Here is a 112,921-nt window from a genome sequence, read left to right on the forward strand (position 1 = left end):
GTGTATACATGTCAATCCCAATCGCCCAATTCAGCACACCACCATCCCCACCCCACCTCCGCGGCTTTCCCCCCTTGGTGTCCATACGTTTGTTCTCTACATCTGTGTCTCAACTTCTGCCCTGCAAACCGGTTCATCTGTACCATTTTTCTAGGTTCCACATACATGCGTTAATATACGATATTTGTTTTTCTCTTTCTGACTTACTTCACTCTGTAGGACAGTCTCTAGATCCATCCACGTCTCAACAAATGACTCAATTTCGTTCCTTTCTATGGCTGAGTAATATTCCATTGTATATATGTACCACATCTTTATCCACTCGTCTGTCGATGGGCATTTAGGTTGCGTCCATGACCTGGCTATTGTAAATAGTGCTGCAATGAACATTGGGGTGCATGTGTCTTTTTGAATTATGGTTTTCTCTGGTTATATGCCCAGTAGTGGGATTGCTGGATCATATGGTAATTCTATTTTTAGTTTTTTAAGGAACCTCCGTACTGTTCTCCATAGTGGCTGTATCAATTTACATTCCCACCAACAGTGCAAGAGGGTTCCCTCTTCTCCACACCCTCTCCAGCATTTGTTGTTTGTAGATTTTCTGATGATGCCCATTCTAACTGGTGTGAGGTGATACCTCATTGTAGTTTTGATTTGCATTTCTCTAATAATTAGTGATGTTGAGCAGCTTTTCATGTGCTTCTTGGCCATCTGTATGTCTTCTTTGGAGAAATGTCTATTTAGGTCTTCTGCCCATTTTTGGATTGGGTTGTTTGTTTCTTTAATATTGAGCTGAATGAGCTGTTTATATATTTTGGAGATTAATCCTTTGTCCGTTGATTTGTTTGCAAATATTTTCTCCCATTCTGAGGGTTGTCTTTTCATCTTGTTTATGGTTTCCTTTGCTGTGCAAAAGCTTTTAAGTTTCATTAGGTCCCATTTGTTTATTTTTGTTTTTATTTCTATTACTCTAGGAGGTGGATCAAAAAAGATCTTGCTGCGATTTATGTCAAAGAGTGTTCTTCCTATGTTTTCCTCTTAGAGTTTTATAGTGTCCGGTCTTACATTTAGGTCTCGAATCCATTTTGAGTTTATTTTTGTGTATGGTGTTAGGGAGTGTTCTAATTTCATTCTTTTACATGTAGCTGTCCAGTTTTCCCAGCACCACTTATTGAAGAGGCTGTCTTTTCTCCATTGTATATCCTTGCCTCCTTTGTCATAGATTAGTTGACCATAGGTGCGTGGGTTTATCTCTGGGCTTTCTATCTTGTTCCATTGATCTATGTTTCTGTTTTTGTGCCAGTACCGTATTGTCTTGATGACTGTAGCTTTGTAGTATAGTCTGAAGTCAGGGAGTCTGATTCCTCCAGCTCCGTTTTTTTCCCTCAAGACTGCTTTGGCTATTTGGGGTCTTTTGTGTCTCCATACAAATTTTAAGATTTTTTTTGTTCTAGTTCTGTAAAAAATGCCATTGGTAATTTGATAGGGATTGCATTGAATCTGTAGATTGCTTTGGGTAGTATAGTCATTTTCACAATATTAATTCTTCCAATCCACGAACATGGTGTATCTCTCCATCTGTTGGTATCATCTTTAATTTCTTTCATCAGTGTCTTGTAGTTTTCTGCATACAGTTCTTTTGTCTCCCTAGGTAGGTTTATTCCTAGGTATTTTATTCTTTTTTGTTGCAATGGTAAATGGGAGTGTTTCCTTTATTTCTCTTTCCGATCTTTTGTTGTTAGTGTATAGGAATGCAAGAGATTTCTGTGCATTAATTTTGTATCCTGCAACTTTACCAAATTCATTGATTAGCTCTAGTAGTTTTCTGGTGGCATTTTTAGGATTCTCTATGTATAGTATCATGTCATCTGCAAACAGTGACAGTTTTACTTCTTCTTTTCCAATTTGTATTCCTTTTATTTCTTTTTCTTCTCTGATTGCCGTGGCTAGGACTTCCAAAACTATGTTGAATAATAGTGGTGAGAGTGGACATCCTTGTCTTTTTCCTGATCTTAGAGGAAATGCTTTCAGTTTTTCACCATTGAGAATGATGTTTGCTGTGGGTTTGTCGTATATGGCCTTTATTATGTTGAGGTAGGTTCCCTCTATGCCCACTTTCTGGAGAGTTTTTATCATAAATGGGTGTTGAATTTTGTCAAAAGCTTTTTCTGCATCTATTGAAATGATCATATGTTTTTATTCTTCAATTTGTTAATATGGTGTATTACATTGATTGATTTGCGTATATTGAAGAATCCTTGCATCCCTGGGATAAATCCCACTTGATCATGGTATTACATTGATTGATTTGCGTATATTGAAGAATCCTTGCATCCCTGGGATAAATCCCACTTGATCATGGTGTATGATCCTTTTAATGTATTGTTGGATTCTGTTTGCTAGTATTTTGTTGAGGACTTTTGCATCTATATTCATCAGTGATATTGGTCTGTAATTTTCTTTTTTTGTAGTATCTTTGTCTGGTTTTGGTATCAGGGTGATGGTGGCCTCATAGAATGAGTTTGGGAGTGTTCCTTCCTCTGCAGTTTTTTGGAAGAGTTTGAGAAGGATGGGCAGGCAGATTCTTAACTACTGTGCCACCAGGGAAGCCCAGATCTCGTGCCCTTTCAATTTTTCACCCCCCGCAAAGGGCTCCCCACTGACTCCAGGATAAAGCCCAAATGCTTTAGTTGACTGTCCACACCATCCACCCTGGGCCTATCTTCGGTTTATTCATTCACAATGTATCCCACAGCGTGTCAAGCACTGCTCTAGGCTCTGGGACTCTAGCAGAGACTAAGGCAGACAAATTTCCTGCCCTCGTGTTGCTTATATTCCACGGGGGGAAGAGGATCAGATAATATGTAAACAGATAAGATCGTTTTGTGCCCCATCAGCTCATTCAAGTTTCCACCGTAGGATCTGTTCAAGGTTCCTGAACCAGTGCATAGGGTTTCACAGCTGCTGTTCCCTCTGCGTAGAACACCCTTCCCCTATCTCTCCCCACTGCCTCCACCCCAACTAACACCTTCCTCATCCTTTGAGCCACTGCTCAGTTTTGCCTCAGGGTGGTATTCCTGCCGGCCTTAGGCAGAGGTGACTGCTTTGGGCACCATATACATACATACATTCTAGCACTTCTCACAAGGTAGTTAAATTCTCCATTTCACTGCCTGGCTCCCCAATTAGACCACAAGTGCCTGGGTCTAAATCGTCTCCATATCCCAAGCCCTAGCAGTTAGCCTGGCCTTGAGGGGGCCTCCACTGAGTACTTACTGATTCTATGAATGAATAGAATCCAACCAATGAAGTAATGTTATCCTGATGCCCTGGTTCCCTTGTCTCTTAAGGCACTCCGACCTCCCACTTTCATTCCTGACCTGTTTGGTTCTCCACACCCATGCTTGTACACACGATTGTGCACACGCGCGCACACACACGCACACTCAAGTAAGCACACCTCCCCCACAGAGGCCTCAGACTTCATCCATGACTTCTGCATTCTGGCATGTTCCCCTGAAAGCAACACTGTACACCTGCTTCTGTCCACATTCTCCACCCTGATGTACCTCGCCACAGCTGCTGCCCCAGGGATTTTCTGCACCATGAGGCAGCCACAGAAATTGCCAAGGTCTGTGTCCCTGGTTCCCAAATCTCTCCTCTCCCCTTCAGCCACACTGAGAGGGTCCCAGCCACATTCTCTGCCACCCCAGCCCTCTCAGAGGGGGCTTCAAGCCCAGAAAACAGGAGTCTAGCTGTCCCCAGTGACACCTCTGTTGAGTCTAAGTCTGGGTCAGACTGCCTGCTTAGGGCTGTCCTGTCGTCTGCCCTTATCTTCGCAGAATCCTGAGACCCAAGATGACACCAGTTCCCACCTCAGCCCCAGGAAAGGCTTCAAGTGACACACGGCCCCTCCCTCTCTTCAGCTCCTGCCAACGGAGAGACATCAGCCTTGGCAAGACCTCTGGACACGTCCAGGGCCTGCAGTGGCCAGACTCACCACGGGTGGTATTCTGTTCCTGCCACGGGTGCCTACATTATGCAGGAGGGTGGACAGGGCACCAGGTCTGCTCACTGCAAGGCGAGCCAGTAGGAGGGGTGATGTATGCGCCTCACTTTGCCAGGGCCCCACTTCTACCCACATCACACCATTTTTTGGAGACAGGGAGAAACTGACTTCACAATAGCTGAATAGCCATAAGATCTCCCTTTTTCTAAAGTTCAAAGCCGGCAATGTCAGATATTCTCACCTGTAGTTTTACACTGCCCCTGGGAAAGAGAGTAAAAGATGATGTCCTAATCGTCATGGGGTGGGTGGGAGGCCTGAGACGCAGAGAAGACCAAGAAGATGAAAGACACCTCTGCAGACCTGGGCTTGGATGTGGGAAGGCAACCTGGCAGTTCTGATTTTGATCTGATACTTTCAACCCCCTCCCATGGACATCAGATAATATTGCCTCCCAGAGACAATGAGAGGTTCACCAGCCTCCTTATTATGAAAATGAAAGGCCTAGGCTTAGATAATTACTTCTTATCCGCGGGGGAATAAGAAGCTGAGCTGAGTTAGCATCGGTAGAAGCCTCTTCACAGACTTTATCTTTTTTTTTTTTAACATCTTTATTGGAGTATAATTGCTTTACAATGGTGTGTTAGTTTCTGCTGTATAACAAAGTGAATCAGCTATACATATACATATATCCCCATATCTCCTCCCTCTTCCCACCCTCCCTATCCCACCCCTCTAGATGGTCACAAAGCACTGAGCTGATCTCCCTGTCCCATGCAGCTGCTTCCCACTAGCTATCTATTTTACATTTGGTAGTGTATATATGTCCATGCCACTCTCTCACTTCGTCCCAGCCTCCCCTTCCTCCTCCCTGTGTCCTCAAGTCCATTCTCTACATCTGCGTCTTTATTCCTGTCCTGCCCCTAGGTTCTTCAGAACCTTTTTTTTTTTTTTTTTTTGGATTCCATATATATGTGTTAGCATACGGTATTTGTTTTTCTCTTTCTGACTTACTTCACTCTGTATGACAGACTCTAGGTCCATCCACCTCACTACAAATAACTCAATTTTGTTTCTTTTTATGGCTGAGTAATATTCCGTTGTATATATGTGCCACATCTTCTTTATCCATTCATCTGTCGATGGACACTTAGGTTGCTTCCTTGTCCTGGCTATTGTAAATAGTGCTGCAATGAGCATTGTGGTACATGACTCTTTTTGAATTATGGTTTTCTCAGGGTACATGCCCAGTAGTGGGATTGCTGGGTCGTATGGTAGTTCTATTTTTAGTTTTTTAAGGAACCTCCATACTGTTCTCCATAGTGGCTGTATCAATTTACATTCCCATCAACAGTGCAAGAGGGTTCCCTTTTCTCCACACCCTCTCCAGCATTTATTGTTTGTAGATTTTTTGATGATGGCCATTATGACCAGTGTGAGGTGATACCTCATTGTAGTTTTGATTTGCATTTCTCTAATGATTAGTGATGTTGAGCATCCTTTCATGTGTTTGTTGGCAATCTGTATATCTTCTTTGGAGAAATGTCTATTTAGGTCTTCTGCCCATTTTTGGATTGGGTTGTTTGTTTTTTTGATATTGAGCTGCATGAACTGCTTGTATATTTTGGAGATTAATCCTTTGTCAGTTGCTTCATTTGCAAATATTTTCTCCCATTCTGAGGGTTGTCTTTTCGTCTTATGGTTTCTTTTGCTGTGCAAAAGCTTTTAAGTTTCATTAGGTCCCATTTGTTTATTTTTGCTTTTATTTCCATTTCTCTAGGAGGTGGGTCAAAAAGGATCTTGCTGTGATTTATGTCATAGAGTGTTCTGCCTATGTTTTCCTCTAAGAGTTTTATAGTGTCCGGTCTTACATTTAGGTCTCGAATCCATTTTGAGTTTATTTTTGTGTATGGTGTTAGGGAATGTTCTAATTTCATTCTTTTACATGTAGCTGTCCAGTTTTCCCAGCACCACTTATTGAAGAGGCTGTCTTTTCTCCACTGTATATTCTTGCCTCCTTTATCAAAGATAAGGTGACCATGTGTGCATGGGTTTATCTCTGGGCTTTCTATCCTGTTCCATTGATCTATATTTCTGCTTTTGTGCCAGTACCATACTGTATTGATTACTGTAGCTTTGTAGTATAGTCTGAAGTCAGGGAGCCTGATTCCTCCAGCTCCGTTTTTCTTTCTCAAGATTGCTTTAGCTATTAGGGGTCTTTTGTGTTTCCATACAAATTGTGAAATTTTTTGTTCTAGTTCTGTGAAAAATGCCATTGGTAGTTTGATAAGGATTGCATTGAATCTGTAGATTGCTTTGGGTAGTATAGTCATTTTCACAATGTTGATTCTTCCAATCCAAGAACATGGTATATCTCTCCATCTGTTTGTATCATCTTTAATTTCTTTCATCAGTGCACAGACTTTATCTTATTTCATCCTAACAGTAGACCTCAGTGGCAGAAACCATCGTTTTCACTTTACAGATAGAAATGAATTAGGACCTCATTGAAAAGGAATTTTAGAACCAGGCAAGATCTAGGTTTGAATTCTAGTTCTGCCACCATGTGTCTGTGTGACCTTGGGCAAGTTGGCTGACCTCCCTGAACCTAAGTCTTCACCTGGAAAGTAGGGATTACATAAGAGACTGGCAGGGCTCATTGTGATGATTAGAGGAAATGTATGTAGAGCAGTTGGCACAGAACAGGGGTCATTAAAAAATAGAACAACATGGGACGTCCCTGGTGGTCCAGTGGCTGACTCCACACTCCCAATGCAGGGGGTCCGGGTTTGATCCCTGGTCAGGGAACTAGATTCCATATGCCACAACTAAGAGTTCGCATGCCACAACTAAAGATCCTGCATGCTGCAGCTAAAGAGACCACATGCCACAATGAAGATCCCACGAGCTGCAACTAAGACCCAGTGCAGACAAATAAATAAATAAATATTTTTAAAAAATAAAATATAGAACAACAAGAACTATTAATGACTGTCACAATGAATATTTACAATGTGCCACATAGGAACTGTGTTCACATACATCTCATTCAGTCATCCCACAGTCCTATGTAGAGGTACTGCTTTTGTCCCTGTTTTATAGATAAGAAGCCTGAGGCTCAGAGGAGTTAAATTACTCGCACAAATTCTTCTGGCTAATGAGTAACGGAACTAAGATTTAAGTCCAGGCAATGGAACTTCGTGTGTATTCAGCTGAAGCTCAGAGAGGTTCTGACACTTGATCAAGGTCACACAGACAACGTATGGGAGAAAAAGAGTCTGGACGCTTAGTTTTCTCACTCCAACTCACCTGTTGTGCCCCCTCGGCCTTTTCTATTGTAGAGATGAAGGGTGCGACTGAACTTGCCTGGAACCTAACACTAAATAATAAATGATCTGGCGCACTGTCCAGGACACACCCCAGAGCACGGGGAGGGGGAATTGGACCCTTCCCTGGGTATCATGTGGGAAACAGGCCACTTCTGGCTGTTTATCGTTTACTTATTCACAGGCTTCGATGATATCACACCTGCACACCTCCGCAGGGCCGCGGCGGCACGGCACACAGGTAAAGAGGATGCGCAAGATAGCATTTGGACCTAACGGAGGCTGAAGGAGCCGGAAAGGTAAACTCCAGGCCCGGGGTGAATTGTGTGACAGGTCTGTGAGGTCCACTTGGGGGTGAGAGACCCACCTGGGAAGCCAGGCTGGAGCGGGAAAGCGGCGGCCGAAGTCGTGGGAGCTTGGACGGGCACTGGGGCAGCGCCACCCCACGCTGCCCGTCTCCACGCGGGCGCTGCCGGCTGCCTTCCAGAGGCGCGTGTAGCCAGGGGCTGCACCCACACGCCAGAACTGGCTGGCATCTCCCTTCCTCCGCGGGATGTTCAGACACTCCTAGAACGCCCAGACAAGGGACCACGGTGTGTGGAATGCATCCCATCTTGGGTTTATTTTAGGTGGTACAGCCATTAGCAAGAAAGCGCTGCGCGCGCACGCGCACGGACACACACACACACACACACACACACACACACACACCCCTGAAAGCCATTCTCTTTCCAATTCCCTTTCAACGCTTCTGATTATTCCAGGACAAAGTCTCATTGCGCTGACAGAAGCCCCCTTTGACACCTCTCTATCCATGCTTCTCCTGTCTTGTCTTTAACAAAGAGATAGAGGGCGGCCTCCAGCTCAGAATTCCGAGCACATGCTAATATCTAGTGAGAATGTAAGAACAAGTTTTTTTCATTTTATTTTTTGTTACCTTCTATTTACAACAAATGATACTGGTTTTCTATTTTCCGTACTTATAAAAAGTTTCTTTTTAACGTACATGGTTAAAAGCACGTACTCTGGAACTCATACTATTAGATTCAAATCCCAGCTCTGCCACTTACTACCCGTATGACCTTGGGCAAGTCACACAACCTCTCTGTGCCTCGATTCCCTCAACCGGAAAGAGAAAGTAATAATAGCATCTCCCTCTTGGGTTATTGTGAGGATTACATTAATTAATGTATGTGCAAAGGGTAGATTGGTGCCTGACACCTAGTATATGCTGTAAAAATGTCTCCTATTATTAGCTCAAATAGGGGGGAAAAAAACCCTGAGGTTTAGAGAACACTTCTTTGGACCAATTCCGCCATTTTCCATGTGAGGGAACGAAACTTTGGAGAAGATAATTAAGCAGCTGAGCTAGGATCTGGTAGGTCTCTGGATTCCCAATCCATTTACCAGCCATTTCAATCTTCAGTAATTAATATAACCTCTCAGCCTCAGCTTATTCATTGCAGAATGGGACTAATACTATTTCATTGGATGTTGGGATGCTGTGTGTAAAGGTGGCTCAGAAAATGAGTTGGTATGATGTCTCCCGTGCATTCTCAACAGGGGTAATAGCACCCCCCAAGAGGGCAGAAATTGGTTCTTGGCGTGTGAAAAATATCTTTTAGACATACAAAGCACAGACATATAGTATATAAGTTCATGAGAAATGGTGATTAGGAAACAAAATGTCTAAAAAAGGCTTGGGGAGCAATAGTTAAAAACAAGTTGAGGGACTTCCCTGGTGGCGTAGTGGTTAAGAATCCGCACTGCCAATGCAGGGGACACGGGTTCGAGCCCTGGTCCGGGAAGATCCCACATGCCGCGGAGCAACTAAGCCTGTGCGCCACAACTACTGAGCCTGCGCTCTAAAGCCCACGTGCCACAACTACTGAAGCCCGCCTGCCTAGAGCCCGTGCTCCGCAACAAGAGAAGCCACCGCAATGAGAAGCCCGTGCACCGCAAAGGAGAGTAGCCCCCGCTCGCCGCAACTAGAGAAAGCCCGCGCGCAGCAACGAAGACCCAACGCAGCCAAATACAAATAAATAAAATAAATTTATTTAAAAAATAAAAAATAAAGAAGTTGAGAAATACTGCTCTTAACCAAGATTTTTCCAACTTGGGTTGATACGCATAAGTGGATTATGAAATCGGCTTAATGGGTCATGATAAGCATTTGGGGAGGAAAAATGATAAAGGGGAACAACGATATAGTACGGTGTGCACTGCACATAATCAGGATCAGAAAGTATTGTGAGAAAGTTTCAGTTCAGTTTGGCATGTGCATGCCTGTGCTGAGTCATGAAATAAAAGTCTCTCTTGAGGCTCACTGTAAAAAAATGGTGCAAGCCATTTCTCTAAACCACAATTTTCTTTTTCTCCCCTCATTATTTATCTCTCAGACAAGCCCATGGAGCCTCAAACTATTTTACTCTGAACAGGAAGAACCTGATAAGGAAAGAAAGAAATGTAGAAGAGAGTGTCCAGATTCCAGTAAAACTAGGGCCTGACCTTTACCAGCTCATGGCCAAGGACTCTTCCCTTCCTCATTCTCTGTTCCAGGGTAAGCCACAGCTACAGAGGAAAATGACTGGCCCTCAGCACCAGAGGAACCTCCCCTCTTATTCCTCCCCTTTCCTCCCCTCCTCTCTGCTCCCAACGTGAAAGGCAGCAGTCATGTTGACCGGAGTCTGAGTCCTAGCTCTGCCATTTACTCTGCAATCCCAGGACAAGTCATTTAATTTCTCTGATCCTCAGTCTTCTCAGCTATAAAATGAGGAACTTATTCGTAAGATTGTAGTGGTGCTTAAATGAGAGAAGGTAGAGAAAGTATATTAGTATTTTAGTGCCTTGTATACTGCAGGTGCTCATGATAATAGCAGCTAACAGGCCCTGAACACTGTGTGAAGAAGTTTATCCATGTTATCTCTATTTCATCCTCTAAATGAGCTTACACAGGAGTAGGGAAGGTAACAGGGCAGACTCCAGTCAGGCTGCCTAGTTTCAAACCTCAGTTCAGTATCTTTTCACATGTTTAAGGGCTGTCTATAGTTCTTTCTTTCTGACTGCATTGTCTGCGTTTTAAAAAGGTGCTTTCCTCATAACCCCACATAATGACTTTGGCTTACGTCATATTGGCCAGACCTCTAACTACCAGGGAGGCTGGGAAATATAGTTTTTTAAGTAGGCACATTTCAGCCTCCAACAAAATAAAGAAGGTGATAAGGATGATACTGGTTAGGCAACCAGAGTCCTCATCTTCAACAGTCTTATCTCGCTCTTGATTTAACCTTGAATTTAATTTTCAAAGGCCTATCCAGAGGGGGGAAAATGGAGGAAACAAGTAAGAACAGTTAACAGAGATAAGCTCTGAAAATGTGGCTGACATGTCTAAATTGTAGTCAATAATGTTTTGTTTCTTTTTTTTTCTGAACCATTCAGTTTCTTTAGGAAATGAGTTTACGAGTTTTCTATATCTGTTTAATATTAGAGAGACCAATACAGTCAGAAAATAGGGTTGAAAAAAATCCCACCTCATTAACTCCCTGACTGTGTAACCTTGGACAAGGTACCAAACGTCTCCGTGCCTCTGTTTTCTCATCTGTAAAATGGGTACAATAATAATCCCCATTAACAAAGTTGTTTTGAGGAAATGACTTGATATTTTCGAGCCCTCGTATCAGTGTTTGGCCCATAGTAAATGCTATATAGTTAGCATTTAATGAGCTGGCATTATTATTATCCCAACTTCACAGATGAAAGAATTGAGGCCCACAGAGACTGGCCAACCATCGCTCAGGGAATGGAAGAGCCTAAGATGGTTTAGCATTTTAAAAATTCCAGGGCAGGGGCTTCCCTGGTGGCGCAGTGGTTGAGAATCTGCCTGCTAATGCAGGGGACACGGGTTCGAGCCCTGGTCTGGGAGGATCCCACATGCCGCGGAGTAACTGGGCCCGCACAACTACTAAGCCTGCGCGTCTGGAGCCTGTGCTCCGCAACGAGAGGCCGCGATAGTGAGAGGCCCGCGCACCGCGATGAAGAGTGGCCCCCGCTTGCCACAACTAGAGAAAGCCCTCGCACAGAAACGAAGACCCAACACAGCCAAAAATAAATAAATTAATTTAAAAAAAAAATTCCAGGGCATCCCCTAGCGGTCCAGTGGTTAAGACGCCGCACTTCCACACATTAGAAGAGTATGCCTTGAGGACTCGTACCTGTGTAAATGCCCATGATCCATATAAGGGCATTCCCAACCCCTCAGAAGGCTCCCTGGGGTCTCCTCTCCGTCAATACCTCCCCCAAGTTAAATGCTGTTCTGATTTTTCACAGAAGATATTTTGCCTGTTTTGAACGTCGTCCAAATGGAGCCATACAGTATGTTTCTTTTATTATCCGTGGAGTTTGAATTTGAAGTCCAGATGGTCTCAACCTAGGAACTGCCATCTTAACTATTATACTGTACTGCCTTTTAAAGCAATGACTGCTTAGGCTGCTCTCATTTTCCCCACCTCCTCATCTGGTCCCCTCTTTCAGCTCCACCCCTGAATCCTAGCTGTGCTTCAAGCCATCAACGAACGCTAATTAGTCAATTGTGTTAGAAGGTACCCCTCCCCCCTGCCCCGCCCCCCCGCCCCCCCCGCCCCCCCCCAAGCAGGCCCCTCTGCCAGGAAGCATATGATAGGGCACATGTTGTCAAGAAGTGGGCCAATGGGAAGATGGCATATTCCAAACCGTCCACCATTCCACCAATAGGAAGGTGATGTTCCCGCCCCCTCCAACTGCCTCTGTAGAGCTGCCTCCGCCTCGTGCCCTTGCAGTTTGATGCCTTCCTTGTATCCTGAGAAGGTCCCCTCAAAGCTGCTTAAGGGGTGCAGGATGGCAGGCCCTGACTCCCTACATCTCTCCTGGGCCTTCCCAACACCTCCCCTCCCTGGAGTGGATGGGAGGGGAGGCTTTTCCAGACAAAAATAACATATATGTAAATATATATGTTTTCAGAAGTTTTCCCATGTTTTGTTTGTTTCTTTAATGGGATAATGCTTTGAGTTTTCTTTTTCTTTTTAAAGAAATATTATTTTAAAAATTTCAGTTATCTTTACAATTTGAACACCCCTCCTTCCTTTTTTTCTGAGTTCTGGGCGCTGATGAGAGCCACCAGCCTCCGTCTCTAGCCTCCACCTTGCCCCTCCGAGGTGAGGACCTAGGAGAGGGGAGAGGTGACACAAAGAGCTTGGGGTGGGGGGACAGAGGATGGGATGGGGTGAGTTAAGAAAGAGCAGCACATACTTAAGAGTTGAAAGAGAAAGAAGGAATTTTAAGGTGTGAGATGGACTGGGAGGTGTAGACCAGCTTCAGGAATTACAGGGAAAATGAATAAAAGTGTAGGAAATGGATTGATAACCAAAAATTAGGATGTCCAATTGCTCTGGATGAGGCATATTTAAAGTGCATTAAGGATCTCAAAGAGATTGGGGAAGAGCTACGCCTGATGGCTTTTGATGGTTATGAAAGATGGATCCCATAGGCCTTGAGTTTTTGGGGTGAAGGGAGGGTCTGAGGGACACTGTGTTGAGGTGTTCTCACAGTCATCTTTTCTCACCTTCTCTACCCCAGACAGGCATGACCCTGCTCTTTGTACTGGGCTGCATCTTCTTCCCGCTGAGCTTTGCTCTCCTCTGCTGGGGTCTGCAGAACCACTCCAACCTGCAAATGGAGAGACCAGAGGCCATTCTGGTGGCATCCAAGTAAGAGGACAGGGTGAGGGCATCCTTCCTGGGGCCAGGGCTGGTGGAGCTGATCTCCTACTTTCAGGAAGAGTTAGTGATAAGAGCAGAAGCAAACTATGTGTGTATGTGAGCGTGGGTGGGTGGGAGATATAGAATCAAAAGACACTGGCTATGGGATCTCTTGCAAGTCATTTAACCTCTCTGAACTTCAGAGCCCCCATTTGTAAATGGGTTTAATAAGAATACTCACCTTCCATTCTTCGTGGAGATGTTGTGTGAGGGTCAGGTGAATTCACGTCTGTAGAATAGGGGTAGGGAATTCCCTGGCAGTCCGGTGGTTAGGACTCAGTGCTCTCACTGCCAGGGGCCCAGGTTCTATCCCTGGTCGGAGAACTAAGATCCCACAAGCCGTGTGGCCAAAATAAAATAGGAGTTGCAAACTCCCGCAAGTGACACGAGAGATGTAAGCTCTGTGGGGACTGTGTGAGCTGGAAGACTACTTTCATCCCATCCAGTGGGGGCAGCAGCTGCTCGGCTCCAGCCAGACATCATGGAGTTAAGAGTGTGGGCCCAATGTTGTCTGACCTTCTGATTTTTTTCTTAAAAGAAGTTGAGCTTTTATGTGAAATCTAATTTTTAAACACTGACAAATAACTTAGAATTTAAGAAAATACTATACTGGCAACACCATACTGGCCAAACGAAACATGTTTATGGGCTGGCCTGGGCCCTTGTGCTTCAAATCTATGGCCTATTTGACAACGATTAGTAATATACCTGTGAGTTATCACCAAACCTTAGGGAGGAGAGGGAGCCAGCAGAAGGCAGAACTTACTTGGGTGTCTGGAAGACAAAAAACCCATCTCTATCTGCTTTAATGCCCACTTGAAGCCACAGCTCCTTCACCAGGTCTGTGGCCCTCCCCACAACTCAGCACCACCCTGTGGCCTTGCTCATCTTTGGCTCTGGAGCTATGCAAACATGGGTTTGAAAGCCAGCTTTGCCAATTCTCATAGCTAGGTTATCTTGGGCAAGTTTTTGTCTTTTTTTTTTTTTTAATCTCTAAGCCTTAGGTTCCTGTCTATAAAACAAAGATACTACCATCTGGGAAGATTAAATAAACCACCTCACCCCGTCCCCAGCACATAGTAAACACTCAGGAAGTTGGGTCCCTTTTCCCCTTAAGTGAAGCGCTGAGGTCAGGAAGCTAGGTCCACTATTGTCTCTAAAATTGTCCCCCACTCTTGCTGCCTAAGGCCAGAGACCTCTCAGGGTCTGTTCCTGCAGTACGCCACTAGAGGGCAGCACAAAACTGCAAATCCCAGTCCTTTGGGGAGGTGATGGCATGGGCTTTGGACAGGCAAAGGCAAATCGTAGGGTTACTATTGAGGCATGTCTTAGGACAGGCTTGGAAACCAAAGTATGGTTTGGGTAGCAGGGCCCCACGTCATGCAGAAGTCTACAGGGCAGTTGGTTTCAGGACGAGAAGGCCAAATTCCAGGGAGGCAGCATGAAAGGGTGAGAAGCAGCTCAGAGGCCAGCGTGGTTCTGGCGGGGCCTCTGACCTGCAGCGGGACTCTGGTCAAGTCACTGGGCCTTGGTTTCCTTGCAGTGGAATGAGGGGCTAGAATCAGCCAATCCCCAGGGTCCTTTCCCACATGGAAACTGGGCTGTGAAGTTGCAGAGGAAGGGGAGCCAGGAGCATAATAAACCTGAAGAAAAAGAGAGTGACCAGGGCTCAGGGGAGGCCAGGCAGCCTGAAGGACACGGGCAGGGGCATCATCGGGCTTGAAGTGGGTTTTCAGAGAGGCAGCACTTCCCCACCCTCTTCAAACCCTGCTGCCTAGTATGAGTGGTCTCTTGCGTTTTCTGAATTATGTGACCTTGGGGAGGGTCACTGAAGGCCTCAGGACCATTTCTTGACCTGTAAAAAGGGGACACATGTCGTTACCTCAGTGCTGTTACAATAGTTAGAGGAGATCATAGGACAGTCTTGCAGCGGAGTTGGGACCAGAGGCACCTCATGTATATATACCTCAGAGTTTCCCTCCCTCCCATTAGGGTGAAGGACGTGGGGGTCTCTGAGCCCAAAGGATACTGTGTTGAGGTGTTTTTATTCCCATCTGTTCCTTAAACTCATCCTTCAGAGACAGCAAGATGCACCAACTTCTCCCGCTCCCCCCTCCAGGGAATCCTCTTTCTCTCTGCCGGAGTGGGTGCCCCTAAGCTGGGACCCCAAGGCCGCTGAGGGACACGTGTTGAGAGGCCTTGGCAGAGGAGGAAATGGCAGGCATTTGCAAAGTACTGGTGGGAAATGGGGTCAGGCCCATCTGGAGGCCCAGGGCCTCCTCCCAGCTGGCCAAGGAGCCCCAGGCCACCTCCCTCCCCAAGAGGAGAGCCGACCCTCCCCTGGCCCTCCCAGGCTGACCCTCCCAGGCAGCCCCCTGTGCCTGCCGCAGCGGCTGTCTCTTTAAGGGCCTCCCCCTCCCTCTTTCTCTGCTCCCCCCACCTCTGTCGCAGCCGCTGCTGTGGTTCAGAGCTGCATGGGGAGATGCTGCTGCAGGTCCGGTTTCTTGGTGTCTGGTCGGTGCCATCATTTCCTTCCCCCTCCCCCGCCCTCCCCAAGCTGGTGACTTCCCGTCCCCCTCCCCCTCCCCACCGAGGGGGCAGGGGGCTGGGCATGAACTCTCCATAATGCCCCGTACAGCCTCCGGGCCGGGCCTCAGGGACTGTGGCGGCAGCGAGAGGCGGGAGAGCCGTGCTGACTGCTGACCACTTGCCCGGCTGCTCCTCTGTCTCCCCTCCCTCGTGCCCTCCCTCCCTCCCTTTCAGAGCTGGCACCACAGGCCCACCCCCCACCTCCCACCCCGCCTCCTCGGGCCCTCCCAGCCTCTCCACGTAAGCCCCCCCCAACCTGCCTCTGTCCCTCCCCTCCCCCATCCGCATCCTCCTCGTCCTGTACCCCCTCCCTCTGTCCTCTCACCCGGTCCTCCCCTCCCCGGCTCTCTCCCAGCCCTCTGGCTGGCTTTCTCCTGCTCCCTTTCTCGGATCCTCCCTGTCCCCGGTCTCTCCCCATTTCCCCAGTCTCATCTAACTCCCTTTCTCGGGTCCTCTGGTCTGACTCTCCAGCCCCATCCCGTCCCTGCCCTGTCCCCTTTGTGCCCCTTTCTCTTTCTCTCTCTCCTTCCCCGGCTTGGCATCCCTTCTCCACCTCTAACTCCCTTCAGCTCGGCCTCCCTGTCCCTTCCCGGCCACTCGCTCGGCTCCCTGCCCGAGGCCTGAGCACCATGCTGACCCCAATGGTGGCTGGAGGGGTGGTGTTCCCCGGACTCTTCCTGCTCTCCAAGAACACGCTCCAGCGGCTGCCCCAGCTGCGCTGGGGGGAGGCCGACGCGGTCATTGTCTCAGCCAGGTAAACTGCATCCCTTCCCCGCCGCCCCAGGCTCTATGGGGATGGAAGGGACCCTTGGCCCTTGGCCCGGTGGGGACCGGGGGCTCCTGAAGTGGTCGGTGGGCTCTACCTCCAAGCTTCCCTCTCTCCTCACTGCCTTACTCGCTGTCCCAGGAGACCTCATCCAAACCCAGCCATCTGGTCTACTAGTATTCAGACTGCTCTTCTTCCCTTTCCCATTCACCCTCCCACCCTCCAAAACAGGTCCGGCCTGTGACTAAAACATCCCTATAGGGTATTAGAGGACAAGGCAAGGGGCACAGAGCTGTGTATTATTCGGGGCATGTGTTTGGGGGAATGAGGGACAGAGGAGTGAACAGTGGAACTCTGCACGACCCTGGAATCCGGGCCAGAGTTGGGGAGGGGAGCGTGATGGCAGGCAAGGAGAGAGCGGGAAAGTGACCAGGGGGAATCAGGGGCAACCGAGGGGCCATGGGATAACCGGCACGATGACTGGGCAGCTGAGTGGTGCCAGAACAGGCCCGGGGGCTTCCCCCTGCCATCCTGTGCTGTGTCCCCCCCTTCCCTGGAAGGGACACCTTGTCATCAGCCACTCGTGCTCAGCAGCATCTCACCTCACGATGACCTCCCTGGTGTCCTCCTGAGAGGAAGGCGACTCAGTGTCCAGTGAGGAACGGGTGAACCGAGGAGTAGCAGCCGGGCCAGTCCAGGAGCCTGAGGTGGTGTGGCTGAGTCCCGGGCAAGGCAGCCTTGGGGAAAGATGGGCAGGGAGCACCCAAGAAGTGCAGAAACTGGTCGGTAAGGAGGAGAAACCAAGCGGCGCGTCTCCTCCCTCTACAGCTGCTCCCTCTTCCTCCCTAGGCTAGTGTCCTCTGTCCAAGCCGTCATGGCCTCCACAGCTGGCTACATCGTCTCCACCTCCTGCAAGCACATCATAGATGACCAGTAAGTGCCATGAGACCGCCTTAGCCCCCGTTCCAGCAGCCTGTGTGTATGTGTGACCCCTGAGTACCCCAGATCGTCTAGGGGACTCCTTCAGTGGTCCCCAAGCCCTTAACTTGAGCTTGAGCAAGTCAACTGCAGTAGCTGCAACTCAACACCCAGGGATAAATTTATCCACATCCTGTCCTTAAAGGTCAGAACCAGGAGGAGAAGGAGTGGGGAGCAAAAAGGATTCTCAAAGCAGGTCCTAGGTTTCCCGGCCTCTCGGATCATAGTAGGTTCTGAATGTTGTTTCCTCCCGTACCCCCTCCCACCCTTTCACCCCTCGGACCCCATTTCCAACCAGCACCCAACTGGGGTGCTTCTCTACTCATGCCGGGCTCACCCCTCCCCTCCTCCCAGAATCCAGGTGTCCAGCCCCAGCTCTATGCATGAGAGGGACAGATGACACAAACAAGACCACCAATGGTTAGGCGGTGGGGTGGAGAGTGGAGGGTGAAGAGGCCAAAATTTGGCACTGGGAGCTGCTGCAGTGCCTGGTACTTGCCAAAAAAACCCCAGGCCTGAGAGGTGGAGCAGGAGGAGGCAGGAGAGGGGCCCTGTCCGTGGTGCTGACGGGCCAGCTCTAGGTTGACCCACGGGCCGCCACTGCAGAGTTGACGGTGAGGGTGCTGATGACACCCCACGCTTAACTTCTGGTCCTGTTCCCCTCCTCTGGTGGCTGCTGAGCCCCAGGGACATTGTCTGGATGCCCCAACCTAGAGACATTCCCTCTTTCCCTCGAGTTCCTTCATCTGTGGAGCGAGGTCCATCCCTACCTGGAAGGGCTGCTGCGAGGAGGAATTGGCTTGTGTGTGTCTAATGCCTAGAGCAGTTCTGGCCACACAGAGTGGATGCTAAACTCTTTCTTCAGACCCCCACCCCGGGGACTTGGCTTCCTCTTGTCCTCTCCCCCCATTCCCACCCCTGGGTCCAAGGTGAGCCTGGATCCCCACACATTCCCTTCTCTCCCCTTCTTACAGAGGTCACTTTTCAGTTCTTACATTTTCTCCCCCGCCCCACCCAGTCTGTTCTTGTCCCTCCCTGCTTAATCCTCAGGTGGGTGGGAAGGATCAGGGTTAATCCAGGGGCGACAGCTGTTCCTACCTCTGAGCACCTAATTGCTGAAGAGGGTGGGAATGGGTTTAACCCTGCACACTGAAGCCCAGGGCCTGGAGGTCCTGGAGCCCCACAAGCTAGTGGTGTCACCGTGTCTGCTGTGGCTGACTCTCCAGGCCACTCTCTGCTCTAACTTCTCTTGGGCCAGTTGGACCCCTTTCCGCCTTCCTGCCCTTCGTCTCTAACCTGGGCCACTGCTTCCTCTCCTCTCTCTCTCCCTCCTGGTCACACACTCCAGCATGGGTCTCTGCTTCTCTTTTCCTGAAATCATCCCTGCTAGAGTGGGCTGCCTGTCCCCTTCCAGGCCAGCCTTCCCCAGGGTTCACCTTCTGTTTCCATCTCACCCCTGGTCCTCAGCTGGCCTGACCTCAGGTCTCACTCCACTTCTCCCTTCAGCAGCTGCTCTTATTTTGTCCTCATATTTGCGTCCCTTCTGGCTGACTTTGCTTTCATCCCTCCACCGAGCTGGGCGAGTTCCCCTGGGCCTGCCTCTTCGACCTCCCACCCCACCTCGGACCTGTCACAGGACTACAAATTTAAGAGAAGGTGCTTCATGTGCTGACTCGAGAAGAAAAATGCAATGTTGCATATTCATGCACTTTTCATTTTTGTTTACTCTCTAAGTGCATGGAACTTTCTCTGCTCTTGACTCCTTTTGCTCAGCGTTTTCTCCTTAATGCTTGGCTGTGCCTGAAAAAACAAGAGATGGGGCCACATTCAAGCAGAGCAAGCACTGCTGACAGCACCACCAATTCCCCAATGGGGCCTGTCTGTGACCCCTGTCTCGAATCTTCTAGGGGACAACAGGGCTGAGAGGGAGGGCTATGGAGCCAGACTTCTCACGTTTATTCCTTGGTCAGGTTACCTAGCCTCTCTCACCTGTAAAATGGGGTGACAACCATACCTACTTTTTATAGGCTTTCTTTTTTTTTTTTTTTTTTAATTTTTATTTATTTATTTATTTATTTATTTTTGGCTGTGTTGGGTCTTCGTTTCTGTGCGAGGGCTTTCTCTAGTTGCGGCGAGCGGGGGCCACCCTTAATCGCGGTGCGCGGGCCTCTCACTATCGCGGCCTCTCTTGTTGCGGAGCACAGGCTCCAGACGCGCAGGCTCAGTAGTTGTGGCTCACGGGCCCAGTTGCTCCGCAGCATGTGGGATCTTCCCAGACCAGGGCTCGAACCCGTGTCCCCTGCATTAGCAGGGAGATTCTCAACCACTGCGCCACCAGGGAAGCCCTTATAGGCTTTCTGTGGGGAGTAAATAAGTTTGTGCATGTAAAAGATTTAGAATATTAGAATAGTGCCCGCATGTAATAAGCAGTCAATTAATGTCAGCCAATATGCTCTCTCCCCACCACTCCCAGAATTACTCTTCTGCTGTAATTCGTCCTGATCTCGGCTGTTTCTCAGATCTGGTCTGGCTTGTTTTCTCACTCTATCTCGGCCCTCAGGTCTGTGGCTGTCTTCTGGTCTCTCTTCCTTTTTCTCCCACCATATTGCAGAGAGAGAGGGAGAGAGAGGGAGAATATGAATGAATGAATATGAAGAATGGGTGGGTCCTGAGGTTAGTCGGTGTTTGAATCCCAGCCCTACTACTTACCAGCTGTGTGATAGTGTGACCTTGGGCAAGTTTTTCACCCTCTACCCTTGTAACTTGAGAGTCCACTTCCGTCTCAGGGTTGTTACGCATATCACCTGAGATCTGACTCCCGTGATGCATCCAGCATGGACCCCGGCACCTGGCAGCTGCCCTGTCCATCCCCTTTCCTCCTTGACCCACCTTTCTCTCTGCCCGACAGACACTGGCTTTCCTCTGCCTACACGCAATTTGCAGTGCCCTACTTCATCTATGACATCTACGCCATGTTCCTCTGTCACTGGCACAAGCACCAGGTCAAGGGGCACGGAGGGGACGAAGGGGGGACCAGAGCCCCGGGCAGCACCTGGGCCGTGGCACGCGGCTACCTGCACAAGGAGTTCCTCATGGTGCTCCACCATGCCGTCATGGTGCTCGTGTGCTTCCCACTGTCGGTGGTGAGTGGGGCTGCTGAGAGCCAGGGCCCTGTGTCCTGCTCATGCCAGCACTGCAGGAGCCTAGGAAGCCCTGGGTCCAGGTCCCAGCAGCAGGGCAGGCCCAGGATGGAGGGCCCCATGGAGGGTTTAATGAGCTCCAGCCCAGCCCCAAACAGCAAGAGGGTGGATCGCACCCAGGTGTGGTGCTTTGGAGCTGCGGTTACACGCCACTGCCTCTGAGACTCAGTTTCCTCATCTGTAGTATCAGGGATACCATCTCACCTGCAGGATGGTTGGAGGGATACGGTGAGTTAGTGCTCCCAGCTTAGCTACTGTTCACCTGTGCTCAGACTTTCAGAGTGAAGCATCCCCAAAAGTGACGGGGGGTGGGGTGGGGGGCGGGGCAGGTGCTGCCCAGGAATCCAGGCTCAGGCCAGGCTGTTTCCTTCCTCTCTTCTCAGGTGTGGCGTCAAGGCAAGGGAGATTTCTTTCTAGGCTGCTTGCTGATGGCAGAGGTCAGCACCCCCTTCGTCTGCCTTGGCAAGATCCTCATCCAGGTGAGAGGGGCAATGAGGGTTTTGAGCGTGACAGGAGGACCGGGGAAGGGCGGGCACTTTTAGGGACCGATTGGAGATGCTTTAAAGGACAGGTGAAGAGTCGGGGCTATAAGGCGGGGTATAGGGGAGGTGTCATGGCGGAGGGGGGCGGGTGGAGGGGAGCGGGGCCTGGGGCCCCTAACCTGGCCCCTGTCCGAGGGAGGCAAGGCAGGGAGGCGGGCCGAGGGGGAGGTGGCCCGGGGGCTGAGCCGGGGGCGTGGCCGGAGGCGCCCCGCCCCTCACCCCGCCCCTGTCTGCCCGCCCCGCCCGCAGTACAAGCGGCAGCACACGCTGCTGCACAAGGTGAACGGGGCCTTGATGCTGCTCAGCTTCCTCTGCTGCCGGGTGCTGCTCTTCCCCTACCTGTACTGGGCCTACGGGCGGCACGCGGGCCTGCCCCTGCTCGCAGTGCCGCTCGCCATCCCGGCCCACGTCAACCTGGGCGCCGCGCTGCTCCTAGCCCCGCAGCTCTACTGGTTCTTCCTCATCTGCCGCGGGGCCTGCCGCCTCTTCCGGCCCCGGGGCTCCCGGCCGCCCTCCCCCTGTCAGACCCAGGACTGAGGGTGGGGCTGGGGGCCCTCTGGGGGCCCTCCCCACCCCGCCCCTGCGCCGTGGGGACAGGGCTCTGGAGCTGCTGGGTGGGGGGCGGAGCCAGGGGCCTCTTGCCCTGACAGCCCCCGGGAACTGACAGATGGACTCCGAAGGGGTGGGGACACGTCCCCTCAGGGGCTGAGGGCTGGGACCAGGTGAGTTGGAAGGCAGGGAGAGGGGACCTCTCCCTCCTGCCTAGCCCCTGTCTCCATCACCTCGCCTGGGCCCTGGAGAAGCGAAGGAAGAGGAAGAAGGCGCACCCCTTCCCAACCGCTTAGGGCTCGAGGCTGTGGGGAGTCTGAGGGGACCAGGACTCACAGAATTGTCGGGGAGGCCCTGCTGCCAAGGCCATGCCAGCCCCCCTGCTGCAAACTCCTCTCAGCTCCCTGTCACCTGGGAGGGAGGGGACACCCTATCTAACGCCCGTGGGCTCACTCAGGGCTGGCCGTCCCCACTGCTCCTCTCCAGGGGAGGCAGGCCTGAGGAATCTTATTTATTTTATTAATTCGTCCGAATGCAAACTCGTTTGTGGGTGTTGGGGGAGGGAGGCGGTGGCTGCCCCCCAGCCTTCCCAGTGCTGAGCGACCCCGGGGCAGGTGGGGGGCCCCCGGTCCCTTCCCCCTTAGGCTGCACATCTTGCCCTCGGGCCCTGGCATGTCCCTGGTGCTACAGACCTCTCAAGGCTTCCTCCAGTCTGGGGTCGGGGGACCCTGGGAGGTGCTTTACAGACCGCTAATAAAGACGATCTGCGTGAACGCCACCAAGGCCCTCGTCACCCAGTTCTTTGGGGCTGGGAAGGGAGCAGGTGCCTGGGGAGAGAAAGCACGATGACTGGTTGACCACAGGACAGGGCAGGACCCCCGGGCTGGTCGCTGAGCAGTCAGGGAGAAAGAAGCGAGGACTTTTATTCATCAGCAGGAGAGGAGGGCGGGTATGGGCACTCAGGGCAGAGTCCAGGGCACTCGTCGTCCGGCTTTTTAGGCCCCTTTCTCACAGCTCCTATGGGGTGTGGAGATCAGAGGTGGGAGGTCGTGCCGCCGCCTCCCTGGGCTTTGGGTCCTTCAGCCTCTCCCAAGGAAGGTTGAGGTGGGCGGGGCTTGGGGAGGGGGACAGGCCTTACATGTGTGTGCAGAACTGGAAAAGCAGGAAGAAGAAGGCCACCACCAGAGCGCCCACCAGGATGTGATGGAAGAGCCTGGAGTTGGAACCTGCTAGACAGTGAGGTTGAGACAGGGGCCCTGGACTCATCTCCAACCGAAGGGCCAAGGGCAGCTGTCCTCCAGGCCCCGGCAAGGAGGGCAGCCCCTTCTCAAGCTGGGTCATACCTGAGTTAACAAAGATGACAGGTCTCTCTCCAATGAACTGGGCCAGGGCCAGGAGCCTGGCTTGGTCCGAGTCTGGGTAATCAAAGAAGTCAGGTCTGTCTAGGAAGAGTGGAGACTCTGCTCCCCGGGCCAAGGCCTTGGCACTCTCCAGGCTGGGTGCTGGGGACCCAGAGCAAAGTCTGTGAAAGAGCCAAACAGACCCGTGCCCCCCACCCAAGAGGCTGAGGCAGACCCAGGGCCTGGCCAGGCCACAGAGCCCTAGTGCAGCTGTGGAGGGCCTTGATTTTGTTCCAGGAACTTCTTGAGGGTCAGCTGAGCTCTCCATGAGAGAACCCACGCCAGGCAGGGAGGATGGCAGAGAAGCATGGAGAGCAAAGAGAAAAGCCCAGGCTTGGCCTCCCAGCCTCTCAGGGGCAGGCACCCCACACCCCAGCCTTCCTCCTTCCCACTGTTCCCAGGACAGCTTCCCACCTGATTCTACGGCCCCCAGCCCAGCCAGCCACATCCACACCTGCGCCCACTGCCACGGCCTCATCGCCCTTCCACTCCGGTGATGGGATGAGGGCTCTGTGATGTCACCGCCCAGAGCCATTCTGATCACACCCTCTAGGATGAGGGGAGAGAGAAAGTGCTAGGATCTGGAATCCTTCCCCCCAAGCCTCCGAATCCAAAGGGAAGGGATTGGGACTCACAGAGCCTTTGGGTTGATGCTGATGATAGAACAATAACAGTGGAAGCCCCAGGATTTACAGATAGGGGGACTTGGTTGGGCAATCTTGCTGAAAGCCGGGACTAAGGAAATCTGCATTCGTATAGCAGGCATAGTGGATTTGCGGGGGGAGGGGGGACAGGGCTAAACATCTCCACTTACCCCTTGGATTGACCACAGATAGCATTTATTGAGCACTTGCTACTATGCCAAGTACTTTAAATGGACTGACTCATTTAACCATCATAAAATCCTATGAGGTAGGTACTGCTGCCCTTATCTTATAGAAGAGGGAGACAAGGCATAGATGGGCAAAGTGATGTGGGCAACATACACTTCCCAATGGCATGTATTTTCCTCCCTGAGCCTACCCCCTGCCTCGTGTCCTCAAATGCAAGGGCACAGGGGTCTCCCCCACGCCCAAACTCTGTCTCTTAGTGCTCAGCTGAGGACAACCCTAGGGTTAGCAACCTAGACAAATAACAGGCATTTCCACTAGGTGGCAGCAGTGTCCATGCCTGCCTGATTGTTTCCCTGTTCATTGCCCAAGAAAGGCACAGCTCCCAGGCTCCAGGCCCTCCCACCTCATCCCATCAGGTTGCATCAGGTGCTGCAGGGAAAGGTATTGCAGGCATGGGGGTTGTCAGAGGAAGTCCCCCGGCCCATCTCGGGGCAGGTCTCTTGGTCATGCACAGAGCCTTCACAGGCTCGCCCTCTCTGGGTGGGCTCCCCCAAGGGCCATCCCATTTCCTCTTTCTAGTTTCTGCTTTTCCCTTATTTGTCACTTCCCAACAGCCACTTTCACTCCTCTTGCCCCCCCCCAACCCAGTGGCTAAGAATTAGCTCCCTTCTGATTGGCAGGTGGACCTGTCTGTCACACATGTGTCCCACCCCACACAAGCCCAAGGACACTTCAGGGTCTCCTTGGTTTTATTACACAGTTGCCTGTTCAGCAGCCTCTGACAGTCCCAGTTCCATGATATGCCCCACGCCAGGCCTGTGTCTGTGGCGTGTATGAGGTCCTCTGTCCTATGGAAGGAGGCTCCTTCCTCCACTGGATTCGTACCCCTCATCTTTCCAATCCTCAGGGACTACCCAATCATTCTCCTCACAACAACCCTGGGAGGTACTTGTCAGGGTCAGCTTCTACTTCCTAAACAAGGAAAAGGCGCAGAGAGAAAAAAAGGGGGGGAAAGAGGAGACAGACTAACATCTATGGGGCCTCCTGCAGGACTGGCTCTTGTGGGCCTCTTTTCCCTACACTTATCTCTTCTAAGAAAGAGGAAGTGATTTACCCAATGACACAGGCATGTGAGGGGCAGCAGGGACTCAACCTGGTTCCTGGCTCTGGCCCAAGGCTCCCTCCCCAAGTCTGCATGCAGCTGCCCTTGGGGGCTTAGCTGGGAGATGGGGTCCTGAGAGAAGGGGTCCAGAGCCCTTAGCCTTTGGAATGGATTTGGCAGTTTCCTCCATTGCCTCAAAAGAACACTGCTGTCCTCTCTACCAGAAAAGGCCCTTTGGACACAAGCAGTGAATTATCCATTCATTTATTCATCCAACCATTAAATAAATGTATTGAGCTCCTGTTATGTGCTGGGCTCCATTTATGGCTTAGATAGAAATCACCAGGGCATGGTCTCTGCCCGCGGGGACCACAGGGGAGAGAACTCAGGGATGCACATTGTTAAGAGTATAGACAGACAATCCCTAAGGGGCTGTCTACACTTGCTGTCATCGCTCCCTCACCTTTAGTGTATTCTTCAAACCCTTCAGACCTGGCTTTGTCCCTCCCACTCCACTGAAGCCACTTTGGCCAGGTCTGCCAATGACCCCATAACTTGCCACATCTAACGATTACTTCTGTCTTTTTACTTCTGTCATCTAATGGTTGGTTCTGTCTCTCAGCATCCCTGCCTCCAGGCATGGGGGCCACACTCACCAGTTTTCTCGACTCCTCCTCCTCTGAGCTGCTCAGGCTTGGACCTTCTCTTTTCTATCTATACCCTCTCTCCCTAGGTGATCTCATCCAGTCTCATGGCTTTAAATACCATCTATATGCTGGTGACTCACAAATGTATATTTCCAGCCCAGCCCTCTCCTCTCCTCCAGACTCCCCTACCCAGCTTCCTGCTTCATGGCTCTGTATGTCCAAAAACATCTCAGACTCAATAGATCCCAAATGGAGCTCTTGATTCTCCTATCTCAAACCTGCGCCTTCTTTCCATTGCAGCAAATGGGCTCACTATTCCTCTAGATGCTCTGCTCAACACAAAAACCTAGGAATCGTCTCAAACCCCTCCCTATTTCTCTCCTGACAAACCCATAATCAAGACTTGTTGGCTGCGACTTCCCTGGAGGTCCAGTGGTTAACACTCCATGCCTCCACTGCAGGGGGCGCGGGTTCGATCCCTGGTCAGGGAACTAAGATCCCACATGCCACGTGCGGTCAAAAAAAAAAAAAAAAAAAAGACCTGTTGGCTCATCTCCAACCTAAATCTCAAATCCATCCACTTCCCTTTCCCTCCAGCGCCGCCTTGCCCCCCCTCATTCAAGCCAACCCTATGTCTCATCTGGCTTATTGCAACGGCCTATGCACTGCTTGATCTCTATTCCCTCTTCCCCCCAGCGAGAACAAACCAGAACACGTGGCTCCACTACTTAAAACCCTCCAGTGGCTTCCCTTGGCTCCTGTGTTATTTTGAACTTCTTACCCTGATCTGTGAGACTCTTGTCTACCTACTCACCTCGGGTTTTCCCGAGCTTCCCTTCCTCAGCACACCCCAGCCTTTGCATACACCTCTGCCTAGGACACTCTTGCCCCCAACTTGACCTAGTAATTCCTCCTCATCTTCCAGGTCTCAGCTGAGACGACACTTCCCCTGGGAAGTGAACCTGAGTTTTCGGACCATCCCCTGTCACCGCATCAGTCTGACTGCACTGGAGTTGTCTGTGTATTTGTCTGTCTCCCCTACAAGCCTGTGAAGCCAGAGATCATTGACCTTGGTCATAGCCGTAGCACCACAGTATAGAATAAGTATTCAATAAATATTTATTGGCTTAATGGATGGATGAAAAGCCTTTCCACCTCTGGACAAACCAGGGCTCAGAACTGTCTGTATTTTCCCCTGCGACTGGCTGGAACTCCAGCCTCATCCTTGCCTTCCTGCAACAAGGGTTTCTGGAGGTGAGCTGCTGGGCCTGAGCTAAACCCCAGGAAAAGAAAGCAGTGCAGGAAGCAGGGCTGGGCTTCTTGCCCAGCTCACCCCTCCTTTTACTGCAGGCCCAGGTCTGCCTCTCCCCAAACCCACCCGCCCCTGGACGGTGTCTCCCTTAGTCCTGCCTCCTCCTTTCTTATCCTGGAGAACCTCAGAGGAAATCTAATGGTTGCCTTTATCTAAAAAAAGATATTATTTTAGTGTATTCTTTTGAGTAGGTAACATATGCACATGGTACAAAATAAATCCTCTTCCTGCCCTCCCCTGCCTCACAGCAGCCTCCTCAGAGGTCACCATAGTTACCACTTTCTTGTGCAGCCTTCCAGGAATAATTTATGCACAAATAAACAAACATATATAAGCGCTCTTTTTTTTTTTTTTTTTTTTTACTCAAATGGCAGCATTCCATTCATGCTCCTCCTTACCTTAGTTTTTTCAGTTACCATGAGATTGTGAAGATGATTCTGTACAAGTACATAAAGGGCCTCTTTCTTCGTCATGGCTGCATGTTATTTCACTGTGTGAAATTCTCATAACTGATTGAACCAGTCGTGGACATTTAGGTTGTTTCCAGTCTTTTGCCATTGCAGATATGCTGCAGTTAATAGCCTTGAACTTCTATTATTTTGCTCATGGGCCAAATCCTAGAAGTGGATTTTTTGGATCAAAGAGTCTGACAGCGGCTATGTAACTGAAAGTGGGGTCCGGCTGCTTGCTGCGCAAAAGCCAATAAAGGGGCAAGGTTGGTGCAAAGCAAAGTTTGCTTTATTTTGGATGCTGGCAACCAGTGGGGAGGGTGGACTCCTGTCCAAAGGGCGACTCCCCCCCACTGACAATCAGTGGGCAAGAGCTTTTATAGATGGAGGGAGGGGGCTACATGCAGAAACAGCACAGTCAGCTCTGACAGTCATGTTGAAATTGGTCCTGCGGTGGTCTGATCAGCGTCATCTTGATTGTTTTAAGTACAGTTAGTCTTTAGTTCCAGGGTTGATTTGTTCCCATTTCTTGGAGGCCAGTTCTTGTTTGCCAGATTGTGGGAGCTTATGTCATGGCTACAGTCCGGTCATCATGTAGTTAACTTCTTCCACCTGGTGGGGGTTTCAGTTATCTACAAGACAGCTCACGGGAGATGGCTCAGAATATTATCTATAGCCCTTGAGAAGGAACTAAGGGTCCTTAACCATGCTTAATGACTAAACTATTATTATTTAGTCTTGCTGGACTGTTTTCCTTTGTTTCTGCATTTTCTCACTTCTCTGATTAAACGCATTCTTTTTTAAAAATTTATTTATTTATTTAATTTTTTATTTATTTTTGGCTGTGTTGGGTCTTTGTTGCTGTGCCGCGGGCTTTTCTCTAGTTGTGGCGAGCGGGGGCTACTCTTCGTTGCGGAGCACGGGCTTCTCATTGCGGTGGCTTCTCATTGAGGAGCACGGGCTCTAGGTGCGCAGGCTTCAGTAGCTGCGGCATGCGGGCTCAGTAGTTGTGGCGCACAGGCTTAGTTGCTCTGCGGCACGTGGGATCTTCCTGGACCAGGGCTCGAACCCGTGTCCCCTGCATTGGCAGGCGGATTCTTAACCACTGCGCCACCAGGGAAGCCCTAAACTTATTGTTTGGCTAAAGTTTTCCCACAGACAAAAGGCAGGCTGAGGACACGGAGGGGCAAAGACCATAGGGTCCTGCTCCATTTCAGCTATAGAGGTGGTGCCCATTTACCCACAGCCTCACCAACACTGTGTGTTAACATTTGCTTTGAATTTCACCATTTGATGGGTGACAAGTGGTATCTCAGTATAGTTTGGTTTTACATTTCTCTTACTTTAAAAAAATTGGGATAAAAATCCACATATGAATGAATAGTTATATCTTAGCCGTTTTCAGTCACAAAGTTCAGCAATGTTAAGTATATTCACATTGCTATGCAACCTAAAATCACAATATCTAGTGATGCCAAACTAGTGCCAGGCCTAGCATGCGGCAGCCTTTGCTCCCCAGTAGTGGGGGAGACAGAAATGGAAACAGACATGACAAACCAGCGTTACCAGAGCTGAGGCTGAGACAGAACTGGAAGCTGGGGGCTGGGCTGGGGGTGGGGAGATATTCCAGTAAGTCTCTTAGGAAGAGGGGGTCCAGGATGACCCCTGAAGAAAGGGAAGATCTTCCAGGCTGAGGAACTTGTATGAGCAAAGGTCCACAGGTCTGAGAGATCCAGGTGTGTTCTGGGAACCGCAAGTAATGTTCCTGAGAGCCAGCAAGATGAGCTCGGGGGATGAGATTAGAGGAGTCAGGGTCTTGGGCTGAAGGGCCTTGAAGGTCACTGTGAGGACTTTGTCATTGGGGGCTGGCAAGTTTTGGACAAAGGAGAGCCAAGATCAAAGGCTGGAGTTAGACTGACAGGCAGGTGGCAGGGCTCAGGTGAGAGACAGCAGAGAGGGGAGGAAGGCCTGCAGGGCTCTGAGGCATTCAGAGCGAAACCCCACGCTCCACTCCACCTGAGGGACAGCTGGAGATGGGAGGGTGAGGGAAGGCGGATTCCCAAAGGAGATGCCATCCCTGAGAAGGGGACTTGGACCCGCGGGGGCTGGGTTGGGTCACAGGAGAGAAGCCTGAACAGTTAAAGGAAGGAGGCGTGGGGGGAAGCCACAGCCTCAGACCTCAGACTGTCAGGTTTCCCAGCCAGGGTCCGAGACCCCGAGATTTCAAACCAGGGACCGCAGGCGGATCAGACCCCCTTCCCCAGCCCGTTCCTGGGTCACTGCGGATCTCTAAGCCCCGCCCCCACAGGCCCCGCCCCTACGGAAATTTGGTAGGGGAGGGCCAGACACCCTCCCCCCTCCTCCAAGCGCTCTCTGCGGGGGAGGGGCATAAGGACGCGCGAGGTGGGGGGCGGGGGGGAGGAGGAGCCGGCGTCGCCATGGCAACTAGGCCGGTGGTCTGCCCTGGAGACCCGGGAGGGAAGCTAGGAGAGAGGGGCGGAGGGAGGCTCCGCCGGCTTGGCGCGGGGGCGGCGCGGGGGCCCGGGTCTCCGGGGAGGAGTTGGGGAACACCGGGCAGTTCTCACTGTGGGTTCCTGGCGGCGCAGGGAGCCCGTGTGTTTGCGAGCGTGTGTATGCGAAGTTCTCCGGGGTGAGTGTGCCAGCGCGTGTCTGGGTTTGTGCATGACTGTGGTGTGCGCACGTGGGCGCAGGCGTGTGCGCGGGAGTGCCCGTGCAAGATGCGTGTGCCAGCCTGCCCGTGAATGTGTGTGCACCCGTGTGCGCTCCTAAGTGTGCCCGGGCGGGCGCCGGCGGGAGAGTCCCGCCCCCTCCCCAGCCTCCGTCCGCCCCTCCCCGCCCCGCGCCGCCTGCGCCGGCTGCATCCTCGCCTCCACCTCGCTCACCCGCCTCCTCCCCGCACTTTCTCCTGCTCTCCCTCCCTCTCGGCTCAGACTGCCGGACTCAGCGCTCTTCTCGCCGGCCGCCCTGGGAATCGCCGGCTGCCACCGCCCAGCTCGCACCCGCTGGCCCCCCCAGTGCTTGGGCACCTGTTGGAGGCGCAGAGACAGGTGCAGGGGGCTGGGCTACCGGGGGCGAGAGGGTGAGGGTGAGTGTGTGTTAGCCTGTGTGTGCCCCTGGGGGTGTTTAGCTCTCCGGAGGCTGTAATTTCTGGCTCCTCTGGAGAGCCAATTTCAGGAGGAGGCATCTGAGGCAGGGGTCCTCACCTTGGGTGGCAGTGGATGGGGGCCCAGGCAGGCGGGCAGATCCTGGGGCTGAACGAAGGGACAGTGGGAAGTGAAAACCTAAGAGGTGGGTGACCCCCAGACCAGACAAGCGCCTGGTGCAGAAGGATAGTCAGAGCCTCAGAGAGACAGAGGAGGGGGCCTATGGGGCAGCTTCAGGGGTAGGCACGGCCCAGGGCAGACAGAAGCCCGGAATGAGGGGCTGGAGCTGGGAAGAGGACAGAGGGACAATCTAGAGGAAAGTGGGCAAGGCTGAGGTGGAGCCAGGACCTATCTGGGGGGAGTGGGCTGGCAGCCCAGCCCCGTGGAGCACAGCTTGGGGTCTGGAGGGCCCAGGCCTTCTGTCTGCCCATCAGCGGGCACAGGCTGCCCTCTCCCTCAGCACCTAGGAAGGGAGGCCAGTGAGGGCCCACAGACCCCGGCGGGTGCCGCCTGGCCCTCAGCCAGCAGACGGGTAGGTTTGAGAAGTCAGCCCTGGGCTCAAGCTCTCTCGAACCTCCCTCCCCCAGCCAGGGGTGCTGCATGAGGGGCCGCAGGGGCGATCGCATGACCATCAACATTCAGGAGCACATGGCCATCAACGTGTGCCCGGGGCCCATCCGGCCCATCCGCCAGATCTCTGACTACTTCCCCCGCCGGGGACCAGGACCTGAAGGGGGTGGCGGGGGCTTCGGAGAGGCCCCTGCTCATCTGGGCCCCCTGGCCCTGGCACCCCCTGCAGCCCTCCTTGGGGCCACCACACCCGAGGATGGAGCTGAGGTGGACAGCTATGACTCGGATGATACCAGTGAGTCTGCGGGCTTGAAGGGCCCAGGGTGCTAATGGGGGCCTCCAGGCTTGTGGGAAGGGGATGGGGCCCTGCTGGGGGTGGGGAGGTGGTGGGCACCACCACCACAGCTGCAGTCAGAGTGGAGATTACAGCTTCAGCTAGGCTCAATATTCAATATTTCTGCTGAGACACTCAACCACCCACAGAGCACCAGTTGCAGCCCAGCCAGGGACCCAGACATGCACACACTTGCAGGCTGACAGGCACAGACACGTACAAACCTTCACAGCTGGCACACGTAGCAGGCCTGCCCACCCGTCTCTCACCTGTCTTTACTCACGGACTCAGGTTACCTCTTCCCTCTTCTCCAGCCGCCCTGGGCACGCTGGAGTTTGACCTTCTCTACGACCAGGCTTCCTGCACTCTGCACTGTAGTATCCTCAGGGCCAAGGTGGGTACTCCCTGCCTCCCGAGAGCCCTGGCCCTGTTTGCCTCCTACCCTGAGAGGGGTGTGTTTCCATCCTCCCTTCCCTTCCCCAGGCCTGACTCCTGCTCCTCTCCCAGCACCCATCTTGGCTCTCCAGCCCCCAAGGGTCCACACTGCAGAGAGAGGGAGGGAGGGTGGGCAGGCTGGGAGCTCACAGCCCTCTTCCCTCCCCTCCTCCCCAGGGCCTCAAGCCCATGGATTTCAATGGCCTGGCCGACCCCTACGTCAAGCTGCACCTGCTGCCTGGAGCCTGCAAGGTAACGGCCTCCCCCTCCCCTTGCCCCCCAGCCTGACCCAGCTTGTGGGTCTGCCCCCAACCTTCGTCTGCCTCCAGCCTCTGTGGGTCTGGGGGACATGTACTGTGAACCCTTCGTCCCCACACCTAAGGCCAATAAGCTAAAAACTAAGACTCAGAGGAACACGCTGAATCCCGTGTGGAATGAGGACCTGACGTACAGCGGAATCACAGATGATGACATCACCCACAAGGTGCTCAGGTGAGGGGTCCGTCCTCCCGGTTACCAACGAGTCCAGCTCAGCACCTCCTTGGGGACAGCTGCCATTGGAACCTTCTTTGGTTGGTCGACCCACCTCCCATTAAGCCCTCAGATGCTCTAGAACCATCAGTGGCTCCCTATCCCCGTCGGGATTCCCGTGCCTGGATTCCTGCCCTCCAAATAGCTCCTACTGCTCCTCCAACAGAGGACCGCCCTCTTGCGACTGGTCGGGTTCCTATCTCCTGACCTTTGCCTGTCGTGTCTCTTCCTGCTTCCTCTCTCTGCCGGCCTAAATCCCACTCATCATTTGAGGCTCTGCCTCCTCCTGCAATCTTTCCCTGGTCACTGAGACCCCTTCTCAGAGCCCCTGACTTAAGTCAGACCTATGCAGCAGAGGTCTGCCCATTCTGCTGCCCGTGTCTCCCTAACATCTCTAAGGAGTGAAGTCTCAAACGACAGAAATGGGAATGAGGCTTAGGGAGGTTAAGTGACTTGCTCAAGGTCATGCGGTTGCTAGGTGGCGGAGCTGGGAATTGAACACCTCTACATGACACAGCTGCTTGAGAGTGTCACAGCAGAAGGCAGGGAAAGGGGCTGCAGACCGAGATGGATGGAAGTAAAAGCAATAATCTCTTAATTGCTGGGCTCATGAGTCTCTCCCAGGCTGGGCCCCTGCTGCACACAGGAAAGGACAGGGGCTCTAGGGGGAGGTATGCGCTCCTGGTCCAACTGCTCAAGGCTCCTTCAGGCCCTTCTAGCTCTTACATCCTGGACCCGTGACCCACATCCACCAGTGCACACCCTGTGCATGTTCAGTTGGATCCTGTCCCCAGGCCCCCCTGAATGGAGGCAGTGTGTGTGTGTGTGGGGGGGGTAGCGTTCCCAAGATTTGTGAGGGCTTCCTCAAGGAGCTGAGCAGGTCCTGATGGGCCAGGGACAGCCTGGGCAGCTGGAAAGGGAGGGGCAGAGGAACAGGGCAAATCAAAGCATCCTCCCCCAGCTCCAGGCCTGGTGCTCCCCACACAGCCCTGAGACAGCCCATTTTACAAGTGAGGTGTAGAGTATTTAGGGCAGAGCTGGGACCAGCCTCGAGTGTTCGGAGTTCAGCCGGAGGACCTTTCTCCCACACTGGAGTGGGGCTCAGGGACCCCAGGGGACCTTGACCCTGCAGTTCCCCACCAGGATCTCCGTCTGTGACGAAGACAAGCTGAGCCACAACGAGTTCATCGGGGAGATCCGTGTACCCCTCCGCCGCCTCAAGCCTTCACAGAAGAAGCATTTTAACATCTGCCTTGAGCGCCAGGTCCCGGTCTGTGCCGGGCTGCGGGGTACCACGGGAAGGGGGCCCTGGGGAGATCAGGTTTCCAGAACTTTCTCTTTGCCCCCTCAGCTGGCTTCACCCTCTTCCATGTCTGTGGCGCTGAGGGGCATCTCCTGTTACCTGAAGGAGGTGAGCCACCCACAGGGACCGCATCTGGGCGGGAGGTGGTGAGGGTGGCGGCTGACGCCCGTGTCTGCCGGCAGCTGGAGCAGGCGGAGCAGGGGCCTGGGCTGCTGGAAGAGCGCGGGCGCATCCTGCTGAGCCTCAGCTATAGTTCTCGGCGCCGCGGGCTGCTGGTGGGCATCGTGCGCTGCGCCCACCTGGCTGCCATGGACGTCAACGGCTACTCCGACCCCTACGTCAAGACGTGAGCCCTCGCCCTGCCCCGAGGCCCACCCTCCCCTCCCCAGGGACTTGCCACCAGCCCCATCCTCTTCTGGGCCTGGCCTGTCCCTGACTGACCTGCTCTCCCACCCCGTCCCTCCTCCCCCTCGGCAGGTACCTGAGGCCGGACGTGGATAAGAAATCCAAGCACAAAACATGTGTGAAGAAGAAGACTCTAAACCCGGAATTTAATGAGGTAAATGGGGCAGAGGCCAGAAATCGAGCTGGGCTGGGGCTGGGAGTGGGGGCAGCGCCTCATGGAAGGTGTGGCTTGCCCTGTCCCAGGAGTTCTTCTACGAGATGGAGCTCTCCACTCTGGCCAGCAAGACTCTGGAAGTCACAGTCTGGGACTATGACATTGGCAAATCCAACGACTTCATCGGTGAGGGAGGAGCCCGCTGGGTGGTGCTGATGGAGGGCAGCCCGGCAGTGAGCCCGGCCCTGACCTTGCCTGCCTCTACTGCTCCCAGGTGGCGTGGCCCTGGGGCCGGGCGCCCGGAGAGAGGCCCGGAAGCACTGGAGCGACTGCCTGCAGCAGCCGGACGCAGCCCTGGAGCGCTGGCACACCTTGACCAGCCAGTTGCCCCCGGCAGCCGGAGCCCTGCCCTCAGCCTGAGCAGGACAGCGGCCGCCCAGCACAGGGCCCTCAGGGCCGGGCCCAGTTGGCAGCCTTCGCACGAGTGTGTTGCACGTTTACACGGGGTGGAGGCCCCACCCCGCACTACTTGTCTTGTTTCGTGAGAGTCTCCGTGGGTCTGTCTTCTTGTGAGGGACTCTGGAGATCTATATTCACATATGCAAACTTCCTCCTGCCTGACTCGCTACAACAGACAAATATGCAAACCACCCATCCAGAGCACACCTGCAGGGGGGATCCCGGATCCGCAGTGCCCCTGCCCCCAGGCCCTGGCTGCTGCTCCTCTCTCCTGCCTCTCCAGGCTGCCCGTCCCCCTCCCCTCCAGGAAGGAGGTCGGATTAGGGGGGGTTTGGAGGAGGAGGTTTCCAAAAAAGAAAATAACACACAAAAAAAGAGCCACTCCTTTAATACAGAATCTTCATTAAAAAAACACCACCACCGAGCCCTGTAGAGCTGCCCTTTTAAGCGGGGGGCCACCGCAGGGTCTCTGCCTCTCTGAGAAGTGGCAGATGCTCCCGGCCACTCATTTAAATAACTGTCCCCTGGATTGGGCTGGGATGTGAAGGCAGGGCCCCTGCCCTCCCTGGAGAGGGCCCACCTTCCGGGGGACATTCATGCATGTTTACACCTTTTCTGATTGTGTCAGTGGCCACAGCATGGCAACCGGGCGTCAATAAACATCTCTGCGGAAGCTGGGGGCTCATGTGTGCTGACACAGAGGGCGCTGGGTAGGGGGTCGGGCAGGGGGGTTCACTCCGGGATGTCGATCACCAGGTCATCATCCCCGTCCAGGGCGTCGTCCCCGCTGCCCGCGTCGCTGAACATCTGCCGAGGGACAGCGCTCAGGATCGTAGGGGGAGGCATCTTGGGCGGGGGCAGTGGGGCCAGGGCTGCCCCCACACCGGCCCCAGAACCCCGGCCTGGGAAGGTCAGCGGCCCTCCCACGGGGCAGTCAGGGGGTCCTACCGCCATCTGCAGCAGGGGGGAGAAACACAAGGAGGGCCTATCAGGGAGGCACTGGGACCTCCAGGAGGCTGGCACTGTCCCTTAAGACAGTTCCAGAGGATGGGGAAGGGGGCAAAGGCTCATTCAAGGGGTAGTGGACACAGCCAGGCCAGCCACGGCTGGAATCAGGGAGCCTGCCCCACATCAGCCCTGCAGAGTCTCACACCAGCAAGTGCATGGGGGTGAGGGGTGGTGATGGAAGTGCTGATGAGGGTGGCGGTGGAGGGAGTCCCACGGGAAACCAGGAGGGAAAGACCGGGCCCTGCCCTTGCCAGTAAGGCACTGTGGCTGCCCCTGGGATAGCAGCCAGAGCCAGAGCCAGAGCCAGCCTGGAGTGCCTGCCTGCCCGCCTCTGGGCACCTCCAATACCACCTGCCACCACTGGCCTCCTCTCCCTCCTCCTCCTGAGGGGCTCACTGGTTCGGTGGAGGGTGTCAAAGGTCTTCACCCCCTGCCGTGTGAGGCTTCTGCCTCTTGTATCTGGGAGGGGCCCCTCTTTGGGATCCCCACAGCCACTGGCCTAGGCCAGGCCCTCCTCTCAGCTCACCTGGGCTACGGGACCAGCCTCCTAACTGGACTCCCTGCCTTCAGCCTCTCCCAGATCCAGCTCCTCCTCCGCACTGCAGCCAGAGTAAGCTCTCTAAAACACAAACCTGAGCGTGTCACTCCTCTACTCGAGGGCCTCCGGCTCCTCGTTGCCCTCAGGACAGGCAGTGCCTGAGAACAGGCCAGTCCTTCCAACTGGACTGTCCTTTTCTATTTGTCAAAGGTCCTGCTTTGTGCTCTGAGGCTGGGAAGTGGCCTCTGTCCTGCCCAACCCTCCAGCCCCACCCCTGCCAGGTCCTTCTGAATCCTTCCCAGAGCTCTGTGGGCCTCCTGCTTTGCCTGTGGGCACAAACTGAGCACCTACTATGTGCCAGGTGACTTCCATTAATGATCTCTCACCACTCCGACCACCCTGGAAGGGAGGAGAGGTCATCAGCCAGAGGAGGAAATGGAGGCTTGGAAACGGAGGTTTGAAGGCACAGGCCTGCCAGGTCCCCACCAGGCAGTGTCCAGTCTGGCCCCGGGGTAGGGGGATGGCAGTGGTCTTCACAGTGGCCCTTCTGATTGCCTTAACACATTCGGGCCCCTGTGGCCTACTCTCTGCTTCTCAAGGCGGCCACCTCACCGCCGCTGTTCCTAGGGTGGCATGGAGGGCCAGAGTGGGTTTGTACCTCAGGGGACCGGGGTCTGCCCGGACGGATGACAGACAGGAGGCCCAGCTCTGAACAGCGCCCTTGCACCCAGTACCAGGCACTCATGTGCACACACGGGAGCAGATGTGCACGCACGACTGAAAAGGCCGGCGGCATGACTGTCCCCCTCCTCTGGCCACCACCTCTTGATTACCTACCCGAGGCCCCATGTCCTAGCCCTGCTTGGACTGACTTCATGGCCTCCTCAGCGGGACCCACAGCAGCGAATGCTTATCTGTGGCTTACTAGGGACAAGGCACTGGGCTAAGTGTTTTCTCTCTCTTAACTCATTTTATCCTCACAACGACCCCACCGAACAGAGGAGCAAGCGGAGGCTCCGAGAGTTAAATGACGCGCAAGTCGCACAGCGAGTGCGTGGAGGAAACCCAGCTAAAACGGGCGAGGCCCAGGCTCCTGACTGACCTGCTTCAGTCTTCACAGAGTCCCCTCCCCTCTCCTCACACCACCACACCCAGAAACTTCAGGGACCCCCACTCTCCTCACGGGACACCCAGCCTTCTATGACCTGACCCACCCTATCTTTCTTTCCTACGCTGTTTGCTCTCACCCCTCCGGCTCCAGCCCAAACACCACTTCTGCCGCGTCCCCGCCTTCCTTCCACAACTGCCTCAGCCTGAATATCCAAATCTCACCCTGGGATCAAATGTCACCTGTTCTTTGAGGCCGTCCCTGATTTATCCCCTCCCCCATGCACCGCCACTGGTTTGGGCCCTTTTCCCCTGCCTGCCCCGAACGTAGCTCCCTGACACGCCTCTGCGCCAGGAGCCAGCACTTCAGAGCCCTGAACTGCCAAGCGCACACCACGCCACGCCTCCACCCGCTGCTCCAGGTTTCTCTGGCCCGTGCCTTCTCCACCAGTCCGCCCGGCCCAGGAAGCAAAACCCCTGCCAAGTAGCGTGAAGCAGGAGCTGAGCAGCATCGTCACCCATTATCTACTCATTTTCCAGGCTCAAGGACCAAGGTCACGTGGGAGGAAGTGGCAGAGCTGGGGTTCGAACTCCAGAACCCACACTCCTAACCACCACAAGCAGGGCTCCCGTTTCACTTCTGGCTCCAGAGTCTCGAGTCTACAGTTCACCCAACTTGAGAGCTGCCAGCCTGGCCCCTATTTCACTTTGACTCAGAGCTGGAAGGGCACTGTGCCTTCCGTGTCCTCATCTCTCCCGGGGCTCAGGGTGCAGAGACCTCTTCTCCTCGCCATCCATCTCCCTGCCCGTGACGTCCAAATACGCCCCCCGTGAGGCCCAGGCTCACGTTACCCAGTTGTCTCGTTGACACTTCCAGACAGCATCTCAAGACAGCAAAGCCAAACTCACCTTCCTTCCCAAACCTGCTCCTCCCACAGTCCTCCCCGACTCAGAAAAGGGCCACTTCTTTGGCTGCTCAGGCCAAAACCCCTGGAGTCACCCTCAACGCCCCTCTCTCTCACAGCCCACACGGCTCTTCCTGGGGCTCATTCTTTGAAAGAGACCCATCATCCACTTTTCACCCTTCCCCCCGCTGCCTGGTTGACTGCAGGAGCCTCCTCACTGGTCTCCCCACTTCCATCCTGACCCCCCACCCACCAGCCTATTCACTGCAGTGTCAAGCAATTTTCTTAACATGTCAATCAGATCAGACGCCCCTCTGCCCCACCTTCTCCAGTGGCTCCCGTTTCACTCACAGTACCAGCCAAACTCTTCCCAACACCTCCGAGGCCCTCCACAGCCTTGCCCCTCAGGTGCTGTTCTGACTTGCTCTCTGGTCACTCTCCCTCTCACTCTCCTCCGACCACACTGGCCTCCTTCCTGGTCCTTGAAGAAGCCGAACACGTACCCACCCCCAGGGCCCCTGCGCTGGTTCCTCCTGAATGAAACACTTTGCAGAGAGCCAGAGGGCTTTGCTCATTTCCTTTAAGTCTCTGACCACCCCACTGTAAATATCAGCCCCATGTACTCTGGTGTTTCCCACGCTCTTTACTTGAATCCATTTTTCTACACTGTTACCTATTTATCTTGCTTGTTTCCTGCCTACCCTTCAAGAACGCGGGCTCCATGAAAGCAGGGATTTCTGTTTTGTTCGCTATTGTATCTGCAGCACCTAGAACGGTGCCTGGTACATAGTAGGTGCTCCACAACACTTGCTGATTACTCGTGGTTTGATCACTCACTTTACAGACACACAATCTGAGACTTAGAGGGTCACGGTCACATGGTTTTTAAGTGGTGCAACCTTGACTTGATTCTAGATCCCACAACTCTGCCCCTCCTTGGGGGCTGCCTGGCAATACAGAACACCTGTGAAAATGAGCCTGGCCCCCAGCCATCTTCACTCGGAGCTCCCCCAGGCTGGGCCTGCCCTGACTGGTCTCACAGGGGCCTGTGAGCCAGGACTTCTGGGACCCGCCCCTCAGCGCCTAACCCTGGGCTGGGTCCCCAGCAGCAGCCCCAAATCGGCCCTTCAAAGTTCTCGGACAGGCCCCCAGCCGTCCTGAGCCTCCCTCAGATGGCTGTCCTGCCGTTCTGGCCCCTCCCTAACGTCCCCCAAACAGGGTACCTTGAGTTTCCGGGGCAGGCGGGGCCGTTTCTCCCGCTTGGGCCTCAGGGGGCTGGGCTCGGGCAGCTGCAGGGCCAGGTAGTCAGAAGGGAATGGGGGGTAGGTGGGGGAAGCCAGCTGCAGGCGGGAGTGAGGGGATGGAGATGGGAAATGGAGTGGATGGGGTGGGGGTAGAAGGAAGAAATGCAAACAGGAGGAAGAATGGAAAAACAAGAGATGGTGATGAGTGTGGCTCCTGAGAACAGACGGGAGGGGACAGCAGCAGGACTGTGTCCTGGGGTCTCCTCTCCTCAGTCACGTCTGTCCCCCATTCCTACACCAGAGAGAAGTAGGCAGCCCCGACTCACACCCCTCCGAGGGACGCTTGCTGGCCACACCCAGACAGATGTTCTTGGTGCTGGGCTGGCTTCACCCTGAGGCCTGGACCCTCTGCCCAAATGATGCCCACCTTATTCCCAGGCATTTGACCATTTCCCACCCATGACCCCAACTCACCGAGCTCAGGTATGGGGAGGGGGCCCCAGAGGCCTGAAGGGGAAACCCTGTTGAAGGAGGCAGGGAGAGGCTGGTGGGGGAGGGGGCACCCCCCAGCGGAGGGCTTCTCTTCCTGGAGAAAGGACAGGGGAGGGGGTCAGAGGCAAGAGGCAGCCCAGGTACCCTCGCCAACCACCCCCACCCTCCAGGGAAGAATGATGGCTTCTTCTCACCTCTTAGGGGCTGGCGTGTCCGACAACTTGGGTGTCCCCTCTGTCTCGCTGTTATCTGAAGATGCAGTGGCATCTGAGTCTGTGAGGGGGAGGGCTGGTAAGTAGTGGGTGGGAGTCCCCGTCTACCCCAGAGGGGCGTAATCTCAACTCTACGGAAGGGTTCTGGGGAATCTGAAGGGCACACAGGTGCTATTCTGGGGAGGCCCACAGCTTCCCCAGCTGCTTAAAATGTCCTTTACGACCTAATTCCTGCCTGGATTCCTCCACTGTAACATATTGTCAAGCATTTTCTACGTGCCAGGCTCTGAACAGGTGTTTGACATTCACTGCCTCTCCTTGTCTTCAGAACTATCCAAGGAGGAAAGGGAAGATGTCACCTCCGCTTTTCAGATGCAGTCACAGAGGCTCAGAAAGGAAGGTGTGGGACTGGGACTTGAGCCCAGGCCTCCACCTCCTGACCATTTTATGCTATTCTCTCCTTATTCGCCTCTAAGCTGTCCAGCGCTTACCTCTGCCTCACTCCCCATATGCAGGGTCCTGGTAATTTGCCCCTCAAATCTCTCCTACCTTCACCCACTGCTCCCCATTCCAACTGTCACGAGGTCAGGTCACCACCATGTCAAAATCGCCTGCTAAGCAATCTCACCTCACCTGCCAACCACTGTCCTCCCCAACCGCAGAACAACCTAAAACGCAAAACTGATCACATCCTTCCCAATGCCTGGAAGCATTTTAAGTGCTTCTTAATATAGCCCCAACCCACCTTTCTGGTCTCCCAACCAAACTGTATTCTTCACATCACACCAACCTATTTTCTCAAAACCAAAATTCATTCCCCAGATGTGTCTCTATCTAGAAGGCCCATCATTCACTTAACAGATAACCATTTACACGTAAAATACGCTATTCCCGATTTCTCTGCTCAGATAGATCCTTTAAGAAGCAGATTAAATGCCACCTCTCTGAGAAGTCTCTCAGAATCCCTCAGGCCCAGTTGATGGCTGACTCTTCCAGAACTCTCTACTCTCACTGGTCACGGCTCTCCTCACTCTGCTAGGACGTATCATATGTGGGTGTCTCCCTGACCACACTGTGGCCTTCTCCAGGAGATAAGTGGTGGCTTATGTCTCTGGCTCTTGTTTCTCAACTATATCCCACTCTGATCATAAACAAGGTGGGTTCCCTCACGCCTCCTATCCTGAAGTCCCCCTCCAAAAGGAAGTTAACTGAAAGACCTCCAGGAAGGAACACGAAGGCAATGAGAAGCTAGAATGAAAGCCAAATGTTTTGCCATGACCTACATGAGTTGGCTCCTACCTACTTCTTTGACCGCATCTATTGTCTTCCTATAACATGTAAATGAGTAAGTGTTGCATGTTCTAATAAGACATTATTTACAAAAACAAGCAATCTGGGGACTTCCCTGGTGGGGCAGTGGTTAAGAATCCGCTGGCCAATGCAGGGGGCATGGGTTCGATCCCTGGCCCGGGAAGATCCCACATGCCACGGAGCATCTAAGCCCGTGTGCCACAACTACTGAGCCCGCGCTCTAGAGCCCGTGAGCCGCAACTACTGAGCCCACGAGCCGCAACTACTGAAGCCCACGCGCCTAGAGGCCGTACTCCGCAACAAGAGAAGCCACTGCAATGAGAAGCCTGCGCACCGCAACGAAGAGTAACCCCCGCTCGCCGCAACTAGAGAAAGCCCGCGCACGGCAAAGAAGACCCAACGCAGCCAAAAATAAATAAATAAATAAATTAAAAAACCAAGAACAAGCAATCTGGCTGGCTGTTTGCTGACCCTTGCTCTAGACACCATGGAGAGAGGTGATTGCATGTGACATGGCTTATGAGAAAAACTGGGCCACAAAGGCCCACCTTAGGACTTTTTCAAATTGTGGGTATCAACCCAATAGTGGGTCACAAATTCAACTTATTGGTTTACAACCAGCATTAAATGGAAAAAAAAAAAAAAGCAGTCTAAAAAGTATCAGAACAAACTGCACATAGGGATCTTAACATTATTTCACTAAATTTTGTTTTATAAGCAAGTAAGTACGTGGGGGTTGGTTACGATGTAAAATATATTATTGGTTGTAAACAGTGCTCAAAAAAAGTTTGAGAACAGCGCTTTATGTGTTTTAGCCCTTCTCCTCAAAAAACCTGGTACGTTTTTACCTCAGGGAATCTGCATCTGTGACTCCCTCTGTGGGAAATCTCTCACTCATCTTCACATCTTCTTCTTATCTAGGTCCCAGCTCCAACATTACTTCCTGAAAAAAGCCTTTCTTGAATTTTTTATTAAGATGTTGCCTGCCATCTGCTTTTGTATGGTCTGCAAACTAAGAACGGCTTTTACATTTTTAAATGGTTGGGGGAAAAGAAACTCCAAAGAAAAATATTTCATGATGTGAAAGTTTTATAAAATTCAAATTTCAGTGTTCATAAACAAAGTTTTATTGAAACACAGCCATGCTCACTTATTTACACCTCACCTATTGCTGTTTCTGCACTACAAAGGCAGAGCTGTATAGGGGCAACAAAAATTGTATGTTCTGCAAAGCTTAAAATACTTATTACTTGGCCCTTTAGAGAGAAAGTTCATCAACCCCCGTTCTACTCCAATCACTACCACGTAACCCTGATTTTCTTCCTCAAATCTAAAATTCTAGTTTATTTCTTTGCTTACTTACTACCCCCAACGAGAATACAAATTCCAAGAGGCTTTATCCATCTTGGTTACCACTGTATCCCCTGTGCAAAGCTCACTGCCTGAAATACAGGAGACACTCAGTCATACGGGAGTGAAAGAATAGTGAGGAGGAGGACAAGCGACTAGGCTTAAGAACCACTGGAGGCTGTACTGGCCTCTGCGGCCTAAAGGGAGGGCCCAGGAAGCCTGCTGGAGTGCCAGGAGCATGTCCTCCACCAATTTTTCATGACCTTGCTCACCAGAAGAGTCTTCATCCACGTTCTCGTACTGCAGAAGTCGGTCTAGGAGGAAACTGAGGGAAGGAGCGGGGAGAACAAGAGTGTTTATTCCCATCTCTGCAATGTTCTCCTGGGCCCTCGTCCCTTCTAGCTGGCCTGTTGGAGCCTCCCAACAGCCCCGAGGCAGGCATCATGCATTTGTGGCCCATTCCAGGATGGGGTCCGAAAGCAGATCCACAGAAGCCACATCACCCGCTGGCCTCTCTCCTCCCCTCAACGTGTCTCACCTCTTGTCCCGGGACACCTTCAGCAATTTCCTCTGCGCCTTCCTCAGTTCCTCCTGGAAGCACTCGTGTTCCTGTATTACGGGCAAGGTGGGAGCTGAGCCAACGGCCGTCCGTAAATGGGGCCCGGACGCCGGCCACAGCTCACCCTACTCCCTTTACACACAGGTAAACTGAAGTCCTACGAGCACCAGGCCTCACCCCCCACCGCCTCACCACCCCGGCACTCACGTAGATGAGGAATTTGAGCTTCCGCTTCAGGTTCCGGTATTTCTTCTTGTAGTCCACTTCGCCGTCCGCCGGCCCGTTCATGACCCGCCCCGGGAGAAGCGCCCCAGCACTGGCCGGGAGCCGGGCTACCCCGAGCCGGCTCAGCCCGGCCTCTCCCACCTCCACTTCCGGAGAGTCGGCAGGGCTGTGTCCGCTGGGACTACAACTCCCGGCGTGCCCCGCGCCCAGGGGTCGTAACCACACCGGCTGCCCTCCTGGGGAATACCGGGAAAGGAACTTTGCTTCCAGGGGATACGCTAAAAATGGCGCCGCGGCGACGCGATGATGTCACAAAGATGGCGGACGCTGGAGGGCACCCTTACTGATTCGAAATGTGCTTAGCGATTTGAAGCCACGAGAAGACATTCCTCCTGGGATTCCTAGTCTCCTGGCGAGGACGCCCTTTTCCTTCTGTCTTTCAAAATCACAGATGCCTAGTTGCTGCCCGTGACCACGAACGGAGGCCTCGTCGCGGGTTGATTGTTACATCCAAAGGTGTAGCCGGCTCCCAATCGGTTTCTAACGAGAATTCTCCTTCAAAAGAGATTCGTTCTAAGAAAAGGAAGGAACCGCGAGACTCTCCAACTGCCCGGGGAAGGCAAGTTTTGTCTGGCAAAGTTCTGGGTCCAAGCGGCCCGTAACGGACACTCAACGGTCCTCCACCTCACGGCGCCACGATACTGCGCGTGCGCAAGCTCCTGTCAAACGCGTGGACGGAGGCCGAGAAGAAAAAAGGCGGGAGCCGCCGATATCAGGTGGAGCAAAATGGCTCGGGAGAATGAGATGCAGGAGTTCACCCGTAGCTTCTTCCAAGGCCGCCCGGACCTCAGGTGCACCGGAGGTTGGAGGCGGGGTTGTAAAGGGCAGGGGCGGGACGGGGACTCCGTCGTGACACGTGTTTCCGCAGCACGCTTACGCACTCCATCGTGCGGCGGAGGTTCTTGGCTCACGCTGGCCGCGACCACCTGGAACCCGAGGAGAAGCAGGCGCTGAAGCGGCTAGTGGAGGAGGAGCTGCTGAAGATGCAGGTGTGGGCCCGAGCCTGGGCCACCGCAGGCGGGGGTTGTGGCCGTGGAGGAGGGGCCTGAGAGGGGTGGGGCAGAACACAACCTTGGTACACGTGATGCTCTCTTGATGCACACACAGGTGGATGAAGCGGGTGGCAGGGAAAAGAGGCTCGACGTTGCCAAGAAGGCCAAGAGGTCTCCCATCCCCTGCCGTGACCCAGCGAGAAAAAGGTTCCGTTTCAATTCGGAGTCAGGTTAGTGCCTTCTGCATAGTTGGTTCATGCTAAAGGTATTTATTGTGCGTGTGTTATGTTCCGAGGCCTTAGGTGAGGGCGCGTGGCCCGTGAGTCAGGGGCCAGGAACAGGGTGGACTGAGAGCTGTTTCCTACTGCCCTTCCCTCCATCAGAGCAGGATTCGAGGCAACCAATCCCAAGTGGAGGGAGAAGGGACATGAGGAACCTGTCCCAACCTTCTCTTCTCTCCACATTCCAGAGCCCAGCTCTGCAGCCTCCAGTCCAGACTGCTTCGGCCTCCCAGCAAAGAATGGGATGGCAGCAGAAGTCAGTCCAGCTGAGGATGAGAATCCAAAGCGAGCCTCAAAGAAAGCAATTGAGGAGAGCAGTGATGAGGAAGAACAGCAGAGAGACCTGACTGCAAAGATGGGATTAGAGAAGGAGGAGGTGAAGGGGAGCAGTGAGGAGGAGGAAGAGGGCTCTGCCAGAAAGAGTAAGGTCTGGAAAGAAGAAAGCAGTGAGGAAGAGGAAGATGAGGAAAAGGAAGAGAAGGAGGAGGAGGAAAAGGAGTCCAAGGGCAGGATTAGGAAGAAGCCTGGGACAAAGAACAGGCAGGCACCAGGCAAGGCCTCAGCCAGTAGGAAACAGGTCAGGGAGGAGAGTGAAGACAGTGAGGAACGTGCCCAGGGGCCAGGAAAGAAGGCAGAGGGAAAGAAAGGAGCTAAAAGCCACCAGGAAAGTGAAAAGGAGAGTGAGGAGGAGACCCTAGCCAAGAAGAAAGAGAACAGAGAGGAAGAAGAGGAGTGGAAACTCACAGCCCAGAGCAGTGGAGGTCAAAGGTCCTCCTCTCGGGAGGAGAGGAGCTGTAAGCAGAAAAGCAGGGCAGCAAGACTGCTGGGATACCCGGGGGACAGAGAGGAACAGAAGGAAAGATCAGCAGCAGGCAGTGGGGATAGCAGTGGGGAAGATGAAGAGCCCCTAGTGCAGAGGAAGAGCAAAGACAGCACCCAGTGGAAGGGTGGGAAAAGGCAGAGTGAAAGCAGTGAGGAGGATGGGGAAAACAGCTGGAGAAAGATGACACCAACTACTGGAAAGACAGCCAACGTGGGCACTATCAATGGTGAAGCAAGTGACTCGGAGAAGGAGGTGAGTGACAGCGAGGCAGAGGGGACCCCCAAGAAGGAGAGAAAGAACCGCTCTTCCAAGAAGAGCTCCAAGAAAGGCAGGACACGAAGCTCCTCCTCCTCTTCCACAGATGGCAGTCCAGAACATAAAGGCAGGAAGGTGAGGGTTGAAGATGGGGTGGGAGGCTACCATCAAGGAAGAGGGAGACCCTGACTCAAGCCCAAAAGGCTTGGCCTTCAGCTGCTATCTTCCCTTGCCAGGCTGGCTCTGGTCGCCCTGGTGAGGACCACCCGTCTGTGATGAGGCTAAAGCGCTACATTCGGGCCTGTGGGGCTCATCGAAACTACAAGAAGCTGCTGGGCTCCTGCCGTTCACACAAGGAACGCCTGAGTGTTCTCCGGGCAGAGCTGGAAGCCCTGGGCATGAAGGGTGAGGCTGGGCGTGCCCTGGGGGCTGCAGGAGAAGGCCTTGGCTGCTGGGGAGGAGAGGATCACGAGCTTCTTCTGCCCCAGGTAACCCTTCCTTAGAGAAGTGTCGGGTCCTGAAGGAGCAGCGGGAAGAGGCAGCTGAGGTAGCCTCCTTGGACATTACCAACATCATCAGTGGTTCAGGTGAGGGGCTTCCTTCCACTCTCCAGGAGCAGATGGGGCATGGACTTTCTCAGACAACTCATCTCCTGCTTTCTCCTCCCCTCTAGGCCGGCCACGCAGACGCACAGCCTGGAACCCTGCAGGAGAAGCAGCCCCACCGGGGGAGCTATACCACAGGACCCTGGACTCAGAGGAAGAGCGGCCCCGCCCCCCACCCCCAGACTGGTCACATATGCGTGGCATCATCAGCAGTGATGGCGAGAGCAACTGAGCTCCCCCTGTCCCCAGGAGGGACTTCCCACTTGTAGAAAGCATATATAGCATACCCACCCCCAACTCTGCCAGCAGAGCAGAAGCAGCTTTCTTCGGAGAAGACTCGCAGCTCCCAGGGACACAAGTTATTGGGATTCTGCTTCTCAGCTTCACATTCCCAGTTTAAAGTGTTTACAGGGATTTATTTTTAAAGACTCAATAAAGGAGTGTTTGAATCACCTCATCAAAACTGGTCCCCCACTCTCACCCCCTGTACTTTGGTCCAGGAAGCTGAGGAGTAGGCACTGTCCCCCTCATCTGGTTCCCTTATTTTTTTTTTTTTTTTGGTTCCCTTTAATTTCCCCCAGATTCTCCAAAGAAAGTCCCAGCCTCCTGACCCTGCCATCCAGTCTGCCACCAGGCTTGATTCAAAAAGAGTGTGGCTCCTTTCTCCAGCCTGACCAGTGGACCCCTATGACCACCCTGCTTTTATTTATTTACTTAGGCCACGCTGTGTGGCATGTGGGATCTTAGTTCCCCAACCAGGGATCAAACCCATGCCCCCTGCAGTGGAAGCAGGGAGTCTTGATCACAGGACCGCCAGGCAAGTCCCTGACCACCCTGCTTTTAGTTGTCTGATAACCTAAAGCTTAGTTAGGAGGAAGATCTGAATAACTGGCCTTAAGAATGTGAAGCACAAAATGAAAAGTCTTGGGAACAGCTGTTGTTTATGTCTTTCTTCCCCTTTCTGGAAACAGCCACTTAGTCCCCGGGCCGACTCTTTCAGCCTTAAAGCGGTGGGTACAGGGTCTAAACCTGACCAATCAGAGCACCCCAGGCCTCTAGCTACAGATCAAACCAATGAAGTCACTTCAAGACTGCTGGAATTCTTGCTGTTGAGGTTGTTGGTAGGTTGTAAGATTGGAGCTGCCAGGGGCCTGTGGGTAAGGTGAACCTTCTGAAAATCTGAAGCCAAAGCAAAGGGAAGCAGAGCTCCAGAGACTGATGACTTCCTTTGAAGCTCTGGATTCAGTCATGTCCAAAGTCAGTAAAGTCACTGAAATTTTTAGTTAGCCCAGTGAGTTCTCTTTTTAAATACAAGTAACACTATCACTGCCACTGAACATTCCTTAATATACACCTTAGACAGAAAAGGTGAGTCCTGGGATCTGTTAGAATAACCAACAGTTTATTAAAAGCTTGCCATGGGGCTCTGTGCCAGCCCCGTAGCTGGGAGGGTCTCTCATGACTGCCCCCAGGCCTGGGAGCAGCCCCTTCTAAGGTTCTTATTTTGTTCCCCTGCCCCAGCTCAAATCTCAATTAAAAAAAAAAAAAAGGATAAAGGACAAGACGGCACAGGACGTCAGACAGCAACAGGGGAATGGAGAGACCCAGGCATCCTGACCCCAAGACCCCATCCTGATCTTTCTTTTAGGAAGAACTTTTCCTCCCGTTCTCCCCACCCCAGGCCCCAGACCTGCTCTGTCACATCCCAGGTCTGGGGGGCCGGGCATCCCCAAGTCCATGGCCCCATTCCAGGGGGTAGTATAGTTCTCTTTATATAATATATCTAGACCCACCCTTCCCCTCCCCCAGGGGACTAGATGAATATTTGACACGCATATCTCCCTCCTTTCCCGAGGCTGTGATGGAGAGAAACCCTGGCACCATGGTGGGGAGGCAGGGGCTCCTGGTCAGCCTTGAGGCACCTATGCCCAAGCTGGCCTTGGGCCACTGGCCAGCCCAAGAAGCTCATGAGATGAGGTCTGAGGGGAGCTGGAGCCAACTTCCTGTCCCCCACCCTTGGGTGGACCTCAGGCTTACAGCCCTCCAGGATCAGGCTCCACCCACCCCTGCCTCATTCATCGGCTTATCCACCTTGTACTTCAGGAATAGAAGTGGGAGGAACCATTGAGGATGTGGGAAGCGACACTGGTGCTGCGGCTCAGAGGCCCAGGCACTGCAGCAGCAGGTGGGCCCACACTGTCACTGCCACTGCCCCCCGAGGCTGCTCGTCGCAGGGGCTGGGGGCTGTTTCTTAGCAGCAGCAGGGCTCCACCACGGGGTGTCCCACTCTGTGCTGGGGGCCCCAGCCAGCTTGGGGGACCCGGGGGAGCCAGGAGAGAGGGCTGACGCCAGGCTGGGGGGGGCATGCCTGGTGGAGGAGGGCCATGGCTCCAGTGCGCCCCTGAACGGGGAACAGGACGGGAGGGCCAGGCGGGGGCAGGGGGTGGAGCAGGATAGCCCTGGGCAGCAGCCTCAGCTGGGATGCCCCCCAGAGCCATACTGGAGAAGCCCAGCCTCATGCTCTCAGCATCGAAAGCCTCGATCTCACGGGCCTGCCGCTCGAGCAAACTCCGGATTCGCTCAGAGCGCCCCGTCTGCAGGGCCAGCAGCTCCTCTTCCACCTGAGGTACCCAGAATAGAGGTCAGAGGGTCCGGGGGTGGGGGCTGCCCTCCCCACCCCACCCTGGAAGCCCAGCCCTCTTACCCGCTGCTCCAGCAGTGCCCGCCTCAGAGCTACTCTCTGCTCCAGCTCCCGTAGCTCCCTCTCGTGTTGACTCTCCGTGCGGATCTTGATCTTGCTCTGGTAAGCATTGAGCAGCTCCAGCTCCTGTTGAAGCTGCTGCCGAAGGGCCTGGAACTCTGCCTCCTGGGTCTCATCAAGCCGCAGCTAGAGATTAGGTAGAGCAAGTTTTAGGGGCCTCCTCCCCTACCCCCACAATCCTCCCCTGCCCCAGTAGGCCTGGGCCCTCAGGTTTCAAGAAGCAGCCAGTCTCAACATCTATCAAAATGAAAGGTCGTCATACCCTGTGACACAGCAATTACACTTCCAGGAATTTATCCCCCAGGTATACTTGCACATGTGCTCGAAGGTGTTCACTGAAGCGTTGTAATAGCAAAATACTGGAAACAACCTAAACGTCCACCAATAAGGGATGGGTTAAATAAATTATGGTACATCCATACCATGGAAAACTCTATGCTCTTAAAAAATGAGATATGTGTACTGACATGGAAAGATGTCCAAGAAATACAAGGTGGAAAAAGAAGTTAGAGACCAGTATATAAAGTATGATTCCACTTTTGTTTAAAATTTTTATATAATTTTCTAAATATGCATAGGAAAAAATCTAAAATACAATTAATTGTTAACAACAGTTACCTCTGAGAGGTGGGTTAGGTGAGGGAATGGCAATGAATAAGGACACTTTTACTTTTTACAGTGTTATTTTAAGTGGCCTATTCCAGTGTGATGTGTGATCACTTTTAGAACAGCAACCTTCAAAATCCTCCAGAAGTCTGAGCAAATTGGCCTGAGGGCCACAATCATTTTGATTTGTTCCCTGTTCACAGATTAAACTAACTCAGGCCCAGGAAAAAATTACAGCCACTCTTTCCTTGGTGGTTCTTGGTGGAGTAGGCAGTCTGGCTTTGTCAAGACCTTAAGAAAATACTTAAGAGAAATAATAAAACCATTGCAGAGAATACCAACAGTGGAAGAATATCTGAGTTTCCCAAGAACAAAATGCCCTATCTCTGTCTACACCCCCCACCTGCAGTGCCCACAGCTAAGCTGGAAATACAAAGGCCAACCTCCACCATGCTCCCTCCCTGGACCCCAGGCCTCACCGCCTGTGAGCTGAGCATCTCTGAGATGGACTGGTCGTACTGCTCAGCTAGGATTGCCAGCTTGCGGGTCTGTTCTTCCTTGAGCCGCTTAAGGAGGCTCTTGTGCTGAGCTTTGGGCGTGGTCTCCAGCAAGTGTGCCCGCAGAGCCTTGTACTGCCGAGTCTGGATCTTACACGTCTCCTGGAACTGCTTCTTGATCTGCAGCTCCTTAGACTATGCAGTGGACGGACCAAGGGGAGATGGGGGCAGGGGGGAGGAGGAGGAGGAACAACCAGGGGAAAGGGAGAAGAAAGAGAGGAGGAGAGGAGACAGAAGCAGAGACAAGAAGAGGGAGAGAAACAGAAAACATGTTAGACAGAGGGGGCGGGGGGAGCTGTATACAGACAGACATGGAGAGATGGGATTGTGTTGAGAGAGATCAGGAAGATTCTCAATGGGCAAGAGATGCAAAGAAAACAAGACAGCTTCCAAGAGCACGTTCACAGAGTTGGGTGGAAAACTCACAAGAAACAGCAGGAGAGTTCATGGACAGGGAACTGAGAATCTTTAGAGTACTGAGTGCACACAAGAAGCTTTGACCATGCAAAGAGGGAGAAAATATAACCTAGAGATAGACGCCTGTGAGCAGATACAGAATATGCACAAGTGAGAAAACCAAGTCTCTCAACACACACATGGAAGACAGCAACACAGCTGAGGAAAGACAGAGGAAGTCCCAGGTTCAACACCTCAGGGTGGGAGGGAGGGAAGGATAAGCACCAAGCTAAGAAATGGATAAGTTGGGTGGCCCCATCTCGGGCCACATAAGGGAAAGGGGCAAAGGAGGTGGCCAGAAAGGGCCTGACAAGTTCAACAGGCCAGCAGCTGCCACCCTGACCAGATTTCCACATTCCAGCCCGGCCCCTTGTGTACTCAGCTCCCACTCCAAGCCCACAACCAACCCCATTTCCGCGGCCCCCACACTCTGTCTGGGCCCCCAAGCTCACCACCCCCTACTGTGGACGGTTCGCAGTCCCATCCCCCCAGCCCTCTAGGGTAATGCCTGACGCCAGGAGAGAAACTCAGCTCCCAGACAGAAGGGAACCACGTAGGGAGTGGGTTGGGAGGAAAGGCAGTGAATGAGGACAAAAGGACCCAGAACCTGAGGACTCTCGGGGAGGAATCCACAAACAGGGGAACTGTGGGACCAAGAAGTTCTGGGGAAGCTCAACAGGGGCCCAGACCCCTGAACTGGTGGTGGTCATGGTGCAACGAAGCTATGAAGGTAGAGAGGATGAGGCTGAGGAGTGAAAGGGGTTGAGATAACGTAGATGGGGTGAAGAGGTCATGGAACTGGGGGCCAAGGGTCCAGATTGGGGGCATACCGGGGAGGCTAGGCGGCAGGACAAAGCAGACAGAGGCAGCCTGGGCCAAAGGTACAGTTCCGCTCAGATATTTTATTTGTGTTTGTCTTTTTCTTTTTTTGGTGGGGGAAAGGGGACAGGTTGGAAGGGAGACAGAAAAACAAAATCAAAGAGAGAAAAAAAAAACATGACTCTTCCCACCCACTGCCACCCCTGGCCCCAGGCCTGAGTCGATGAGGGTGAGGATGAGCACACACAGCGGGAGAACAGCAATAACTTAGGGTGGGGGGGAGCATTAGGAGAACACAAAATATAATCTCCGGACTCCACGGTGGAGGAGGCTGCCTGTCTAGAGGCCCAAAGGGCTAGGGGTGAGGTGGGGAAGCATACCGAGGAAGGAGTGGTGAAAGGGAGGAGAGGACTGGGACTGGAGAAACTTCACTGAGTAGTGGGAGATAAAGTGCTCAATGCTCTAGATTTGGGCTGGGGAGGAGCTACAGTTGGTTACCTCCAGGGAGGCAGGGCCCGGGACTGGCGGGTTCGGGATCTCCGCCCAGCTAGAGTCTCTGGTGGTGGTTGGTGGGAGGCAGGGGGGCCTAGCCGGCGCTGGCTGCGTGGTAGCAGCCGGGGGATACGGCTGGGCCGCTCACCCCGAAGCAGGCCCCAACTGGCCAGTGTGTGGATGGCCCAGGGGGGCAAGCGGGTGGCTAAACCTTGGCTGGCCCGTGCCAGGCGCCAGTTCCAGCCCTTGCACAGGGCCCAAAACCTTGCCAACAGGGCTAGTGGGTGTCGGGCAGTGCGAGGATTACCCCGCCGGGGCCCAGGGACAGGCAGACGGCTGCGGAAGCCATCCTTGTTGGTCTTGGGGTAGAGTGCAAATAGGCCCCGATCCCCCACGGCCCCACAGCCCTGTAGGGCCCTGAAGGCCATGGGCGACAGACGCAGCAGAGCGCGCAACCAGAGTCGAGAGATGCCCCGGCGCATCCGAGGGCCCTGCTGCCGCACCCATTTGCCCCCAGCTGCCACAGCTGCCAGAGGTAGAGCCAAGCCTGGCCAGGCTAGGAGCCAGGCAGCCCCAAGGCCCAGAGGGACACCCATAAGACCTCGGCGCCAGCTCAGACTGAGGACGGCCCCCAGTGCGGTGCCCTGAGCCAGGAGTAGGAATAGACTGGGGGGCAGGTGCAGAGCTGTACAAAGCAGTAGGTAGGAGGCCCCCAGGCCCACCAGCCCCACCTCAAGGGCCAGCAGGGCTGCCTGCAGGCCACCCCCACCCTGGGCCGCCAGCAGTGGGAGCAGCAGCAGAAGTAGTAGGGGCAAGAGGCCAGAGGAGGACCCCACTGCAAAGGAGAGTCCAGCCAAGAGGCCATGGGACAGGAGTCCAGGGAGCTGGCTAGTAGGGCTGGGCCTCAGATGTGTTGGAGGGGGTTCAGGGGGGATGTCTGGTGAGGGACAGCCATCTCCAGGATCCCTCGGGGTCCTAAATGGAGCCCCCTCCTCCTCTTCCTCCTCCTCCTCAGGGACTGGGGTCAGTGTTGGACCCTGGACCCAGCCAAGCTCAAACTCCTCATCCAAGAGGCTACCATCCTCCTTCCCCCACAACCTCCATTCCCCGGATGCCTCCTGGCCCACAATGCTCCTCTCCTGGGGTGCCGGGGATGGAACTCTAAGCTCCTCTATCTCCTGCTCAGGTAGCCCCCAAACTTCCTCATCAACCAAACTCCTACGTTTCTGTGGACTGGGACTAGGGGCTCCTGACTCTTCTCCCAGCATCCTCTGCTCCTCTGGCTCCAAGGCAGCCCCTTCCTTCCCCAGAATCCTTCTCTCTGGAACTGCTTCCTCCTCCTCTCCCAGAATTCTTTGGTCTGCCTCCTGGCCAGATGAGCAGGACTGCTCTTCTCTAGGGGTGCCTGTGTTAGGTGGTCCCAGAGCCCCAGGAATGGGGAGCGGGAGGCCCAGGGGACGCTGGCCTGCACGTACTTTGAGGCTCTTGGGCTGCTGGCGAACCTGGGCCGCATGCTTCTGCCGCAACTCTTGCTCACGCCGCTTATTGTACTCCAGCTGGTTGCCCAGCTCCGTCTGGTGCTGCAGGCGGGTGAGCTCAGCCCGTGTGCGCTGTACGGCCTGGAGCTGCCGTAGCTCCAGCTCCCGTGTGGCCTCATGCTGCCGTAGCAGCAGCGCACACTCCAAGTCCTTCTGTGTCTGTTTCTTGTTCAAGTCCTGAGGCAAAAGGGAGGCAGGGCCCAGAAACTGGTCAGAAAGCCTTGTTGGTGTCAAGGAAGTGAGAGCCCCAGGACTCCTTCGCAGAGGGAGCCGAGGGTGGGGAGATGAGGGGTGTAGATGAGAGGTGTAAGGGAACCAAGCTCCTAGCTGGCCTGGGAACTCTAGCAGGGTCTAGTGGGCACGAGAAGCGAAAGAGGTGTTGAAGAGAAGCCGAGCTGTGACACGAATGAGGGCAGAGGGGAAAGACAACCACAAGTGCGGCAAATGGAAAAGGGTAGGTGCCTGGGATCTGGGAGGGGAACAGGGAGGGGGTGGCCTACCTCTCGAAGCAGGTCCTGGTCCAGGCTGTGACGAGCCAGCAGCATCTTGCGCTTGTACTGGCGACACTGCAGCTCAAAGTACTGGCGCTGCCGCCGCAGCAGCCCAGCCTCCTCCTCCGCCTGGCACTGCTGTAGCTGCTCCTTCTGCCGCAAAAGCCACTCCGCCTTCTCCCGCTTGGGTGTGCTGGGGTTCTCCTGGAGCTCCTAGGAAAGGGCAGCAGGAGAGCAAGGAGGTCAGGGTCCGCCTCACCCTCCATCAACCCCACCCACTGCTGCAGCCCTATCCCACCTCCTTCAGCTGCTCCTTCCGAAGTTTGTAGGTTCGCTTCTGCGCCTCCAGCAGGGCGGCCAGCTCCTTCTTCTGCTGCCCGAGGATGTGCTGCTGGAACTTACGCTCCTCAGCCTGGGCAGCTCGCGCCTCCTTCTCACCGATAGCCTGGTGCCGCCTTGACAGCTTTTCGGCCTCAGCCCCAAAGCCAGCCCGCTGTGCCTCGAGCTCCCGCTGCAGCCGTGCACTGTGCTCCTCACGCTCACCCCTCAACCTCGACTCCAACGCCAGCAGCTGTTTCTGGTGCTGTCGTCGCATCCGCTTATAGCCACTCAGCTGCTCCCGCAGGGCTGAGTCCTGCTCATGCTCCTGGATCTGACGGCTGACCTGGGGGCGGGAGAAAGGATGAGAAGTGGGGCGCAGCCCTGGCCCCCATTTTATTAACACAGTCTTCGTGCTCTAGGGGGGAAGAACGTGAGTTTTAGCCTCATGGGTTTAATTCTCATTTGATATCTTCCTCACACTTAACCTCTCTGAGCCTGCCACCTCAACGGGATCATGGAGATGTCTCCTTCAGAGGTTGGTGAGACTGAATGAGACAAGAAAAGGTGCTGAGCACAGGGTCTTGCATAAAAGTAGGAACAATTCAGATTTATTCAAAACAGTAAAAGAATCAGACAGACCTGGGACCAGATCCCAGCTCTGCCACTGACTAACCCTGTGACCTCAAGCAAGTTAATGCTGCTAAGCCTTAGCTCTATTAAATGGGACAATACCACCTCCTCACAGCAGGCTGGGAAGATTAACTTTGCTACCTATGTAATAGTGTCTAGAACACTCTGAACCAGTAAGTGATGGTTCCTTTCCCTTCAGCAAACACTGAAGACTCTTTACAGCTCAGATACGGAGCCAGAATATGGACCATGGGACACTGGAATAACAAGAACACTGGGCCTGGATGTCCTCATCTGAAGTTTGAGCTCATATCTCACTGTCAAGGGGCTATGTCAATGTACCCCAAACTAGTCCAGGTGGCCAAACCCCTGGAAATCACAGACCTCTCTGCACAGTACCACAAAGCACCAAGCACCACAGGGTCTGAAGAGTTGTCCTAAAAGAACAACCAGCCACAAGCAGAGGCTACAAGAACATACTAGACCAACCAGTGGCCTCCAAGGGGACCATCGAAGCTTACAGCTAAACAGGAATGTAATCTAAAAGTTTATTAAAAGTATGGACGAAAAACTGTGTTTTAGGAAAAGTATACCCCCTTTCCTATGAACTGAGAAAAACATCGCTGTGACTTTAAGAGAGGACCAAGGTCCTGGGTAACAGAATTTGGGAACCACCAAAGGTAGCCCCTCTGAGTCACAGCTGTTTCATCTCACAAATGGGATCATACCCTCACCCTCCCAGAAGAGCTGGAAGAATTAAATACAGGGATGTGTGTGGGCCTGAAAGCCAATTACTGGCACAGGCAGATACCTGTACACCATCTCTGCCCTCTAGGGGCACAGAATCCAGCAAACCTGTCATCATGCTGTTCAGGAGTACCACAGCACAGGATATGAAGCACCTGGCTGGCCAGGAGCCTGGGAAGGCATGCCAGGAGATGCTATTTAAGTCCAGCCACAAAAATGGAGTACGAGCTGGGCAATGTGACCAAAATAGTCTATTGGGAGAAGGGAGGGGAGAGGGGAGGGTTTAGGTGAGACGGTCGAGGTGAGAAGGCAAGAGACAGCAACACAAAGTGAGGGTGGAGTCTGGACTTAATCATATGCCACAGGGGGAAAGTCATTTCTGGACTTAGATGGTCTGGGGCATCCAGGATGGCTGCACTTACCAGGGAGGCAGTACGGATGGTGGCAAAATGGTCCCGGTTGCGGCAGTAGGCCCGTCGGCGGGCAGAAGAGGTGGTGGATGTGGGAGCCGGGGCTGCAGGTGGCTGGAGAGGGCCTGGGGTCATCTCTGGCTGGTAGGGGTCATCATAGAGGTTGTCAGAGCCCTAGAGGAAGGGAAGGTGGAAGGAATGCCCAAGGCTCAGAGGTCAATGAGCCCACAGGGAGTTCCCTGGAGACCCAGTCAGACTTAGAGAAGGAGCAGTCACACATGGGAGGGACAGCAGGGAACCAAGGTGATTCCTGAGAAGGAGAGCTGGGGCTCAGCCCTGCCGCTGTCAGGCCTACTCAGGGTGAGCTGCATACCGGCAGCCGGTGGATGATGGAGCTGTGGGAGGTGACTGTGTGCTCGCCCTCCTGCATCATGGCCATCTCCCGGGCTTCAGGGCCTTCTTCCTCCTCCTCCTCCTCCTCCTCCTCCTCCTCCTCCTCCTCATTGTCAGAGGCATCTGCTAGGCTGTTGACTGAGCTGCTCTGGCTGGAGGCGCTGATGGACATGCTGGGCACTGAATGGCTACTCTCTAGACTGGTCAGCGTCCCGGCCCGGTGCATGTAGGGCTCTGCCTCCTGTAGACAGGACACAGGCTGTTGGGCAGGGAAGGGGAAGGACAAGGGATGTGCATACGGAGGTAGCACAAAGAGACAGGGGGTATGGAGAAGGGTGGGGAGGGGCGCCAAGCAACTGCTAGGAGGCAAGCACAACATGGTGGTGAAGAAGGGTGGCAGGACAAGCTGGGTCACCTCCTCCTCCTCTGGGGCCTCAGCGCCAGGGCCATTGGGCGCCTCTTGGAACAGTATCTTCTTCATTTTGCGGTACTGCAGGTTGTCCAGCTCCCGAACAGCATCCTTGGTCCTCTGGATTAAGTCCATGATGACTGTGGGTGGCCGCTCCCGGAGCACAAAGCGGTGCTGGGGGAAGAGAACACTGAGGCCTGCCGCCAAGCACCTCCCGCATCCCAATATCCCGTGGATCTTGGCATTCCCTCTGGCCTGAGGCACTCCCCTGGGGCCCATGCCCACCACAGGTTGATGCTGGCCTTGTCCCAACCCCTCCTCCCACATTAATTTTTACCACCCCGTCTCTACTCCCCAGACAGTCTCTTGTTCCTCCAGGCATGGCTGACAGGCAAGAACAGCCAGGAGATCTGGATTCTAGTCCAGGTCTTCTATCAAAGTGCTTGGTGCCCCTGGACACGTCATGAGGCCTCTCTGGGCCTCATAAAGCATCCCATAATTATAAAACAAGTAGGTCAGGGTAGACAATCTAAGTTAGTTCCCAACTAGGGGTCCTTAGGCCCCTATGGATCTCTGAAGGGAATGGGGGCCCCTCTACTTTTGATAACTCTAAAAACGCCTAAGGGAAATCATACATTTACCCACGACAAGGCTACACAGGCTTTTGGCTTGAATTACATCAGAGCAGTGTGGTAACCCTGGTTATTGCACACTGACCAGAAATTCTGGCTGGCAATTATATATATCTTTGATTAATAAAAGACGGGAAAACAAATGATTACTTAATAAAGGTAATCTGGTAGACAAAATCTTGCAAAACACAGAGTCCACTGGGCACTGGGGATGGGGGTAGGAGTTTATTAATGAAGTTCTCAGTGGAGGAAGAATCCGGAATCACTAATTTCACTGAGGGGTTTCTGTGGCTCCAACAAGCCACAGTTCTAGGAGAATGCTAGGCCAGTAAGCCCTCACCTTCAGAAGAACCTCTGAGGTTGGTCTGTCTTGAGGGATTTTCTGAAGGCAGGAGTCGACAAAATTCCGGAAGTACTCAGACCTAGAAGTGACAGCAGGGTAAGGGTGGGGAGGGCTTGAGTCAGGCAGCCTTACCCCTATGGCCTAACCCCTGGGCCCAGGAATCCCAGTCCTCACCAGTGTCCTGACTGGAGCACGGGGGACTCGTTCTGTGCAATGTGGTATAAGGCACTCATCGCATTCATGTTAAACAGCGGTGGTTTCCGTTCCGCTACAGAGAAAGGTCAAGGGGGAGAAGGTGAGAGGTGGCAGGTGGGCAGAGGAGACTGGAATGGAAATCAGAAGACTTGGGTTCACACCCCAGCTCCCTGACTTCCTCACTCCATGACCCTGAGCAATTCCCATAATCTCAATTAATTCCTTCCGCTGTAAGACGCAGCACCCATCCTCTCCACTGCACATGGGTGAAATAGGTATCAAAGAAAATAACACGTGCAAAAGCACGAATGAAGGCAGAAGGAAGCACATTCAGTTGCCGACCCAACTAATATTTATTAGGTGCCAAATCAGAGCAAAAAACTCACTTAAGTATTACGGGAAAGATGAAAAACAATAGACAGGCCCTGTCCTCAAGGAACTTCCAGTCTAATAGGGAAGATTAAATGGGATTGAACAAATAGCATCAAGTTCAAAGTGCTAATTGGCACAAGAGGAAAACAGGTAAATGGCTGGGAAGCTGGGCGTGTGATGGGACTTCAAGCTGGTACATTCGCAGGGGATTCAGGGAAGCTATTTTGGAAAAAGGGATATTGGAGGCAGGCCTCAGATCAGAAGTCACAAGCTAGAAGCCCCTTGTGGCCCAGACAAATGCTTTGTGTTGTTTTTGGTTTTCGCCTAAACAGTGATTTTTAAATTCTGATAATAATAATGAAATAATAACCTAAATTTCCAGTTTCTGTTAAAAAATTAGATCTGGTGAAATGGAGCCTACATTCCTGCATAACAATGGGCTGGAGCTAAGCAACAGCTGCCCTCTTCAGGTGGGAACAGCAACCTCCGGTTTGCTGTAGTCTCCTCCATATTGCTTCCCTGATACTGACTATCAGTTGCCATTTATAATAAAGATTGATGGGTTTTTTCAATAGCAGAGAAACAGTTCCCTGTACCCATGTCTCTACCAAAAACTAGGAATAAAATGGACAGCTCTAGATTTTTCTTATACCTGGCCTGCTTCACATATTTCCATCGCCTATCTGGTCATGGCCTTAAATGGTAAATGTAGACATATGTAGATGGAGGAAAAGGCAAGTCCAAATCTCCAACCTTGGGCACAGGAAACAATACAAACAAAGGTAATTAAGAGGAAAAATTCAGAACTTGTTAAGAGGAAAGCCAGCCTTTAGGAAGCAGAGCCTTTAGCTTGGTGTAAGCAAGGATGGGGATGGCTTCAGTCTTGAAGGCAACGGGGAGCCACTGACGGCTCTGAGGAGAAGAGAAAACAACAGCACATCTCTCTGACGTAAAAGAGACTGGAAGGAAGAAGAGACTGGCAGTGGGAGAGATCACTGCAGGAAGTTGTTGGTAAGAGTAACTAATAACATCTCTTTCTTGGGCAACTATTTTGTGCCTGGCACCGTGTCGAGGGCTTTACAAACACTGTCTCACTAAAACAGTTGTTTCAATAGCATTGGCTGGCAGAGATGAGAACCTCAACATGGCTTCAAGACCTCGTGAACTCACTGAGCCTAACTCTCTGGCCTTATCACTCACTGTTCTTTGTTAACACATGCAATATTCCAAACAACTGAAGCTAGTCTTAGCTCCCCAGGCATGCTCCTCTCTCTGTCTGGAATACTTTTCCCTACAGTCTTTCAACAGCTACCTATTATTTGTCTTGTGGTTGTTTAGAAATCTCTGCTACAAGGAGATCTTCCTCAGCCCTTAACTAGGTCAAGTCCCTTGTTTTTTGGTTGTACTGCTCCCGTATCTTCTCCATTCAGCTTTTCTTACATTGAAAGAAAACATGCCTATTTCCTCAACTTGAATGTAAGCTCCAAGAGGGCAAGAACCTCATTCACTGCTCTACCCGCAGAACCTACTAGCACAGTGCATGGCACACAGTGGGCACTCAAAAAAGATTTAGAACTAGAGTAGTGGACAGGAAGAGATGAATGCTATGAAATCTTTAGGTCTAAGAAATGGCAGGATTTGACAGCTGCCTGTACTGGGGATCAAGGGTAGACTCAAAATGGACAGATGCTTGGAGGCCTCAGAGGATGGGATGGTGTGGAGATAGTAAGAAAAAGAGAAAGGAGTGGAGAGAAAAGAGCATAAGGAGCCAAGAGGAGAATGTCCTTACCCAGCTCGATGCAGGTTATGCCCAAGGACCAGACATCCACCTTGCCATCATACTGCCCCTCATCCATTGCCAGGATCACTTCTGGAGCCATCCTGGGAGAATGGTCAGGAGAGAGAGGCTAATCACCCGCCCACACCCTGCCAACTCTTGCTCCCAACATCCCGGGAGCTCTCTCCATTCACCACCACACCCACTCACCAGTACGGGGTGCCCACGAAGGAGTTGGCAGGTGCCATGATGGATGCAGAACCGAAGTCCCCCAGTTTCACCAAGCCTGGCTCTGACAGCAGGATGTTTCCAGCCTTCACATCCCTGCCAGAGGCAAAGCACAAGGATAAGACATGTATCTCAGAAAGGCTGGGCAGGGGCTTTTGCACCAAGTTTCCAAGAAGACTGGAGCCCAGCAGAATGAAGAGTGGTGTAAAGAGCACCACCCCCCACCCCTGCCAGCCATCGTCAGTGCTGCCTGTACCTATGGATCATGTTGTGGGAGTGCAGATAAGCCAGGCCCTGAAGGGCCCCGTGGGTCACAGCTGCAATCTCCACCTCCTGAAGGGGCTTCTTGTGCACTGGGGAGTAAGGGAAAAACATCAAACTGAGGGAGCCCAAGGGTGGGACTGGAACTATCTTCCCTTAACCCTTCCCCTACGGCTTCTCTGCTCTTCTCCCTTCTCCCACTTGTTGGCCGAAGAATCACTTACCTTCTAGAAGGTCAGAAGCTGAGCCCAGGCAATACTCCATCACCAGCTATGGAAGGGTCAAGGGTCAGAGATCAGCAGATCTGGCCACCCCTGGCCTATCTCCCTTGGAGAGAGATCCGAAACAGTGGGCCTCCTTGCCTAGCCTCTACTCAAGCAATGGTCCCGGGGTAATAACAGGGAGAAACGACAACTGAGGAAACGAGAGGGTGGGGGGAAGTCCCTGGAGTCAGGGTCTCCCTTAGAAAGAGCCCAAGACATCACTACCACCTCCATCTGAATCCCATCGTTCAATCTCCAGCTCTCCCAGTCCATGTGCCCCCTTTCAACTGCTAACAGTCTATGTCACTCTTCAGCCTCTCCCTCTGGACGCACAGTGCTGTTTATGAGTTTGTCTGAGGACTGCAGAGGTTGGGAAAGATTTCCTCCTTCCCAAGATCTGCTCAACAACACCCTGAACAGGGCCCACCTAAGAGACTAGACCAGGACAAGGATGGGCCTGAGTACTGAGTACAAAGATCAGGGCAGAGTCGGGGGGCCAGCTCACCCAAGCCGTGTGCTCCCTCAGGTAACAGCCCCGGTACTGAATGGTATTGGGATGCCGGAGCTTCTGTAGGAACCGCACCTCCTTGATGATGTCCTGCCATTTCTGAGAAGGTCAGGGGAGGAGAGGCTTACTTAGCCTGCATCTTGAGCCTGGGGTCCCCTGCCTCCTACCAGTCTTTCAAGCCTGACCTACCTCATTTGACTGCTTCCCACTGTAGGACATCTTCTTGATGGCCACCACCTCACTATTCCGGACATCCCGGGCCTAGAGGACCAGACCAGAAGGTAGTGAAGGCCCCCAGTGAGCACTGGGTAGCAGGAAGACTTGCTGGCCCAGCAGGAGAGGGCAGGAAAGCCTGGTGTGGTGGAATAGTGTACAGGGCTGTTTGGAGGTCCACAGCGGGAAGACAGTCCCTGCCCCACCCTCCCAAGCCTCAACTCACGAAGTACACAGCTCCAAAGCTGCCATGGCCAATTTCCCGGAGGTCAGAGAAGAGCTTTTCCGGGTCATCCTTGAAGAAGAGCTCAGCCACATCAGGGTCCTTCAGGCTCCCGGCCCGGCCCCCAGCTGGCATGGTGGCCCCTGGGGGCCCTGAGAGTGGGGCTTGACCTGGTGAAAAGATGGGACTCTTAGAACAAAGATGGGGCCCTCAGAGAGAGAAAGGGCCCTTCCTCCCCTAGTTCCGATAAGGGGGAGGCACTACCAAGGAAGGGCAGGGGGAGATTAGGAACAATATCAAAGCTCAAAAAAAAAGAAAAATGAAGTTGCCCTGGCAACGACTGCACTAGGGCCGGGTCCCTGGAGTCTCTAAAACTAAAGGAAGACTGGGAGCTCAGCATCCTCACCAACCCCTCAGCCCTCAACAAGTTCCATTTCCCAACCCCTAAATCTCCCCTCAAGAATAAAAGATTCTGCCTCCCAGCCAGAACCCCAGATCCCCAAGTGTCCTGTCCCACAAGTCCCACGCCCCAAATATTTCCAGGTACCTTCCTGTTCCCCTTGGCGTTGAGGCCCCCTCCTCCCTCAACCTCTCACACTCTGGAAGAGAGCAGGAAACAGCCAAGGCCGGAGGCAGTGGAAATCCGGCCATTGTTACAAGTGGGTACTGGCCCACAGGGGCCAGGAGACTCGCTCTCAAAAAGGGCTAGGGACACTGTGGCAAGCGGGAGATCTAGAATGGGAAGGACAGGGATAGAAATGGTGTCTGGCTCTGGGGGCCTGCGATCTGGGCTGCCTTACTTGTCCAGTCCAATGGCACACGCCACACACACAGATACAGGACATTTGCAGTACAAAGAACATTTATTAAGCATATATAGTAAGCACCTTACATGCATTATCTCTCATTCAATCCTCACCACAACCTTATGAGGTGTTACTATTACCCCTATTTTACAGATGAGGAAAGGCACTCAGAGGGGTTAAGTGACTTGCCCAAAGCTGGTCCTCTACCACTATGCTTTCAAAATAGCCCTATGAAACAAGCAGGGCAGGATCATGATCACCATTTCACGGATGAGATCGCTGAGGCATAGAAAGGAAGGACTTCTCCAAGGTCAGAGAACAGGATCTTCTCCTCTCCAGTCAGGCCTGTGTACTCATTACTCTCTCAACAACTCACCCCAAGCTCAGCCCCCTCCTCTAGGAAGCCTCCCCTGACTACCCCAAGCCCTTGGGGAGAAGAACTCCTAGAGCCCCCAGCCAGAAATGTACTGAAAACTCCAGCAGTACATCAGAGCCAAGACCTCCTGAAGGGATTCCAGGCCAAGCTCCTGGATAAGCACTTGTTGGAATTTAGGCACAAAGGAGTTTTTCAGCAGAGCTCAACTCCCAGGGCAGAGTTCTAGCTCCTTAAAAGCACCTAACAATTTAGCATGTAATTATATTCTGTCACACATTGTTTCCTGTTGTGTTGTTAATTTTGTCTCCTCAGCCCCACTGGAAGCTGGAGGGCAAGGAGTAGGCCTGACTCTCTGGTGGGCCCCCAGGGTGCAGAGGGCTCAGAATAGCCTGGGAGATTGATTGATTGCCCTCAGCCCAGCCCCAAGCAGCTCCCAGGCTGCTCAAAGCAGGCCCCTTTCTCCATTCTTCTGCCAGCAACCCTGCCAAGCACTCCTCACCCCCACCACACACCCACACACAAAGGCAGGTGCTCACAACTTGCCAAAGGAATCTTCTTGACCTCTTCACCAGCACCCAACCAAGAATGCCAACTGAGGACCCCAGGTCACATATAAGAGATGCCAGCAAAACATCACAAGGGGCCTCTTCCTCAAATACCAAACATTTGAGTGATTACCAAGGTCTGTGCTAAATCATAACCACCTTCTAAAATGGACAATGTTACCTCCATTCTACAGACGAGGAAACCCAAGCCTGTCCGCCCTAAGCTTCACTACCAGTGCATTTCATCTGCAATGTACAGCAACAAGGCTTTGAGTAAGTTCCTTACACTTGGTCTTCTCTTCAGTAAAACGGATTACAGTGTGGAGCTGTTGTGAAATTTTTAATGAGATCTCGTACTTAGGAACACTATGCAGACACTCAGCATATGGATTTTTCCTTCCCTGCCTCCAGAGTCGCCACGACAAGGCTTTAATACTTTGGGGATCATCCTACCCCCCGGCAGCTTGGCTTTAACTGCTAAGAGACACCCCTATCATTTGTCAGAAGAGATGGCCCTCTCAGGAACCCAGGCCAAAGACTGGGATCAGGGTAAAGATGAAGGTCACAGTAGAGAGAAAAATCCATAAGGCAGAAGGCAGGGGCCAGAGCCTCCCATCAGGAAAAGCTTCTGAGTATAGGCCTCCTAAAAAGGAAGCTCTTCTCTCTCCCATTCTTAAATCTCACCCCAATCCATTCTCTTCTGGACCCACGGCTAAACCTAGGCACAGAAGAAAAGAGATGACAAGAGATAGGTATGGAGCACAGGCAAGACTTGTTCAAGGACCTGGGTTCCAATCCTATTCTGCCGCTGTGTGACCTTGGGCAACTTCTCTGGGCCTCAATAGCCTCAACTGTAAAATGGGAAGAAGGCAATAAAAGAGCCCCCTCACCAGATGAATGAGAGGGGAAGAGGTCACATGAGAGAACGGATGTAGAGCACTTTGTAAATGATAAATCGCTTGACAAATTAGATTACTTATACCATCACAGCAAGAGGCTGGAAGGTAACAATAGTTGGGGGAAATACTGCCAAGCACCCCTAAACACAAATGCACATATACACTTCCTTGAAAGGACAAGAAACCCAACCAGACCATGCCTAAAAAACAGATAAGCAGACCCACCATGGGGACCAGAGGCATGGGAATTAACATCCCAGAGGAAAGAGTTACAATCATGAAGAGATAGCTGTGAGGGGCAAAGTGAACAGGGAGAAAACCAGAAGGGTGCAAATCCATCTGATTAGCTCAAGCACCTTAGGGTGTGACCCCCGTGACATCAGAGACCCTGTCACCTGAGGCCCCCCATCAACCAGACATAATGAAGGGAAGAGGAAGGGGAAGAGGGTGGCAGCAGAAGGCAAGGCTAGCCAGAGGCTGACCACTGGCCCAGCTGGGCTTCCCCATCCTGAGGAGAGAGCCTACCCAGGCCCAGCTTCTCAGAAAGCAGCACCCTTTCTTCTCAAGCTAGACACAGGGACCCGCGCCCCTGCACCCCGTGTCTCACCTGGTAGGGGTCACTATGGTGCCCCAGCGCCTCCGCCTCCTCCTGGGGTCCTCCAGCGGCTCTGCCAAGCAGGGAGAGGGGCAAGGAGACCTTTCCCCTTGCCACCTCTTCCTCGGCTTTCGCCCTTCCTGAGGGGCGGGCCCGGGAAGCCTCCCCTGGAGGGGAGGGGGTGACAACCTGATCTGACCTCGCGGTCCAGTCCTCCTCCTCCTCGAGGGCGACAGTTGCTGAATCCCGGATTTCTGATTGTGGGGTCTGAACTCCAGGTATTTGAACAGGGGGAGGCCGAATCTGATATTTGAACTCGTGGGGAATGAACCCCGGATACTGGTGCACGCAGGGTCCTGAACCCCAGATATTTGAAATCCTGTGAAACAGAGCCCCAGGTTTAGAGAGGTTGGGACCCGAGTCCCGGATATCTGGAATCTCAGGGGCTGAGACCCGGATATTTGAGAAGCGTGGGGTCAGGCCCGGAAATTCGGGACCGAGGGGACTGAGCCCCAGGTCTTCGGCCACCGACAGGGGGCCTACCCCGAGGACGTCCGACCGCACGGCCCCTCTCACGCCGGGGTCCGAGGGTGACAGCCCCCACTCCCGCCCCGGTCCCCTCCCTTTCCCCTTCTCTTTCCCGAGAACAGCTGAAAGATTGTAGCTAAGGGCGGTCCCCGTGCCCTCTCCCCCTCTCCTCTTCTCAGTCTCAGCCTCTCCGCACCACAGCCCCGGTCTCGTCCCAGTCTCCCTCTCCCTCTTCCTCCCAATTCCAAGATGGAGACCGGGCGGGAGCGCGCAGGCGCGGTATGGACACCGGGCCAAGGGGGCGGGGCCCCAAAGGAAACAGCCCCGCCCCTCTCTCCTTAAGGATGCGGCCAGAGAGCTGGGCAGAAACCCAGCCAGAGTGCGCGCGCGCCCCGCCACGCGGACCCTGGGTGGGAGGAGGTGGGGAGCAGGGCTAGTCTTGGAGGAGGAGCCCAGCGCGCTGTCCGACAACTGGCGGTGGAAAGGGCTGCAGCGCATGCGCTCGCCCCGCCTTAGCGCGGAGCCCGAGCTTGTTGCTAGGGGAAGCTTTGAGGGGGCGCGGGTGGAAGGAAATAAGAAGCCGTGATCTGCGCCTGCGTGCAGGGTAGAGGTTGGGAGGGGTAAGGGAAGACTGCTGCTGGGCGCAGAAAAGGCGGGAAAACGGACTGTCCTGGTTAGTAACTATCCAGCCTGGTCGTGGGCTCCCAAGTTCGAGGAATCTTTGCTGAGAAAACTCGATCTGTCATATCCCTTCAGGAGACTGAGGCCCTTCACAGCAGCATGACCTGCACAAGGTCACAATGCATTTATGTCAAAGCATTTCCATGACCGTACCCAAGAGCTGCAGTAACCTTATGCCCTATACCAACCCAAACTAAAGAGTCAACAAGGAAAAATCCCCTAAACCTCCCGAGCCTCTCTACCTTAAAATTCCCACCTCAATCCAATCCCCAATAAACACCCTGGGAAACACTGGGCAAAAAAACCTTTTATTTCCCCCACATTCCAGCTCTCCACTTTTGTAATATCTCTTCCAACTCAGAATCAAGGCCCAAGAAGTTGATTCACACCTGGAGAGAAACAAAATAAAAAAACAGGGCAGGTCAGAGGACCTTTGGAGGAAGCTCTGGTATGGCTGCAGAAATTGGGGAAGGAGCAGAGGAAGTGACAACTAGAGATAGGTACAGGCACTTATTCCAACTGAGATGGCCTCAGGATCCCAGGATCTGCCAGGAGCCAGAAAGCCTTCCTTTCCCAGTCTGCTCAGATCTAAGAAAGGCTGAGAGGGTTCCACCTTTTCCCATCCCAAGTAGGTGGCTGGAGCAGTCAGGCCTAGCCCTAAGCAATATAAGCAAAGTTGATCTTGAGGGTCCAGCTCCTCTGGTCAGCACCTTCCCTGGGTCTGAGCTGTTTCCTCCTCTCCCACAGTTATTTCCTAGGGCACGGCAGCCAGCTGAAGCTGAGAACAGTTTAAGAGCTGGGTGCACAATATATGACTCTCAAATTATATGAGACTCACCTGAAAGGGTGAGGTTTTTTTATAGAACTTTTTTTTTTTTAACCTTAATGAGCTGATGGACTAACTAGTTAGCCAGTATGTCCTACCCCCACTTTGGAGGCTTTGTCCCTGCAAAGATCCTGCTAGCAGAATCAACTTTTTCTAATGCAATGATGGCTAATGTAAAAGATCAGGTGCATGTGAAGTGCTTGGGCACATAGTATGTGTCCAGTAAAAGGGCATCATCAATCCTTTTGAGCAGTTCAAGATGAATTTTACAAAATTTGCATCATAAAACTGGGTATCAGAATTTCAGGACAAAAGCAAGACAAACATGATTCATATCCAGGACACAAAATCAAATTTGAACCCCCTTAATTCACCGTTGTTGCCAAAAAGCTTGGATGTGAACTACAGCTATGGATGAATCTTAAAATCAGAATGTTAACCGAAAGAAGTCAGTCGCAAAAGAATATGTATGATTCCACATATATAAAGTACAAAAATAAGTAAAACCAAACCATATTGTTTAGGAAAAGCTGTCTCAGTTACAACTGCCATGCACACCCCATCCCCTATTCCCACAGGACTGAGTCAGAGAACCTTACCTGAGAACGAGACGGGAACTAGGCCAGTGCCCTCAGAACCGGGTTCTAGACCAGTGGGACTCCCGGCGTGGGTGGAAGCACACAGCAGTGAGACAGCAGAGAAGGCCACAGAAGAGAAGCAGGAAGGAGCCCAAAACCAGCAGCCTAGAGCCACACAGAGCCAGCTCCTCCTAGGGGTGGGGACAGGAAGGGGAGGAGGAATGATGGAGAGAGAAGGGACTGTGGAGAATCTTCCCTTGGGAAGATATCTTAGATACCCCCAGCCCAAGGGCTATAGAGAGAAGCCTCCATGGGGGAGAGGGCTCTCCACATCCAGGGAGCAACTAAAGGGAAAATTCTATTCTTATTTTCATGCAAGCTAACATTTGTCTCAATGGTCTACAAACCACTTTCTTGCCCAAACATTTAAACTGAACCCCTGTAATGACTCCAGGAGATAGGAAAGTTCACTATTGTCTACATTTTGAAATGTGCAAGCAGGGCCAGGTCTAGAAACCAAGGTCTCTGATTCCAAGCTCCCAGGTCAGGCTCCTCACCAGGGTCTTTGCAAATGTGAGGGAACAGTATGAAGCAGCCTCCTAACTGGTCTCTCTCCTCCACTTAGCCAGTCTTGTCCACCCAGCACCAGTGACTCCCATGGCCTGCAGTATCAAGTCACAGCATCTTAGCCAGGCCTCACGGTGCCTCATGACCTGGCCCCTGCATCTCTTTTGTCTCTTCCCCTATGTCATTCCTAAGCCCTCGTCGTGGAGTGCTCCTGAAGCCTGAACACTTTTCAGTCCCTAGGCCTGTGCTCATGCTGGTCCCTTTGCCTGGAATGTATCTCCCCCCTCCTGAACCGCCTCTACTGCGTTCCTGCCCATGTCTTCCTCATTCTTCAAGGATCATCCTGACAGAGCAGAATGAGCCTGGGACTTGGAAGTCAGAAGGCTGTAAGTTGCAATCCTGGCTCTGCCACTTAACCAGTTGTGTGGCCTGGGGCAATTCACTCCCTCTAAGTCTGTTTCCTCATCTGTAAAATGAGATAATAACAGCTACCTCGTAACAGCCTTAAAAAGGCTATTTTAAGATCAAATGAGATAATGAAACTAAAAGCACTTAGTAAGGTATAAACTACTGTAAACAATTCCCTTTCTTAAATGCCACCTTCTTGGTGAAGCACTCTCCATAAACGTTCAAGTCAGAATTAATTGGTCCTTACTCTGTTTGAATAACACTTTGCCTATGATAGCAATTAGCCCATTCTGCCTCTTATTACAGCTTCTGAATTCCTTTGAGGTGAAGATCATGTTTTATTGTATCTATAGACAATTGTTAATAGTAATAGCTGTCATTTATCCAATCTCTATTATGTACCAGGCATTGTACTAGGCGCTTTACATTCATTCTCATTTATCCTTATTTGTTGGTACTAGGAGAGAGTATCATGTTTTCTATTTTACAGCTGAGGAAGCTGAGGTTCAGAGAGGCCCACATGCTTGCTCAAGGTCACACAACCTCTGAGGCAGGATTATAAAGCCTGTGCTTTTCTACTAGGTAAAATTGCCTGCAGAAGCCATCAAGACACAGCATTCAGCATGGCAGTTTATGAAACCCCAACAATCTGAGGCTCTTACGGAGGTGAGCAACTTGGTGAGCACAAGACCTTCGTGGCTCCAGACACTGACACACTCCTCAGCCATCCTAGGGTTCAGGGTGGCGTTTCCTGCTCCCTCTTCCGAGCAGGACATGGGTGGCTGGCTGGAGGGCAGGATTCCTGGAGCAGCACTAAAATACAGGCAGGTTCCTGGGGTCCTTTCCATGGTCACCCTGGCTGTAATGAGGACCAGCTCTCCTGCAGAAGATCCTATGAGAGGCACAGGGGAGGAGATGGAAGAAAATGCAGGGTGGGATGGGAGTCATCAATCTTTAGACAGCTATTCATTTATGTAGGCTTCCTACTGTACCAGGTATTTTGGCATTGATTCTATTCAGTAAAGTCCTCTAATACCATCATTTGCATCACTGAGAAATGAAAATAGCTGTGTACCGATATAAATAAAAATTAATTTAAATTAGCTCACAATCAATAAAACAATCATACCAATACTCGGAAAGCTGCAGCAAAACTGGGGTAAATACACATTGCTGATGTCAATTTGTATAAACTAGTTCGTTCTTTTTAAGAAAGCAGTTTTCCACTACTACCCAAATCCATTAAAAGGTTCACATCCCATTTCAAATTAGTGGGAAAAGGATGGCCTACTCAATCAATGGCCTTGGGACAATTTCCATCTGGGAAAAAAAAGTCAGACTCTTACCTCACACTATAAAGTCCAGATGTATTAAAGACCTATGCAAATAAACTAAAACAAAACAAAACAAAAACCTAAGCAAGTATTAAAAGAAAATACAGAATATTTTCTAATTTTAAAGTGGGAAAGAAAGGTCTTCCAAAAAAAGACACAAAACCTAAAAGACCGAGTAGAGGACAAGAGCAATACATTTCATAAAAACTAAGAACAATGAAAGATAAGTTCTATCTTACCTTAAACTATACAATGAAAGATAAGTTAAAAAAAAAAAAAGTCACAGAATGGTTGAAAATACCTATAACATATTTAATTGGCAAAAGGGTTTACTATCCAGAATGCATAAAGATCCTCTAAAAAAATTCAGAAGATAAAGACAAATAACTTAAAAGAAAAATAAGTAAAAGATATGAATAGAATATTCAGAGAAGACATGAAAATGGCCAATAAACCTATAAGAAGATGCTCAACCTCACTAGCAATCAGGAGAAAGTAAATTAAAACAATCAGGTAATTCCTTAGACCATTAAATTGGTAAAAATTAAAAAGACTGACAATAACAAGAGTTGTTGAAATGTGGAGAAATGGGCGCTCTCCACTGGTGACACTTTTAGAAGACAATTTGGCTGTTTCTGTTGCAATTTTAAATGAAGACAGAGAAGGACTGAGAGGATGCCCACCAAACTGTGGACTCTGCAGAGAAGGTAAGGAGGACTTTTACATTTGCTTTGTACACTTCTGTGTAGTCTGAATCCACAATAAAATGAATTTGTGTATTAAAAAAAAAGGTCCATACTCTTTGACTCAGTAATACCATGTGCAGAAAATAATCCTAAGAAAAAGATTCAAAAGAAAAGTGCAAAGTATACCAAATGTTTATTGTGTTTTCATAAAAAATACCAAAAAATAGAAAATAATAAAAATGTTTATCAATAAAGAAAGCATTAACAAATGATGGCCTAACCAATTAACAGATCAATTTACATCCGTTAAAATAATAATGTTCTGGCCATTCAGTAATACAAAAAACATGATGTCATAAAGTGAAAAAAGAAATACAAACCAGTATATACATCATAATTGCAACTGAGAAACATATATGTAAAATTCTGTAAGAGAATTCCCCTTTCTTCTATGTTCCCCTGATCGAATCTGTCACCAAATCCTGTCCATCCCACACTTCTATCGACTCTCTCAAATCAGTCCCCTTCTTTCACACCACTGTCTTGGCTCAGATAAGTCACCTTTTTATCGCAACCACCTCCTAACCGGTCTTTGTACATCTGGACACATTCCTTCCAGGCAGTCAGCCAACAGAGTATGATCTTTTAAAAAGAATAATAACAAAATTCTATTTTCCTGATCAAACTCTTTGAGTTAGCCAAATGTCCTGGATAAAGTCCAATTACCTTGGCTTGGCACAAGGGACTCTCCATGGGATTCTGCCTGCTTCTTCAGACCCATCTCCTGCCACTCATTCAACACTCCTTCCCCTGCACCAGTCAAACTGAACCCCTGGAAGTTCCTAAATGTGCCATCATAATCCCATATGCATGCCTTTGCATATGCTCTTCCCTCTGGCTGGAAGGGCACATTCCTAAGCCTCCCTCAAGCCTCAGCTCAAGCCCCATATCCTTGGAAAAGCCTGTCTTCACCATCCCTGCTTGATGGACTTATGAGTACTCTCACTGTACCTTGTGTTCTACTGCACACACTGAAAGGTATTTACTTCTGTTCACATCTGTATCCTTGCTAGATTGTGAGTGACTTGTGGTGAGGATCCACATCTTACAGATCTCTGTATTCCCCATGCTTGGTACATAGTAGGTGCTCAACAATTACTCATTAGATTATATAATCATATGTGATTACTTTTTACTTGGTCCAAAAATCTTTGATGTTATAACTTTGTTTCTAACCATGAAGAAGCAGAAACTGACAAGCTGATCCTAAAATTAATATAGAAGTTCAAGGGATCTGGAATAACCAAAACAATCTTAAAAAAAAAAAAAAAAAAAAGAACAAAGCTGGAGAATTCATATTTTCTGATTTCAAAACTTACTACAAAGCTACAGTGATCAAAACAGTGTGGTACTAGCATAAGCACAGACATGGATCAGTGGAATAGAACTGAGAGTCCAGAAATAAACCCATATGTCTACGGTAGATTGCTTTTCAGTAAGAGTGCAAAGGCTATTCAATGAGGAAAGAATAGTCTTCTCAACAAAACGTGCTGGGACAAATGAATAGTACCTGCAAATGAATAAAGTTGGACTCCATCCTCACACCATACACAAAAAAATTAACTCAAAATGGATCACAGACCTAAATGTAAGAGCTAAAACTATAAAATCCTTAGAAGAAAATATAGGAAAACCTATATTTAGTGACTTTGGGTTAGGCAAAGTCTTCTTAGATATAATACTAAAATCACAAGCAACGACAACAAAAAAATAGATAAACTGGACTTCATCTAAATTAAAAACTTTTGTGCTTCAAAGCACACCATCAACAAAGTGAAAAGACAACCCAGAGAATGGGAGAGAAAATCTGCAAATCATACATCATATAAGAGGCCTGGATCTAGAAAGCATAAAAAAAACTCCTACAACTCAATAATTAAAAGAAAAATTATTCGATTTTTAAAATGGGCAAAGACTCTGAATATACATTTCTCTGAAGAAGATATACAAATGGCCAATAAGCACATGAAAAAATGTTCAATATCATTAGTCATCAAGAAAATGCAAATCAAATGATGCAACCGATAAGGGCTTAATTTCCAAAATATACAAACAGCTCATACAACTCAAACCAAAAAACAAACAACACAATCGAAAAACGGGCAGAAGATCTAAATAGACATTTCTCCAAAGAAGACATAAAGATGGCCAATATGCACATCAAAAGATGCTTATCATCGCTAATTATTAGAGAAATGCAAATCAAAACTACAATGTGGTACCACCTCACACCGGTCAGAGTGGCCATGATTAAAAAGTCTACAAATAACAAATGCTGGAGGAGGTGTGGAGAAAAGGGAACACTCCTACACTGTTGGTGGGAATGTAAATTGTTGCAGCTACTATGGAGAACAGTATGGAGGGTCCTTAAAAAACTAAAAATAGAGTTGCCATATGACCCAGCAATCCCACTTCTGGGCAGCATATATCCAGCCAAACTATAATTCAAAAAGATACATGCACCCCTATGTTCATAGCAGCACTATTCACAATAGCCAAGACATGGAAACAAACTAAATACTACTCACCATAAAAAAGAATGAAATAATGCCATTTTTCAGCAACATGGATGGACCTAGAGATTATCACACCAAGTGAAGTAAGTCAGAAAGAGAAAGACAAATACCATATGATATCACTTATATGTGGAATCTAAAATACGACACAAATGAACATATCTACGAAACAGAAACAGACTCACAGATATAAAGCACAGACTTGTGGTTTCCAAGGGGAAGTGGGGGTTGGGGAGGGAAGGATTGGGAGTTTGGGATTAGCAGATGCAAACTACAATATTATATATAGGATGGATAAACAAGGTCCTACTGTATAGCACAGGGCACTATATTCAATATTCTGTGATAAAGCATAATGGAAAAGAACATGAAAAAGAATATATATATGTATAACTGAATCACTTTGCTGTACAGCAGAAATTAACACAACATTGTAAATCAACTATATTTCAATAAAATTTAAAAAAAAGAAAATGCAAATTAGAACCTTAGTTAGGTATCACTTCACACTGACTAGGACAGCTGTAGTCAAGAAAACAGGAAATAACCAGTGTTGGTGAGGATGTGAAGAAATTAGAACTCTCATACACTGCTGGTAGGAATATAAAACGATACAGCCACTTTGAAAAACAGTCTGGCAGTTCCTCAAAAGATTAAACATAGGGACTTCCCTGGTGGCGCAGTGGTTAAGAATCTGCCTGCCAATGCAACACAGGTTCGATCCCTGGTCCGGGAAGATCCCACATGCCGCAGAGTAACTAAGCCCATGCGCCACAACTACTGAGCCGCGCTGTAGAGCCCGTGAGCCACAACTACTAAGCCTGTGTGCCTAGAGCCCGTGCTCCTCAACAAGAGAAGCCACCGCAATGAGAAGCCCACGCACCACAATGAAGAGTAGCCCCTGCTCACTGCAACTAGAGAAAGCCCACGTGCAGCAACGAAGACCCAATGCAGCCAAAAATAAATAAATAAATAAATAAATTTATTAAAAAAAAAAAAAAAAGATTAAACACAGAGTTACCATATGACCCAGAAATTCCACTCCTAGGTACATACCCAAAAGAAATGAAAACATATGATAATGCAATAACTTGTACATGAGTGTTCAGAGCAGCATCATTCATACTAGACAAGAAGTGGAAACAATCCAAATGTCAATCAACTGATGAACGGATACATAAAATGTGGAATACGTTTATAGTGAATGCTCTTCAGCAATAAAAAGAAATGAAGTACTAACATATGATACAACATGGATGAACCTTGAAAACATTATGCTAAGTGAAAGAAGCCGGTCACAAAAGACCACATATTATATGAAATGTCTGGAATAGGCAAATCTGCAGGACAGAAAGTAGTTACTCGTTGCCTGGGGCTGGAAGGTTAGGAGAAAAAGGGAAGTGCATGCTAATGGGAACAGGATTTCTTTGTCAGGTAATGAAAATGGTCTAGAATTGACAGTGGTGCCGGTTGCACACTTTTGTGAATATAAAAAAGCCATTCACTTGTACATTTTAAACAGGTGTACTTCATCGTATGTGAGTCTTACCTCAATAAAGCTATTATGTTTTTTACATAAAAAGAACAGGAGAAATTGTCCTGAGTCTATATAATCAGACACATTCCTTTTCTCTTGCTCTCTAATCACACACATGTACACTTGGCAATACAGAGACCTACTCTCACCTGGCAATATGCGTATGTGTGCCTCCACACACATACACCTATTGACTCATAGGACGTTAGAACGATAGTGTTGGAAAGGACCTCAGAAGTCTAAGAATTCCACCTTTCTCTCCTCCTTCTTCATCTCTACATTTTTTAGATAAGGAACTTGAGGCCAAATCTCACACAGGAATTAATGGCACCCTCTGACTCACTCTCACTCATCATCTTCCCAGAAGACTCTAAGCAATTTGGGAATGGAGGATGTCTGATTTTTCTGTATCCTTCATAGCACACAGAGCTGTGCTAAGCACATAACAGGCACTAAAGACACTAGTTTAAATAAATAGAACATGTTTCTCTGATATCCCTGAGGAAAAAGAAGGTGCCTCTAACAGAAGCCCCAAGGGATGAAGAGGGTTGAGAAAGAACTTTAGGTCAAATCTTGCCCATCTCATCACACCTCCAAGGATAGAATCAAAGAACCTCAAAGTTGGAAGGGGAGAGAGAAAACATTTATAGAGAACCTACACAGTGGGCATTGTGTTCACTGAAAGTATCTAGTCCTATTACAGCAGAAGTGACTAACGCCCAAAGATGTGCCCAAGGTCACCAGGATGGTGAGGTCAGGGGCAGGGCCCACCTGTGAATGTTCTGATATCCAACCCCACAGTCCTCCTTGGTCTCACCTTTCAATCCCATACGACTACCCTGGACCTGGGTTTGGAATGTCTGGGTCTTGTTCCTGTCTCGATCATCTCCGAAGTTCAAGGTGGTCAGTAAGCCCACGACGTGAGACCCACGCCACTTCCCTTTGACTGTCCCATTCACGGGGCACAGGGTCAGCTGGCCAAAAGATCTCAAGAAGGAGACCCAGTCCTGTGTGCAAAAGGAAGGTGGGGAGAGGTGAGAGGAGATCAGCAGCAAGAGCTGGCCTGCAGGGGAAGGATGAGCAGGAGGGTGAGTACTCACCTGAGGGATGTCAGGGCTGCGCAGGCCAGTCTTGTGGGTGAGGAGGAAGCCACCAAGGCCCAGGCCAGAAAGGCCAAGAAGCAGCAAGATCAAAGTGGCACAGACCAGAGGTGGGTGGTGGGCCAGGCAGAGATGCAGGTTGTGCCCTGCCTGGCAGCTGCCCATGGGGAGCAGAGGGGTCTGGGCCTCCAGGGAGAGCCTGCTGGAGGACAGGAAGGGAGACCTGGACAAGAGCCTGCCAGTAAGAAGGCACTTACCCATTTTATTCAAAGGAAGTGAAAGCACCGAAGACAAGGGACTTGGCCAAGGCCACACAGCCAGTTAGTGGCAGAGCCAGGACAAGAACCCAAGGCTCTTGACTCCAAGTGTTCATCTCCATGCACCACTCAAAAAATGTTTGCTGCATTTCATTTCTGAAGTAATCAAGGTGGAAGCAGAGCAGAGCACGCTGTACTGGAAAAAGGAACTCGAAAAGGAGAATTCTCAACGGGAGAAATTCAGGAAGCAGCTGTTCTGGGGCTAGGGTTTGGCTGAAGAACAGTTCCAGCTGATAGCCCAGACAAGGGAAGCGTCTGATGAAAAAGAACTCCACTTTGGAGCTAAACTCAATTTGAGTCCTCCTCTGCCACTCACTGGCTATGTGAGAAAAATCAGCGAACCTCTGCGAGCTTAAGAATCTGTGAAATGGGAGTTCTAAGAACATCAAGTAGTGAGGACTAAATGGAGCAGATAAAACAGTTTGCATAGTACTTGGCCTTGCAGGAACTGAACAAATGTCCATTTCCTTTCTATTCCTCTGGGTCATATTGATCTTCAAAACCAGATGAAGCAAGGCAAAAAGACTGTGGGGAAAACTGAGGCTCGGGCACTTTAACAAAGGAGTGGTAGGGCCAAGGGCTGAAACCCGTCTCCTGCTTCCAAGTGGAGTGCGCTCTCCCTGGCGAGAAGCAAGAGCCTGATGAAAAGGAACATCTGGAAGGCAAGATAAACATATGGGATGGGGGAGAAGGAGGGCTCCAGGGAAATGCAGGTGTCACAAACGCACAGCCCTGGCCCTGCCTCCCGTCCCGGAACATCTGTAAAGGGGGAAAAGGCAGGAAGTAGGAGGGTAGAGCCTGAAGGTCGGAGGCTGTTGGTGCACCTAGGCCTCCCCTCCCCCGCAAAGCCCCTCCAGCAGAAACCCAACACCCACATCCCTTCCCGCTGTAGCAGCGTCGAGTGCGCCCGCCGCTCGCTCTCACCGCTCGCAGCCGGGCGGAGGCCGGCGCCCCCCGCGACGTCACGCGAGGAGTCGCGAAGGGGCGGGGTCCGTGCTCCCACCCACCCCACCCCCAGTCTGCGGGATTCGCATGCGCAGTGCCCACGCGGGCAGCCGCCTCGCCCCTCCTGGTCAGGGTGGGGGCGTACCAAGAGGACATCCAATGCAGGGGCAAAGGGGAAAAATAACACCGCGGGAGGTGAGTAAAAGGGAGAGAGGCAAGGGAGCTAACCCTAGAGACGTTGTGAAACTGTCAGCTCTCCATCCGGAGAGACCATGGGGGCATTTCAACGAGACTCTCGTCGCAGGCAATTTTCTTTTGCTCGTCTCCCACCCGCACCAATAGCACAGCCCAGCCGCGCCCTGGTTCCGGGTAAGGACTTGGGGTCCGCCCGGGGGCGGGGCTTCGGTCCTAGGACTCTGGCCTTCCGGGTTGGCCTTGGGGTTTGGGTTCCGTTGTTCTCTGCAGTCTAATAGTGTTTAACGTGTACGCCTCACGCTTGGTCCCTGGCTTTTGGCAACTCCTTAATGCATAGCTGCCAGGATCCTACATAGATCTGCATAGATCTTACAGCTGCAAGGCTGCTCAATAGAGACCTCTCATTTCACTTCTGCCCGCATTTTAGAGATGAGAACACGAGGTCCATCTTAACCTGAAATAGCAGGACACGTGGAGCCAAGAACTTTGGGTTCAAATCCTGACTGTGTCCCTGCCCCTACATAAGACATAACCGTGCTCTTCTGGGGACTGAGTTTACTCCTCTGTTAAAGGGGATCATCTTATCTATCTCACTTGTTGGATAGGAAGATTAAGAGGTAAAGTGTGGGAAAACATGAACCCACTGAGCACACAACCAGCACTGGACAAATACTGTTGAAACATAATCTGACTATTCAATTCTACTGAGGCTTTCTTAAAGCAGAGACCATGTCCTTCTGTACGACCACCCAAAATCCTCTCATATATCGTCAAATGATATTCAACAAGGGTGCCAAGACCATTCAGTGGAGAAAAGCTTGTCTTTGCAACAAATGGTGTTAAGAAAACTGGATATCCACGTGCAAAAGAATGAAGTTATTAAACTCTTACTTTACACCCTATGCAAAAGTTAATTCAAAATGCATGGAAGGGGACTTCCCTGGCGGTCCAGTGGGTAAGATTCCTGGCTTCCACTGCTGGGGGCACCAGTTCCATCCCTGGTCGGGGAACTAAGATCCTGCATGCCGCATGGCCAAAAAAACAACCAAACAAAAAAACCCCCAAATTCATGGAAGAACTAAATGTAAGAGCTGAAACTATACAACTGTTAGAAAGAAACATAGGGGGAAAGCTTCATGATGTCGGATTCGGCAATGATTTCTCGAATATGACACCAAAAGCACAGACAGCAAAAGAAAAAAATAGATAAATTGGACTACATCAAAGTTTAAAACTTCTGTGCATCAAAAGACAACAGAGTGAAAAGGCAATCCATGGAATGGGAGGAAATATTTGCAAATTGTGAATCTGCTAAGGAGTTAATATCTAGAATATATAAAGAACTCCTACAACTCAACAACAACAGCAAAACCAACCTGATTAAAAAACGGGCAAAGGGGCTTCTTGGTGGTGCAGCTGTTAAGAATCCTCCTGCCAATGCAGGGGACACGGGTTTGAGCCCTGGTCGGGGAAGATCCCACATGCCGCGGAGCAACTAAGCCTGTGCACCACAATAGTTGAGCCTGCGCTCTAGAGCCTGTGAGCCTCAACTACTGAAGCCCGCATGCCTAGAGCCCATGCTCTGCAACAAGAGAAGCCACCACAATGAGAAGCCCGCGCAGCACAACGAAGAGTAGCCCCCGCTCGCCGCAACTAGAGAAAGCCCGTGCGCAGCAACAAAGACCCAACTCAGCCAAAAATTAATTAATTAATTAATTAATTTAAAAAAAAAAAAAAAACGGGCAAGGGACTTGAACAGACATCTCTCCAAAGAAGATATACAAATGGCAACACATAAGAAGATTCCCAACATTACTAATCATTAGGGAAATGCAAATCAAAACCACAATTAGATACCACTTCATAGCTATTAGGATGGCTACTATCAAAAAAAAAAAAAAAGGAAAATAACAAATGTTGACAAGGGTGTGGAGAAAGTGGAACCCTTGTGCTTTGTGGGTGGGAATGCAAAATGGTACACCTACTATGGAAAACAGACCAGTGTATCTTTGAAAATTTTTAAATAGAATTACCATATTATCAAGCAATTCCACTTTGGGGCATATACCCCCCAAAATTGAAAGTAAGGTCTCCAAGAGATATTTCTATACCATGTTCATAGCAGCATTATTCAAAAGACATAAAAGGTGGAAGCAACCCACGTGTCCATCGACAGATGAATGGATAAAAATATATGATATATACATACAATGGAATATTATTCAGCCTTAAAAAAGGAAGGGCATTCTGACACATGCTACAACATGGATGAATCTTGAGGACATTATGCTAAGTGAAATAAGCCACTCACAAAAAGACAAATATTGCATGATTCCACTTATATGAGGTACAAAAAGTAGTCAGAGTCATAGAGACAGAAAATAGAGTGGTGGGGGGAGAGGGGAATAGGGAGTTATTGTTTGATGGGTCCAGAGTTTGAGTTTTGCAAGATGAAAAGCATTCTGGAGATGGATGGTGGGGACCACTGCACAACAAGGTGAAAGTACTTAACACTACTGAACTATGCACTTAAAAATGATTAAGACGGTAAACTTTATGTGTATTTTGCCACAATTAAAAATAATGATTAAAAAACCTTGGACAGGGGGACTTCCCTGGTGGCGCAGTGGTTAAGAATCCGCCTGCGAATGCAGGGGACACAGGTTCGATCCCTGGTCTGGGAAGATCCCACATGCTGTGGAGCAACTAAGCCTGCGAGCCACAACTACTGAGCCCACGTGCTGCAACTACTGAAGCCCACACGCCTAGAGCCCGTGCTCCACAATGAGAGAAGCCACTGCAATGAGAAGCCCGCGCACTGCAACGAAGAGTGGCCCCCGCTCGCTGCAACCAGAGAGGGCCCGCGCGCAGCAACAAAGACACAACACAGCCAAAAATAAATAAATTAATTAAAAAAAAAAAAACAACCTGGGGGGGATTTATGGCACAGTCTCCTAGGGTATAGTGGGTGTTTTATAAATGCCATTGATTGTTGCAATTCCAAGTGTAGGAAGTATTTTCTTCTCAAAGGAAAAATAAGTGTAGCTGTCAGAATTTTAGAATCTAGGAATTGGAAGGCACTTAATAACTGAACAAGTTCAACAATACCACCACCCTCCTTTATTTTCCAGATGCTAAACTGATGTCTGGAGAAGTTAAGGGACTTGCCCCAAGTCACCCAGCCAGTTAAGCCTCAGCCAGAACTAGAGCCCAAGTGTCCCAACACTGAATCCAGTCCTTTCCCACTAAATCCTCCTTCGTCAGCTCTGCCAAGAGATCTCTCCTAAAAACCTACAAAAGTCTCTGCCCATTCACTCTCAGTCATGTCCAGCCCAGTCTGGGCCAACTAGGTAAACTTCCCCAGTCCTGATCTAGTCTCCCCACCTGCACCTCAGCTCCTGGAGTACTATGTTCTCACAAGCCCCAGGTTTTTTCATAGTTTGAGCACATAGTATTCACTCAGTAAATATTTGTTGATTAATTTACTAAAAACAGCTTCATACAAGCCAGTTTCCCTGAGAACTCACCCATTTTCAGTCTCATTTTATGGTTGGGAGCATGTCTGCCCATGCTTGAATGTTTGTGAAGTTTAGGTTAAAATGTAAAAGAAAGTTTATTTGGTCAACAGTTATTTTTTTAGTGCCTTCTATGGTCCAGGTACAAAATTAATATACAAATAGCAAATATTTTGTTAATGCTTCTACTTAATGACAAGTCTAATTTGTAGGGTAAGATAAGACATGAAAGTGCCCAGTAGTGCTGGTATACAATAGGAAGTCAAGAAATGATTTCCCCCCATTATTCTTGTGCTACAATTAGGCGTATTTGGACAGCAGTTTCTATAAATGACAATAATTGATATTTACTTGCCAAACCAAACAAATCCTATGGACCAGTAGAGGCAGACCGGTTAGAGCAAGAAACTGCCTCGAGGTCTGAGAATCAGGGTAAATGGATGTGAACAAATGTCTTATATATTTAAAAAAAAAAAAAGTTGGAGGAGAGCCGGTGAAGACACAAAAATTGGTTGTGCACTATAATGCTCCAGCATTACACCAACATTCTGAGTTAATCCACTCAGCAGGCCCTCAAAGGATGTTATTGTGGAAACCTGGTCCTAGACATGTTTAATTTAACCAAGGTCACACAGATAGTAGGTGGCAGAAGTTGGCTTATGATTCAAGCTTGACTACAGCCTATCATGTGAGAATCAGAAAGCTGATGGATAAGGGAATCAACCAGTTCCTTGAAAGGAATCTCAGGAGGGATTCCTCAATCACTCCACAGTGATAAATTCCTCTCAGAGCTCTGGCCCAGATAAAGCTTCTCTCAGAGATCTGTTTGATTTTTTTCCTTCCAAATTATTGTCTTAAAATTTGGGGGAACTAAAGACCCTTTTGAGAATCCAATGAAAGCTTTTCATTTAGTCAGCCAGATATTCATTCAGTAAACATCTGTGAGCTGCCAGGCTCTATTCTGTGAGCTAGGAATACAATGGTGAACAAAGTATTCAGGATCCCTGGCCTCCTGAAACTATAATCTGCTTCTGGACCCTCTCCCTGGAAAAATGCACTTTCATCTAAACATTTGCATGCAGTTTAAATCAGTGGAACCTCAGTCCTCCTGGAGCTCATCCTTGGACAAGAGCCCCTAGATACTTAATAACGTTCCTTCTACCCTAGTTAAACCTCAGTTTTGTGTTTAGTTTCATATCAGAACTGCTTGATAACATTACTGCTTTCTCCCTTTATGACTTGGTTTCATTCAACCAATTCATTCATTCAATAAATATCTGAACACTTGCTAACTGCCAGGCACTTGGTTAGGTACTAAGGGAAGCCATATTTCCTACCAATGAAATGCCTTAGTGAAAGAGGCAGACACACAAAAAAATTATGATAAAATGTCTAATACCGTAATAGATATATAATCACATAACATATAATAACAATAGCTACCCACTACTGAATAACTTCTAAATGGGTCAAGCATTTAATGGCCTTTAAATGTTACCTTGTTCAACCATGCCAATAACAAAATATTATCCCTACTTTACAGATGAAAAAACCAAGGCTTAGCAATGTTAGGAAACTTGCCAATGGTCTCCAGCTAGTCAATAGCTACATGTAATACACACACACACACACACACACACACACACACACATAATAAAAATATTGGGGAAAAAAGGAAAACATGTCTATAAGCCTGGGATAAGAGATACTTTCTCAAGCAGGACACATATATACAGAAACCATACATGAAAAAATTGATAAACTTAACTGTTTAAAATTTAAAACTTCTATATGATAAAAAAAAACATGTAACTGAGAAGTGGGAGAAAATAACTGCAATATATATTAATAGTCAAGAGATTAGTAGTAACTGATATGTTGTCCCCCTGAGGTAAAATTTATATAGTGTGAAATGCACAGATCTTAAGTGTAAAATTTCATAAATTTTAACAAATGTAATGCCTATGAAAACACCTCAATCAAGATATAAAACACTTGCATCACTCCCAGAACTTCCCTCATTCCCCTTCACTCTCTACCTTCTCTGTCCAAAGGCCATCACTATTCTGATTCTATCACCAAATCTTTAATTTTTTTCCTTAAAATGTCCAAATTCTCTTACTAGGTTGTAAGTTTCCTTAAAGGAGGACCTGTTTCTTTTTCTCCTTTAGGTTGTGTGTGTGTGTGTTAAAATATATATAACATAAAATTTGCCATTTTAACCATTTTAAAGTGTACAATTCAGTGGAATCAGTTACACTCACAATGTTGTGCAACCATCACTACAATTTATTTCCAAAACTTTTTTATCACCCCAAACAGAAATTAGGTAACCATTAAGCAATAATATCCCCCCTGACCCAGACCCTAATAACCTCTTATTTAGTTTCTATCTTTATGAATTGCCTATTCTAAGATATTTCATATAAGTGGAATCATAATATTTGTCTTTTTGTGTCTGGCTTATTTCACTTAGCATCATGTCTTCAAGGTTCATCCATTTATAGCATGTGTAAGAATTTCTTTCCTTTTTAAGGCTGAATAATATTCCATTGCAGATACATACTACATTTTCTTTATTCATTCATGTGTTGGTGGACACTTAGATTTTTTCCACATTTTGGCTATTGTGAATAATTCTGTTATGAACACTGGTGTACAAGTGTCTGTTTGAGCCCTTGTTTTCAAATCTTTATATAACTAGGAGTGGAACTGCTTGGTTATATGGTAATCCTATGTTTAACTCTTTGAGAAACTGCCAAACTGTTTCCCACAGCAGCTGCACCATTTTACATTCCCACCAGCAAAACACAAGGGTTCCAATTTCTCCACATTCTTACCAACACGTTATTATCTTTTTGATAATAGCCACCCTAGTGCTTTGGAGGTGGTATCTCATTGTGGTTTTTATTTGCATTTCCCTAATGACTAATGGTATTGAACACTTTTCACGTGCTTATTTGTCATTTGTATATCTTATTTGGTAAAAAAAAAAAAAAACAATGACATTAAATTGTCTAGAAGGACACACAGGGCCAATCATTAACTTTAGAGAGGTAGGTGGCAGTAGTAATTTTGCTTTGTCCTAAAAAGGAATTTATTTGTTACTAATGTAATTTGAAAACAACTTGTTTTTCATCAATGGCTTCAGTTAGTGTATGATTAGTGTATGATGATGGTATACACCAATGATTCAAAAATCCCTATCTCTAAGCCATACATTGAAGTTTAATGTCCATATTTTCATATTTTTACTATAAAGCTCCATTCATTCAACATACATTTGTTGGGTACCCACTGTGTGCCGTGGACTGTTCTAAGTACTGGGGACCCAGTAGTGAATGTAACAAACAGATCTCTAGCCTGAGGAATTTATATCTTTGTTTACACTTGGTGTCATCTAGGCACGTCACTTAGCATGTTCAAAACTGAACTCAGGGAGTGACATCAGTGAAAAGGACAGAGTAGGTACCTCTAGTAGCCTATACCTCCCCAGAATTACTGAAAAAACCTGGGAAGAACTGTCAGAATGAACATATCAGAACTCTGGGAGATAGTCAAAGGTTTATAACAACTAAGTGAATGCTTAATCAAGAGAAAGGTCACAGAAACAGGGCAGGAGAGCTTTGTGGTGTTTTAATGTTAGCTTTGCTCCATTTCCCTCCTGGCACAATGGCAGTCTTAAGGACAGAAGCCTGTGTTCCTGGTGTGGCTATCTGGCCCCAGAGACAACCGAGTGAATCTTGTTCCCAGGAATTATGTTTGTTTGTTCTGACCTACCCATGGGTTCCCTGAAGGACTCATGTACCTGTTTTGCCTAACTCAGAACACTCTCAGGGCAGAGACATACCTTCATGGAGAATATTCCTAGAAAACATTAAAAGCCAAATGAACAAGCCAATGCCATCCAAGACAAAAGATAACAGGTGAGACAAACAAGAGACATACAAAACTCCAGAGAGGAAAAAAAAATGGGAAATGAGGATCTTTGGTAAATAGGGCTTTGAAAAGCTCCCACATCCAGGACAGGATGCATGCTCAGAAAATACCTGAGAAGGGCATAGCTTTCACCTCTGGCTGGTCTTTAGGTTCAGCACAGCAGGAAGTGAAGGCTAAGGCAGAGCTGTAAATGACCTGGCTAAGTGTTGAAGGAGTGCACCAACACAGAGACAATCTGCAAAGACCTGGAAAGTATTTTTTCTTTTCCTCTCCTCTCTTCCCCACCCCTTTCTTCTCCTTTTCTCTCTCTTTTCTCCACAACATAATTTCAAAATGTTCAGTTTTCAGCAAAAAATTACAAAGCATGCAAAGAAACAATAAAATACAGCCCGTTCACAGGAAAAAGAAAGTAATAGAAACTGTCCCTGGGAAGCACAGATTCTGGACTTACTAGACAAAGACTTTAAATCAACTGTCTATAATGTGCTCAACAAGCTAAAGACATGGACAAAGAACTAAAGGAAACCAGGAGAACAATGTTTCAACAAATAGAGAATATCAATAAAGAGGTAGAAATTATAAAAAAAGAACTAAATAGAAAATTAGGAACTGAAAAGTACAATAATGTTTTTAAAAAGTACAATGATGTTTTAAAATGTACACAGAATTTGTTTTAGTTGGGTATGATAAGACAACAGACACAGAAATTAATGTCATGAAAGGAGGAGAAGTTTTTATACTCAGAGATACCTAGAAGCAAAAGGCAAAGCACACCACACAGGGCAACATGGAGAAGCACCAGGGTCAGTCAGGAGGCAGTGGGAGTGGGAAGAAAATGTGGGGCAAGAGCCCCACATTTTGTGGAAACATGAGAAGGAATGGATGAAGCAGGGTAAGCATACTCTGGATTGGTTAGTTTGAATAACTTCACTGGGTTCTTGGGTGTTGGAGCTGTCCCTGTTCTCTGGTATCTGGCCCTGGGGTGATTAGGACAGAGGGATAGTGGCCTAGAGTGTAAGAGGTTTGATAAAGGAGGTGGTTGGGGGTATAGGCTTTGGTTTGGTTGATTTGCATATGAAAGACACACTTGCAGATGAGTCCTTTACTCTCTCTAGGAACTGGCTAGCCCTGGGAGGTGCAGTATCGTCCAGGTCAGCAAGACCCCAAATGTCAAAGCGTCAGGAAATACTAAAATGAAAAATTCATTAGAGCAGTTCAACAGAAGATGTGAGCAGACAGAAGAAAGAATCAGTGAACTTGAAGATAGGTCAAATGAAATTATCCAATCTGAGGAGCATAAAGAAAAAAGAATGAATGAAAATAAAGAAAGCCTGAGAAACTTGTGGGACACCATCAATAATACCAATATGAAAGTAATGGGAATCCTACATGGAGACGAGAGAGAAAAAAGGGCAGAAAGAATATCTGAAGAAAGAGTAGTTGAAAATTTCCCAAATTTTATTTTTATATATATACACCCAAGAAGCTTCATGAACTCCAAGTAGGATAAACTCATAGATCCACACAGACACGTTATAATCAAGCTGTCCAAGGCCAAAGATAAAGAGAAAATACGGAAAGCAACAAAAGAGAAGCAACTTGTAATGTACAAGGGATCTTCAATAGATAAATAGCCAATTTCTCATCAGAAAACATGGTAGTCAGGAATCAGTGGGATGACATACTTAAAATGCAGAAAGAAAAAAACTGTCAACTAAGAATTCTATATCTTGCAAAACTGTCCTTCAAGAATAAAGGAGGGACTTCCCTGGTGGTCCAGTGGGTAAGAATCCGCACTCCCAATGCAGAGGGCCCAGGTCTGATCCCTGGTAGGGGAACTAGATCCCGCATGCATGCTGCAACTACGAGTCCGCATGCCACAACTAAGACCCAGCGTAGCCTAAAAAAAAAAAAAAAAAAAGAATAAAGGAGAAATTAAGAGTCCCACATAACCAAAAGTTCACTACTAACAGACTTGCCCTACAAATGCTAAAGGGAGTCCTTCAGGCTGAAATGAAAGGACACTAAACAGTTACTTGAAGCTATACAAAGAAATAAAGAATACTGGTAAAGGTAACTACATAGGTAAATATAAAAGTCAGTATAATTGGCTTTGTAACTCCTCATTTTTTCCTATATGACTTATAAGACAAATGCATAAAATGATAATTATAAATCTGTTAACTGACACACAATGTATAAAGATATAATCTGTGATAATAACAATATAAAGGGAGAGGGACAGAGCTGTATAGGAGCAGAATTTTTGTATGGTATGAAGCTAAGCTGTATTAATTCAAACTAGGTTGTTATAAGTTTAAGATGCTCATTGTAATTCTGAGGGTAACCACTAAGAAAATGATTATAAAATATACAGAAAAGGAAATGAAAAGGGAATGAAAATGGTACATTACTAAAAAAAAAATCAAATAAACATAAAAGAAGGTAGTAATGGAGGAATTGAAGAACAAAAAAGATATACAGAAAACAAATAACAAAATGGCAGAAGTAAGTTCTTCCTTATCAGTAATTACTTTAAATGTAAAAGGATTAAACTCTCCAGTCAAAAGGCAGAGATTGGCAGAATGGATTTAAAAAAAGAAAAAATCTATATGCTATTTACAGGAGACTCATTTTAGATTCAAAGACACAAACAAGTTGAAAGTAAAAGGATAGAAAAAGATATTCCATACAAATAGTAACCAAAAGAGAGCCAGGGATGGCTATGCTAACATCAGACAAAATAAACTTTAAGTCAAAAATTGTTTCAAGACACAAAGAAGAACATTATATATTGATGAAAGGGTCAATTAATCAAGAAGATATAACAATTATAAACTTTATACACACCTATCAACAGAACCCCAAAATATATGAGGGCATGGGGCTTCCCTGGCAGTCCACTGGTAAGACTTCACACTTCCAATGCAGGGGGCACGGGTTTGATCTCTGGTCGGGGAACTAAGATCCCATATGCCACAGGGCACAGCCAAAAAGAAAACAAAAACAAAATACATGAGGGCAGCTGTATGGCCTGGAGCTCCCGCCATAGCAGCAACGTGCACTCCAACGTACATCTGTTTCTTGTTCAAGTCCTTGTGTGGCAAAAGTTCTAGAGATGGATTGTGGTGATAGCTGCACAATGTGAATGTATGTAATGCCACTGAACTGTATACTTAAAGATGGTTGAAATGGTAAATTTTATATTCTGTGTATTTTACCACAATAAAAAACTGGAGGAAAAAAATGAAACACCGACACATGCTACAACATGGATGAACCCTGAAAACATTATGCTAAGTGAAAGCGGCCAGACACAAAAGTGCACTTATTGTATTATTTCATTTATATGAAATATCCAGAAATGGCAAATCCATAGAGACAGAAAGCAGATTAGTAGTTGCCAGGGGATGGGCAGAAAGGAGACTAGGAAATAACTGCTTAATGGGTTTAGGGTTTCCTTTGGGGTGATGAAAATATGTTGGAACTAGATAGCTGTGATAATTGCACAACACTGTGAATGTACTTAATGCCACTGAATTGTACTCTTTAAAATGGTAAATTGTATATTATGTGTATTTTGCCACTATTAAAAAAACTGAGCTTATTACTTTTCCTTAATATATACTCCTTTTACTGCATCTTCATCTCAGGTAACAGGAGAACCATCGACCCAGTCTCCCAGGTAAGAAACCTCTGAGTCAGCCTTGACTCCACCCTCTCCCTTTACCCCACCCATTCCGTCCACCATCAGAATTGTCTCTGGTACCCTTCCCCTCCTCTCCATGCCTACTGCCTTTGATTGTTTCAGGCTCTCATCTCTCATCAGGACTACTGCAGCTATCTCCTAACCCTTCTCAATGCCTCCAGTTTCTCCTCCCTTCAATACATCACGCACATTGCCTACTCAATTAGCTTTCTAAAAGAGCAATCTCAAGATTCCGCTGCCCTCCTGAAGACCTCTGCTGACTCCAGGAGAAAGTTCCACCTCCTGGGACATCCTTCACAACCTAGCCTCAATCACCCAGCATCATCTTTCCATTTTTCACTCCAGCCACATAAACATCTTGCGATTCTAGCTATTCCACACCACCATAGTTTAGGCTAGCACTGTACTCTTCATGGAACACACTTACTTACTTCTACCTTGTACACACTTTCTCTTTCTTCAAACCAACCTCAAAGGTCACAGCCACTGTGATGTTTTTCCTCCACCCTCAGAATTGAGCCTCTACCCCCATCATGCTTCTACAACACTCCTTTCATTACAGTACACGGCACCCTGCATTTTAACTTTCTTGTAGAAAATCTATCTCCTTTGGGTTTTGAATTCCTGAAAGGCAAAGACTGTGTCACATCCTCCTCATCTCTATAACCTCAACACTCAATACAGTACCTGGCACATGGTAGTCTCAAAATGTTCGTGAGTTCTCTCTCCCATTCCCCCCAGCAACTGTTCTAAATCTCTCCCACTCCCCTCAAATCCTTTTTCCAACCTCTGAAACGTCCATCTGAACTGTCAGCAGATGACCTTACCAGAAAGAGGCCATCACTTATGAAATCCTTTATCATCTACACTTGTCACACACCCCCTCACCCTACATACCCTGCATACCTGTCCAAACTTTCCTCCTTGTCTCTGTTCACAGAGGAAGATGTGTCCCTCCTCCAGCCCAAAGCCAACCCCTCCACTGTGCTCCAGATCCCCTCTCATCTCTCATTGCTTCCTCAGTCATCCTTCTCAGGCTTTCCTGGTGGTGCAGTGGTTAAGAATCTGCCTGCCAATGCAGGGGACACGGGTTCGAGCCCTGGTCCGGGGAGATCCCACATGTCGTGGAGCAACTAAGTCCGTGCACCACAACTACTGAGCCGGCGCTCTAGAGCCCGTGTGCCGCAACTACTGAGCCTGCATGCTGCAACTACTGAAGCCCATGCACAACAAGAGAAGAGCCCATGCTCCGCAACAAGAGAAGCCACCGCAATGAGAAGACTGCGCACCGCAACGAAGAGTAGCCCCTGCTCGCCGCAACTAGAGAAAACCTGCACACAGCAACGAAGACCCAACACAGCCAAAAAAATAAAAGAAATAAATTTTTTTTAAATGTTAAAAAAAAAACAACTATACCGAGCGGCCACGGCCATGGCGTATGCCTATCTCTTCAAGTACATTATCATCGGCGACACAGGTGTTGGTAAATCATGCTTATTGCTACAGTTTACAGACAAGAGGTTTCAGCCAGTACATGACCTTACTATTGGTGTAGAGTTCGGTGCTCGAATGATAACCATTGATGGGAAACAGATAAAACTTCAGATTTGGGATACAGCAGGGCAAGAGTCCTTTCGTTCCATCACAAGGTCATATTACAGAGGTGCAGCAGGGGCTTTACTAGTGTATGATATTACAAGAAGAGACACATTCAACCACTTGACAACCTGGTTAGAAGATGCCCGCCAGCATTCCAATTCCAACATGGTCATTATGCTTATTGGAAATAAAAGTGATTTAGAATCTAGAAGAGAAGTAAATAAAGAAGAAGGTGAAGCTTTTGCACGAGAACATGGACTTATCTTCATGGAAACTTCGGCTAAGACTGCTTCTAATGTAGAAGAGGCATTTATTAATACAGCAAAAGAAATTTATGAAAAAATCCAAGAAGGAGTCTTTGACATTAATAATGAGGCAAATGGCATTAAAATTGGCCCTCAGCATGCTGCTACTAACGCCACGCACGCAGGCAGTCAGGGAGGACAGCAGGCCGGTGGGGGCTGCTGTTGAGTATGCTTTTACGGTCTCGCTGCCCAGAAGGGGCTCCTCACCTATTCTTTCACCCTCTCCTCCTGCTCAGCTGAGACATGAAACTCTTCCAAATGGCTTTATGTCACAGAAGAAGACTTTAATCCTTCAGATTCTTGTATAACTTTGAATAAATGGTTAATGTTCACTTAAAAAAAAAAAACAAAAAAAAAACCCAACTATATTCCTATTAAAAAAAAAATCATCCTTCTCTCCTTTTCCACCCATATTCATTCAGCAAATATTTATAGAGCAACTCTTTGTGTTTGGATGCTGGGCTTATAATGGCGAATGAGTTAGATAATGCTCCAGACCTCATAAAGCTTCTACTGTAGTGAGAAAGATAGACAAGTAAATCTGAAATGGATATAAAGGAAATGAATATGAAGATACAGGGAATAAGAGACAGGTCACTTTAAATAAGAAGATCAGAGAAGGTTTTTTTTTTTTTGTGGACGTGACATTTGAGCTGATGCCTGAAGGATGTGAATGAGTTTTCTGTGTGAAGGTCTGGGGGATGAGGATTCCAGGTAGAAGGAACAGCAATGCGAGGACCCAGAGACAAAAAACAAACCAAGGTTGTCTCAATGGCCTATAAGGCCCTCCAAGCTCCAGCCCCCTATCATCTCTCTGACCCCATTTCCTACTGTCCTTTCCCTCCCTCAGTCCACTGGCCTCCTTGCTGCTTTTCAATTATGTCAGGTCTACTCTCTTCCTAGAGCCTTTGTGCTGCTGGCTGTTCTCACTGCCTGCAGTTTTCCTTAGATATCTGCTTGGCTAACTTGCTCACTTTCTTCAAGCCTTTTCTCAAAAGTCACCTTCTCGACAAGGCCTACCCGACTACTTTACTTAAAATTGCTGTTCACGTCCCCCTCCACCACAGACACTCCTGATCCCCTTACCCTACTTTGCTTTTTATTCTTCTATAGTGCCCATCACCTTGTAACATACTACACAATTTATTTATTCATTAAGTCTACTGTTTACTGGCTGCCCCCTCACTAGAACATTAACTTCATGAGGGCAGGAATCTTTGGCCACTAATGTATCCCAAGGACTCAGACAGTGCTTGGCACATAGAAGGCGCTACACACAAATTTGTTAAATAAATGAATTCTTCAAAACTGATTTCAGATATCATGTTCTTCACAAAGTTTTCCCCGGCTGTGAACAATCCCCACTTTTCCCCAAACATGAAATTAACCCCTCCCTTCTTTGGGCTACCTTTGTACCTTGTACCACTGTTGCATTTTCCAGATAATATTATAGTTTGAAAAAAAAAAAATTATAGTTTGTATGTCTATATCAAGGCAAGGTTCGGGACTCATCTAATTTATTTCTACATTCTTGTAGAATTATTATTCTTGCCATCTCAGGGCCTGGCAATAATATATGTGTATTATTTTGATGAATAAACTAATAAAGCCACACCAAGATCAAAATTCTGGAAATACTCTGTTGGTGAGGTTGTGGGGAAATAGGCCCGCCCATAAGGTTGACAGGAGTGTAAACTGACTGACTTACGCTCTCTGCAGGACAAAGTGAAAATATCTATCAAGCTGAACATAAATTTTGACCCAGAAATTCTACTTTTAGGAATTTATCACATTTACTCATTCAAGTATTCCAAGAAATATTACAAATATATTCACTGAGACATAGTTTATAATATTAAAAAAAAACCTTAATTGTCCCACCAGTAGGGCCTTATACAAATTATAGTATATCCATAACAGAATACTACTCTGAAGCTGCTGTATGGGATGAGACATATCTATTTGTACAAACATGGAATAAGCTCCAAGATATATCAAGTGGAAAGAGTATAATGCAGGGAAATGTATAGTATGCCAATATGTATGTTTCACAAAAGGGAGGACATTAGGTACGCACGTGCTTATATGTACACAGAATATCTTGGAAAGATAAACAAGAAACTGAACAGTGGCTGCCTCTAGAGAGGAGGACTGGAGTATTAGAGGTCAAGGTGAGGGGAAAACTTATTTTACGCTGTATACTCTGTTACTGTTTGAACTTTTTATCATGTATATTACCCTTCCAATAATAATTTAAAATTTTTTAATGATAAAAGAAGCCTCAAAGGTGCATATTGGGCAAGGATGGATAAGGATTCAACCCTCCATTGCCTTAGGTGACTGATTGATAGAAAAATGTCACATCGTTTTTAGGACTTTCTGTCTTCAGCCTCTCTGTCTGTCTCTCTGTCTCTCTCTCAGTGAGAAAGGAGATAAGAGTGGGACTGGAGACTTGGACTGGGAACTTGATCTTGCCCCTGAGCCACTCCTTGAAAGATGGTGGCCATGGCCCACTGGACAGTATCCAAAGTATCTTGATTCAGGTGTTAAGATCCACATATTATGTGAGAGACAGTCAGAGGTTCCCTGTAGTGGCTATATTCTGAGTAATCAGTCACTTCTACAGTAAGGCCAGGCCTGACATTATGAGCACAGGAAGACTGTATTGAGCCCAAGAGCCAGCACTGGCCAGGGGACTCTGGGCTGCCAAGGGGTTGGGGCTAGCTCCAGTCCTAGGGAAACTGTTTTGTCATGCAGGGAAACTGAGGCAGAAACCTTGGCCCATGAAGCAGAGGAAAAGGGAAAGGCAGGGGTCTGGTGGGCTTAAGGATTCCTAGGACTCACCTCAGGTAGTCAGAGGAAGGCTAAAGTCCCTGGGCTTTTTGGAGAACAGAGTGAAGGATGTATGGTATGGGGAATGGCAGGGATACAGAAAGGGAAGTGAGTTAGTGGGGTATAAACCATCACTTAGCCTAAAGCCTTTTCTGTTCCTTCCCATCTTCACAGGCCAAAGCAGATATCATAGAATTGGGTCCCTTGCTCCTATGATTCCAGGGCTGGCAGAGTCCTTAAAGATATTTTAGCCAACGCCCTGAGTTATGCTAGAATCCTTCTAGGCTCAATTCATATACTCACAGAACTAGCAATGCCCTCAGAGACCACGGGACCTGGTATACAAGGCTCTTCTGCTTTCTTCTCAGGAGAAGCAGGCCTGGAAGGATTCTCCCCACAGCCTTTCTCTGCCGGGCTCAAGTCCCAGCTCCCCGTAAGAAGCCCATACCTGAGACAGCTCCACTTTCTTCTCCTCCAGAGCCAGCTTAAAGTCAGGAGGCGGCACAACGCTGAGAGGCCCAGAAAGTCCCCCAGATTCCTCTGTGATCAGGCCAACGTCATTAAAATGAACTTTGTTCCCTGAGGATTCGATCACGGAGGTGTTACTGTTTGCTTGATCACAGTTCCTATGGCTACCGGCTGACAGTGAGAAGGGAACAGGTATACATCAGCATCTTCCTGTAAAATAGGGATCTGACCTCATTTATAGGCAAACAGGCAGCAGGCAACCTTGCAAATGGCACAGCACGAATAGAATCAAGAGAGTTCTGAATGATTTAAGTAGAAAAGAACATTAAATGAAATAGTACATGTGAAAGTATGTGTTCTATCCCTGGTTCAGCTTACATCCTGAAGCTGTTAACCATTCACAGCAGTATCAACCTTCATATCCAGAGGGGAGATCATCCAACTGAAAGGTTACAACTGGCAGCCCTCAGGCCAAATAAAACCCATAAACCTAGTTTGTATGATTTCATAGTGCTTAAAACTTGTTTTGGGAGATTGGGATTGACATATATACACTAATATGTATAAAATAGATAACTAATAAGAACCTGCTGTATAAAAAAATTAAAATTCAAAAATTCAAAGAAGAAAAAAACTTGTTTTGAGTCAACTTTTAAAAAATCAGTATCTTTTCGGGACTTCCCTGGTTGTCCAGTGGTAAAGAATCCTCCTTCCAATGCAGGGAATGGGGGTTCGACCCCTGGTCAGGGAACTAAGATCCCACATGCCGCGGGGCAGCTAAGCCCGCGGGCCACAACTGCTGAGCTCGCGCGCCTCAATGAGAGAGCCCGTGTGCCGCAAACTACAGAACCCACACGCTCTGGAGCCCACGTGCCACAACTAGAGAGAGAAAACCCACATGCCACAACTAGAGAGAAGCCTGAGTGCTACAACTAGAGAGAAGCCCATGTGCCACAAAGAAAGATCCCACATGCCTCAACGAAGACCCCGCATGCCGCAACTAAGACTGGATGCAGCCAAAAAAAAAAAAAGAAAGAAAAGAAATAAATTTTAAAAAAATCAGTATCTTTTCAGTGAAAAAAAAGTCCAATTTGCAGTGTCAATGCCCTCCTGTCAAAGGCTATCAAGAACAAACCTATAATTGAACAAAGTTGGGTTTACTGACTCATTGCAATGAGGGAGAAGACACAATACGGGAAACTGTGAGGCATCTCAGTAAGAGATGTTGTAAATGACTTATTACAGGATTTAAGCTTGTGTTAGGTTTCTGGGAAGGATTCAAGGAAAGGGGCTTTGTTCTGATTTGGATGCTGTGAGGAAGTGGGGAATAGTTCTATGATTGGTATCTTAAAACTTTTTATCTAAATGGTGGGAAGAAAGGAGCAAGATTAAAGCTATCATTGATAAAGAAAGTGAAGTAATTTATATTAGGCAGGATAGGGATACTTGGCATTTCTGTTGTTTGGATAATGTTCTTGTTTTTGACTGTGTTCAGACATAATGACAGGGTGGTCTTGTTTTTATCTTGATCCATCACAGTGACAGAGTGGCCTTGTCTCTGTGATACTGGTGTTCTGTAAAATTGTTTATGTTTATCAAGAGAAAACAACAGTCTAGTTGTGAGTGTCATACTAGCTCCTATCAACACCAAGGCCTAGATGATAGTGCCAGGCCAACTCCAGGCTGTCAGAGGATGCTTTCTCTTTCTCTGTCTCCCTCTTAGCCAAAGGCAGATGGAGTCAAGGCTCAGAACTTCAGCCTACTAGCCAGCTCTACACCATTGCCAATATTTTGTTCATCAGGAGACTGTCAAGAGAACATCTATAGTGAGCCTATGGTTAGTCTTTCCTTCTCCTTTTGTTGCAGAATGAGTTCTCAAATCCTCTGACATGATGATGGTTGCACAGTAGCATTTAAAACTCTGACCAGAATACATCAGCCAACTGCACCACAGGACATTACCAGAAACTAAATAGTTATTAATCCTTGTAACAGATCTTGAAGACAGGGGCCTAGAGTATCAAATCCAGGCAATGAAAACATGTCCCAAAGTCCAGCTTGCCTTTTTTAGCGATTCAAGTGACGTTTTTTTTTTTTTTTTTAGCATAGTCACAGGCTGCTCAACTTGACCTGTATTTATATAGGGGCAGCAAGCAGTGTTTGCCAAAGCATAAATTTCCCCTTGGTTAATGAATTTAAATTTAAACTAGTTGTTGGGCTTCTGAGTAGAAGTTGGCATTTATGATGTCTGCTGAGGTTAGAGGCAAGATTTGGATCACCTTTTCCAGTACTATTACCCCTCTCTGGGAAGTATAGCTCATACAGCATACATGATAATGAAGTAGGTTATCCCTCCTGGGAGTTTTCCTGAATAGCCTGTTCTTGAACAGCCTGCCTCATTTTGGAGATTTCTGGAGAAGTGGTAGTTTAAAATATCTGAAAGGCTCTTAACAATTACTCTGAATACACAGGATAAGTTAGAGTGCAGCAGGCAGGTAAAAGCCTGATGTCTGCATAGGAAGTCGGACCCTACTGAGGCATAGGTTGTATTGGGAGTACCCAATTTTTGGTTCTTGAGGTGGACAGATTCCTTGAGTGGAGTTACATAGTGCTTGCAAATAGGTTGGAGTGTCTCAGAAGAGAATAGACTATTATAGCAAAGACAGCCCCAACCTTATATCCCATTCCTGATGACCTAGGTTTTATGGGTAGGGTTATAACGACCTCAGCAGAAGCATTTCGTTCAAGTACAAGTTTGTAAGACTGAACTTTGGAATTAATTATGTGAGAAAAACTTAAGACCAGAAAGGACTTGTAGAAGGATATCTACCTTCTGAAGTTATTACATTTTTTTGTCAGCAGGATTAGATGGGGAGGCAACGGTTCCACGAATGAGTTAAATTCAGAGCAATACCTAAGGTCTGAGAAATACACACCGGCATTTTTTTTTTTTTTTTTTTAAGCAGTGAAAGGAGACCACAGGGGGTCAAAAGTAACAGGATGAAGATAGGGAAGACCATATTAAGATAACTTTTAATCAGTTAAAGAGGATGTTAAAGACAATAATAGGCAATATTACTAGGAGAACAAAGGGTATGGAAGAGGGCACTGAAGAAGCAAAAAATCTTGTTCTGCAGAAGCTATTCACATGTGCGGTTAGCACCTTTTTCCTTCATCTTGGACAGAAGCTGCCCACAGTCAGCAGCTTCCAGAAAATGTCTAACAATCCTCAGTTTGAGGTCCCCCAATGGACTGGATGCCCAGTACTCTGGAGTAAGTGATGTACCTCTTTTCACTTAGAAAATATGAACCGAAAGATCAACAACTTGGTGTTTTATTGTTATGTCAGTTATCTGTTAAAAGGTTCTTTTTGTAGAGGCTTGAGGGCAGTTTTTTTCTGATTCTTTTCCAGAAGACCAAATCTCCAGGTTTCAGATCATGCAGAGCTGCTTAGGTGGGTGTTTTGGAAATGCAGCTTATATCTATTGGTGCTAAATCTGGAGGTATTATATGAATCCCTGAAGAAGTTAGTCACGTAAGTATAATGGGGTCAGTCTAGGATTGGAAGTGATGCCCAAATGCATGGAGCAGTTAACTCAGAAGGAGATAACCTGTGGGTCCTGGAGGGACCCACAATTGATCTTATTTTATCAAGGGCAATGGCAAAACTTTGGGTTTCTGAGAGTTGTGATAATTATGAGTTTTTTCATTCCTTTAGTTCTCTTTCTTTTTGCTGAAGATAGTGGATGATATGGACAGTGTATTTTCCAAGTAAAAGGTATAAAGAATTTTTTAAAAATAATGGTACCAGTGAAATATGTCTCTTTGTTACTAGAGAGATAAATTGAGACCCCTTTCCCCAACGGTGGGAATTTTAAAATCAAGCAATTTTTTCTCTGCTAATATGTCCATAGCTCTCCAGCAAGAAAAAGTCTCAATCCACCCTGAGAATAAACAATAACTAGAATATACTTATAGTTCATCTGGAGGTGTTCACAGAGCCTCAAGGCTTTGGTTCTTGTCCATGTCCTACCTTTGCAGTCTTACCAGGAATATGTCACTGGCTGGTAAGATGTGCATTGGAAAATCCTCAGCAATACCCTTAAAGTTACCCCCCACCAATGTTGGTTCAATGTTGTCAATTTATCTCTGCTATTCAGGCAGTATCAAGAAGCATTCTTGCTAAACTCCATTTTTACTATGGCTACTTCCTTAGATAACAGAAAAACATCTACAAGTTTTTAATTTGCTGTCCATTTTCTAGGGACTACTATAGATGTCAGGGAATCTCTCTTTCTTTCTTTCTTTTTGGATTAAAAAAATTTTTTGAAATAATATTAGATTCACAAGAAGTTGCAAAAATAGTATGAAAAGGGTACCATGTACCCAGTTTCTCCCAGTGGTAACATCTTACATAACTGTAGTACAGTATCAAAACCAGGAAATCGACATTGGTACAATCCACAGACCTTATTCAGATTTCATCAGTTTCATATACATTCATTGCATTTGTGTGTATATATACAGTTATATGCACACATGGAATTTTATCACATGTAGATTTGTGTAACCACTACCACAATCAAGATACAGAACTGTTCCATCACCACAGAGATACCTCGTGTTATCCCTTTATAGTCACACATCCCCTCTCCCCACCCCACCTCGCCCCAGCCTTGTCTTAACCTTTGGCAACCACCAATCCATCCTCCATGTCAATAACTGTGTAATTTCTAGAATGTTGTATAAACAGAATCATACAGTATGGAACATTTTGAGATTGACTTTTTTTCACTCAGTATAACTCCCTTGAGGTCCAACTAATTTGTTGCATGTATCGATAGTTTGTTCCTTTTTATTGCTGAGTAGTATAGTAACCAATAGCTGACAAGCCTAACAGGAGACTGTGAGGCAACCCCAAAATTAACAGTAGAAGAAAGCTGTTACCACTCCTGGAACTAGAGGAACAAAGGGCAGTGTTACCAGATCCCAGGGCCAGGGTCACCTGTAGAAGCCAGAATTGTGGCCAACCTTTCTTGTGGGAGCTGGACCCACGTGAGAGCTATTGCCATCACGGGGGATGATACTTAATGTGGAGATGGGAGTTGGGGTGGAGGAGGGTGCTGGTAGAGAAATGCCCTGGCTTCTCCCTTCCCCCTGCTTTTCATTCTCCTTCCATGGACTTGCATTTGCTGAACCACCTGGAAGCCAGCTGACATGACTGCCTGAGACAGGTAGCCTGCAGCGGTCACCTTGCCACAAAACTGAGCACATCAGGTTTTGACAGTTCCCTAACAAAGAAAAACAGCCATGGGCTTCTCCTTCTTCACGTTAGGAGGGTGGCTGGGTTTACAGAGTTGCAGTGATGGACAGTGATATGTAAAAGGAAACAATGATATTTCACAGGCAGATAGGCCACCAGCTGAGAAGTACTGAACATTTTCTGTCAACAGAAGAGTCTTTAGAATGGGTAACCATTTTAGTTAGTAGAGACCTTAGAACTAAATCAAGGGAAAATTTCCCATACTCTGCTATTGTTGCTATAGTTCTTAGATGAGGCACCTACGTCTTGGCTACTGGGTCTAATAAAAAACTGAAATAAGCAGTAGGCCTCTGATTATCCCCATGTAACTGACCAGTACCCCAAATGCTTGATCACACTTTTCATGAACAAAAAGGGAAGGGGCTTGTGAATCTAAAATTCTGGAAACAGATCTTTTTGTAGACAGTTATCATACCAGTCTTTGTGCTTAAATATGTATGCTTTATTTTTTAACTTGAAAAGTATACAATTCTTGACATATATTCATATTAATATACTTTACTTATGTGTAAATAACTTAGAAAGATAACCTCTTTTCAATTTGTTATTATTTTTTTAAATTGTGAGTTTAGTAGACAAAAGAGCTCTCACAATAGTTTTGAATTAATTAAATTTGGTAAATTCCAGATAAACCTAATGATTCCTATTGTTCTTTTTATAGAAAAAAGGAGCAGATCTTTGTGCTATTTGATGGCTATTTTAGGAAACCCAAACATAGTTTAGGCACACAAAAAAATATCCTAATAGTTTTATTAGCCTAAATTTGGGGCCTGAATTTAGGAAGGGCAAAATCAAGAATAGTTGTAGAGGAAACAACATATAAGTAATAAATAAATATCTAAAGAAAAGATATATTTATAGGCAATGTTGTAAAAACACACAGCAATGAACAACAATGGTTATTAGGAACTTAACTTTAAAAAAAAAAAAACTCTTTTCAAAAATGATTTAAGGACTTCCCTGGTGGTGCAGTGGTTAAGAATCCGCCTGCTAATGCAGGGGATACAGGTTCAAGCCCTGGTCCCGGAAGATCCCACGTGCTGCGGAGCAAATAAGCCCATGCGCCACAACTACTGAGCCTGCGCTCTAGGGCCCGTGAGCCACAACTACTGAGCCCACGTGCCACAACTACTGAAGCCCGCACGCCTAGAGCCCATGCTCTGCAACAAGGGAGGCCACCGCAATGAGAAGCCCGCGCACCGCAACGAAGAGTAGCCCCCGCTCGCCGCAACCAGCGAAAGCCTGCGCACAGCAACGAAGACCCAACGCAGCCAAAAATAAAAAAGTAAAAAATAAATAAAATTTTAAAAAAAAGATAAATAAGTTCTGGGGATGTAACGTACAGCATGGTATTTTTAAAAATTTCAAAAGGTAAATCATATATGAAAACTAAGATAATTTACTTAACTTATAAAATCAATATAAAAAGTAAAAAGGTTTAAATCATAAGAAAACTAACCCTGATCTTGTACAAACCAAAATATTGTGCTGGCATTATTTTTACATGGCAAATTAAAATGCAAATACACTGGATCACGCCAAAAACTCTTCTTTTTTTTTTTTTTTTTTTTTTTAAAACTCTTCTTTTATCTTGGAACTAAGGCCTTATCTATAATTACAAAGCCTATTACATAAATATACTTTTCAGAGCCCACAAAGGAAACATACATAGTTTAGCAATTCTTTCAGACATTTCTGATTACAGTTGACCCTTGAACAACGTGGGGGTTAAGGAACTTAAGAAACAACACCCCCCAGTCCCCCACCCCCCAAGGCACAATTGACCCCCTCCTCAAACTTAGCTATTAATAGCCTTACTGATAATATAAACATTTAACACATATTTTTTATGTTATATGTATTATATAATGTATTCTTACACTAAAGTAAGCTAGAGAAAATGTTATTAAGAAAGTCATAAGGAAGAGAAAATACACTTAAAGTACTGATTGTATTTATCGATACTGATACCATATGTTTACATGGTCTGTTTACAAGAGGAATCATCTGTCAGTACCTATGTCAATACTGTCTTATGTTACACAAAACATTGTAGATAGTAAATGTATTAGTAACACTAGACATCAAAAATGAAAAGACAGGGAATTCCCTGGTGGTCCAGTGGTTAGGGCTCTGTGCTTCCACCGCCAGGGGCATGGGTTCGATCCCTGGTCAGGAAACTAAGATCCTGCATGCCGCACAACGCAGCCAAAAAAGAAAACAAAACAAAAGATAGTGTGAAAAAGAAATTTATATTTATTTACAGATAAAACGATTCATGCATTGATAATGAAGCAGCAATATGACTGCCTTCTGGTAACCTAGCGTAATCGATAGTGCCATGTATAGTCTGTAAATGTTTGTGTGTATGAGTTTTGATAAATTTTTGCTTTTTCTTTATATATATATATTTTTGGCTACGTTGGGTCTTCGTTGCTGCACGCAGCCTTTCTCTAGTTGTGGCGAGCGGGAGCTACTCTTTGTTGTGGTGTGCAGGCTTCTCATTGCGGTGGCTTCTCTTGTTGCGGAGCACGGGCTCTTCTCTTGCTGTGTGCAGGCTTCAGTAGTTGCAGCACGCAGGTTCAGTAGTTTCGGCACGCGGGCTTCAATAGTTGCAGCGTGCAGGTTCTGGGGTGCGCAGGCTTCAGTAGTTGTGGCTCACGAGCTCAGTAGTTGTGGCTCGCGGGCTCTAGAGCGCAGGCTCAGTAGTTGTGGCACAGGTGCTTAGTTGCTCTGCAGCATGTGGGATCTTCCCAGACCAAGGATCGAACCCGTGTCCCCTGCATTGGCAGGTGGATTCTTAACCACTGCGCCACCAGGGAAGTCCCAAATTTTCCCTTTTTATAATAGATTTGGTATATTTTATGATAGTAAATGATAAAATACACTAGTATCTGTTTATAATTTATGCATTCATGATATACCTTCCTCTTAATTTTTTTTGATATTTTTAGGCTACACGTTTTTCTCAAGTTGTTACAAATCCCCCCCACAATTTTTTCCAATATATTTACTGAAAAAAATTCACGTATAAGCGGACCTGTGGAGTTCAAACCCATATTGTTCGAGAGCCAACTGTATTTAACTGGATTGCGCACATTCAATGAAATTTTTTTTGATAAGTTAATCTTTAAACTTTTCCAAGAGAGGAAAATGGACAGCAAAAAAAGTGAGAGGGAGCTACTACAGACAAATATGAAACTATCACTCTAAAAAGCTAATCCATGTTCCCTCTGCAAGTAAAGATAAAACAGTTTAAATGCAAAAACCCTCCAGATTTTGACATATACATACACACACACAAAGAGTGACATTCCACCTAATTTTAAAACTATCTTAGGCACTTGACAATTTCATAGAGCTATACAATTTAAAAATCAGTATTTATTAATCTCCAAAGTACGGAAATGAAATATCACCTATGTTAAACAAAATAATCTCTCTTTTTGACAACCAAGACAATCTCCTCATGAGGGTTTCTTATCTTTTTGTTCTAAGGTAACTCTCAAATAAAGAATCTTGTTCTTGTCCCAAGTTCCCCAAAATGGCCACTGCAATTCTAAATTGTCCCTAGTGAAATTGGGTCAGTTAGAAAGATAAGGGTACGAAGTTAGTGTAATTGTGAAAAAACATGAAGGAATCAGGTATTTGGCCCAGTTTTAGTTGAGACAAGAGTTCATAAGGCCAGTGCTGTGCAACCTTGTATCTCTAGAACTTGGCCAAAGACCAGTCATCACTGATCAGAAGCCAGAGAAAATGACCTGATTCTGGGCAGAAGAAATGAAAAAAAGGAGTTCTCAGGGACACAGACAAAACTGAGAAAGAAGTCCTTATAAAGGTTTGGAATGGCAATCTGAGGCAAAGTTTATTCAAAGGACACTGGTTTGAGGATACCTTCTGAATTCCATAGTCTCCAGGGCTGGCTGTAGGACAGACTTATTGGGCCTTGGTTGATGGAGTGATTTGTCTGGTTAATTCTGATAACAAAGGACACTCCAGCATGCTAACTAGTTACATGACCCCTGAGCAGCTGGCATCCCCAACTTCTTAGAGGGATAAGTGCTGTTCAGACACCAGAGACTGAGCAATAAATAACAGGTTCGTGTTGCCCTCAGACATCCAGGGCTACATACCCATCCTTTCCCTATAGACTTTTCCTCTTATAGACAAACGACATTCAAAACACTAGACGGGGGGAACCATGGTAGCAGATAGATGTAGAAAGCCAGAAAACAAATTCCCCAAGGAAAAATGAAAATATAATTGGATAACCAAAAAAATGGAAGAGGACCTTACTCCAAGGAAAATAAACAAAATAATCCCAACACTCAAGGGTCTCAATGAAACATCAGAGCTCAATTCAGCAAGAACTTACCTCCATGGGCAGGATGGCACCTCAAATAGTTAGAGACACAAGGGGTCTCAGATGTGCACATTATTACTAAAGTCAAGGGTTCCAGTCCAAGGTAGTGAGGGCTTCAGCTGAATCTCTGTGGATCCTCCATTTCTAATAATGCCCTCCAGCCAAAGACTACCAGGAACACACCTGTAGTAGAATGAGGGAGACGGCACACCATGGGGAACCCATTCTGGTCATCTCAGCAAGTGCATATTAAAAAGGACTTATTACAGGATTGGGGCTTGTGTTAGATGATTTTCTAGGAGGGTTTGAGAAAGGGGAGATTTGCTCTAGGTTGGATGCTGTCAGGAAGTGGGGATAATTCTTTCTGGTTATCTTAATAATTCTTATCTAGGAGTTAGGAGGAATGGATCAGGGCTAAAGCTGTAGTTGGTAAAGAAGCAGCAGTCACTCAAACCGTGGAGAGGGTTGTGTTTGGTCATTTTTGTGGTCTGGACAATGTTCTCGTTTTCGTGTTCAGGCATGATTATGGAATGGTCTTTCTCTCAATCCATCAGCGACTGGTTTTGTCTGATGTTGGTGTTCTGTAAAATTGTTTATGCTCAACAAGGCAACACCACAGCCTAGCTAATAGTGCCAGGCCCCCTACTAGCAACACTGAGGCTTCTGAAGGAAGAGTGCAAACTAGCTCCCAGTTGTCATGAGCTGCTTTTCTCTTTTTCACCAGCTACATTTGAAAAATCAGAATTGGCAATCCTTTTGGTAAAACATGGGCTCTTCAGGTCACCACAGGCCTCATGACTCCCCAGTACCTTGTCACTGGTCTGCCCCACTCATTTACACTCCTACCTTGTCTCCTGGCATTTAAATTTGCACCCCTCACTAGCAGAAAAGGAACCAAGCAAGCCCAGAGACAAGTGACTTGCCTGATCACCCAGTAAACTGATGGCAAGGCGGAAACTACAACTTTGTGTTGAGTTTTCCCTCCAGCGGATCCACCTGCTAGACATTCAGGTCGATTGTTAAATTTCTGAGGTGTCAGCCTCTCAACTGAATGTGGATGGGATCGGATAAAAACACTTCTCACCACACTTTATCAACAACGTGTTCCCAGCTTACTTCTCCTTTCTTTAGGGGTTGGGTGTCTCACGACATCGGCTGGGATTCGAAGGCCTTTGCTCAGCTGCTCCAGCCACCCCTGACCTTCTTTCTGCTTCTCAAATATGCCAAGTGTGTTCCGGCCTGAGGGTGTTTGTATTTGCCCTTGGCTCTGCCAGTAACTCTCCGCCCTCACACCTCCACGGGGCCGCTTCTTCTGAGCTTCAGCTCAGTATCACCTCCTCAGGGAAGCCTTCCATGACGACCTTACCTGCTCACACCCTGCATGCCCTAGCACTACCGCCATCTCCTCTGCGAGGCCACATCCCTCTAGCCTCCTTTAAGAGCGTCCCTTGGTGCTTCGTTCGCAGCTCCCCCCAGTCTGTCAAATGCGCGGGGATGGGAAGCGGGAAACTGTGCCCAATCCCCTGCTTCTCTGGGCCACAGTTTTCCCTTTACGCCCACGAAGCGCTGAGAGCAGAGACACGCGGCGGGGACACCCCTTTCCACAACAGGCTGGTGGCCAAGCGCCTCCTACATCGGGTCTCCAAGACTGCCTAGCGGACCGCACTTCCCGCGGCGCCCTGCCCCGCGGCGGCCGGCGCTCAACCCCTCCACCGGCCCAAGGCCACTACGCATGCTCCGCACTTCCGGCCCCGCGAGGTCGGGGGCGGGAGCTTGACGCGCCTGCGCAGCTGCTCTCCTGGTTTCCGGGCGGTGCAGGCGCGATGGGTCTGAGGGCCAGTGTCGTTGAGTAGCGGCGGTGTAGAGGCGTGCGGGCCCAGCGGTCCGGCCCGAGGGCTCAGGACCGGGGTCTTTGGGAGCGGCCGGGGGGCGCAGAGAGAACCTAGGATCGCTGCCCGCCGCCGCCACCAGGCATGTCGGCCGAGGCCTCGGGCCCGGCGGCGGCCGAGGCCGCATCCCTGGAAGTACCTAAGCCCTCAGGTTTCGAGCCTGGCTCCGCCGCCTACGGTCTCAAGCCACTGACCACGAACAGCAAGTACGTGAAGCTGAACGTGGGCGGCTCGCTGCACTACACGACGCTGCGCACCCTCACGGGACAGGACACCATGCTCAAGGCCATGTTCAGCGGCCGCGCGGAGGTGCTCACTGACGCCGGAGGTACGCGAGCCGCCCTTGCTTACTGTCCTGCGTCCTCCAGATCCACGTCTCCCTTTCCCGTGGTCTTTCCTGGCCCAGTCTCCTCATGCCCGTTCTCTGCCACCGTCCAGTCAGTTCATTCTCACCCCCTCCAGCCCCCACATCCCGTCTCATCTCGCCTGTCTCGGTCATGATCTCCCTCCTCCCCCGGTCTTTACCCCCAGCAGTAGTAACCAACATTCATGGACACCCCACCACCACCACCACCATCCCCCCCGCTCCTCCAACTACTCTGCCGGGCGCTGTGGTAAGTGATTCAACATGTCAGCTCCCAATTTTCATGACTGCTTCCCACTGACTCTCCCACCCTTCACGCCTCAGCTCAAAAGACTTGGGAACCAGCCCAGCTGCCAACAACATCCTTCCAGGCACCCTTCCTCAGTTTCTTCCACCTGCCCAGCCTTTTGTTCCCCTCTCTACCTCAGCGCTGCCAACAGCCATCCCCAAGAGTTGGAGGATCTTGTCGGTCTCCGTTCCCCTAACGCAGGTTCCTCTACACTCTAGGACTCCATCTGTAAATACAGACTGTAGAAGGAGAGGGCTGCTTTGGGTTTGCCAGGGACGCCAGAGCGGAGAGTGGACAGTTCTCTTTGGCAGGCGAGCCCCTTACCTTCCCGAAGTGTTGCATTCAGGTCTGGGCCCCATATGCCCAAGTGGAACCTTAAAGTTTGGTGGCAGGTTTGGGGTGGTGGAGGTGGAGTGGATTCAGAAGGGGTTAACAAGGGTTGTGAGAGCAGGAAAGTAAAAATTGGGGAGGTAGAGCTCAGCCTTCAAATACCTGAAGGTGAAGAATTTATTTATTCAATAAGTATTTGTAAAATGCCAGTGCGGGAGATAGTTTGGTACACAAATCTGATAAGCTAAGCCTTATGGAGTTTTCTTTTTTTGTGGGGGCAGGGGGAGAATAAGCAAGTAAACATACTAAAACAAAAACGAAATATGTAATTTCAGGTAGCAATAAGTATATTATGAAGAATAGAAGGAAGAATATATATCTTTATATTCTATGAAGAATATAAAGGTTAAAATGGTAGTAAACTGGACGGTGGGGTAGACATTCTAATTAAATAGGATGGTCAGAATTAGCACAAGAGGTGAGAGGTTTGTTGATAAGGTAATCTGTACGAACTCTCTGATGGTGAGAACCTTCTCAGTGTAGCACAGACTTGGGAGGGAATTAATTCTCTGTGGCTGGCTGTGTTAAAAAGGGGCTTATGGGAGAACTCACTGGAGATGTTTTAAAGGGATTTTCTTAGCTATGGCACAGGCTTGAGACAGATCAGTATTAAGACTTGTGGCTTTCGAATCCTTCTTTCATAAAAATTTAGTAGCTCCTCAGCCTTTAGCAAAGCCATCCTTCCTCCTGCCTCTCCCCACCGCACCAGGTTGGGTGCTGATTGACCGGAGCGGCCGCCACTTTGGTACAATCCTCAACTACCTGCGGGACGGGTCCGTGCCACTGCCTGAGAGTACCAGAGAACTGGGGGAGCTTCTGGGCGAAGCACGCTACTACCTGGTACAGGGACTGATTGAGGACTGCCAGCTGGCACTGCAGGTGAGGGTCCCTTCCCCACCTCCTGAGTCCCACCCCTATGCTCATGTCCCTGGGAGACGTGCCCAAGCAGTTAGCTATTAAGATATTAAAGAAAAACAAAAGGAAATGTGGGGCACTGCCTGGAGGAGTTGCCTCTGGCCTGGCTCTGACTGGCCATGACACTATAGAGAATTTGGGGGTACTGTCCTCTGCATTTCTGCTGTCTCAGGCAGGGCCCCCCTTACCACCTCATGCCAAGACTACTGCAGTGGTTAAATGACTACTGTCTCTGTTTCTTGCTGTTTCTACCCAGCCAATCCAGCTGTTACACTAGCACCTGAATAATGATCCTTAAACACAATCCCAATTTATTCTCTCCCTTGCTCAGAGATCCCAAATAATGCCCTTGTCCCACTAAGGGGAAAAAAAAAAAAATCTGAATTTAAATTGGAATATAATGACCTCCATGATCTGGTCCTATCCTGGGAGGCAGCATTCCATCCCTCCCAGGGCTTTAAATAATTTTTTTTTTCTAGCAGTGAAATACTATAGAAGCAGTCACACCCAATAAAACAGGGTTGGGGGTTCCAGGGCCCCACCTGCTGGGCTTCTTTTCTGGGGATCTCTTAGGATTCTGAGGAGAAGAGTTTGGAAAGCACAGCCAGGAGATATGGGTTAAGTGTCACCTCCACCACAGCTGACTGAGTGACCTTGAGTGAGTCAATTCCTACTTCTGGCATTCTGTTCTCATGTTCCAAAAGATAGGGAAATGAGAAAAATATGTGCAGTGTAGTGAGTTTCACATAAAGCCTTTTATTCTGTTCTATTTTTACAATGTTAAAAGTGTCCTTTTATGATACAATATTAATAGGAGATTGTAAGAATTTCTTTTTTGATGCCCTTTATATTTCAATATATTAAAAAGTGGCAACTATGAACAACTTTCTGTTATCTTGGGGAATACTTATTGGACCTTGAAATCCAAAAGTATAGAGTTCCTTTGGGCAATATCCATGTTTTTCAAGCTTTTTGACTGCATCTCATAGAGAAAAGTGCATTTTATACTTGCATATATATGACTGAAATAAGTTTTATAAAATGATACTTTTAGTGAAATACACTCTGAGATATTCTGTTTTCTTTCTTTCTAATGCCGTTTGGGACCCATTAAATTTATTTCATGACCCATTAGTGGGTTACCACTTGCAGTTTAAAAAACATCAAACTAGATGATTTTGGAAGTGCATTCCTGTTCTGTAACTTTACATTTATCTAATGTTATCTCACATCCACTGTGCGTTAGGATTGGTTCTCTTACCTTCTTGTACCCCTGTTTGACATAAAAAGAAACATGAGGGAAGCTGGGGATATATTCAAGGTGAAAGAGCCGGTAAGCAGCAAAGCTCAGAGTCAACCCCAGGTGCCTGACTCCCAAGTGCAGTGCTTTTTCTTCTGTGCTCAGCTGCCTCCTTTCCAGGCTTCCCCGAGACCATTCTCATTCCCCACTCCACTCAGCTAGAATATGCTTGTTTGTTTGGAGGTTTTGGGTTTGGAGTTTTTTGTTTGTTTGTTTCTTTCTTTCTTTTTGGCCACCCCGCATACCATGCGGGATCTTAGTTCCCCAACCAGGGATCGAACCCGTGCCCCCTGCAGTGGAAGCTGGGAGTCTTAACCAGTGGACCACCAGGGAAATCCCGTTGTTTTTAAGATTCCAGTACAGAGAATTGAGTTCACCATACTTCTCAGTGTGTGGCACTTAAACATCATTAGTCTATGCAGATCTTTTCTATTTTTATTTTTTCCTTCATTCCCAGTCCCCTGCCCACTTCCCTTTTCCCCATAGGTACCCCTCCAGTTCTAATGTTTTAATACATTTCCTTGGATTATGTTTGTACCCTTAAAAAACTAAAACATTGTTTTGTATACATATGTATTTTAAATTTCCATAAATGTCATTGAGCTACGGATTGTATGTTCTGTTTCTTAATTCAACACTTTTTCCAAGTTCTATTCATGCTGCTGTATGTACATTTAGTTCTTTGCTTCTGACCGCTGCACAGGAATCTATGGTGTGCATTCAACCATATTTTATTTATACATTCCCCTGAGGTTGGAAACCTAGATTGTCTCCCGCTTCCTGCCCCCACAAACGATGCCACCATGAGCATCTTTGTACGTGTGCCCTTGTGGGTCCTGGGTCAGTGTTTCTCATGATTGTAGCTGGGAGTGGAATTGCTGGGCCGCAGGACACATGCAAACGAATTTCAGCAAGTATCATCAGATTACTCTCCCAAATGGCTGTAGCACCTTGTACTCTTGATGAGCAGTGCATAAGGAATCCTGTTTCTGCAAATCCTCAGCAACTCATGGCATCACCCAGCATTCTAATTTTGCCAATCTGATTGGTATAGAGTGATTTCATTTTAATTTGCATGCTTCTGATTACTAATTAGATTGAGCATCTTTTCACATACTCACTAGCATTTTTGGTTTTCCCTTCAGTGAATTGCCAATTCATATTCTTTACCAAATTTTCTACTGAGTTTCCTATCTTTTTCTTGTTGTTTTGCAGGAGATTCTTACATATTTTAGCTTAGTTCCTAGGGAGAATTAAGCCCTATTACTCTAAGGCATGTATTTTACATAATAAATTAACTTCTCCTGTGCATCTAGAATGGTACTATTTACCTGACATTCTCAGAAGAGTTGAGAAAATAGTTACTCAAATTATTTGCTGGGTTTTGATATTCAATGAGGAAGCCCAGTTGAGAAAGTCTGTTAGATAATAATGTCTAGTCAGTTTTAGATGTTGCCAGTAATTTCTCTTAGAATGTCACCTGTATGTGGCATCTGTTGTTGAATAGAAATTATTTTTTTAATTATAAATAACTTTATTATTTTTAAAGCAGTCTATAAGTGTTGTAGAAATTTAGAAAACACAGATCATCAAAAATATAAAAGCACCAAATATCCTTCCAGGTCTTTTCCTGTGTGTGTGTTTGCCAAAATATGATTATGCTGTATGTGCTGTTTTGTAGTATGCTTTTTTTTTGTTTGTTAATAATTACCATCTTTCCATGTCAGTGAAATTTTATGTAACATCAGGGGCATACACAAATTTCTCCGTTTGTTCCAGAAATGTCTTTTATAGGTGGTTCATCTAAACCAGGACCCAATCTAGATCCTTGCATTACATCTGGTTATTATGTTCTTTTTCCAACCCAAGCAGTCCCTTTTTTCTCAAAATACTGACTTTCTCATAATACTGACCATCAGTTGTCCTTCACAGTGACCTACTTTCCAAACTCGCCTGATGTGGTTTGTTACCCTACCCTATCCTGAGTTTTCTCTAAATTAGATGGTAGATTTAAAAGCTTGATATTAAACATTTTGGTTAGAAAACATGTTAAGTAATGTTACTTATATCATACTGTGTTATATCAAGACCTACAATATTGTTAATATGACCCATCATTAGTGATGCTCAGTAGCGGCCCCTAGGTTCAGGTGATGATGGTTTGATCCCTCCATTGTAGTTACATTTCCTTGTTGCCAACTATAAAGTAATTTAGGCACTTTATGAATGGCAGTTACCTATCAACCACACATCCATTTATAATTCTCACCTGAATCAATAATTTCATTAGGGTTGTAGAATAATTGTAATTCCTTCAGCATTATTACGTGAAATTATTTATAAAGTCATGCTTTTAATTGTCAACTGGAGAGATTCTTGATTTTAATATAGTCAAATTCCTCTTTTTTTTTTTCTAATGGTGTATCCTCTTAGGATCTTGTTTAAGAAGTTTATTCTACATTTTTTATTAGTTTTATAGTTTTACCTTTTGTATATGGAATTGACTGTTGTAAATGCGAATTATGAAGGGATTCAACTGTTTTTTGTCCTCTGTGGAGTGAGCTAGCTTTCTCAATGCCATCTACTACACAATCTGTGGTAGCCAGCATCCAAGATGGCCACCGGCAATTCTTGCCTCTTGCTTATTCAGGCTCTTGTTTAGTCCCCTCCCACACTAAATAGGGCTGACCTATGTAACCAGTAGGAGATTGCAGAGATGACAGTGTGTGACTTCTAAAGCTAGGTCATAAAAGACCCATAGCAGTTTCTGCCTCTCTTGGATCACTCACTCTGGGGAAGCCAGCTGCCATGTGAGCATATTCAAGCAGCCCTAAGGGAGAGGTCCACTTGGTGAGGAACTGAAGCCTCCTGCCAACGGCCAGCACAGACTTCCAGCCAAATGGGTGAACTATCCCAGAATTGGATCCTCTAGGCCCAATCAAGTCTTCAGATAACTACCACCCTGGTCAACATTTGGACTCCAACTTCATGAGAGACCCTCGGCCAGGACCACCTAACTAAGCCAGTCTCAAGCTCCCAACCCACAGAAACTGTGTGAGATAATAAATGTTTATTGTTGTTTTAAGCTGCTAAGTTTGTACTAATTTGTTACCCAGTAACGGATAACAGATTTTGGTATCTGGAGTGGGGTTCTGCCATAACAAAAACCTAAAATGTGGGAGCGGCTTTAGAACTGGGAAGAGGGCAGAAGCTGGAAGGACTTGAGAACAGTGTTAATAAAAGCCTAAAGAGCTTTAAAGAGTATTCATAGAAGTCTGATGACCTCTGAGGAGGCTGCAGTGTGGAACATGTTTACTGGAAAGTGGTGGAAAGGGGATCCTTGTCATATAGTGGCAGAAGTAGCAACATTGTCTCCTACAGTAATGTAGAAAGTAGAAAACATACTAATGATCTGGGTGATCTAGCTAAAGAAATTTCCAGGTAGAATGTTGAAGTGCCACAGGTTTCTTGTTGCTTATAGTGAAACAGAAGAGGAGAGGGTAAGCTAAAGGAAAAAGAATTGAACAAAAAGGAGCCAGGAATTTTGGGGGCTTGAAAATTCCCAGCCTTTCAGATAACAACGATGTTAAAATTAGCAAATGGCTTCCAGGCAAAGATCAGACACAGGGCATTCTCAGTAAAACATGGTCTAAAGATGAAGCTGAGGATGTGATTGTAAAATCCTTTAAGACCTCAGAAATATCCAAGAAGATGCCTCAGAGAACCATTCAATCAAATAATAGCACTTCTAAGAAGCTTAAGGC

At 48.6% G+C, this 112,921-nt stretch overlaps 10 protein-coding genes across 21 annotated transcripts in view; 5 read left to right on the top strand and 5 right to left on the bottom strand.

Moving 5' to 3' along the window:
* Positions 1-16,342: 16,342 nt before the first annotated feature.
* On the top strand, positions 16,343-21,736 carry TLCD3B (TLC domain containing 3B). The gene is made up of 5 exons (XM_061209238.1): positions 16,343-16,467; positions 17,329-17,412; positions 20,366-20,600; positions 21,041-21,136; positions 21,449-21,736. The coding sequence occupies exons 1-5, from the start codon at positions 16,343-16,345 to the stop codon at positions 21,734-21,736; spliced, it is 828 nt and encodes a 275-aa protein (XP_061065221.1).
* Positions 21,737-22,743: 1,007 nt separating this feature from the next.
* C13H16orf92 (chromosome 13 C16orf92 homolog) lies at positions 22,744-23,626 on the bottom strand. Its single transcript, XM_061209239.1, has 4 exons — positions 23,563-23,626; positions 23,092-23,250; positions 22,887-22,974; positions 22,744-22,765 (listed from the first exon to the last, which is right to left on the bottom strand). The coding sequence occupies exons 1-4, from the start codon at positions 23,624-23,626 to the stop codon at positions 22,744-22,746; spliced, it is 333 nt and encodes a 110-aa protein (XP_061065222.1).
* Positions 23,627-31,255: 7,629 nt separating this feature from the next.
* On the top strand, positions 31,256-34,807 carry DOC2A (double C2 domain alpha). Its single transcript, XM_061210108.1, has 10 exons — positions 31,256-31,520; positions 31,874-31,953; positions 32,172-32,246; positions 32,377-32,486; positions 33,669-33,795; positions 33,877-33,936; positions 34,011-34,174; positions 34,306-34,387; positions 34,477-34,573; positions 34,662-34,807. Exons 1-10 carry the CDS (start codon positions 31,256-31,258, stop codon positions 34,805-34,807), a joined length of 1,206 nt encoding a protein of 401 aa, XP_061066091.1.
* A 412-nt stretch (positions 34,808-35,219) lies between these two features.
* On the bottom strand, positions 35,220-44,094 carry INO80E (INO80 complex subunit E). Of its 3 annotated transcripts, XM_061210110.1 has the most exons (8): positions 43,780-43,962; positions 43,552-43,622; positions 43,286-43,338; positions 40,335-40,413; positions 40,123-40,234; positions 39,628-39,744; positions 36,381-36,473; positions 35,720-35,800 (listed from the first exon to the last, which is right to left on the bottom strand). In XM_061210110.1, exons 1-7 carry the CDS (start codon positions 43,858-43,860, stop codon positions 36,402-36,404), a joined length of 585 nt encoding a protein of 194 aa, XP_061066093.1. In that variant the 5' UTR covers positions 43,861-43,962; the 3' UTR covers positions 35,720-35,800; positions 36,381-36,401. The 3 variants fall into 3 exon arrangements, with proteins under 3 accessions (XP_061066094.1, XP_061066092.1, XP_061066093.1); XM_061210111.1 differs by lacking the exon at positions 36,381-36,473 and having other exon boundaries at positions 35,220-35,800; positions 43,780-44,094; XM_061210109.1 differs by lacking the exons at positions 36,381-36,473; positions 39,628-39,744 and having other exon boundaries at positions 35,220-35,800.
* A 233-nt stretch (positions 44,095-44,327) lies between these two features.
* HIRIP3 (HIRA interacting protein 3) lies at positions 44,328-47,405 on the top strand. 2 transcript variants are annotated; one of them, XM_061210107.1, is made up of 7 exons: positions 44,328-44,648; positions 44,726-44,846; positions 44,965-45,079; positions 45,319-46,343; positions 46,445-46,613; positions 46,697-46,795; positions 46,882-47,403. In XM_061210107.1, the coding sequence occupies exons 1-7, from the start codon at positions 44,584-44,586 to the stop codon at positions 47,043-47,045; spliced, it is 1,758 nt and encodes a 585-aa protein (XP_061066090.1). In that variant the 5' UTR covers positions 44,328-44,583; the 3' UTR covers positions 47,046-47,403. The 2 variants fall into 2 exon arrangements, with proteins under 2 accessions (XP_061066090.1, XP_061066089.1); XM_061210106.1 differs by having other exon boundaries at positions 44,485-44,648; positions 45,319-46,205; positions 46,882-47,405.
* A 789-nt stretch (positions 47,406-48,194) lies between these two features.
* TAOK2 (TAO kinase 2) lies at positions 48,195-65,959 on the bottom strand. 5 transcript variants are annotated; one of them, XM_061210023.1, is made up of 20 exons: positions 65,879-65,959; positions 65,692-65,752; positions 62,462-62,628; positions 62,212-62,283; positions 62,020-62,121; positions 61,476-61,521; positions 61,247-61,343; positions 60,973-61,086; positions 60,775-60,866; positions 58,593-58,686; positions 58,416-58,497; positions 57,450-57,617; positions 57,015-57,275; positions 56,654-56,815; positions 54,832-55,197; positions 54,543-54,746; positions 53,980-54,219; positions 50,660-50,872; positions 49,518-49,700; positions 48,195-49,434 (listed from the first exon to the last, which is right to left on the bottom strand). In XM_061210023.1, the coding sequence occupies exons 3-20, from the start codon at positions 62,591-62,593 to the stop codon at positions 48,913-48,915; spliced, it is 3,150 nt and encodes a 1,049-aa protein (XP_061066006.1). In that variant the 5' UTR covers positions 62,594-62,628; positions 65,692-65,752; positions 65,879-65,959; the 3' UTR covers positions 48,195-48,912. The 5 variants fall into 5 exon arrangements, with proteins under 5 accessions (XP_061066006.1, XP_061066009.1, XP_061066008.1 ...); XM_061210026.1 differs by lacking the exon at positions 48,195-49,434 and adding an exon at positions 49,837-49,944 and having other exon boundaries at positions 49,633-49,700; XM_061210025.1 differs by lacking the exons at positions 48,195-49,434; positions 49,518-49,700 and adding an exon at positions 49,753-49,944.
* On the bottom strand, positions 65,551-66,988 carry LOC133104231 (uncharacterized). Its single transcript, XM_061209867.1, has 2 exons — positions 65,692-66,988; positions 65,551-65,592 (listed from the first exon to the last, which is right to left on the bottom strand). Exons 1-2 carry the CDS (start codon positions 66,703-66,705, stop codon positions 65,551-65,553), a joined length of 1,056 nt encoding a protein of 351 aa, XP_061065850.1. The 5' UTR covers positions 66,706-66,988.
* Positions 66,989-67,177: 189 nt separating this feature from the next.
* Positions 67,178-77,851, bottom strand: TMEM219 (transmembrane protein 219). Of its 4 annotated transcripts, none has more exons than XM_061208610.1 (6): positions 77,742-77,851; positions 76,501-76,699; positions 76,218-76,407; positions 69,930-70,159; positions 68,314-68,483; positions 67,178-67,277 (listed from the first exon to the last, which is right to left on the bottom strand). In XM_061208610.1, the coding sequence occupies exons 2-5, from the start codon at positions 76,663-76,665 to the stop codon at positions 68,346-68,348; spliced, it is 723 nt and encodes a 240-aa protein (XP_061064593.1). In that variant the 5' UTR covers positions 76,666-76,699; positions 77,742-77,851; the 3' UTR covers positions 67,178-67,277; positions 68,314-68,345. The 4 variants fall into 4 exon arrangements, with proteins under 4 accessions (XP_061064593.1, XP_061064594.1, XP_061064592.1 ...); XM_061208611.1 differs by having other exon boundaries at positions 76,501-76,702; XM_061208609.1 differs by having other exon boundaries at positions 77,693-77,851.
* Positions 77,852-90,540: 12,689 nt separating this feature from the next.
* Positions 90,541-91,323, top strand: LOC133103147 (ras-related protein Rab-2A-like). The gene has a single exon (XM_061208438.1). The coding sequence runs from the start codon at positions 90,552-90,554 to the stop codon at positions 91,188-91,190; it is 639 nt and encodes a 212-aa protein (XP_061064421.1). The 5' UTR covers positions 90,541-90,551; the 3' UTR covers positions 91,191-91,323.
* A 14,490-nt stretch (positions 91,324-105,813) lies between these two features.
* KCTD13 (potassium channel tetramerization domain containing 13) overlaps positions 105,814-112,921 on the top strand; it is a 13,024-nt gene continuing 5,916 nt past the window's right edge. For both annotated transcript variants that reach the window (XM_061207847.1, XM_061207848.1), the window contains exons 1-2: positions 105,814-106,227; positions 107,652-107,821. In XM_061207847.1, coding sequence (XP_061063830.1) covers positions 105,984-106,227; positions 107,652-107,821 — 414 coding nt within the window. In that variant the 5' untranslated portion in view covers positions 105,814-105,983. The remainder of the gene's footprint in view (positions 106,228-107,651; positions 107,822-112,921) is intronic.

The sequence above is a fragment of the Eubalaena glacialis genome, chromosome 13 (assembly GCF_028564815.1).
Source record: "Eubalaena glacialis isolate mEubGla1 chromosome 13, mEubGla1.1.hap2.+ XY, whole genome shotgun sequence".
Lineage (NCBI taxonomy): Eukaryota > Metazoa > Chordata > Mammalia > Artiodactyla > Balaenidae > Eubalaena > Eubalaena glacialis.

Excerpts from the sequence above, each read along its gene's own strand:
- TLCD3B (XM_061209238.1), top strand. The coding sequence starts at position 16,343 with ATGCTGACCCCAATGGTGGCTGGAGGGGTGGTGTTCCCCGGACTCTTC. Across the intron at positions 20,601-21,040 it reads TGTGCTTCCCACTGTCGGTG|GTGTGGCGTCAAGGCAAGGG; the intron begins GTGAGTGGGGCT and ends CTCTCTTCTCAG. Across the intron at positions 21,137-21,448 it reads TTGGCAAGATCCTCATCCAG|TACAAGCGGCAGCACACGCT; the intron begins GTGAGAGGGGCA and ends CCCCGCCCGCAG.
- C13H16orf92 (XM_061209239.1), bottom strand. The coding sequence starts at position 23,626 with ATGAGGCCGTGGCAGTGGGCGCAGGTGTGGATGTGGCTGGCTGGGCTG. Across the intron at positions 22,975-23,091 it reads TGTCATCTTTGTTAACTCAG|GTTCCAACTCCAGGCTCTTC; the intron begins GTATGACCCAGC and ends ACTGTCTAGCAG. Across the intron at positions 22,766-22,886 it reads TTCCAGTTCTGCACACACAT|GAGCTGTGAGAAAGGGGCCT; the intron begins GTAAGGCCTGTC and ends CACACCCCATAG.
- DOC2A (XM_061210108.1), top strand. The coding sequence starts at position 31,256 with ATGAGGGGCCGCAGGGGCGATCGCATGACCATCAACATTCAGGAGCAC. Across the intron at positions 32,247-32,376 it reads TGCTGCCTGGAGCCTGCAAG|GCCAATAAGCTAAAAACTAA; the intron begins GTAACGGCCTCC and ends CCCACACCTAAG. Across the intron at positions 34,574-34,661 it reads CAAATCCAACGACTTCATCG|GTGGCGTGGCCCTGGGGCCG; the intron begins GTGAGGGAGGAG and ends TACTGCTCCCAG.
- INO80E (XM_061210111.1), bottom strand. The coding sequence starts at position 43,860 with ATGAACGGGCCGGCGGACGGCGAAGTGGACTACAAGAAGAAATACCGG. Across the intron at positions 43,339-43,551 it reads AAGGTGTCCCGGGACAAGAG|TTTCCTCCTAGACCGACTTC; the intron begins GTGAGACACGTT and ends TCCTTCCCTCAG. Across the intron at positions 35,801-39,627 it reads GCCTGCCCCGGAAACTCAAG|ATGGCGGTAGGACCCCCTGA; the intron begins GTACCCTGTTTG and ends CCCCTGCTGCAG.
- HIRIP3 (XM_061210107.1), top strand. The coding sequence starts at position 44,584 with ATGGCTCGGGAGAATGAGATGCAGGAGTTCACCCGTAGCTTCTTCCAA. Across the intron at positions 44,649-44,725 it reads CAAGGCCGCCCGGACCTCAG|CACGCTTACGCACTCCATCG; the intron begins GTGCACCGGAGG and ends GTGTTTCCGCAG. Across the intron at positions 46,796-46,881 it reads CAACATCATCAGTGGTTCAG|GCCGGCCACGCAGACGCACA; the intron begins GTGAGGGGCTTC and ends CCTCCCCTCTAG.
- TAOK2 (XM_061210022.1), bottom strand. The coding sequence starts at position 62,593 with ATGCCAGCTGGGGGCCGGGCCGGGAGCCTGAAGGACCCTGATGTGGCT. Across the intron at positions 56,816-57,014 it reads CCATCATCCACCGGCTGCCG|GGCTCTGACAACCTCTATGA; the intron begins GTATGCAGCTCA and ends CCCTTCCTCTAG. Across the intron at positions 54,747-54,831 it reads GGAAGGAGCAGCTGAAGGAG|GAGCTCCAGGAGAACCCCAG; the intron begins GTGGGATAGGGC and ends GCCCTTTCCTAG.
- LOC133104231 (XM_061209867.1), bottom strand. The coding sequence starts at position 66,705 with ATGCGCTGCAGCCCTTTCCACCGCCAGTTGTCGGACAGCGCGCTGGGC. Across the intron at positions 65,593-65,691 it reads ACCATAGTGACCCCTACCAG|GATGGGGAAGCCCAGCTGGG; the intron begins GTGAGACACGGG and ends CTCTCTCCTCAG.
- TMEM219 (XM_061208609.1), bottom strand. Across the intron at positions 70,160-76,217 it reads TAGTCGTATGGGATTGAAAG|GATCTTCTGCAGGAGAGCTG; the intron begins GTGAGACCAAGG and ends TGCCTCTCATAG. Across the intron at positions 68,484-69,929 it reads TCACCAAGTTGCTCACCTCC|GAGGAGCTGGCTCTGTGTGG; the intron begins GTAAGAGCCTCA and ends CCCCACCCCTAG.
- LOC133103147 (XM_061208438.1), top strand. The coding sequence starts at position 90,552 with ATGGCGTATGCCTATCTCTTCAAGTACATTATCATCGGCGACACAGGT.